This window comes from Lemur catta, chromosome 1 (genome assembly GCF_020740605.2).
Source record: "Lemur catta isolate mLemCat1 chromosome 1, mLemCat1.pri, whole genome shotgun sequence".
Lineage (NCBI taxonomy): Eukaryota > Metazoa > Chordata > Mammalia > Primates > Lemuridae > Lemur > Lemur catta.
The window spans coordinates 126,882,582-127,022,637 of NC_059128.1; the positions used below are offsets into that span (position 1 = coordinate 126,882,582).

The 140,056-nt window shown below is 42.9% G+C and overlaps 1 protein-coding gene and 1 pseudogene across 7 annotated transcripts; one reads left to right on the forward strand and one right to left on the reverse strand.

The window, feature by feature from the left end:
* The first annotated feature begins 8,021 nt into the window (after positions 1–8,021).
* On the forward strand, positions 8,022–11,022 carry LOC123641635 (annotated as a pseudogene). The gene is made up of 2 exons (XR_006736326.1): positions 8,022–8,151; positions 10,518–11,022. The product of XR_006736326.1 is annotated as a 40S ribosomal protein S23-like (transcript).
* Positions 11,023–32,074: 21,052 nt separating this feature from the next.
* Positions 32,075–116,055, reverse strand: BEND7 (BEN domain containing 7). Of its 6 annotated transcripts, none has more exons than XM_045533641.1 (9): positions 115,884–116,055; positions 113,577–113,660; positions 89,898–90,200; positions 86,945–87,067; positions 83,363–83,628; positions 72,818–73,043; positions 54,825–54,944; positions 47,869–47,922; positions 32,075–32,218 (listed from the first exon to the last, which is right to left on the reverse strand). In XM_045533641.1, exons 1-9 carry the CDS (start codon positions 115,942–115,944, stop codon positions 32,076–32,078), a joined length of 1,380 nt encoding a protein of 459 aa, XP_045389597.1. In that variant the 5' UTR covers positions 115,945–116,055; the 3' UTR covers position 32,075. The 6 variants fall into 6 exon arrangements, with proteins under 6 accessions (XP_045389597.1, XP_045389622.1, XP_045389639.1 ...); XM_045533666.1 differs by lacking the exon at positions 32,075–32,218 and adding an exon at positions 41,567–41,774 and having other exon boundaries at positions 115,884–116,052; XM_045533683.1 differs by lacking the exon at positions 32,075–32,218 and adding an exon at positions 41,881–46,150 and having other exon boundaries at positions 47,869–47,919; positions 115,884–116,052.
* Positions 116,056–140,056: the final 24,001 nt, after the last annotated feature.

The following is a 140,056-nucleotide window of genomic DNA, read 5'->3' on the forward strand; positions in this document are numbered from 1 at the left end:
ACCACCCACTGCCTATGCTCTTGAAATCAGGATTCCTGGTGGGCTGATTCCGTAAAGCTGTGGTCCCCAACCCCCTGGCTGCAGACTGGTATCAGTCAGTGGCCTGTTAGGTGCTGGGCCACACAGCAGGAGGTGAGCAGTGAGGTGAGCCTGTGAAGCTTCATCTCTATTTATAGCCGCTCCCCATCACTCACATCACTGCGTAAGTTCTGCCTCTTGTCAGATCAGTGGGGCATTAAATTCTCATAGGAGCGTGAACCCTACTGTAAACTGAGCATGCGAGGGATCTAGGGATTCTCCTTATGAGAATCTAATGCCTGATGATCTGAGGTGGAGCTGAGGTGGTGATGCTAGCGCTGGGCAGCGGCTGCAAATACAAACTATCATTAGCAGAGAGGTTCGACTGCACAGAGACCATAATCAATCAATTGCTTACGGACTCATATCAAAACCCTATCAGTGAGTGGCAAGTGACAATTAAATGTAATGAGCTTGAATCATCCTGAAATGATCCCCCCTTCTCCCCGCCCTCCCCACCGACCCCACCATCCGTGGAAAAATTGTCTTCCATGAAACCAACTGTCCCTGGCGCCAAAAAGTCTTGGGACCGCTGTTGTAAAGGAACAAGACTATCAAGGGAAATTTTAGACTGCATCTTAATCTTTTGCAGGGGTCTTCTTTGTTTTCCCCTAGGCCCCTGCCTAGGGTTATTCTTGTAACTACACATTTTCTCAGATCAATTGAACTCTTCTCTTCCAAGGACAAAGATTTTGGACCCCTGCCTGTATAAGAGAAACTGGCCCTGTTTTTTCATGCTATGAAATTTCCAAATGATCCAAATCCCAATAAAAATGGAAACAGCTGAAAGACCAATACAGTGGTTTTTTTCCTTGAACAACATAAGTAAGCTTTCTCCCTACTTCTAAATATCCTTTCTTGACTCTTTCCACCACTCTTGCCTATGCCTTACCATTGAGCAACTGCTAGTTTTCAGGCACTAGGCTCATTCTAGGACCCTGTGAACATGTCAAAATCCAAATCAGTGAAAGGGACTTGCTGATGAAGTGGTAAGTGGAAGTCTCAGGGTTTGGTTTGGTTTCGTATTTTGGAAGAGACGAGAGGAATCTCTGACCCTTTTGAAATGATGTGCAAAATTGTGTAGACGTGTGCCTTTCTGGGAAGATAGCTCCCAGCTTTCGCCAGCTCCTCCGAGGGGTCTGTGACTCCCCTGCCTGACCACGGTGCCAAGTGCTGTGAGAGAACAGAATTTGCATTGCAGGGAGACCTTTGAAATATAGGGAGGACATTACTATTCCATTAATTCATTAATGCTACAGTAATTTCAATAATCATCATTCATTTTCATCTATGGCCTTTTATGATCTTCAGTAAAACCATAGCTTTTTTTTTTTTGGCAAGGAAAAAAAAAAGAAAGGTCACAAGAAATTCAAGGCATGATCTTGGCACTTTTGTGTTTGATCTCAGAAGGAGTGAATTAATGATTTCATGCCTTCACTAAATGAAGGATGCGCGGTGGTGTTGGCCATAGTTCAGAAGCCTCCTCAGGGGTCCTCTAGGGTCTCTGAGTGGTGCCCCTGTCCCCACTCGCAGGGGTGCCCACATGCAGAGCTCTGCAGTTGGGCTCGGGGAGGATCTCAAACCACTGCACAGTGGCAGAGTGGTGGCAGACACAGGGATGGAAGTCAGCCAGGGGAACCTGTGACAAAGGGACATCTATGCTGATGACGATGGACAGAAACACGCCCCAAGTATGATGTGGTGAGGGGAGTATTCGCCATTGAAATACAATTAATAATAAGATGCTTTCTGACATTCTGGCTCTCAACCTCCCCAAACATAGCCACAGTCCACAAAAATCCCACCGTGTCTGTTGCAGTGTTTGCCCGGTGAATTCCGTTTTTGTTTTTCCTTTAAAACACAAAAAAATGATTCATTTGGTGTTATAAAACGAAGAGTTAATTGTTTGCACCCAGAGAGTATCAAAGGCTACAGAAGTATTGTTTCCCTTTGTCTTTTTTGATACATGAAAGATAACATTGGAAAAAACCCACCAGTTTATTTTCTTTGATTGCGTTTTTGCATCTCCCCTCTTCCTGCCTCTACTGATTAGAATGAATGAAATTTTGCTCATGGGTTCAAAAACATGTAGACTCCGCCCCTCCCCGTGCTGAGACCTTGGTAGCCAGCCCCTCCTGATTATCTTCCAAGTCCTTCGTTCAAACATTCTGTTCCCTCTTCACCAAATCTGCTCTTGCCGTCCAGCCAGACATCCCATTCCAACCAACCACAGTCATTTCCAGCTTCCTGTCCTGCAGGGGTTCTGAACTCTAATAAATGAAGAGCCTTGGTTACCTGGGTTCAAGTGCATTCCTTCACATTTTTTTCTGCATTAAATGTGATTGGCTCTCCTTTGTCCCCCAGTGTTTAAAAATGATCTGCACGTGGTCGTATGGTAACAAATGAAGGATGATTGTCAATTATAGATGCCAAACTCCCCGCTAGTGTTTATTGGGCAGGGGAGGGGAAGAAAGAGAGACGTGAAGAAGGGAGGGATGAGTAAGTATGTGCGGATGGGTGTTTCAGACTATCTACTTTCTGCTCTAAGAAATTATAATTAATTAATAAAAATTGGATCGAGAACTAAGTCCTAAGTTAACTAGAGTCCACTGTTCTGTGAGAAAAGAGCAACTATTTGTTCACATTCTCTGTTTCCAATGTTTAGTCTCCGGCAGACTTTGCCCTTTGCCCCAAGACACACCATCCTCGGTAATTATCTCCTCTGCTTAGAGGCAACTTGTGAAAAGAATTATTACGCAAACTGAGTTCATCCTGCCCAACTGTGGCTGTCCTTGGACACTCAGGGCTACCACTAGCAGCATGCTGAGCCCTTACGCTGAACACGGTTCAGGAGCAGACCCAGCCAGACAGGATGCAAGATGAGGATAATAAATAAATAATGGTGGAAGCAAAAGGAGGTTTTCACTCTCACCCCACCCACATGTGGGACACAGGGATCGTTTCTGTTTTGGGGATGTTGTTCAGATTTGACTTCTTTGGCTGGAATGTCTTTGAGCACAGCTGGTCCTCTGCCGTCCTCATGGCACTCTGTTTTCTTCAAAGAAGGGCGAGGGGGAATGTTTCCATTCCGAGGCTTGGCGGGGACGTCCAAGCAACACGCGCATCGTCGTACTGAATGGGCAGTAAGATCCTTTTCCATCTGCAGATCTTGTGATTCACTGGGGGCGTAGGTGCACCCCTCACAATTCGTTGGTGGTTTCCTCTGCTCAGTCTGGCTCCCTGTTCATTCTACTTTTCTGAGTATTGCTCAAATCCATCCATTTTTATCCTTTTCCAAGAGTTTTACCTTAATTCCCATTCCATTTGCCTGAACAACCTGCAGTGGTGTCCTAACTGATGTTTCTGCTTCCGTACTTGGTCCCAACTCTCTTATACCTCTGCCCCAAGTTCTCCATCCAATTGCATGGCTCAGATAAGTCCACACCCCAGCCTGAAAACCCGGTGGCCTCCACCCCCATCCATGAACCCAAGTAACCATGCTCCACCAGTGGTGAAACACACATTAGCCCCTTGTTATTAACAACCCAAGATTTCAAATCCCTACTTGGCTGATGAAAGAAAGTCCTGCCTTTTGCAATGTCTCCTTCTCTGAAATTCCTGGAAATGACCAGGGTGTTTGCATGCCTTGCAAATCAAGGCTAGTGACGGCTTGCAGTATGGCTCATGGCACTGCCACTCCAATGCCAGACACTCTTGTCCTCACTCTAGAAATGTGGAAGGTGAACACCAGAGACTCATAGAGGTCAAGAACAGCCAGCACCTCTTCCAGTTTTGGGGGCTTTTGAGCTTTAATTTAAAAAACTAAAAATGCCAAAATTACAAACAGAAGTGGTATAGTTAAAATGTATATGCCTAATAATTTAATTCTTCTTTCACACACACATACAAAAATCCAATGTAATTGTGCTAGTTACAAGATAATTAGGAGTTTATAAAAGAAAAGTACACCTTTGCATTTCTAAAAGTAGAAGGCTATGACCTCAGAGGGAGAAGGATTTCCTAAATCAGGTACAAGAAGCACAAATCAGGAAGGAAAATTTTGATAAATTTGACTATATTAAAACTTAAAATTATTTAAACCAGGTTAAAAGAAAAGTCACAGAGTAGAAGTAAATATTTATACCACATATATTCAACAAAGAAACGCTTTCCAGAATATGTAAAGAACTCCTACAAATTAATAAAAAAAAATCCGATAGAAAAAAGTGACAAAGATATAAACAGGCAATTCACAAAAAAGGACATCTGAATTGCTAAGAAATAAATGAAAGGATGTTCAACCTCCCCAAGAATTATAGAATGCTATTAATAATTAAAATGAGGTATCATTTTATACCCACCACATTGGCAAAAATTAAAAGTCCAGTGAGTCCTGACCAAATGTTGTCAGGAACAGGCGTGGGGGGAAATTAGAACTTTCTTATGCTGATGGTATGAATATAAATTAGTGAAGCCATTTTATTTATTTTTTATTTATTTGTTTTTGTAGAGATAGGGTCTTGCTATGTTGCCCAGGCTGGTCTTGTACTCCTGGCCTCAAGGGATCCTCCGGCCTTGGTCTCCCAAAGTGCTGGGATTACAAGTGTGAGCCACAGCACCTAGTTAGTAACGCCATTTTAAAGAGTAATTGGATGCCGTCTAGGAGAAGTGAAGATGCGTGTATTCTCTGATCCGTTAATGCCTCTTCTAGGTGCATGCGCACAAAGAGACATGTACAAGGATGTTTGTAATAGCTAAAAATTGAAAATAAATTTCCATCCAAAATAGAGTGGAAAAAAAAATGTTGTATATTCCTGTCGTGGATGACTAGATAGCAGTTAAATGATAAAACAATTCTAAATGTATCAACATAAAGGAATCTTAAAACATAATGTTAAGGAAGTTGTTTAATGAGTTAGAATCTTTATTTCAGGAAGAAGAAAGAGTTCAGGAGATGGATGGCGGTGACGGTGGCACAACAATGTGATACGCTTAATGCCACTGAACTGTACACTTAAGACGGTTAACACGGTCAATTTTACGTTATGTATATTTTACCACAATAAAAAAAGAATAACGTTAAGTGACCAGAACAAGTACACCATGCAACACATGATTATGAGGCCATTTGTGACTTTTACAAACAGCAAATAATGCTGTACGTACTAACTGAATGTGTATGTCTATGATAAATGTAGAAAGACCAGGATGAGAAGGAATCACACAAAATGCAAGATATTCTGACTTCTTGGAGAGAGACGTGGGGGTTATGCTTGAACTCTATCTATAACATTTTATTTCTTTCAAAAAAATCTAAGAAAATATGCTAAGATATTCACTCCAAATGGGTGTTATATTTTTCTTCATATTGTCTCACCTGCAGATAGAATCAATTTCTCCCTCCTATGAACACATATGTTAATGGGCTTTCTCTGTCCCATGCTATATCGCGCCATGTGGCATTTATGAACAGGTTGCTTATGAATAGGTCTTACCTATACGTTTCTGGAGAGGCCTATATGCTTCAGGCAGTATGCCAGGTGCTGGGTACCCTGCGATGAACTAAACAGGTGTGGGCCCTACTCTTAGCTAGCATTTTCCTCCCAGAGATGTTCTTCTTTTTTTTGAGACAGGGTCTTACTCTGTCACCTGGGCTAGAGTGCAGTGGCCTCAAACTCCTAGGCTCAAGCTGTATTCCTGCCTTAGCCTCCTGAGTAGCTGGGACTACAGGTGTGCATCACCATGCCAGGCTAATTTTTCTATTTTTTGTAAAGACGGGGTCTCACTCTTGCTCAAGCTGGTCTCTAACTCCTGGCCTCAAGCAATCCTCCCTCCTTGGCCTCCCAAAGTGCTATGATTACAGGCATGAGCCACTGTGCCTGGCCTCCCAGGGATGTTCTTGTACAGTGGTTTCCAAAGGGTGGTCCTTGGACTGGCAGCATCTACTCACCCAGGAACTTGTTGGAAATGCACATTTTGGGGCTCCACCTGACCTGTTGACTGAGACACCGGGGGGGGGGGGGGTGGCAGTCTATGCTTTTACAAGCCCCCCCAGGGTGATTCTGGTGCACACTCAAGTTTGGGAATCACTGCTCTCCTATAATGAAGAGAACATAGCCTCCTTTCTGTACCCAGCATGAGACAAGGGGGACAGGGGTGTCCCTCTAAAAGTTGCTGAAGTGTTCCAGAGGCAAAGAAAATTCTCTATAGAATCCCGTGTGCAGCCCTTTCCTTATGGTTGTACCTGCCACCTGAGGAAGAGCCCTCGCTCTGCCCCATGGTGCTGGGGAGCCCCTCTCCCCTCCTGCGACATTCAGCCTGGGGGCTGTCCCTGGTTTGCCAGGTCAGCCTTTCCCTCCACCCGAGCTCTGTGGATCCCACTCAAAGCTGCCCACGTCGGGTCACATCTGTATGTGCCCAAAGCCCGGTGATAGACAGAGTTCAAGTCTTTCCCAGAGGTACCGCAGCTCCCAGGGAAAAGTGGCATGCAGCTGCTTACCTGGGTAGAGGGGTGTCCCTAGGCGCCACCAGCTGGAGACACTACCCCCAGCTCCTGCCTGGTCAAGACATCCTGCTACCTGCCCTCAGCTGGCTAATTTTAAGGCCCCTTAGTGACCTGGCCCCCTCTGCCTTCCTCTCTCCCTTCCCTAAATTATCTTAAGTTCTGGAAAAACAGCACCTCTTCTTGCTCATATACTCAGATACTCACACTTTCTCATCTCAGAGGCTTCTATTGCATGTTATTATTTTATTTCATTTTCTTTTTCTTTTTTCTGTCCCGAATGGTTTCCCTCCGTGACCATCCCCCGCACACCCGCGGAGCTTATCAATTCCGATTAGCTTCAGTGCCATTTCCTCCTTGTCCAGCCAGAAGCAATTGCTTTTCCTTTGTGTTCACATGGCGCAGGGCTTATCAGCTCCTGTAACCCACCCTTTTAGCTATCACCTTCTATCTCCCATCCCAGTTGTTTATTTCTATGTCATCTCAGGCCGGTGAGCTTCTTATTCAAACATCTTAGTCAAGATTTCTTTAATAACACTGAGCATGTTTTCAAATCCAAGGGCAATAAATAGGTGCATTATTTTAAAAATGTACAAAACACAGTCTCTTGTCCTCAAGTGCCTGGAGGTCTAGGGAGTGGGGCAGATCTACGAACATGGTGATAGCAGCTGCCCCAGAGCTTAGGGCAGGAGGAGAGGGGGACTGAGCCCGCTTTGAAGAGGGAAGGAAGGGAGATAGGAACAGTTTATGGAGAAGGGGATACTGGACGCTTTCGGACTGATAGGACCTCATAAAAAGAAAGTGCAAAAGGACAGAATGCTGAGAAAGGGCAGAGACATCCTCCGCTAGTTTAGGCGGGAAAAGACAGAAACTTGTACAAGGCAAGGAAGAGAAATGAGTACGGTTTCACAGAAGCCAGAGGAAGAATATGCTTCTCTAAGAACAGTTATAAATAGCATTAAACGTCAAGTACACAGGTGCCCTGGCACAAGGTCACCATTCTTGCAAGATTTATTGCAGGGACTCTAACAAAGTACGTGATCCTGAGAACAAAGTTAACACCTGTGCCTTGCAGGGTCTCCCGTGGAAAGTACCTCTTAGAATTTATGGCTTGGTTGCTATTTGAATTTCGTCGTTTCAGTGATTTAGAATGGTGTTTTGCAATCTGGGGACTGCAGATATATTTAAAAGAGATTTTTTTTTTGCCCCATTAAAAAGAGTCTGTGTTTAATTCAAGAGAACCGTGTGTTTTGTGCAGAGGCCCAGTCTGACCAGTAGGAGGCAGCATAACCCAATGCTCTAAGTCAGGCTCCGCGGAGCTGGAATCAGAGATCTGGCCCGGGGAGGAGGAATAGCCTATCAGTTCTGGGCTTATGTTTCCTCCTCTACATCCCGCGAAAGGCAGGAATGAACTGATAGCCAGACATCTTCAAAACACGCAATGCTGTGGGAGAGCCAGGCATCGCTGCAGAAACCACAGCTGACGATGACACCATCTGCCCTGCGGCTCTCGGACCTGGCCCTGGCATGTGAAAAGCTCAATGCTTTTTATAAATGCGTCTCGTTCCCATGTTTGTAAACGGACAGTCTAGCATGTAAATTCACAAAAGAGATGAAATGTACAGTTAGGGAAAGACACCTCGTAGATATAGTATGTAGATGGAATTAAACTAAAAGAAACACCATGGCAAACTTCTACCTGTAGGTACGAAAAAATAGAAAAGCAAGGATTTTTCCATTTCAATATTCTAATCTGAATACTCTAATTGTCAAAAATGATTATATGCTCTTTTGAATACCCTACAGCTGTCCTTGGTCTAGGGCACACACTGTATATTGCTATCTGCAGCCGGGCTATTATGTCTGATGTATTTGCAAGTCTCTTCCCAGAGGAAGCAAAGCCTAGTGGAGAAACTTATCAGCCCCTCTCTCCAAATGTGTGACCTCAGAGAAATAGTCCACCTTCTCTGATCTTCCCAGTAGCTGTAAAATTAAACTGATCATAATAGAACCAACTTGGCAAGCATGTTGGTGAGTATGAAACAAGTGCCCGGCACAAAGTGAACCCTCAACAAATATTTGGCTTTTTTATTTTTTCATTTTCTTTTTTGAGGCAGGGTCTCGCTCTGTCTCCTGGGGTAGAGTGCAGTGGTGTCAGCGTAGCTCACAGCAACCTCAGACTCCTGGGCTCAAGTGATCCTCCTGCTTCAGCCTCCTGAGTAGCTGGGACTACAAGCATGAGCCATCATACCCAGCTAATTTTTCTATTTTTTTGTAGAGACGGACTCTTGATTTTGTTCAGGCTGGTTTCGAATTCCTGGCGTCAAGTGATCCTCCCCTGCCTAAGTCTCACAAAGTGCTGGGATTATAGGTTTGAGCCACCTCGTTGGCCTATATTTGGTATATTATTGGCAGCTATGTGTTTGGTCCTTAATCAAGAGTATGACCTGGGGTATTGGATTAGATACCATCTGAATTTCAAATTCTATGATTCCACGTAATACAATGGAATGATAAAATGTGCTTTCATTTTGGTTTTGATAAAACCGCTTACTTGAGCATTGGACAACTACATGAAAGACACTCCTGCAGGTCTTACACACGTGAAAGCTGTCAAGACAATGAGCTGCATCCTTGCAGGCTCAATGGCTTTGTTTCAATAAATTAACTTCTTTGGGAAGCATCTGGGTAGGCACTCACTAAATGAGGCCCCAAGCAGATCAAGGGAATTAATGGACGTGGTAATGTTTTGGGACCCCATGAAGGAAAATAAATAGATAGCTAGAACAAGATGTTAGGTGAAAAATGATTCTGTGGTCCTATGTGTTTGGCAACCCTGCCCGCTACGGCCTCCTCTTAGTGACTTATAATGCACTTTAGTGTATTATTAAAAGTTCAGAGCAGCTTTGTCCAATAGAATTATAATCTCAGTCCAATAAAAATATAATGTGAGCCACAGTTGTAATTTAAAATTTTCTAAATAGTCACGTTGAAAAATTAAAATGAAGCAGATGAAATGAATTTTTAAATTTAATTTAATTTAATTTGAGACAGTCTCACTCTGTCACCCTGGCTAGAGTGCAGTGGCATCATCATAGCTCACTGCAACCTCAAACTCCTGGGCTCAAGCGATCCTCCTGCCTCAGCCTCCCAAGTAACTGGGACTATGGACACGCACCACCATGCCCAGCTAATTTTTCTATTTTTTGTAGAGACGGGGGTCTCACTCCTGCTCAGGCTGGTCTCAAACTCCTGACCTCAAGCAATCCTCCCTCCTCGGCCTCCCAGAGTGCTAGTATTACAGGCATGAGCCACCATACCTGGCCTTGAAATTAATTTTAATAATATATTTTACTTAACTCAATATACCCCAAATAGTGTCATTTCAACATGTAACCAAAATTTTAAAAATTATTAAAAATGTCTTACTAAGTCTTTGGAAAACGGTGTGTATTTTACATCTAGAGTTCATCTCAATTCGGCCCAGCCACATCTCAAGTGTGTGGCTACTGTACTGGATGGCGTGGGCTCGGAGACTCCCCACCGCAGAGGGAACCCCAAGTAGAATGTGAAAAGTCACCAAGAAGTTTCAGGGAAAATAATGGAAACAAACAGAAGGTGCAATTAGATTCATTTAAAGGCCAAGATGTTAGCAGAGAGGCTGTCCAGGGAAAAGGCTTAAGTGACACTATGGTTAATTTAGGATTAAATTGGACTCTGTTAGGCAAAAATAAAAGCTTGCTGAAAGTTAATGACCACTCTCAGCTTTTCTCTTAATACCCCCCACCAGGATGAAGAAAGGCACTGTGGTCTGGGAGGTGGTATGGTCTTGTGTTTATTTGTTGTTTTGGATTCTAGTTGTGTTGTTTCTTCTGTGCGTCTATAGGAGGAGGCTGTGGATTTTTGAGCCATTTTTTAAATGATCTGCAAACGGAAGCTTGTGGCACGGCCAGGCTGGGCAATTGTTGTGGATGTCATACTGCCAGGAGGCTCCGTGGTCACTAGTGAGACCAGGAGTGGCCCAATAAATAGTGTAAGGAAGCTGGTTTGGGCCAAGCCTTTGAGAAGTGCTTCCCAGGCAAAAGGAATTGTGCTGGAAGAAGTAGGGGTTGAAGCCAAACAGCCAAATTCTGCCATCAGAAAGTGTGTCAGGGTCCCACGGATCAGTAAGAAAACACAGCCTTTGTTCTTTGTAGGAACAGTAAGAAAATCACAGCGTTTGTACCCAACGATGATCGCTCGAACTTGATTGGGGAAAATGATGCAGTTCTGGCTGCTGGATTTGGTGGAAAAGGTCATGCTGTTGGTGACATTCCTGGAGTCCCCTTTAAGGTTGTCAAAGTAGCCAATGTCTCTCTTTTGGCCCTATACAAAGGCAAGAAGGAAAGACCAAGATCATAAATTTCGATGGTGAAAACACAGTAGTAATAAATTTTCATGTGTAAGAAACTCCAAAGAACAAAAAACCCTGCAAACGATGTATATTTAACAGCTACAACTTCTGAAACTCTTTAGCAAGAGAGTTTCTAAACGTTTCCTTGTGTCTTCATGCTGACCTTCTCTGCACTCCCCCCATCCTTGTCTTACTTTACGCCAACTTTCCTCTCCCAGACAGAAGCAGTATAGATGCTATGCTTGTAGGTCGTATCAAAAACACTGGAAATATCTGGTCCCCTCCTAACCCGCTCTGAAATATTTCCTCTCACCTGCCTCTGCAGAGACGGTTTATGATCCAGCATATTAATCAATGTGGTTCTTTATTAGTGCCGCCTAATTGTACAATGAACCATGATCATATGTTAAAAGACCTTTCTCTCACCCGTTGCTGATAATTGCTCGATCGAGGTGTGTGGGAGGCATGACTTGAATCAGACTGTGAGTTTTTTCAAAACTTCCAACCCACTCTAAAACTCATCCAAAGAATGTTTGCTTTCCCCTGTCAAATACGTCTCTTGATTCAAAGTCTGTTAACAATTTAAAAGTCAAATCCTCCTCTAAGGTTACTGAATGGATATCTCTTTTTATTATGAACTGAAGGTGTGTAATTATTCCAGCCAGGTTCAAAGACACTTGATCAGAGCCCGTAGCTCTCCTGAGGGTGCTCTAAGTACCAAGTTCTCGAGTCACCTTCTCAAGCGGGTGGTGTGATGTGACTAAACATCTATCCCATCACTGTTCGTGGAAGGCTGCAGACAACTGCGGGGCTTGGAGGAACCTGTTTTATGCAAACATGCACAGCTTATGGGTGGTCACCTTGGAAGTGGTGCGTAGACCCAGGCAACAGAGTTGGAACCACATGCTTTCAATGACATTTTTGACATGCAAGCACTTCCTGAAGCCAGGATTTCTCGTGTCTTTTCCCCGCTCTCGGCTGTGAGAAAAATAGATATGTATTTTGTTGGTTGCACTTTTCAAAAGTCTCGTCTGCGTTTTGATTCCTGGAACAACTTTTAAGGCAAAAAGTGTTGATGTTGGTTACTTACCTCCTGGGGTTGAGGTTACTTTGCTTTGGGAGAAGAAAGGTGGGCAGGGAAAATGGCCTGTCAAGAGAGGGGTAGACAGTAACATGGGACAAAACCCCCCAGCTTTTGCTATCGGGGCCTGTCTGCACCCACGTGGGGCTCCTGGGACCTCCTGCTGTTTCCACCTTCCTTTCTTCTCCTGGTTAGTGTTTCGTTTCTCTTGGGTACGTACTTAGGGGTGGGATTTCTGGGTCACATGGTAATGATACCAGGAAGGGGACCCAAAAACTGGGGTCTGGCTTGAAGGCCAAAGTGGGTTCTTGGCTTCGTGCAGGAAAGAATGCAAGAGTTGAGCTGACAGAGTAAAGCAAAAGCAAGTTTATTAAAGGAACAAAGAAGACAGGAGGGAGGCTTGTACCACGGGCAGAGCAGTGGCTATCTCTCAGAGCAACAGAGAGTTTCCGGGGTCTTCTTTTATACCTCTACTTGATTTTATGTTAAGCAGAGGGAGAATTATTCATAAGATTTCTGGGAAAGGGGTAGGGAGTTCCCCTGGAATAGAGGGTCCCTCCTCTTTTTAAACTATGTAGGGTCACTTCTGGGAGTTGCCATGGCGTTTGTAAACTGTCATGGCACTGGTGGGAGTTCCTTTAGTTTGCTGATGCATTATAAACAGGGTATAATGAGCAGCGAGGGTAACCTGGAGTTGTTTTCCTCGCCTTCTTGGTTCTAGCTGGTTTTGGCCAGCTTCTCCACTACCTATTGTTTTATCAGAGACTTTGGTTCTGGCCTCGTGACATCTTATCAAGCACGGCCTGCCCGTTCCCTGTCGTCATGCTACGTCTAATTTTTTGAGGAACCACCAAACTGTTTTCCAAAGCAGCCACATTCTCACCAATAGCACATGAAGTTTCTTCTAATTTCTCCATGTCCTCACCAACACTTACTGCTGTCTGTCTTTTTGAGTCTAGCCATCCGGGTGGGTGTGAAGTGGTGCCTCACTGAGGCTTTGGTGGGCATTTCCCTACTGACTAATGATACTGAGCATCTTTTCATGTGTTTATCGGCCATTTGTGTATCTTCTTTGGAGAAATGTATATTCAGGTCCACTGCCTATCTTTTTTATTTTTATTTTTTTTGAGACAGAGTCCGGCTCTGTTGCCTGGGCTAGAGTGCCGTGGCATCAGCCTAGCTCACAGCAACCTCAAACTCCTGGGCTCAAGCGATCCTCCTGTCTCAGCCTCCCGAGTAGCTGGGACTACAGGCATGCGCCACTATGCCTGGCTAATTTTTTCTATATATATTTTTAGTTGTCCAGATACTTTCTATTTTTAGTAGAGATGGGGGTCTCACTCTTGCTCAGGCTGCTCTCGAACTCCTGACCTTGAGCGAGCCTCCCACCCGGCTTCCCAGAGTGCTAGGATTACAGGCATGAGCTACCGCACCTGGCTGATTTAGCACATTCTCAATGTTGTGCAACCACTATTTCTATCTAATTCCTAAATATAGAAATCCCACACCCATTAAGCAGTCCCTGTCCATCCTCCCTCCCCTCGCCCCTGGCAACCACCCCTCTGTGTTTTGTGTCTGCGGATTCACCTGTTCTGAGCATCGCATATAAATGGCACCATGCAATATGTGCCCTCTTGATCTCGCTTCTTTCATTAGCACATTGTTTTGAAGTTTATCCATGTTCTTGCACATATCAGTACCACATTCCTTTTTAGGGCTGGGTAATATTCTATTGTGTTGCCCTCCTGGTATTTTAAAAGCAAAGTTAAAGCTAATTACTTAGCTTTAGTCCAGATACTAACAGATCCACCGTCTCTACCAGCCCTTTGCTGCATTATGTCATCGCTTCCCGACAGGGCAGAATGTTACACCAACAGATTGACCTATTAGTCACCGTAGTCAAAGCTGACAGTAATTAGTCATACGATGGAAGCTGTCCCAATTTAACTCCACTCAAATGGCATCATGAAATCTGGATACTGTGAGGGATTCTTGGCAAAAGAAAATAGAGATGAGTGAATCTTCTAAATGGATTCATAAGCCTCCAAATCGATTCATGTTTGAGACATGTACCACACCACCACCCATGGACTCTTGTCACATTGCTGCCACCATCAGTGAAAACACCCACCTAGCCTGCATTCCGTCCCAGTGGGAAAAAATACTCCCCACCCTAGCACTGTTCCAAGTCTAGACATCTGTGATTCTGTAGGTTCTTAGCTTACTTCTTCCAGGAAGTGCTCAAATTTGTTTTTTATATGGAAACTTTAGGGGGAAAAGTCTTAAGTGTATGAGAAGAGTCAGCAGAAACATCAACTCAGGAGCACCCCTTGGGGGGCAACTAGGATGGCACTGTGGCTTAGATGCCAAGGAACACTTGAGACCTAATGCACGACAAGGTCCCCAGATAAAGCACATGGCTGAGTCCCAGGACAGGTGGACCTGCAGAGCAGGGAGTGCAGGTTCTAGCCACTGGCTCCATCCCTTTGGGCCTCTCCTCGCTTCTGATTTTTTCTTTCTTTCTTGTTTTTTTTTTTTTTTTTTTTTTTTGAGACAGAGTCTCGCTGTGTTGCCTGGGCTAGAGTGAGTGCTGTGGCATCAGCCTAGCTCACAGCAACCTCAAACTCCTGGGCTGAAGCAATCCTACTGCCTCAGCCTCCCCAGTAGCTGGGACTACAGGCATGTGCCACCATGCCCGGCTAATTTTTTCTATATATATGTTTTAGTTGGCCAGATAATTTCTTTCTATTTTTAGTAGAGACGGGGTCTCGCTCTTGCTGAGGCTGGTCTTGAACTCCTGACCGCAAGCGATCCACCCGCCTTGGCCTCCCAGAGTGCTAGGATTACAGGCGTGTGCCACCGCGCCCGGCCAGATTTTTTCTTTCATTCTTCCTTACAAGGACAGCCAGTGGAATCGGGAAGGAGAAACCAAGGAGTTTCCGCCATGAAGGTGAAGTGCAGAATAGATTTTAAAACAGAACTCACAGCGACAACTACAAGAATGAGCTGAGGAGGGAAGAAGGGTGAAACTGCAGAACCACATGAGTTCATTGAGTCCTTTGGAGGTCAGATTCAAGAAGGAAGGGGACTGACCTTTCAAAGCCTCAGTTTAACCAACTGAAAAATGGGAACGATGGTTGGAAAGCACAGCCCAGCATAAGGTGCCAGTGGGAAATGTCAGCATTGGTTGCACTTAGGGGTGATGCCATTGAAGGGGATCAGGATAGGCCACCCCGAAATATGCCATTTTGGCATAAGGATTATGTTGAGCTGAAGGCAACTGAGAATCAACAGATTTAAGAAGAGTTCTATGCCCTCTGCTTGTTTACCTAAAAACAGGGCACAGGCTTCTCTTTGTGAAGTTGTCCTTCTCTCACATACCAGGAAAGGGAGAGTGACTCTTCATGGGACATGGAGTGTCGGCATTGAGGTGAGTCCACATAAACAGACCTTTCTGAAATAACCGTTATCTTCCACTAGTTCCTCCATGTATACCCTAGTCCCTTCCTCACAATTTGTCTTCCCTTGAAGCCCAAACTCCTTTTCTTTCCTGCATTAAGATAGTATATAAGCCCCGAGTCTAACTGCTTCTTGGAGTTTCACTTCTTTTCTATGAATTCCCATGCACATAAAATATTAATAAAAATGATATGCCTTTTCTCTTGTAAATCTGTCTTTTGCTAGTTTAATTTGCAGGCCCCAGGGAACTGGACTTAAGAGGGTGGAGAAAAAGATCCTCTGACACCATGCAACCTACGATATGGGTGGACGGCCCAGAGGAGTGTTCTGCATTCGGCTCTGGAGGCAGGAGTGCTCCCTGACACTCAGTTGGATGCCTTGGCATCACAGGAATTTGCCAAGGCTGTTTTTGTGATGGCTGTCCACTGAATTTGCCTAGTAGGTAAATACCTGTTGACTGAATGGCTGACAGACATGCTAACAGGAATTAGCTGGGAACAGCTTTCTTTTAACAAGTTGTAGTCTCAGACTCAGAACAGAAAAGAGAGCAGAGAACTGTCAGATGTGGAGGCGGGACTCATGGAAAGGAAAGAGTATGTTTCCTGAGAAGGGCCAGAGGTACGAAGAAAGAGACACTGTTATTAGTTTCTCTCATTTTCCTTAAGAAAAAATGGAAACCACTGAATGGCAAGGGACTTACCCAGTGGTTGGCTGATTTGAAGAGATCCGATCACCCACCATTTAGAAAGGAAGTTTCAGCACCGGAAAACTATTCCAAGGCAGGAATTTTGTGAAGTGAACTGAGATTACAAAATCTCTCCACTATAATCCCAAAACGGCACATTCGTGAATTTTCTTTGTTTTCTTTTCTCTTTCTTTCTTTCTTTCTTTCTTTCTTTCTTTCTTTCTTTCTTTCTTTCTTTCTTTCTTTCTTTCTTTCTTTCTTTCTTTCTTTCTTTCGTTCTTTCTTTCTTTCTTTCTTTCTTTCTTTCTTTCCTTCCTTCCTTCCTTCCTTCCTTCCTTCCTTCCTTCCTTCTTTCCTTCTTTCTTTCTTCCTTTCTTTCTTTCTTTCTTTCTTTCTTTCTTTTTTTACCACAATGGCTCAAGAGATATGTGAATTTCAGGTTCCTAGAAAAAGTGTGTTACTATGAGGGAGAATGCATGACACATCTTAAAAAAAATTGGACATAATAAATGGAAACCTCTAATTTTGCAATTGCACCACAGCAGGCGAGCCAAGAAACAAACACTTTTACCTCTTATACGAGAAATAAAATGATTACTAAACATGCTATTTTAGTATGGCTGACAAGGCACTGCAACGCCAGCCAAATAAAATACTCAGTTGGACTGGGGTGTGGACGGAAGAATGCAAGCGTGCCCATGGCGGGGAGATGCCGGAATGATCCTTCCACCACGGAGAGCGGAGCCAGGTGGCAGGGTTGCCCAGCGGAGCTGGGAAGCTACACGACCTGCAAACGCAGATTTCTGAGCACTTAAACTTGGGGCTCCTGAAACTGTCAGGTGGCCGGGAATTCTCTTCGGGGAGGTGGTGAGATGGTATCTCTGTTACCTGTGGGATTAAAGGCCCTTTGAGTTTGCTCAGAATCCGCCTAGAAGAGGCGGGTGGGGACGCTCAGACCGTGGAACCCGGAGTGCGAAGGAGAAAGAACCCCGGATCGTCCTCTAGTCCCGATCAGAGAGGAGCAGGGAGAGGAAAGGGGGGAAGCACAGCGCAGTGTGGCGGGTAGGTGAGATAGAACCGGGCGTCAGCCACGGCAGAGCTTTCCCCACCCGCAAAAGTTTCCGCCAAGCCAAGGGCAGAGAAAGGAATCCCAGGCTGATTGCCAACGAGAGGAGGTAAAAGACGCAGGAGTTCAGAAGTTCAGGAAAATAAAAGCGGATTATCATTTAAGGGTTCTGTGAACCAGAGCAAAGGGGAAATGACAGGAGGACCTGGGAGTGGCTGGGGGCGGGGGCGGGGAGGAAAGCGACCGTTCAGGGTCAACTCCACCCTCCCAAGGCGCGGCTGGGGAAAAGTGCGGGAGCCGGGGGTGCGCAGGTGCAGGGGTGCGCAGGTGGAGGGGTGCGCAGGTGGAGGGGTGCGCAGGTGCAGGGGTGCATAGGTGGAGGAGGGTGCAGGTGGAGGGGTACGCAGGTGCAGGGGTACATAGATGGAGGAGGGCGCAGGTGGAGGGGTGCGCAGGTGCAAGGGTGCGCAGGTGCAGGGGTGCATAGATGGAGGAGGGCGCAGGTGGAGGGGTGCGCAGGTGGAGGGGTGCATAGGTGCAGGGGTGCGCAGGTGCAGGGATGCGCTTCTCTTCTCCCAGAGCACACAGCGACCCCATCAGCTCCTAACCAAGGCCAGAAGAGAGGCAAAAGTGTCGGACTATGTTTTTGGGGTGGGCTCCACTTTTTACACCATGGGAGAGAAAATGCCTACTGCAGTGGCACTTCGCCAAATTTTTGTTGTTGTTGTTGCTGTTAAAAATGTTTAAAATGTTGATAAAAATGAGGACAAACAAAACCCAACAAAAGCATTTTGGCTCCCTTCCCTAGTGGGTCCTCTGTGATTCCACCTTTAAGGGGGAGCTGCTTTGCCTTTCTTGCTGGGATTTTATTTTTTATGTGCTCGTCTTCATTGGTTCCTCCCTAGTCATCATGTAGATAGAGTTCCTGCTGTCCTCCTCGCTGACAGTATTTCCCTGTAGATTTGTCTCCTACTGCGTGCTCTGGGAAGACAGAAGCGCGCCCCTCCACCTGCGCACCCTGAACGGTCGCTTTCCTCCCCGCCCCGCCCCCAGCCACTCCCAGGTCCTCATGTCATGTCCCCTTTCCACGTTTTGGCAATAAACGGGGACTGTAGAACACTCAGGAATTTTGAGGGAAAGAACAGATCTTGCAAGTTAGAAATACGATTGTGTTTCCAAGTGAACCTAGAAGAAGAGTAGAATTAGTAGAAGTGATTGTTTCTCTGTCATTTTTTTTTTTTTTTTTGGTAAACTATGTGAAGATGCCATAAAGGGTGGGGCAGAGATCATGCTCTATTCACCATGTTGCATTCCAGGAGTTAGTGCATCATTTGGAATATGTGTAGGTATTTAGAAAATATTCATACATCAATTCAACAAACATTTCCTGAACACATTCCACATGCTGGTCCCTGGCCTTGAGATATAAGACAGGCAACTTCCCCTCACCTTGATAAACACGTTGGACAATGGGGTGAGCACCTGGTGTCCTGGGAGCAGGAAGGAGCGTCACCTGGCCTGGGCTTGGGAGGAGCAGGAAAGACTTCAGCAGAAAGCGCCATTTGAGTAGACGCTGAAGGTGGAGGAGGAATTCATGTTTGCTGAACTGAATGGGTGAACATTCTTTTAAGTTGCTTAAAGTCCCAGGGGAAAGTAAACTATTCACATAGACCTTTCTTGTTTGCGTTGGCAAATGCCACTGAGAGTCCCTGAGCTACAAGAAACTGGCGACAGCTGCAGCCTGTGTGTGGAAAACCCAGCGGCTGGGGCAGGGGCGTATACTGTTTTGTACCTTTTGAATTAGCTACGAATTTTTTTGATGAACTTAAAAAAAGAATTTCTGCTCTAGACTTAAGGTCACTTTAGGGAACAGACAGGGAAGGACATAGACACATGATCCTCCAGTTTATCAGAACTGGGAGATGCTCTGAAATCCACAATGTCTGAGCGAGGAGCCGTGCTTTCCAGTCTTGGGTCTGAAGGAATGGAAGTGAGTGGATTCATTTCAATTTTGGCAATTTTTAAAAGAAAACCTCTATCAGTAGAAATGGGGAGAAAACCTGGGGAAAAAAAACTTATTAACTGTGGTGGTGACCAGCACGTGGCAAAAGGAGTGGAAAGTGCTACGGCAGGAAGGGAGATGGCAGAAGAGGAGGGAAAAACCTATGAGAATGACTTTCCAGAGGAGGAAACACTGGCAAGGGAAAAGCACGAGGAGAACTTTAGAGATTGGAGACAGGAGTGAGTCGATGAAGAGCCAGCTGAGTGAGTGTCTTGCCTGGGTGCATTTGGTATGTCTGGCGAGGGTGGTGGCGGTGGCAGCGGTGGTAGTATTTGGGTAACAGACTAGGAGAGATTGGCTTGGGTGTGCTGTGAAGAGCTTTTGCTGGGTGGCTGAGAAACTTGTATTTCATGTCAGAGCCAACAGGGATCCATGGAAGGTCTTTGAGCAGGAGAGTGACACAGAACTGTGTCATCTCAGAGCTCAAAGGGGACTTAGAAGCCTTTCGTTCCATCCAAAGGTTGACATCTTTGTCTGCCAAGTCTAGGCCGGGACAGTATTTTCTCATCGTCATGAAGATTAAATGAGAGGACACTTGTCAAGCGCTTAGCCCAGGGTTCAACACAGAGTGAAGCTCAGTGAATGTCCGCTGAGAGTGTCATCATCATTATCATCAGTTTGGTTATAATTTAGGAACGTTTTCCTGGTTTCTTCCACCCCTCTTTGCAAATGTGTATCACATTCCCCTACCTGTCTGGGTCGCTGTAGCCCTCCTCACACTGGGTCACTGAATGTCATGTGGATTGAAACTCCCAAGCCCTTCCCACATGTACTGCCACCAAGCTGTAGCCTTTTCCACTCTCTGCCTGTACTTGGTCCCCAGCACAGACCTTCAGATTGCTTTGTGATGATTAAATTTCCTCTTATTGTCAGGAAAAAGGCCTGAAATGGGCGAAAAGATCACCAAGTTTCCCTTCAATGGATTTGCTGGGCATTATCTAGCAGATTCTCCTGGGCTGTCTGATTTCACAGGGGTCTGTGTCTTTCATCGTTTCCGACTGAACTCTCTTATGACTGTAAATTACAGAAAACACAGGGTTATGCAAATGATTCTTGTCCCTAGAGATACAAACGAGTTTCATCTGGTAGAGATGCAATTGATTTCTACCCCCAAAAGAGGCCGCTGGTCTTGCATCTATTTGCAAATTTATTTCGGTAATCCTGACTGCTTGTATATGTGTCTATTCTTTGGACGCTCCTCTGAGCCAGTTGTAATGTTTTACTGCTCCACCATTAATTAATGACAAAGTAACTTTAAAATCTTGGACACATGTTCATTTTATATTTGCATGAGAACCATTATTTTTGCTTAAAAAAATCCATCACAGTTCAGATATAGCGAATCAAATTCTGATTTTCCTATTCCATCACAAACTGGAGAGGTCTGAACTGGGCAGAACTGAAGACTGACCAAGCACTAGAGAGACCTCATTTTAGGTTAGTGTGGGTCTACCAACCTGCATCTCTTGGTAAAGTTGTTCAACCAGATATTAACCCACTTAATCGTATCGATATGCCTCTACTTACAAACAAGCTGCTCCTAAGTCCGTTTGTTCAGAAGTTCAAAGTGATTGAGAGGAGTTCAAACTTGCTGTCCTCAGATACGTCCCACCAACAATGAACTTAGGTCCGACGTTCATGATCTTAAAACCATGCATAGATTTTGCCTTTTTGCCCATTTACATTCTAATGAACGCCGTTTGCTAAGATAGACCAGTCCATCCTTGAAAATCCTGAACGAATTGTTGGCTAGTATTGAGGAGAAGCGTATTGCTTTGGAGGAGGGGAGTTCTGGGGTTAGTTAGTAGAAACAGAATGTGTCGAGTGAGTGAAGTGAGCAAGACACAGTGGAAAAAGGTGACGGTGGGAGGGGCTGCAGTGTTTGCATTTTTGGCTCCATGAGAGGGGAACAGCTGAGAATACCTTGGACCAAACGGAGGACAGGGTATGACAGACACTGGCAGTGTAATAACAGCCACACTTCCCTGGGGAAGGGAAATGGGGCCCTTTCCCTGTGCTAATGGTGTCATGATGATAAAAGAAAACATAGTATTTCCACACCAGCCTGAGCAAGAGCAAGATCCCATCTCTACAAAAAACAGAAAAGTTAGCTGGGCATGGTGGTGCCTGCCTGTAGTCCCAGCTACTCGGGAGGCTGAGGCAGGAGGATCACTTGAGCCCAGGAGTTTAAGGTTGCATTGAGCTCTGATGACACCACTGCACTCTAGCCTGGGCGACAGAGTGAGACTCTGTCTCCAAAAAAAGAAAAAGAAAGGAAAAAACACTTTGGCGGCTCCTCAGAAAGCCAAGCATGGAGTGGGTCAGTCTTGAAGTCAAGCCTTCAGTGAGACGTTTCACACCTCTCCTCCTGGACGAGAAGGTTGAAACACGTGGGTTAGAGTCTAGGGCTTTTGTTGTCTGTGTGAATCAGAAGTCCCACGTATAAAAGCCATTTTAGGACTGCCAAGAAGACAGGCGCACAGTGAATGCAAAACCACGAGCCGACACACACGGTTGACGTTTGGGTCTGTATCCGAAGGAAAAATCGAGAACCTGTGAGGATTAAGGAGGCCATGTCTCTGGGAACTTTTGAGATCTTCAGAGAAGCGCTTCACGAACGCGGCACTTCTACACACCTCCCGGCTTTTTGACCCTCCTGGCAGCTGTATTGACTTTCTATTTCCGGTACATGTCACAGAACCCTGTAATTACTGGAACTAATGATTGTGCTTTGGATGGGAAGGTGGGCAGAGGGTGGGGACCCCCTGTGTAGGAACATAGGACCCAATGTTGGCTTAGCTCAGGGGAGGGCCTGACAGGTTATTCCCTGACCCATGAAGTCACAGATCCTGAACATGCATTTTCCTATGTTCCAAAAGCCTTAAAAACAAATGTGAGAATATTGACATAGCAACTTCACTTACAGAAGTCTTATGAGCCTAAAGAAACAACCCAATGACCAGAAAGGGTATATGACAATGATGTTTGTGAGTATTATTTGTAATTGTCAAAAACTGGAAACAACCCAAGTGTCCAACAATTGAAAAATGGTTAGATAAATTATGGCATGAAACGTTATGCAATATTTTGCAGCCATTCAACACATAAATGAGTAATTGTTAATGATGTTGGGAAATGAGTATGATAAAATATAGAAAAAAGCAAGATTCTGATTTCAATATAAAGGACATTATCAACAATGTAGAATACTGATGGATAGAAAAAACATTAAAGGAATACACCAAATGTTATTATTAATTATTTCCGTTTGGTGGAATTATCAGTGATGTTCTTTCAACAATGACCAGGGCGGCTGGATTCTCTTGCTTGCTGTGTTGTTTTTTTGCTATAGATGCTGGTAACATGCCTAGGGTTGTGTTTCGATATCTACCTTCCTTTGGGGGTAAATAATAGAGCTGAAGTATTAAAAAAACATAGGTGAGAAAATCCATAGCTAACAAGTGTTGAGATTTAAGTTACCGTAGATATTGTTTTTGAAATTTTGTTTAAAAGCAGTTGAGAATAGAAATGAAGGTGACAAAACAATCCAATTTCTTTGCCTCCCTTCTAAAAAGTTAGCTATTTCCAATAAGTTAAATCATTTTGATTGGAATTATGCTGATACTTTATTAGGCAGGACCTCCTCGGTCATTTATATATTGTTATAAACTGAATGTGTCCCCCTCAAAATTCATATGTTGAAGCCCTAACACTAAGCCCTAACTTTATCTCCATAATATCTGGGGAGAAGGTCCTTAAATGGGTGATTAAGTTAAAATGAGAGGCGCCCTATTCCAAACTGACTAGTGTCCTGTAAGAAGAGGAGGTCAGGATACAGACTCACCCAGAGGGAAGGCCCGGGGAGGTCACAGCGGGAAGACAGCCATCTGCAAGGGGAAAGGCCTCCAAGGCAGCCAACCCTGCCGACACCTTGATCTTGGACTTCCAGCCTCCAGAACTACGAGAAGATGCATTTCTGTTGTTTAAGCCACCCGATCTGTGGCATGTTGTTATGGCAGCGCTAGCACATGAATACACACGTATTAATATATATTTTTAAAAATATATTTGTGTCAATTTCTGAGGATCCCAAACACTTTGGGACAGCAACAGCCACACAGCCACGAGAGCTAGGAAGCAGGGCGAGTAGAGGGCACAAGGTTGAAGCTCTGTACTTAGGAATAAGTAAAGGAAGGAGATGCTGATTTTTTTTCTTAAACTAAAATTTAATGTAAATTTCCCTCTAGAGAAAGGCACCTTTTCCTATTCCCTTTCTCTTTGTGTGAGCCCTAAATAACTAAAGCAGGACTCATTCCCTGGCCCTTGTCACTGGGGTCAGGGGTCTTTCCACCACAAAAGGAGCCAAAAAGGCAAAGGATACTTCAAAGTAGTGGCGATTGTCTAAATTAAATGCCCACTTGGGGACGGAGGGAGGGTGGAATCCACACTTAATGGGGAGGAAGTTTCAGGAAGGGCGGCTGCCTCGGGCTGTGGGCCTGGCCCTGCCTGCGCCTCCCCCAGGTCTGCTGGAGTCATTGAGATTTGGGGACACTGCAGCCTCTTGCCCTCACCATAAACCTAAGGCCACTCCTGCTCTTTGCCCTGCCAGGGACCTGGGCCGGGAAGGCCTCTTGCCTCTCTGGCCTTTCCTGTTTGCTGTCCACTTTGATGTCCCCGGCCTGTCCCGTGCCAGAACCAGAAACGGCCGTAGTGGAATTCTAACAGTTTGGAATGCGTTTCCTGATGAAGCAAGAAAACACTGAGCTCTACACTGAATCTGGATGAGCAGTTAGTACCCTTCCCTCTGCCGTCAACTCCGCCTCATAAAGGAGAACTTGCAACTCCTTGGTCCAAGCTCCACGCGGTCCTGAGCTACAGGCTTGAAGGATCCAGGCCTTAGCGTTGCTTTTGTTGGAGAGGTTTAAATGATGCTATAATGAAGCACTCTCAAAATAGCACAGTAAACATCTCCCCCGACCGCCAAGGGGGTGCAAACCTTCGGCCCAGGTCTGTCTGTCTGTCTTGGAGTTGGGGTTCTGCCCTCCTGGTCGGAGGGCTGTCTGGGTCCAGGCCTAATCCTCCCCAGGGCCCAGGAGAAAGAGGGCGGTTCTGGCCTTTTCACGCACAGCAGGAAACCCTCTGGTTTGCATTTCCAGGGGAATGTCTCTGGCCGTAGAGCAATTTTTCAGAGATGATAAAATGATCTGTCAACTGATAACTGTCCTGCGGCCCCAGGCCCTGTGCCGGGAAGTGCCATCTGCATATGGTAAAAGGCCAGGGCCTCACTGCTTGTGGGTTATAAATTCAGCCTTTAGTTTAAAAAAATTAGTTTTGAATGTAAAACATATTCTCAGGGTGCACGACATCATCTCTGTTGACAGGCAGGACAGCATGTTAAATAAAAAGCTTGGGCTCTGGAACCAGATGGCCCGAGTCCAGTTCCTAGCCTGGCCGGTTGGAAGCTGTGTGAGCTTAGGCCCTGTACTTAACGTCTCTGGTCACTACTTTCCTTGTTTGTAAGATGGAGTTGATAATGTCGTACCTACCTTAAAATTTGTTATGAGGATTATTTGAGTTGAAAACACAGAAAGCACTAGGGATATAGGAAGTATTCAATACAAAATAATTTCTTTTTTTATTGTGGTAAAATATACATAACATAAAATTTGCCATTTTAACGATTTTTAAGTGTATGGTCTGTGGCGTTGAGTATGTTTACATTGTGCAGCCATCACCACCGTCCATCTCCAGAACCTTTTCATCTTCCCCAACAGAACTCTGTGCCTGTTAAACAACTCCCTGTTCCCCTCTCCCAGCCCCTGGCCACCGACATTCTACTTTCTGTCTCCGTGAATCTGACTATTCTAGGGCCCTCATATAAGTGGAATCATACAGTATTTGTCCTTTCGTGTCTCGCTTATGTCACTTAGTATAGTGTCCACAAGATCCATCCGTGTTGTAGCATGGGTCAGAATTTCCCTCTTTTTCGAGGCTGAATAATGTTCCACTGGATGCATAGACTGCGTTTTGTTTATGCATTTGTCTATTGATGGCTACTTGGGTTGCTTCCACCTTCCAGCTATTGTCAATAATACTGCTGTAAACATTTGTGTACAAATATCTCTGGAGACCCTGTTTTCAGTTCTTTTGTAAACACCCAGAAAGGGACTTGCAGATCATATGGTAATTCTGTCTTTGATCTTTTGTGGAGCTGCCATGCTGTCTTCCGTAGTGGCTGCACGTCATTCTCGTGGTTTGAAACAGTATCTACAGGCTGACGAACTCCAGCTTCGTACCTACAGATTTACACCTCCACTTGGTTGTAGACAGATGTCCACACAATTGCCTACTTGTTCTTGTCAATCAAGGAGTCTCACAGACATCCTCCAAACTGCACCTGTGTGCTTCCTCCCTCATAGTCCCCATCTTGGTAAGTGGCACTAACTGAGCAACTAGTTGCTCAAGCTGGAAACCTTCAAGCCAAGCCAGCTTCATAATGAGGGGTGCCGAGTGCAGAGCAAAGAAGTGGAACAAGGCAGCCAACCCCCTTTCCCACCAGCCTGTGGCCCCAACCCATGGTGGACAGGCCACCCCGAAGGGATGGCAACTTTTGCACTGAGACGTGCCCAGTACCTGGATCCACGGTGGCCAAGAGCCTTCCACTGAGATCACTGCCAGCTCCACATTCAGACCACCACCGTCTGTCTCTACCATAACAACCACTCGCTGGTCTCTTTCACGCACACTTGTCCCCTTCTGCCCCCTTGTTACACAAAAGCCAGAATAATTTTTTCTAAAATAAAATAGTCCAAGTTCACTGCTCAGTCTTAGAGCATCCGTTGGCCTCCCAGCACCCTTAGCATATGATGCACACTCCTGCCACAGGCCTGAGCACCCCCTGGCCTCGCTTCCTAGCGCTGCGCTCCAGGCAGGACGCCAAACCTGTGCTGTCCTCAGGGCAGGGCTTCTCAACCTCGGCACTGGTGACATTTTGGATAATTCTTTGGTTGGGGGTTTGTCCATGTGCTGTAGGATGTTCGGCAGCATCCCTGGCCTCTAATCAGGAGAGGCCAGTAAATGGCACCGTCCCTGTCACCACGTTGTGAAGACCCAAAATGTCTCCAGACATTGCCCACTGTTCTCTGGGGGGCAAACCTCCAGTGTCACCCCCCGCCCCCATTCTTGAGAACCACTGTCCTGGAGCTGTAGGGCCAGTTCTTCCCTCTGGCTGGACTGTCCCCTCCGTTCCCTCCGCCACCTTCACACGCCCAGTGCTTTCTCGTCCTTCAGATGTCAGCTTAGATGTCACCTTCTTAAGGAGGCCTTCACGACCTCTTTCTCAGGCTGGCACTCAGCCACTCTCTCTCAGCTTACGCTATTTTAAATCGCTGCATAAAGGCTTACTGGTCTCTGTTCGCTCTTGTAGTTAATTATTCATTTGTTTACTTTCTGCACCCCCCATCAGAACACAAGCTCAGATCCTAAGTGTTGAATAAATGAATGAGCAGCACTTTGAAACCTGCATCTGACTTGTTTCTGTGTCCTTGTTGGGCCCTTCTCATTTATTTCTGACTCTCCCCTTCCTTGCCTGTTCAGATGCCCAGCTGTCCCTTTCTTGTCCCTATGTGCCCCTCCCCAGTGTCCTTTTCCCTCCCATCTTCATGTCACAGACGATATTCCCCTAGGTTAACTTCACTCAACATCTTCCATAACAGAAACACAGACGAGACAAACAGGACGCGGAGAAAGTCTTGTTGATGAACTTGAACCTGAGTAGCAGGATCGGACGTTGGGGAATTTTGGACTACACACAATAGGGGGTTTCCCAAGACACAAAGGGCTCAGTGAACTGGCTGGGGCCATAGGGGACATCTCTGTTGGGAACTGTCCCTTGTCTTTGCCCTGTCTCTTGTCTTTCCTGCAGTCTGAGTGGTGGCTTCACTCTCCTCTCTTGCTACAGACCAACCCCCTGTGCCTCTCACTCAAACTGGTGGAAAATACTGCTGCTGTCAACACCTGCATATGCTCTATTGGAGAAATCAGGCAGATTGACCTGAATTGTCTCCGTCCCCAACTCAGACCACTAGGGAAAGGATTCCTTGGCTCAACTTGGGGAGGAATCTGTCCTGCCTGAGTGTCTACCATGCACCAGGCACCCTCTAGGTGGTGAGGATACAGTGGAGAACAGAATGGACGAGATCCTGTTGTCATGGAGCGTCTAGTCCACAACACTGCACCTGCTCTGTGTCTATTACTGAGCACCTGTCAAGAGCCAGGCCCTGACCTTGCACTAGGATAGAATGTGAGCAAAATGCACAAACATAAGATTGCAGGTAGCGATACATTCATTCATTGAGTTGATGGTTTAGTTTGCTATATGAACATATAGCAGGAAAACTCGATCTGGTTTGAGGAACTGGGAAAAATTTTTTAAGATGGAAATTAAATGAACTTCATGCTAGGCGTGGTAGCTCACGCCTGTAATCCCAGCACTTTGGGAGGCTGAGAGTTGAAGATTGCTTGAGCCCAGGAGTTCAAGACCAGCCTGGGCAATATAGTGAGACCCTGCCCCTACAAAACATAAATGAACTTTATTTTTTAGAACAGTTATAGACTTACAGAGAAATCACAAAGATAACACAGAGGGTTCCCATATATCTCACATTCAATTTTCCCTGTTATTAACATTTACGTGAGTATGGTATATTTGTTATAATAATGAGCCAGCATTGATATCTTACTATGAACTAAGTCCATAATTTATTTAGATTTCTTTAGTTTGTTTCTAACGTCCTTTTTCTGTTCCAAGATCCCATCCAGGAAGCCATACTACATTTATTTGCCATGTCTCCTTGGGCTCCTCTTGGCTGTGACAGTTTCTCAAATGCTCCTTGTTTTTGATGACCTTGAGAGTTTTGAAGAGTATCAGTTGGGTATTTTGTAGACTGCTCCCTGTAAGAATTTGTCTGATGTCTTCCTCATGCTTATTTCAGGGTTATGGGTTTTGGGAAGGGAGGCCACAGAGGTGAAGTGCCATTGTCATCACAAAATGTCAAAGGTACGTACTATCAACATGACTTATCTCTACGGGTGACCAATCACCTTGATCGCCTGAGGCTTGGTGACCTGAGTCCTGGGTGCCCCACTGTGAAGTATGTCCTCTCTCCCCTTTCCTAGACTTCGGAAGGAAGTCACTATGCCCCTCCCGCATTTAAGAAGAGGTATGGGGCGTATGTGCCATGTCCTTGACAGAGTGTTTTGTTTTTAACAGCTTTATTGAAGTATAATTTACATGCCACAAAATTCCCCTATTTTAAGTGAACAGTTCGATGAGTTTCAGTAAATTTATACAGTGTGCCTGAGGGAACTGGTCTTTAAGCTGACATCCAAAGGATGAGAATGATTTAACTAGGCAAAGGAAGAAAAAGATGGCTCCAGGCATGAACCCCTGCAGAGAGTGTGGCACATTCAAGGAACTTAAGGTTAATTCTGAATCATCGTGCAAAGGTAAGATATGTCAGCATAGTTCATTCATTGTGCTTCATATTTAATATTTAATATTTTCTTCAAAGCATTTAAAAGTCAACAGCATTTTAATGCCTAACTGCGTAAACTCTGGTTATGTGAAACATTTATCTAGAACAACTCAAGTCCTTGATGTAAGTTTATCCAAAGTTTTACTATAACAATAAATAAATATTAGGATGGTAAAATGCAGAATGGTCTCTGAGGGGGAATAAAATTGTCATAAAATTTCCTCCTTTTTCAGGTCTTGTTTCAAATGAGAATGTAAAATACGTGTACCGTATGTGTTCTGATGAAGCCCTTGATTGACTTCCCGTTGGAACAAACACGCCACAGCAAAGTGAGAATGAAAAGGTCATTCCGAGGTAGAAGAAGGGAATGGAACTATATTCAGAATTATGTCCTCATACGAACGTAGAATCTGAAAAAATCTAATTAGCAAAAATGCTGCAAGGCTACTTCCATGTGTGAGGTAGCCAAGAGGCTCTCTCAGGACTTCCGTGGGACACTGGAAATCCGTGGCGTATGTCAATATGAGCCCCGTGTTAGTCAGGATAGGTAAGGCCATGCTGTAGTAACAAGGAAACCCCTTATTCTCAGTGGCTTCGTGCAGCAGGCCACTGTTGATGTAGGTTCAAGTGGCCTTCCTTGGTGGCTCAGGGATCTAGGCTCCATTCATCTTGCGGTGGTGTCATCTTCATCATGTAGCCTCACCAATTTGTCACTGAAGAGGAAGAGTGTGAATGATGACTTAGGGGATTTTATGGCCAGGGCTGGGAGTGGTATATGCAGTTCTTCTGCCCACACTCCTTTGGTCAGAACCCAGTTACAATGGCTTCATCTAAGTGCAAGGGAGGCTGGGAAATGTAGTCTTCTTGTATATGCAGGAAGAAGAAAATAAAATGGGGTTTGGTGAACGTATAGTATTGTCTTTGCCACAAGCTCTTAATTTTTTCCTAATTATAAAAGAGGACATGCTTGTTGTAATGGGTGAAACATAGTTGTAAAAAGGAGAAATGAATCCTCACCCTCTCACTTCTACTGCCACACTGCTCTCTTTGTTGGTGAAACTGCATTCCACAGGTATGGAGGGCTCAGGAGAAATGAAATGATCGGTCTGGTAAGTAAGGGCCCCTATCAGAGGCTTTGCCAAGAGATATGACCTGCCAAACCGGTTTGTAAACCAGCTCTAGCCACTTCGGGGTGATTATGATGTGTCTGGATGAACACAAATCTGGACGCTCAAATAATTCTCTTGATGTTTGGTTTTCTTTTAACTCAAGAAGGTCTTTCACTTTTCTTCCCTTTTTATCTTCTTTGCAGCTGGTTCTTAGATATCCTCCAGCCCGGCTTATTTATCTTGTGAGCTTCAGAAGGCTCTCTCTTCCCCCGACCCCTCCCGTGGCTCCTTTCCCATTCGATTACATCTTTCCTTGGTAATGGGGTTTTGACTGGCCTTTTGTATAATGCTAAGCCACCATGAGACGAGAATATTCTCCCTTTATTTTTTTCATCAGGTGCTTTTTTTTTTTTTTTTTTGTCCTGAGCTGTTTTTGCAAGTGGGCATGTTTCTGATTTTGCTCCTGGTTGGCAAAAGGGCTGGGTATTTAGGAAGAAGATTGGATGCCATAGTCTGTCAATTGGTCTTTAAAAGATATAAGCAAAAGCTGATCACGTGCTGAAACTCAGCGCCAATGCGGAGCTGCCTCCCAAGAGACCAATCAATTTCAATTAAAAAGATTAAAACTCCTGAGCACAGAGAGGCTCGGTCACATGTTTCTGGATATCTCGTTCCTCCAGCAGCCTGAAAGCAGGCACTGTGCTCCAGGGCACTGGACTGAGTCCTGTAGGCCAATGTCAAGATCACAAACAATAAGGACATAACACAAACAATAAGCCCCGTAGTAGGGGCTCAGTGTTTCCTACCGGCAGTTTGGGTGGAACTTCGTGCTTACGCAGGGCTGACCTGCAGGATAATGGCAGGGCTGGTGTCCTGCCATCCAGTCTAGAGGTCCTTCTCACATAGCCCCAGGGACCTCCCTGGCCATTTCTCCCCAGACAATTGAGAAACCAGTGGCCGAAGCTGTAGGCTTAGTTTTGTCATAAAGTTAGTGGGAATGGCTGTTTATAAACTTTGAAAGCATCTGGGCCCTATTCTAAATTAACAACAAAAATAAGTCGGGTGCAGATTGTGCTATATATAAAAATGATGTTTGTCTTGATACGAATTTATTTTACACATGTGGAAAAATGGAACTTGCTATTTATTTCAAAAAGGAGAGGAACTATTGCTATACGGAGCTCGAGGGTTGCTAAGGAAGGAGGCTGTGGGTTTCCAGAAGGAATCCTGGCCCCCATGTGGGACCAGTGTTGAGAGTGGAAGGGAATATGAGCCCCCTTCTCCCTGAGACAGAAGCCTGTGGGGGTGGCCACGCACAAGAGAGCCCTGGCCGCCCAGCCGGGCTGCAGAAGGGGGTGGACACAGCACCTTGTGTCCTGGGAATTGGTTTGGTCATGCCGTGTCATGGGAACACAGGCTGATTTTGATAAAGACCTACAGGAAGAAATGTCTGCCAGTAGAGGTCACATCAGACACACTGTGTGGGTTGTCATTGGCACACCCAGTGTCCCAGACAGCTTAGGCTGTTGTAACAAAATACCAGACTGGGTGGCTTCCATAACAGACACTGATTTCTTACAGTTCTGGAGGCTGGAAAATTTGGGGGGGAGGCAGGGCCCTGGACAATTCAGCCCTTAACAGTCCCTAACCCTACTGGCTTTATCTTCATCAGCAGTAAAATAAGGGCTGAGCCTGGGAACCCCAGATTCCTCCTGAGCTTACACATGTTAAGTCTCAGCCTAGAACTGTGCTCGACCTTCCAAATGCAGCTGAACGTGGCACTGTAGGGCCTGCCACGTAATCTTTCCAGGTTAAAATTTATTTATAAAGCACACGTAATAAAAATAACTTCTATTTATCTCCCTGGGTGTTCTGAGCCTTAACGTCATGGTTGCCGTGATGATGTATTACAAAACCAAATGAATTAGTCCTTAGGACAGCGGAGCCAGAGGTCAACCTATAGCAACAAAAAACAAGCTTTCAAACCAACAAGATTGCGATGCCTTCGTAACAACATTGCTTCGTTGATGCAATGCAAGGAGAACGACGTTAGAATCTATTGATTCTCTTTGAGATCTAATAATACGCTTTATTCAGATCTTATTCACATACCACTTCCTCCAATGGTCTTTCGAAGAAACAGAAATTGACCAGTTACAAACAATTGGTTCCACTGTCCTTTGAAATCACAGAAGCAGACGTGCTTTAGCATACAAAAGACACCAAGCTTTCTTTGGGAAACAAGACCTATTTGGAAAAAAAAAAAAAAATCTCACTTCTAAACAAAATTGAAAGCACACCCAATTTCAGATTTATTTGATTATAAAGTCTTTCTTGGGGCTAATCAGTTTTAGAACCGGTTCTATTGGCACCAGTGACCCCATAAAAAAATCCAGGCGGGGAGAAGAAGTAACACAACAACTTAGAGAAACAAGGTTGTTTGCTGTTTTTTAAAAAAGCATCGAATCAATATTTATGCCACTGAGTCAGATTATTTATACATATACTGTAGGTTTTGCATCCCCAGAATTTGTTAGCATTCAGAGTATGACAAATAGTACCTGACTTATTTGTGAAAAATCATCTTGAGAAAGATTTTTTTGTTTCCAGTGGGAATATATGTAGATGACACCTGGTGGGGCTTATGGAAACCGTTTTTCAGGTGTATGGCCAGAAATCTGAGCATTTAGATTCGAGATGGATGGTTGCGAATTTCGCCTTTGGGGCAGTATTATAATTCTCACTAAGTTATTCGTGTCTGATGCTCATTTTCTTCATCTCTGGCATAGGTCCTGAACTCAGGGTTTTCTGTAAATATTAAATGGGATAATGCATGCAGAGATACCTGCACTCACCCTCCCAGGGTTAAGAATCCAATAAATGTCAGCTTTTATGTCATCATTATTACAGAGAATCTTTGCATGTTTATATTTCATCTGCAGAAAAGAATTAAATTTGTTGGAGAGGGGGAAGAAAAGAGTAAGTTTCAGGCCTCCCTGGAATGTGCTCCGATCAGTTCTAAGAAGGGAGGTTGCCTCTGCTCCCCCGCGCCGCCCCAGCGTGGAGCTGGCAGGAAGGAGGCAGGTTAGTGAGGAAGGTTAGTGGGGAAGGATGAAGAAACACGCAGAGGTTTAGCTTTTTCTGCCTCCTCCGTGTAGCTTCAGTATTTGGCTTGCAATTCTTATCGTATGAATTCATGTCTTAGGAATTCCAAGATCAGCAGACCCACCTGAATTGAATGACCAGTGCCCAATTCTTTCCAAATTCAATATTATTATAATTATATTCTTCTTTTATCCACATCACTGTGTCGTATTAATATTAGAGCACAGAAAACTGACGTTGGACCAATGAATGAACATTAAAAGAAGGAATCCATTAGGATTATAATCGGGTCGTGGATTGAGTGTTTGTGTCCCTCCCCCAAATTCACATGTTGAAATCCTAACCCCAAGGTGTGGTATTAGGAGGTGGGGCCTTTGGGAGGTGATTAGGTCATGAGGGTGGGGCCCTGGGGATGGGATTCGTGCCCTTATAAAAGAGACGGGAAAGAGCTTGCTTTCTCTCTCTGTTCTCCACTGTGTGAGGACACAGCGAGAAGACAGTTGTCTGTGAACCAGGAACAGGGGCCTGGCAGGACTGTGCCGGCACCCTGATCTCAGAATTCCAGCCTCCAGAGTTGTGAGGAACAAATGTTTCTTGTTTAGCCACCAGTCTATGGTAATTGGTTAGAGCAATGTGCACTGACAAAGACAATGATCATTCCGAAACAGGATCACTCTTCTTTTTCTCCTTCTGACTCAGGCCTGCAGGTACCACCAAAGCAGGTTGCTATTTGAGTTCTGTAAACAAACATCTGATCTGGAACAGAGACAGATCTAGATTTCCCACTTAGGTGAGAAGTGTTTCCCTCCATAGGTGAAGACTCTATGTCTTGTCTAATGTCCGTGGGAAAGACGCACAGCAAAGGGAGAGGTGTCTGCTGACACACAGCATCAGGGATGCTCGAGAGAATCTGCCTCACATAGTGCCGCCCTCATCTTGCCTTGTCCAAAGATGACATTTGTGTTACCACTTAGAGAGTGACTATCCTTAGGGATTAGGTAGTGGTGGTGGCTTGACATATTTTATTTCTGAATCTCACCTCTTCCAGCCCACTATGCTATTTTTTTTTTTTTTTTGAGACAGAGTCTCACTCTGTTGCCCGGGCTAGAGTGAGTGCCGTGGCGTCAGCCTAGCTCACAGCAACCTCAAACTCCTGGGCTTAAGCGATCCTACTGCCTCAGCCTCCCAAGTAGCTGGGACTACAGCCATGCGCCACCATGCCCGGCTAATTTTTTTCTGTATATATTTTTAGCTGTCCAGATAATTTCTTTCTATTTTTAGTAGAGACGGGATCTCACTCTTGCTCAGGCTGGTCTTGAACTCCTGACCTCAAGCGATCCTCCTGCCTCAGCCTCCCAGAGTGCTAGGATTACAGGCATGAGCCACCGCGCCGGGCCCACTTTCAAGATTCTTGACTGTTTTTGAAGCGTTTGTGCCACACTTTTATTTGTGCTGCACTCATTGCATCGTCCCTGAAAGCCTTCTGAATCATCCGAATAGTTTCCGTAGAGGAGTGTTCAAGCTTAATGCAAAATTCGATGCAGATTCGCTGCTCTACTCGATCAGTCATTTTGAATGTGATGGCCACACAGGACATGTGTTCACTCCACGGTATCTAGCGCCACCCCCAACACTAGTACGGTGACGTTGTCATTGTTCACGCATGTGCATCCCAGCCCTTGGCTGCCAGGTGACAGGATGTTGCGCAAACCGTTCTCCTTATATTAACAATGGCTGGGTACTTTCTGGGCAGACCTGGTACTGTGAGTGCAGAATAAATAGTTGTCGGTGTGATTCATGTCTCTGGGGACTTGTGTTTTGGGTTTCTTCTGCTAGTGCTGCTTGGCCTCCCGGAGCATGTGTCTGTGCGACTCAGGGGCAATGTGCAGGGCAGGGTGACAGTTGGGGCCAGCTGTGTTGGTTACATGACTCTCCAGGGTAAGCGTGCAGGGGAGGGAAGGGAGGGACCCAGAGGAACATGCAACTGGGCCCAAGAAGGACTTGGGGCAGGGAGTGGACAGGCTGTGTGGCCTGAAGGAGGGAGACCGTTCTGGTGTCAAGTCCCGGTTTTGCCTCTAACTCTCTCCCGGCCCTCTGCAGGCCTGAATCCCGCAGCTACAAAAGTCAGGGCTGAATGTCCAGCTTTTCCCATGCTTGAGCCACCTCCAGGGGTTTACCCGGGTCCTGGCACTTCCAGGTGCTTCTGTAATGCCTCCCAGGTCTCTCCAACCAGAATGTAAGGAACAGCGATGCTATCGCGGGGAAAACTTTGAATCTGCTCCAATTCATTAAGGAAGAGAATTCCCTCATTAACACTATCAGTCTCAAGTTATTCACGGCTCCGAGGCTGGGACTTTGTCTCATCTCCCAAACCTCCTAGCGCTGTGGTTCCCAAGCTCTCGTGCGCACCAGGATCACCTGCAAGGCTTGTTGAAACACACGCAGAGCTTCTGAGTCAGTGGTCTGGGACGGCGCTGAGGAATGTGCATTTCTAACAAGCTTCCAGGTGATGCTGATGCCGCATGTCCGGGGAGTCCCGCTTGGAGGACCACTGCTCTGTGGCATCATCATCCCCTTCCGGCTCCCCCAGCCCTGCCTCCTTCCTCAAATGTCTCCCAATTAAAGTGGGGGCTCTTGGTGATTTCAGAGCCTTTCACTGTCCTGGGGACAGCCAGACTGCCATGTAAGCACCGCCCCCGAAATTCTTTTGGTGGGAGGATGGACAGTGGAGAGGAAGAGAAAATGAAGGGAACAAAGTTTCCAGAGCTAAATAAATGGTAGCGCCAGTATTTTAAACCCTGGGTCATTCTGATCGCTCTGCCACGTTCCCTTGAAAACATTTTAATAAAGAATCTGTTGTCGGGTTAAAGACACTAGCCACTTCCCAGCCTCTTTCTGGCAGGGCGTTGGGGGTTTTTCCAATGAGATCATTCAAGTAATACCCTGAACACAAGGCCTGACATGTCACGTGTAGCCAACGCATTTCCCTAGAAGTCCATCCTACAGCACACAGCCTCGACCTTGACCGCCACACCTGGGCTTGCGTCCTGGCTCTGCTGCTCGTGAGCTCTGTGACTTCGGGCAATTTGTTTGAGCTCTCTGTAACTCAGTCTCCTCACCTGTAAAATGCAGGTGATCACAATAGCACTTCCAGGCTCATCAGGGAGATGAACTAAATTGCTACCTGTAAAATACTCATGACAGTGCCCGGCTCATCAGAAACACTCAACAAATACATGCTGTCATTCCTGGCTCAAGGCTTTTGTGCAAACGGAAGTGTAAAGAACATCGTAAAGGCAAATTCTGTAAACTGGGCCCTCACTGAGGTTATTTTGGAAGCTTCTCTCCACTAATAAGGCTACCTGAGAGGCATAATAGATGTTAGAATGAAGGAATTGGAGTCACTTGGTTCAAGTCTTGGCTAAAAATGACTAGTTATGTGAGTTAGAATGAGTTGCCTCACTTTTTCCATCTGTTAAATGGGGATAGTAACAGTCTCTACTTCAGAGCCTGGTTGTGAGGATTATCCGAGTTACACTGTAAGAGTGAAGCATTACAACAGTGGCTGACAGGCACTGCCTGTCCAACACTATGTGCCAGGATTCAGAGAGAGCTGGTGCTACATGTTGGCTTGCGAGTCACAAAGGACGTCGCCTGTTCGGTCAGGGCAGAGTTGCACAGAAGAATAAGAAGCGTATGAGAGAAGTGACTATCCTGGCCTGAACCAGTGAGGTTCTTGGACTTATTTGTTACGACAACTCACCCCACGTTTTGTGTCAGTCAGTCTTTCTCTCCAAATCCCGAAGGCCCTGACGGTACTGTGTATGGAACCGACGTATCAAAATACACTGACGCCTCGGATGGGTTTCTTCTCGGCTTGCGGCTAATACATTTTTTATAAAGCATAGTCTCCAGTTTCCTTTCAAGTTACAGAGAGGATATCCTTTTCCTGTTAAGCTGCTCAACAATTTTCTTTCCCCCTTCAAAGTAAAGCATTAACCTCCACACTCCTGTAAATGGAGTTACTGGAGTAACAAGGACCCGGAGCAGATAGTTCAAGATATTTCAGGTTTTCGTAACAGCATCCAAGCATCGAGCGTTACATACATAAAGATACATACACCACTGAGCCTTATCTTGTTTTGCTTTTATGTTTTTCTTTTCAGAAAATGATACATGTTCATTTTAGGAAACTTAAAACATACAAAGAATTTTTTAAAGTCACATATAAATTCTACCACTGAGAGATAACCACTGTTAACAACTTCCTTCTGTTCTTTTTTGTCTGTGCATACATATAAATATTTCTTTCCAAAATGTGATCAGGCTAATGGTTAATTAGCACACTATCCATACCTTTTTAAAGCTGTAGGTGGCTGTTCGTATACACTTTTTGGACATGGGGCAACTGTTCTGTGTTTGTAGTTACTCACTCAATTACGCCTAACTTTATAAAGATAAATGTGCTTTTGAAATTTAAAAAAATATGAGCATGCTGAACTGAATGTACTGTATAACAGTAAATATATCATGAACATTTCTCCAAGCCATTAAATGTTCTCCTACATTATTAAAAAATTTAAAAAATAATTTCCCTTTTCATTGCAAAGGCAGCACATGTTCATTACAGAAAAATTAATTTAGGTCAGGAACAGGAAGAAGATTTAAAAGTATCCATAATCTCACCATACAGAGATAACTATTATCAACAGTTTGGTTTATGTCTTCTTAGACTTTTTTCTATGAGTTTGTGTATTCAAAAAAAAAAAGACTTAGTATATATTTTGTGACCTGCTTTTTTCAATTAATTATGTATTAATATTTCTACATATGCCACTTAAAATGGCTGCATAGATTCCATATTAAGGATGTATTATAATTTAAACTGTTGTTGGACATGTAAATTGTTTTCATTTTTAAAAAACTATTTAAGCTATGTTGTGATGAACATCCTGTGGTTTGATCTTTGGGCTAATCTTTGATTATTTCTTTAAGATAAATTCCTTCAAGTGGAATTGCTGAGTCAAAAGTTATGTCATTTTGAACAATTCTGAATGTATTACCCAAGTGTCTTCAGAAACATTGTGCTAACTAACGTGCCCATCAGTAGAGTCCAAGAGTTCCTTTCATTATGAAAAATGCTGGTGCAGAATTTCTTTTATTTTTTTGTTAATTGCATACCTCAAATATTTCATATTACTATTTAAATTTGCATTTCTTAAAATAATTTTAGCTTTTTTGTTTCTTGACCATTTGATTTATGATTTGGATATCTAATAAGTTTTTTAAAAAATTTATTCTGCAAATATTTTTCTCATTTCGTCATTTGCTATTTAATTTCATAAAATTTTTGACATGATTTAAAATTTTTGGTGAACAAAATGAATGAATTTTTACTGGAGAATTTCTTCCTATGGCATCATGTTTGGAAAATCCTGCCTCTTCTCTAGCTTATATAAAAAATATTAATTTAAAAATTTTCTAGTATTTTTATTATTTTATTTATTTTAGTTAAATCCTTGCAACGTCTGGAACTAATGGCCACATATAGAATAATGTAGGGGAGGTTCAACTATGTTATTTTTTATAACAGCTTTATTGACGTAGAATTCACATATCATGAAACTTACTCTTCTAAAATGTACAATTCAGTGGTTTTTTATGCATTCACAGAGTTGCGCAACAATCGCCACTGTCTAATTTTAGAACATTTTTATCATTCCACAAAAAACCCCAGCCCCCATCAGCAGTCATTCCTGATATTGCTCTTCCTCCCAGTGCCTGGCAACCACAAATTGCTTTCTGTCTCTATGGATTTGTCTGTTCTGGACATTTCTAATAAATGGAATCATAGAATACAGGGCCTTTGTGTCTGGCTTTTTTACTTTGCATAATGTTTTCAAGGTTCATCCATGTTAGCATGTATCAGTACTTAATTGCTTTTATTGCTGCATAATATTCCACTGCTGGGATATACCACATTGGTTTGTTCATTCATCAGTGGATGGGCATTTGAGTTGTTTCCAATCTTTGGCTATCATGAATCATGTTGCTATGAACATTTGTGTACAAATCTTTGTGTGGATGTATGTTTTCAATTCTCTTGGGTATATATCTGGGAATGGAATTGCCAGGTTACATGGTAACTCTGTGTTTAACTTCTTAAGGCACTGCCAAACTGTTTTCCAAAGAGCCTGCACCCTTTTACATTCCCACCAGCAGTGTACAAGGAGGGTCCCAATTTCTCCACAGTCTCATCAACACTTGTTATTGTCTATTTATTTTAGCCATCCTGTTGAGTATAGAGTGGTATCTCGTTGTGGTTTTGATTTGCATTTCCCTAATGACCAGCAATGTTGAGCATCTTTTCATGTGCTTATTGGCCTATTGACTATTTGTATATCTTCTCTGGAGAAAAGTCTGTTCAAGTCTTTTGCCCATTTTTAAGTTGGGTTATTCATCTTTTTATTTTTGAGTGGTGTAAGTTCTTTATATATTCTAGATGCAAGTCTTTTATCAGATATATGATCTGCAGGTATGTTCTCCCATTCTGTGAATTCTTTTCCCTTTCTTGGTGCCATTTGAAGCACAAGTTTTTCATTTCTATAATGTCAGATTTTCTTTTGTCACTTGTGCTTTTGGTGACATAATGTAGGAAATCATTGCCTGACCCAAGAACATGAAAGTTTACTCGTATGTTTTCTTTTATGATTTTTCTAGTTTTAGCTCTTTCATTTAGGCCTATGATTTGTTTTGACTTAATTTTTTGTATACGTCTGACTTATTTTTATAAATGTCTAGCCAGTTTCCCACTATTTATTGAATGATTCATCCTTTTTCCACCAATTAAAGTGTCACCTGTGGTATCAACAACTGATTGTGGCCAACATCCATTCTTCCTCTCCTCATAGAAATAGAATCGAAGTATTGGCTAGGCATGTAGCCAACCAGATAGAGACTATATATCCTGGCTGCCATGATGCTAGGTGTGGCCATTTGGCTAAGTTTTAGCCAATTGGGATGTAAGCAGAAGTGATGTTATCCTTAGATAATCCTTAGTTGATGTTTTCCTAAGGAAATTTCCTCCCCTTCAGTAATCTCTTCCCTTTCCCACAGGCTTAAATACAGACCTATGGTGGGCCAGCTTTGATAATTTGGATGTGGATAATGTGGCAGTACAGCAAGGCGGATGGAACTGGGTTTCTGGAAGACCCCATGGAGCAGAGCTGCCCACCACCCACCCACCCACCTCTGTGACTGAAGCCTGGGTGTCAGCTTTGACACCTCCTCCCTCCTCCAGCCCCAGCTAATTAGTCACCAGGTCCTGCTGGTTCCTTCTCAGGCTCCGGTTTGTGGGTTTGGGGCCTTTTCCAATAGCTTCTTCGTGGGACTCCCGGCTTCCATCCTGCCCCTCCCAGTGGGTGCTCCCTATGTCCACCAGACAGCTGGATACAGAACGGGAACCTGAGCAAGGCCTTTTACTTCAAATGCTTCAGTGGCTGCCCCGTGGTCCTAAGCTCTCAGGATGGCACAGGCCTGGGAGCTGGGCTCACACCCTCTGTCCCTCCCATCCCAGCCCTGGTCACCATAAATCACCATGTCTGGCCCTTGGTGTCCAGGAAATGGTGGAGCTGAACTTGGGTGCCACCAGGAAACGAGCCAGCTATGTCCCCCGATCACTCGGCAGGGCCAGGTCTATAGAGGGAGTCACACTTGAAGCAGGTGTGCCAGCATCCCCTTCCAGAAGAGCCTCCTGTGGTGAAACGGGGTCCCCACGCCATTGAATTAGGGAGGCCTTTGGGCTGTTCCCAGGCTACCTACAAAACACGATCCCTGCCAACGTGTGGGGGCAAGGGCATGCCAGTATGCTTGAGCCAAAGGCCAAAAATTGGCACACTAGAAATTTGGACTGTAGAGCCACCAGGCCCAGGGTCCAGGACTGCTGTGCTGGCAGTTTAACACCTTTCCCGAGCTCCGATTTCATCAAAGCACAGAATGTCAGAGATCGAAGTTACTGTGCAGGCCACTCAGTCCCACCCCTCAGGTCGGGAGGCTGGGGAAGGAGTGAGGGTACGTGTTGAGCCAGACAGTATGATGTGGGTATCTTACAAGCAATTTCATGGACAGAAGGGGCCCAGTGAAGCTGGGGGACATGGTGGCAAGCGGGGAGGGCTGGAGCCAGGCTTCCAGCTCCCCTGCGGTGTCCCTTCCCCAGTCCTGCCCCACCCACGCCCACCTCCCCTCGCTGCTGCCCAAATGAGGGTCCCAGAGACAGACCCTGGCCTGAACTGAAGACGGGATGCAGCCAGATTCCAGCGGGGCTGCCGTATGCCCCCAGCCCAGCGCTGGGCAGGCCCGGCGGGGAGCAGCGCCCCCCTGTGTTCAAAGAGGGGCAGAAAGCGATTATGTTTCGGCAGCCACTTTGCATCAGAGAAGATTGATCAGTCCCTCTGATGTGTTGTTTCCATAGAAGCGGGGCTTAACCTTTTAAGTGAAGATTATAAAGCTACCTAATTCATTTAAAATTAGGCTTCAAGCATCTCGGTACTTAATGCTCAAGTGTCTCTGTGGGACCCGCTGTAGCCATTGATCGAACCGCCGGACAGCGCCTGTGACTTTCCATTTGAAGGCTCGTCTGGCAGCAAATCTCCTTGGTTTCGTTATTTTTAAAAATTATCTTCATAAGGAGATATGACTTCTGTGGAAGATCACCAGAGTATTAATAAATACCTTTTAATTAATGAACAGCATTAACTTGTCTTATAAACACAGGAAGACGGGCACACAGGCAAGACACGTGCATGTTCAATTAAAGTGATTTATTGTAATCTTCCCGAACGGACAGAAAGAGTATCTTGGGGGTTGACATCACAACACAATGTTATACACCGTTTTCACAACTAGCCTTGCGCTGGATTCTTTTTTAAAGAACATAGTAATTTTTAGAAAATCTAAATATTTACACATTAATAAAACATATATACAGAAGATTGAGACGTTATCCAATTTATTTATTTATTTATTTTGCTAAGAAAGCCTATAAAAAGGATTTCTGAATAAAGTCTGAACAGTAGTCACAGTAAGTAAACACAAATAACAATTTTAATTTACAAAATAGGGTTTTACTGTTGCGGTTTTGATATGTATTTCCCATGTGTGGATCCATCACATGTATCTGCGAGGGGGACAGTCCCCAACCCCCCTCCAGTACTGACAGCCCCAGGCTGTGGCCCCGTCTCGGAAGGAAGTGCTTTTGCAGGTTCGTGGTGCATGTTTGACAGACCCACAGCTGTAAGTAAGTATTTTTAACTTTACTAGCAACATATTCATCATATTTTAATAGAGCGAAAGGTCACTAATTAATCTTTTCTAGTCCCTTGAGAAATGTTTCCTTCTGGGAGGCAGAAGACAAATTTTAAAACATGTGCTGCAAAGAAACAAAAGCCCCGGCTCACAGCACTTCCTCGGGCCACCTGATGAAACAAAGGGACCGGGTTTGGGGAAGGATTACTTCCTGGCCAGAGATGGAAAAGGCTATAACTAAAAGATATGTTGGAAATAATTTCTCTGAACCTTCTTTAGAGCTTCAAAAAGGAGAAAAATAAAAGACACACACATACGAGATGTGACTTGTCTAGTAGTTAGACTGTTTCCACAGGCCACACCCAGAACCAGCTTTTTGTCACATTACAGGGATGCCTGGCCTCATCTTCAGTGGATTAGTTGGTCTTTAGTGGAATACTCATTTACCCCAGAGCACCCCTCTTCTCTCTGGGTTTAGTTTCTCGGTGTGACATGACATAAGTACCCTGGACAAGGGGTAGTAAGGAAATTTGGATTCTACCAGGGGTGGCCACTGATGGCTTAAGTGGCCCCAGGCAACCACGTACCCTCACTCCTTCCCCAGCCTCCCGACCTGAGGGGTGGGACTGAGTGGCCTGCACAGTAACTTCGATCTCTGACATTCTGTGCTTTGATGAAATCGGAGCTCGGGAAAGGTGTTAAACTGCCAGCACAGCAGTCCTGGACCCTGGGCCTGGTGGCTCTACAGTCCAAATTTCTAGTGTGCCAATTTTTGGCCTTTGGGTCAAGCATCAAACATTCAAGGCAATTTGCTTTATATAATAAATGAGGTGTAAATACAGTATTTCTAAATAAAAATAGTATTTTAAATTCACCATCTTATTAGAGAAAAAAAATCTGGAGGTAAATATTTCTGTAAAACAGATACCCACATGGCAAGACATCTCTTTAAAATAAATCCAGATTTTCATATGTTGGTTTTATGCAAGTAGAGGGTGAGTGTACTAGGAACCAAATAAACTATTTAATATTAAGGACATTTGTGGCCAGTCGCCACATGATGCCAAAACCCTGGACCACTGAGTTAAAACCATCTATTAAAATGGTAGTCAGGTATCAAGTAGATAACTGATTACGTTGAGTTTTTTTTTATCTTTTAATTAGTTAATTTGTCCTTGTGTTCCTGCAACTTAGGTGAAAGTTTTTTCTTTCCTAAAAACTCATATGTCATTTATACTGACGCAGTCACAATTGGCTATTTTGGGGGGCACTGATGTCGTAAATAATTTCATCTCACAGGTCAGAGCTCTCCTGTCTCCCAGAACAACGTTCTCATCTTCTAAGCTGATGAAAGGCTGATTAACTTGGCCTTCACGGCTGCTCTCTCGGCACTGGCGAGAGCCGTGGTCCTTTATACCACATTAAGCAATTTACACCAAAATGAATATGCTTCAAGGCTCTATATCTGCACGTTGAGGTTTTGGATAGAAACAGGGAAGAGAGAACCGCTTCTTCAGGACGGACAATGAACTAACTGGATCGTAGGCTGGGCTTTTAAAGGGTAACAAATCAACTGTAAAAATGATTTTTAAAAACCTTACACCAAATTGGAGGCTTGATTATCACATATTACAGAGAAAGCAGATGAAACTATTCAAACATGACAGGTCAGTTTCACAGAACACCCACATGGTGCAGGCACTGAAATGCTACATGGGTCTTTGAGGAACCGCAAACGGCAGAGTTACATACGCTACTGAACAATGTCACTAAAAGGGAGGTCTAGGCAATGGAACCTGGTTCTGTGTCCTCCGTGTTTTCTCTCTTGGTGGCAAATATATTACCTACAACAGAGACAAGACAATGAAGGGGGGAGAGCCACTTCTCTAAGGAAGAACTGTACACTTTTCTACGACAGGGACATGGCTGGAGCTGGACGTTCTGGACAAGTGACAGCTTACTGGGGACGTGCCTGTGTGTCAGAGTGAAGTCACTAAGTTGCAGCCAAGCCTTTAGTTGTATTAAATGAGCAACAGTTGGAATTAGAAATTTGTAAATGATTATTTTTTACAAGAAAACCCACGAATGTGTGTTACTGTTAGAGTATGTCCATATATTGTCCAGTAATAGAAAACGGCTAGATAAAATATAATCTACCCGCAAAACAATAGCATGCAGCTATGAAAAAAAGGCACACGGAGATTTGTAATATAATCAAAAATGCTTGTTAGGTAAAAAACAAAAAACTCAGGAAACAAAAGTTTATATTTCATCTCCATTGTATAAATAAAATAAATATAGATTAAAGTCTGGGAAAAAACATCCAATGATGGCTATCTCTGACGGTAACATCAATATAAATGTTATTCCTTATACTTTTCTTTATTAATTTTTAAAAAGAAAAGTATGTAAAAGAATGCCCATTTATGACGATAACTGCTAAGCCCAGATGAACATCACCCTATTTCAAATTCAGAAGCCCCGTTTTAAATTTTAGATAGCACTGTTGCAATTTTACCTTCTCTGCACTTTTCAAATGCAAATTGTTCAAATGCAAATTGTCCCCAGTTCCTGGGTGGCTTTTCTCGGTTACCCAGGCACCCTCTGCACATCTGGGCTGCAGAATTTACGTAACTGCTTCTGCCTCTTGCAATAGTTCGATAGTTCGAGGGTGGGCGTGTGCACACCAGAACCCAACACAGTGCTGGTTCCTGGTAGCTGCTCAAAAAGGCTTAGTGAACATGGTTGAGGGAAAATAAATAAAGAAAATACATTTCTCCACTAGAGAATCTGCATTCATTTTTCTGAAAGCTTCACCTGACACATAGAAGGTTGCTTAAATCTAATGGATAGAAACAAATGTCATGTGACCATTGGACTGTAACCCTGCCCTGGTCACTTCTGATTCATAGAAATGCTTAAGGGTTTACAGCCCCTCCCCTGCGCCTTGCTAACACACACAAATTTGCAAGGGGAAAAAAAGACCTTAAAAAGGTAATAAAGGCATTGTTGAATCTTTAAAAAGGACTAACTGTTGCCAGCTCAGATAAATGAAATAATGAAGGTCTATACTGGAGCTTGTGGGTTGCTCCAGTGGTTTGAACCCATGAGATTCAAGTTCAAGGATGAAGCTACATGTGCAAGAAGAGTGGAATTCACCACTCAACGGTCTTAACTAGCGCACATGTGAGGAGCGGTTATTAGTAGTAGCAGCGCTTTCAAAGAAGCCAATCAGACTGGGGGCTTTACTTTAGAGAGGCAATTAAGAGATGCTAGACTATCAAGATTATTTAATTTTATTACCGCAAAATTTGAGCACCAACCTGCGACTTCTTTCCCCCTTTTTCTAAATGATAAACGTTTTTATTTATCATGCTGTTTAGCAATTTGTATCCAATATCTATTAGCAGTCGAGTGAAAAGACCTGCAGTTGTGTTCTACTTTCTTCATGGTGACCTCACAGCCTTGGGCAAAATTTGAGAAAGGACTCGAATAAATGAGCTTAAACTGCGGTGAACTTCAGTAGACTACACGACGAACATTCTAATTGTGAAGACTGAGACACTGAAATGGAATCTCAAAGGGATGAGTACATCTGTCATCTCAGAGTCTTTGAGAAACATGCAGAGAAAAGCTGGCTTTGGCTTAGGTATAAGAGGGCTATACGCTGTCATGGCTGGGAGTCGAGGGAGCTGGGCTCCGGCCAGGCCATCAACCAGCTGTGAGACCTTGGGAAAGTCATTTAATGTTTCTGGGCCTCAGGCTTTTTTCCTGCAAAATAAAAGGACTGGATAAAAAGAAGGGATGGGACTAGACAATCTCTCAAGTTCCTTCTCATTCTCAGATTCCTTGACATTTTTTTTTTTTTAGTTCCATGAGGCTCTTCTAGCATCCCCTGTGCTCAATTTCCTCATCTGAAACATCTCCACCTCCGTGTTCAGATAGGAACATGCAGAGGGATAACTTCAAGGGGGGGTGGGTTTCAAATAATAAAACAAAGCCCACTGTGTCACAGGACACGACACAGGGAGGATGGGCAGTGCAGATGCCTGCAGGCACGTGGGGGGACCACCCCGGGAGGCACAGCTAGAAAGGCTGGTGTTTCCCCCAGGGGGCCCCCTGACCCCCCCACGGTTTCATTGCTGTGATCAGTGTTTCATGCATCTACTGGGAAAAGGGCAGAGGTAACAAGAATAAGGCTGAGATGAGTTGCCCCGATATTCAGAGAATGACAGTTTGGGAAGGAACAATAGAGATCATGAATTTCAATTCTCTTAATTCACAAATGTGGAAACACAGCCAAACACGAAGTGAAATCTCTTTCATGTAATGACTACACACAGTAAGAACCTGATTGATATAAACAGGTCCTTTTTGCACTATGTGGCTCGTTTCATTTATTTGTCCATTGATCTGTTGCTTAGCTACCCAATGACAGAGAAAGCAATGTGTCACTTACGTGGCTGAGATTTCTTGTTGCTCTGAAGTTCACTAACACATGCCTACCCTGCACCTATAAACTAGGCTTTTGCTGCCATCTTGGGATATGTGCTATCAATGAACACATGACCTAGTAGAGTTCCTACAGGGACTGGATACTCCACTAACATTTGCTGAATTTAATTAAAAACATACCCCCCAAATCTAGAGCAAAAAACATGAGTTGAGCTTTTTTGGTTAGAGGGGGTTTCTTGGGGTGTCTGGGTTTTTGTGGACAGAGAATCTCCCAGTATTCTTTTGAGGGCAGTCAACAAAGAGTCCTGAGACCAAGTGAGGGAATAAATTGCTTAACACATGGCTCATTGATCAGACACCTGTCCCTGCGGCTCTCAGATATGAACTAAGACACAGGCAGGAAGCAAGGTCAGAAGCGTTCCTTAGAAGTCAGATAATGCGAAGTCAGAATTATGCCTACGCCTGAACACAACAGCGTGCAATGTGAAAGGCTGTGTCTGGCTGATCTGGTCATAGTATTAGGAAGGTGTCACTCATGCTGGATGCATGGGCTCATTCAATGACTCAGTTAAAACACAGTATTCACTGGGAATCCTGTGACCAACTGCGTCAGGCTCCAAGGCCTTTTGGAGGAGGTGGGAGAGGACAGAGTGGGCACGAATTTAATCACACAAAATTGGTGATCCCAGTTCTAAAGTGACATCTCATTTCATGTTAAGATATTTTTTAATGTCCAAAGATTTGGAGAGGCAAGATGTGAAACTTAGTTCCTAGGATTTGCACTTCTGAGATCTTTTATGACTACAAAACAGAGGGTGAGAAAAATGTAGCTTTTCACACGTTTTACATTCAATCTGAAAAATATCTCTGAACACAGGGCCTCAAGAAGCTCCAAACACTGAGGTTCCGGGTCTGCTGCAGAAGCAGTTTACTCAATCATCCGCCTCTCTAATGTTCAAAGCATTTTCAATGCACATATTTCTGCGTGCTGTATTTTCCAGCGGGAGTTGCAAATGTAAATGCGTTTTATTTACCTGTTGGTGGCAGAGAAACTCCGTCCAGTCTTTCATCACCGTCAGCTACCTCTGCTGGTTACAGACACAAAACACAAATCTCATTAGTTTCAGGGAGCACATTCATTTTTGCTGAAAACAGTAACACAATTAAAAAAACTCCAGTATACATAATAAAAGAAAGTTTTCACCTTTTTTCCCCCTTTTAGCAATAAATGTTGGTTTGGATGACAGATTTTAGTATGGTTATTTAAATAATATATTTTTGACAATATTAATGATATAAAATCAATTTGTACTAAAAAATTTTTAAATCTTATGAAAGTATTTTATTGATCATTGATGATTACAGTTCATTTTCACTTATTTACACAGGCTTAAATATGCAACCAGCATCTGGGATGGGTTGTTTAAATATGGCCATGGAAGGCAGGCAGGTCAGTGAATTTCCACGGTCGAACTGCACTTGTCAGCCCCAGAACCATTCCTGGGGGGTGGCCTATGCAATCCTGAGAATGACGTCTATAGCCATACCACCTTGAACGCACCAGTCTCATCTGATCTCGGAAGTTAAGCAGGGTCGGGCCTGGTTAGTACTTGGATGGGAGAATGAACCTTGTTTTGAAGATGACTGAAGCTTCGGATCACAGAGCTGCCAATCTACCTTTGGCATCAATTCAGTCATGAAGAAAATCATGAAGAAGGAATACGTATGGCTTCAAAAGATTCTTCAATTCTATGTTTTAAAATGCAAACCTTTGCTTATCTCTGATATGTTTCAGTTTCCTTAGAGGTTCTCCAAAGGTAGATCTTTTAGTCACAAAAAAACTTTCTGGTAAATGCAAAAAAGAAGGTCCCTATCTGTCTCCCGAGAACTAATGGGCTTGATAGTCTCCCCTAACATGCTAGGGATGGGAAAAATATTGTATTGTGGCCACTGGGATGATTTTGGTGGGGCCCTCTATGTCCCAGGGTCAGTGGGCCCCACTGAAATTTCTTGCTGACTGTGTATGTGCACACGGGGCCACCCTGTGTGGCCAGTCCAGTGAGGGCTGCCATTGGCATGCCATCGTGATGCTGAGCTGGTGGAAAGCAAAACTAATACCGTGTTTTTGTTTTTATTGCTGTGGCTTTAAATATAATAAGGGCTTAGATATGGCTAGAAACACTCAAAGATTTCTATCCCTCTTCCAGCCCCTAACATCCTGTCCTCACATAGGATACACACCAGCGTGAGTGAAAGAACTCCTGTCTGCTGACCTGCCAGATTCACCACAAAGAGAAATTGCTGAGAAGAGACAGAATATTCCAGACCAATTTAGGCTGGAGAAGATCAGAACCACTAAAAATAATGTTATAGATGAGTATTTAATAACATGAAAATATTCAAGTCAAACAACAGGATAAATGGAATGATTAAAGTTTTTTTAATAGGTTTATAGAAAAAAATACAGGACATACTGGCTGGGCGTGGTGGCTCACACCTGTAATCCTGGCACTCTGGGAGGCTGAGGCGGGAGGATCACTTGAGGTCAGGAGCTCGAGACCAGCCTGAGCAAGAGCGAGACCCCGTTTCTACTAAAAATAGAAAAAATTAGCCAGGCGTGGTGATATGTGCCCATAGTCCCAGCTACTCAGGAGGCTGAGGCAGGAGGATTGCTTGAGCCCAGGAGTTTGAAGTTGCTGTGAACTACAATGATGCCACGGCACTCTAGCCTGGGTAACAGGGCCACTCTGTCTCCAAAAAAAAAAAAAAAAATCCTTTCTAATTTAATGAAGAATTTGTTATTTTTTATTGTTTTCTGTGCTTGAGTTATATGCAACTTGAAAAATAGTTCATGCAGCTCCCAAGGTAAAGAGACATGTGAGTTACATATGTTTCACGAGATCCCGGGCTCAAAACTAGCGTTAGTTAAATACAACTCCCATGGCATCTAATGTGTTAAATGCTTACCATTTATGGAGTACTTTACAAGCAATGTGTCATTTAACCCTTAGAAAAACCTACAAGGTGGTTCTGTTGTTATGCCCATTTTAAGAAATGAGGAAGCCGAGACATAAAGAGGTTATGAAACTTACTGTGGTGACATAGCTAGTACGTGACAATGCCAAGGACGTGCATTGACTTAATGTCTGGGCTCTTAATCTCTTTGCTATTAATAGTCCAAACATAGCACATATATTATTATGAGGCATTTTTTTAATCTTCAAGTTTCAGTTCATTTTATACTTTAAAATGAATCATGTATAATTGCTTTTTGTTTCAACAAAAATCAGTTTTGGGGTATAAACTGATCTTCCTTATATAATTCAGCTATCCTCACTTTTACAAAACAGGACTGTGCAATTATGTGCTCTGATGAGAACAGAACACACACAACCAAATATGTATATATATAAATTAGGATGTGCTAATTTATAAACAGAGGCCCAGAGACATAGATGAAGAACACCACTGTGCTATTCGAATTTAATTATAACATCTTCCTGTAACAACAAGCTCACAATATTTCTTCCCTGGTGACAATCAGGTTGCGAAATTTGGAAAAGACTGAGCAAATCCAATAAAAATTTAATAGCAGCGACATCTTTCTCTGAGATCCAACACAAATAATCAATTGTGATTTCAGCTCTGAGGAAATCATCTAATGAAAATATAAAAATCCACACCAGGAAAGGAATCATTCCAGTTATAGAAAAAAAAAAATCATTCCATGGGACGAGAGAGCCCCCAGTGAATTTATGTTTGGATTCGCATAACGATCTCTCAAATCTGCGTGGGGCACTTATTTTTTCTAGAGGCAGTGCCGGCTTCCTTAAGCTGCTGGGTGATTGTAGAGTCTGTACCTAATTCCATCAGCAGAGCCAAATATGATAAATCAGGTTGCAGTTGTGCGGTACCTATGAGGCGCTGTTTGTATTATCATTTAGACTGAAAACAATCAAGACAGAAAGCACGAGAACAAGTCACGTTATTGATCCAGACCTCTCAGTTCCTATCAGCATCACGAAGGAAATGCAAGTGGCTCTGTTTTCAATTTGCTAGGGGACCACATCTGCGCTGCTCAAGGAGAACGATGTGCAACGGTATTTGACAAAATTGGGGTACAAACTCTATTTGGCAGGTCACTGCTGATGTGCTATCACTTGGATCTGCATGTCAGGGTTGGTTTTGCCTTACAAGCACCTTCCACTTCTCAGTCGCAAATAGAACTTGCTGGAAGTGCGGAGGAGAAGGACCAAGGTCCCAATCCCAGGTATCTAACCCAGTGGTCAAGAGTTACGACGCCCTACGTCATATTCTGATGCCTGGGGGTAGGGGTGGGGCAGAGTACGGTTTGGGTTCTATTCTGCAGAACTAGGCAGACGTAGGGGAGAATGAGCAATTGTGGTGTGGATGGTTAATAGAAATGAGAGGAGGTCAGGGAATGTGCTCGCTGGCCAGGACGCCCGTGGGAAGAGGAGGAAGAACATGCAGGCTCATCCCTACTGCGTGCCTGCGTGTTTGCTGCAGGAAGGCAGAAGGGAAGAGAGATCAGAACTTAAAATGACTGGTCTCAGCATCAGACAACAGAAAGAATAAAAGGCATGTTTATGTGTAAAACGTGCAGTGTGGGGAAGGCACCAGAATAACATTGAAACCGCACTTCCCATCTTAGTCACTCAGCCCGCTGCTTTGGGGTCCCTGAGAACAGCTTTCTTGAGCATCTCCCTAGTTTTTATGATTCCTACCACCTTCAAAGTTTCTCTTAAAACTTAACATGTTCAAGTCCTTGAGGGACTTTTAATCACTTTCCCCATCAAGAGGCACATGTTCTGGGCCACCAAGCCCGCTCTTCCCTTCTCTGGGCTGTCTCTGCAGCTCCTAAGTTAGTAGCATCAGCACTCTGTTTAGTACCGTGAGGTACTAATTCTGTAGGCACAAGATGCAAGAGCTGTGGAGGCATGACTGCCTCCACCTAGATTTCACAGGATGTCACACATAGCCTAGGGGTCTAGGCAGAGACTTCTTGCAGGGGCAGAGCCACTGCAGACAGCCCCACCAGGGCAATGCCCAGCAGAAGTGTGGGGTCCCCGCTGCTGCAGAGAGCCCCCTTACTGGGGAGCCACCCCCTAGACCTCAGAACTGCAGAGCAACTAGAGCGTGATGCCGGCCTGTGAGAGCTGCAGGGTGGGCTGGCCCAGCAAAGCCCAGCAAAGCCCCGGGAGCAGGGCTGCCTGAGGCCTTGGGGGCCCAACCCCATCCCGTGTGCCCAGAGGGCAAGACATGGAGTCTTCCCCAGCTTTGAGATTTAATGTTTTCACCTAGCTGGTCATGGACTTACTTGGGATCTGTTACTTCTTTCTCATTTCCTATTGCTCCCTTTGGGAACGGGAATATCTACCCTATGCCTGGGCCATCACGGTATTTTGGAAGTAGATAACTTGTTTGATTCACAGGCTCAGGACTACAGGGAATCTGCCTCAGGATGGATCATGCCTTGAGTCCTACCAACACCTGATTCAGATGGAACTCTGGACTTTTAAGTTGGTGCTGGAATAAGTCTTAACTTTGGGGCTGCTGGGATGGAATACATGTTTTGCATGCGACAAGAATATGAATTTTGGAGGCCAGGAGTGGAATGCTAAGGCTTGAATGCATCCCCCAAAAAGCATATGTTGGAAACTTAACCCTCAATGCAACACTGTTGGGAGGTGGGGCCTCTTGAGAGGTGATCAGGCCATGAGGGCTCCACCCTCACGAATAGATTAATACATTTATTGTGGGGGCGGATTTGTAACTACAGGAGCGGGTTTGTTATAAAAGGGCAAGTTCAGTCCGTTTTTCTCCCTCGTCTCTTGCCTTCTCTTTGCCCTTCCACCATGGGATGCAACAGTAAGAAGACACTTGTCAGATGTGACCCCTCAATTTGGGACTTCCCAGCTTCCAGAACTGTGAACCAATACATTTCTGTTCATTACAAATTACCCAAGCTGTGGTATTCCGTTATAAGAGCACACAGTGGACTGAGACACAGACATGGTCTCATGCATTTTGTAGCACTGTTCTCACGTACCTCCACAACATCCGGAATGTGTACATTTCAGCCTCTGCAGCCCATCTCCCTAATGGTCTTACTCTTCACCCACAGATGCCCAGAAGGCCAGGTGTCCTGATGTCTGATCTGGACTTTCTTTTCATTTTATTTCTTTATTTAATTGACAAACAAAAACTGTATATATCTATGGCGTACATGTTTTGAAATATGGATAGCTGTGAAATGGCTAAATTGCGATAATTAACATATGCACTTCATATACTTATTTCTTTTGTGATAAAAACACTTAAAATCTACTCTCTTAACTATTTTCAAGTCAACATTGTTACTGACTATAATCACCACATTGTACAACAGATCTACTTGCTAAACTTATTCCTCCTAACTGAAATTTTGTGTCCTTTGACCAGTATCTCCCCAAGCCCCTGGGAACCACTCTTCTACTCTCTGCTTCTGTGGGTTCCACTTTTTTAGGTTCCACCTATAAGTGAGATCAGGTAGAATTTGTCTTTCTGTGCCCAATTTATTTTATTTAACGTAACATCCTCCTCCAGGTTCATCCATGTTGTCACAAGTGACAGGATTTTCTTCTTTTTTAAAGGCTGAATAATATTCCATATTATATATACACATATATAATATGTGGTGTAATATACATATACATCACATTTTCTTTCTCCATTGGTCTGTTGGTGGCACTTTGGCTGATTCTGTATCTTGGCTGTTGTGAATAGTGTTTCAGTGGACATGTGAGTGCAGGTGTTTCTCTGACATACTGATTTCATGTCCTTTGCATATGCACCTACTGCAGGGTGGGTTGCTGCATGACGTGGTAGTTCATTTTTTAATTTTTGAGGAACTTCCATATTGTTTCCCATAATGGCTATACTGATTTACATTTAAAATTTTAATTTAAAAAAATCTAGAGATTGTGGCTTCCTAGAGATAATCAGGCTCATATGATGGGAGAAAACTGACCTCAAAGGGATTCTTCACTGGTAATTGGCCCATTGTCACTTTTGGAAAGCTGAGACCTCCAATGACCAAATCTAGATAGTCACAATTCAACTGGTGTTCACTTTTCCTGGAAGGATAATCCCAGAATTGCCAAGCCCAGAATTTTAAACACATACACACACATAGGACTTAAAATCTCTATGTGATGTGGTGTTTCTGATAAGATGCCTGTTTTTTTTTTTTTTTTTTACCTTAAACAACTTGTACTTTTATAAAGTCACACAGACACAAACAAGCAAAAATCAATAGGCAAACTGAAACAAACCACAAAAGAGAGACCCAGTTCTTACACATAAGACACATCAGGGCCGGGCGTGGTGGCTCACGCCTGTAATCCTAGCCCTCTGGGAGGCCGAGGCGGGTGGATCGCTCGAGGTCAGGAGTTCGAGACCAGCCTGAGCGAGACCCCGTCTCTACTAAAAAAATAGAAATAAATTATATGGACAGCTAAAAATATATATAGAGAAAAAATTAGCCGGGCATGGTGGCGCATGCCTGTAGTCCCAGCTACTCGGGAGGCTGAGGCAGTAGGATCGCTTAAGCCCAGGAGTTTGAGGCTGCTGTGAGCTGGGCTGACGCCACGGCACTCACTCTGGCCAGGGCAACAAAGTGAGACTCTGTCTCAAAAAAAAAAAAAAAAAAAAAAAGACACATCAGACCACAAATGAGATGAGCAATCTTTTCCACTTGTGCTACTCAAAGCAAATGGCCTGACATAATTTTTACTATTTAATCTTAAGGTGAGTTTTACAATCCATTGGAATAAGACTTTAAGATAGCAAACCACAGCGTAGTATACAGAGCTGCTCCTTCGAAAGGCAAAAGACACCGAAATCCCCTAGAGCAAAGTATTGTACTTTATAAAACCTAAGAATTCAATAAAGTGCTTTCTGCAGTTATTTTTTTGCACCTTATTCATACCTGAGCCTCTTTTTAACCTTCTTCTGGCCAGTTTAATTTGATCCTGTAGAATCTGCACCCAGTCTCTGGGGCCAGGAAGTTTATCCACATGGTTAGCTGTACAGTACTTTTCTGTGAAGACTGAAAGAAATGTGAAACATTGTTAAATACTTTAACAAATAAAATATGCAGATCTGAAATGGGAATATATCCCAAAAAGAAAAAAAAAGTGTATTTCTAAAGGATGTGAGTTTTGCATGGCATATCTTCAATATCCTTATTATATTCCTTTGGCAAAGATGCAGCCCTGGCTACATCCAAAGCGTTGTGCTTCACGATGAAACTGGCTACAAATGCTAAGTAAGTATTAACAGTTCATATGGAAACTGCTCTTTCTACTTCCGTGTGTGTGTCTTACAGGCAGAGCAGAAAATGCTTCCTAAGGGTCTACTGGCCCCATGACGAGGGTCAACAAATGTATTAAAAGATTTCACTTTTTTTGTTGGCAATTCAAAATCAAATGCAAAATTACACAAGAGGTGATGTCCTCATGGTGGTTCCTACCTATTGCTTATTTTGAGCACCCAATCAGTGCTCAAAATAAATACTAATGCATTCAGTGTTGTAATGGGAGTTCCAAATCTATTTCGAGTCAACCCCTTGCACGCTGCTCCCAGGAAAGAGCTATCTTGTGAAGCACAAAAGAAACTATGGAGGAGCTCATGAAAGAACAAAAGGAAGGCAGAACAATTATCTTAGGCAAGTGCGCACAGCGTGTGACTGCAGGTAAGGCGCTGGTGTTGACATTTCTGCCTCACACTCGTTCCTGAGCACTTTTCAAATTGCCTTTGCAACTTGCTCTCCGTAAGGTCAAGATCTAGCATGCAGTCACATCACACTGCCTCTTTGGTATTTAAAATATCGGTGATTTTAATGTTTTAAAAGGTTTCTCTTACAAAGAAACGGCAAAGGAAAATATTGACAGATTCAACTACTACTGAAATGTGTAAAATTTCTGTTGAATGAAAAATAAACATTAGAATGAGAAAAGATAGTTGCATTACATAGGACCCCAAAAGTCCAATATCTACCACCGGATAAAAAGCTCATTCGAAAGTCCCCATAGATAAATGGGCAAAGTGTATTTAACAAAAAACATTAGGAAAAATGTTAAACTAATATGTAAACCAAAGAACTGCAAAATATACTGTATTCCTATGAAGTTAGAAAAACGTTACAAAGCTAATACACAACATTGCTAAAATTGTGAGGACGTGGTACACACAGACATTACTGCTGGCATAACGAGGCAAAACTTTCTTGGGAAATAGGAGCACTATGTGATAAGAGACTCGAAACTGTCACACCTTGGGACTGGTAATCTTACCCCTAGAAATTTATCCCAAGAAAATAATTTGAAAGAAGGAAAAAAGCCATATATGTGATCTCTACTATCAAATGTGAACAATCTAATTGTGCAGGAGAAGATAAATGCCACAACAGAGATGGACAGATTTGAGGGGGCCAGAGGGGAAGTGAGGGGCTCCCCTTTAGGAAGTTATTACAATAGTCTGAGTTAATGACGTATCTAGAGCCTCTCAAATAACTGGTATTTTTTTGGTTAATCATGTGATATGATAAGTAGAGAAGAAAGGGAATGTGTGTGAGCTGAAAGGCAGCACATAGCAGGCTTGGTTTGGAGCACACTGAGCTTGGGGTGTCCGTAAGTACCTGCGTGCAGGTGACTAGCAGATACAGCCATCCCTCGGTGTCCAAGGGGGACTGTTCCAGGACCCCCAGCTGATACCAAAATCCTCGAGTGCTCAAGTCCCTGCTGTAAGATGGGGTAATATTTGCATATAACCTATGCACATCCTCCGTACACCTTAAATTATCTCTAGATTATTTATAATACCTAGCACAATGTAAACGCTGCATGGTTATTATAGTATTTTTATTTGAATTTTTTATTGTTGTATTGTTATTTCTCATTGTTTTATTTATTTATTTTTTAAGTATTTTCCATCTGTGCTTGGTTGAATCCGTGGACGTGGAACCCGCGGAAACGGAGGGCTGACTGCATTTAGACAGGGAAGCCTACAGTTCAGGGAACGGGCCAGGCTGAAGATACAGGGTTGAAAGGCACAAACATATATGTCGTCACTAAAACAATGAGAAGAAACATTAAGCACAGAGAACAGAGTGAGAAGTGCGCTGGGCCCAGCCAGGAATGGAGAATGCCCATGCTGAGAAAAAGGAGGAGGCAGAGGTGGCCGTGCAGGAGCCGGGGGGACGGCCTGGCCAGTTGGGAGAATCGGGAAGAGTGGCCTCGTAAAGGCCACCAAGTGGTCTGAGGACATGCCCACTGAGGATCAGCGAGGGCTGGGGAGGGTGGCCACAGACAACACCCCCAGGACACCTGGCCCAGAGGGGGACAGCCGAAGGACAAGGGCTCAAGACACACTGATGGAGCAGCAGTGTGGCAGGAGGACACAGAACATGGGGAAGGAGGAGAAAGGAACCTGCTGGGGGGCTGATGGCTGCCTGGACAGGAGGGAAATGCCCTCCTACTCACAGCTGCTATTTAGGACACAGGACGGTAGGGTTGGTCTAGGCCCAGGATTTTCCTGGACAATTCTGGCAGAAGAACAGGGATATAAAGCACTTGAAGATGTCGACAGGGTGTCGCCTACAATGAATTAACTCAGTGTTCCACTACCTCCCCTCTTGGTCACCCCAAAATCTGGGAAGGAAGCAAAGCCAGAAGAAGGCTCGGGGACTTGGAGATACTGCAGAGACAGGGGAATGGAGACGGCAGTGGGGTTGGCTGGCAGGGGCCGAGGAGCTGGAGGAACTGTCCCGAGACGCTGGACTGTGCAGCGTAGCAGCGGGGCATGTGTGTGAAACAGTGCAGCGGACAGTGCTGGCTGGATTGGAGAGAGGCGGATGTCACCGTGCATGAGGCCCCGAAACCATGTTGCCAGGGGGTCAAATGACTCTTTGGTGTGGGCAGTGATGTTATTAGGATGACAGCAGGACCTGGGAGCAGAGGGAGACGTATAGCCGTGGTAAGAGCCTTGGTGGAAATGTCCCATCGCAGCCTGGGCTGGGTGGGGGTGACGGCCAGGAGCAGAATTACGACAGGGAGCCCGTCAGCCAGGCAGAGATGGGCCCAGGACAGAAGCAGCCCCCGCCTGGGAGAGATGTGGAAGAGAGGAGAGCCACATTCCTGGGGGTGGGCATGCTTTTAAATCTGACACCAGGTTATAAACACCTTCAGGGTGTTCATTTCTTCTGTCTCCCTCAAAGCACCTATTAGAGTGCCTTGTTCTGAATAAGAACTCAATAAACATTCAATAAATAAACCTATTTTCCAGTTCTGTTTCTATTGGAAACAAAGACAGTAGCTCACAAACTTAGATTGGGGAAAATGGTCTATCTGCATTAGTAGGAAGTCTTAATTAATAGGATGTATTTAAAGAAACAAGGCCTTATTACATTCAAATGCCCATAATAACATTTACCAAGCAAAGAACTTGCAAAAGGTTCTTGAAGTGCTGTTTTAATAAACAAAAAAAAATTCATATTTAGCACCCTATTTGTTTATATGAACATGACTGAATACACCATCTCAGCAGGTAAACATCTCCTCCCTTGTAATATTACTTATACAATTAAATTCCACAGTAACCCCTCTTTCCTTGGATTGTGAAACACATGTGTGTCCAAATCATCACACGTTAGAAAGTGGTGGTTCCAAATTAACACAGTAGATTTGGATTTTGCTGTCATTGAAATGACTCCCATGCGTGGCAAGTTTAGGACAGCCAGAGGGCATGTGGGCCGTCTTCCCCCACGCCGCCAGGGGCTTCGGGTCAGACCTGTCTAATCTAGCCGTGAGCTCAAGTATTCTGCCACTCACTAAAAAGGCAACTGTTTCTGGTTACTTTTCTCTCCTTTCGTTAAAACTTATCTGGTTTCAACAGAAAGAGGCTCAGAGAATCGCTGTCTCCTGGGTCTATGTCTCAGGGCCCCGCAATGGGCTTCTCAAAAAATACCTATACATACAAAGATTTCCACTGGGCACGTTACTGACATTCCAGTTCATGGATTACATCTCAACTTAAAAGAGACTTTTTAACTAGAATTTACCTACTGAAAACGGAATCCTGTTCTCTCCATTACAATGGCAGATGAGGTCTGAGAACAAGGCCAAAAGACTGTCATTGCATTGATTGGAAAACAGTCCATACGCTATGTGAATAGAGGTGTGGAAGCCGCAGAATACATTTCTGCTACCTGAATCTATAGCTAAAGGTCGAGCTATTATCCTGGTAACAGTTCCATTAGGAGTAATGATGTGAAAAGAGGTATTGCATCAACGCACTGGGCTTCCTACTATGTTAATGGTGGGTCATTAAGAATCACAGTACAATCATTTGCATTCATCTTTAGAATGCAATAGGTTCTAAAAAGAAATTTTCCTCCTTTCCTATTTTAATATATTAAGGGGAAGTGAGGGCTAATTTTAAATGGCTCCAGATAATCTGAAAAAGCAGAATAAGGCCAACAATTAAACTAAATAAAAGAGCTAAAGCATCTCCTCTGCTTAATCTAATTTGAGGTCCCAAGGCACAGGGAGTATGTTAAGTCACCAGAGAAATGACAAGTGCTCCATCTGATCCATACATGAATAATGACTTTCCCCAGATGCTGGCATTCATTTGAACCCTGCCCTTTAATTGTATATAAATAATGAATCAGCTTGTGGTGGCTGGGCAGATCCTTCTCTACGAATGCAGCTTTTTGTGTAATCCTCAGTGAACACAGTGGTATGTAGCTGTATGACACGCTGGACATGCCCCTCCGAGGACAGCGTGGACTGGCCATGCGTCCCAAACAGTGCTCTAGCCACAGAGTAGCTCCTAAGGCGTTTTTAATGTGGATTTTTCTGGCTGTCTCTGCTGGACAAAGCAGAATACAGTACTAACTTTGAAAGGAAGTCATCATGTCACGCAGACACTTAAGAAGCAGGAGTAGGTTTGAAGAGCTTTCATTTCACCGTGAAATCCTCTCAAAACTCCAGCCAGCAGTGACGACCCAACTTCAGGTATGATGACTCAGTTTTAACTTGTGGTCAAACAGACAAGTGGAAATCAAGGTTTACGTCTAGCAGAAGCCACAGCCAGGTCCTCATTAGAGCTGCCAAACTCCCAGAGCTCTCGAGGGGCTGGGGACAGCAGTCTCCATAGTAGGGTCCCAGGCAACAAGCACAGTGACCCAACTGGGGACTGCCTGCAGCCGGAGATGTGCAAAAGGAGAGGGAACTGTGGGAAGCTGCTTTGTCTTCACATCTGAGCGAGTGTAACACAACCAGTGTCCTGCCACGTTTTCCTCTCTTTCCTCTTACTCTCTTAAAGCTATTATTTGAAACTCCCCATGTGCTAAGCAGTTTATATATACCTCACTTAACCTTCACAACAACCAATGAGGGTATGGCTATTTCAACCCTGAATCACAGGAGACAAGATCACAGTATGGGCAGGTTAAGTAACTGGCCTGACATTGCACAGCTCATAGGGATCATTTTCTATATAAGATTGACAAGTCCATTAGAATGACAATGAATTAATGTGCGATGTGGGGTGGTGGGTTCTCTTTTTGGATCTGAAACATATGATGAAGGTTGACTGGTGAACGTGGGGAGGGACCAAGGGCAGCTGGCCAGTGTGAGGGCCGGCCATGCTGCAGGATGCCTGCAGGAAACTGCCCACCATGCCCCCTAAGCCACAGTCTGACCGGAGCAGCGACGGGCCCTTGACTTCCAAGAAGCTCAGACACAGACTGCACCAAAGGACAAGGTGGATGCTCTGCCAGCCTCATTCAAAGAATCACCAGATGCTGTACTTAAGGAAGAAGAAAACTGAGCACACCAGGACAGAACTGGAGAGGGGAGAAAAGGGAAGAGAAGGAAGAAGGGCGTGACCTGCGAGACATCAGGAATTATTACAACCCGAATCATGGAAACCATGTCGCACTGGCTCAGATAAGAGATAAAGGCAGAGAAAAGACCAAGTGTAAACATGTGAGAGGGAGCTCAGTGTACGAGCTCTCAGTACGACAGAGATGGAATTACAAATCAGTAAAAAAAAAAGACGGTGTTAAAATGACTATCCATCGAGAAAAACAATTAAATTAAATCTCTCCCTCACATTTTAGGCAAAAGCAAATTCCAGGTGGATTAAAGACTTGAATACAAAAAAATAAAACTCTGTTGGAAAAAAAAATTAAGAGAATACCATGATGTTATCAGGGTAGGGAGGACTTTTGAAAATAGGCACAAAAAAGCACAAAGGAAAAGAAATCTAACTGACTGTCAAATCTCAACTTTGGTCGGATAAAAGCCATCACAGGCAGTTTTCACAAGTTGGAAAATAAGAGGTGACATTTGCAACACATTTCACTGACAACAACTCAGATAAGTAAGAAAACAACATAAAGGAAAAATAGGAAAAGGATGGAAATTCGCAGAGAAAAAAGTACTTAAATAACGACAAATAGGAAAGGACGCTCACCGTCATCAGCAATCACCACTGAGGTGCCATCTGAGACCTACCAGACTGGTGAACATTCATCTGATGACACCAGATATTGGCAAGAATGGGGAAAATGGATCGCTCTACCTTGCTGGTGGACATGCTGATGATGCCAATCAGAGTGGAGAGCCATGTGGCAGTGCCCAGGGAAGCTGAAGCAGCCGTTCCCTGCGCTCGGCCACTCCCCTGCCTGTGTTTCCCTGGGGAAACTCACACCTATGCACCAGGAAACACAGACGACCAACGCTTTGGGTGACGAGGGAAGAGAAAAACCAGTCTCAGTGTCTCTAACAGGAGCCTGGAGAAAGAATGGGCTCTGTCAACTGCTAGCGCAGATAGCACTTGAAATGGATAAGCTAGAGTTACCATGTATTGATGCAGACACATCTTTTTTTTGTTTTTTAAAAAAGGACACTGAAACAAAACAAAGCTGCAAAAGTACAGTACGATGCAGTGTGCAGATCTGTAAATACACAAAACCACAGTGAAACAGATTTATGGATACACATGTAAGAAGTGGAATAAGGATGGATAGGAAAGATCCTTGCCGACTTCACGTTACTCTAGGGTTTGGGGGTAAGGAGAGAAAGAATGGAAGGTAGAGGAACATTGTGATTCTTAAAAAAATAAAGAGAGAGCGGATATGAAGTAAATTAACACCTGTTTTAAATCTTAGGGGTAAGGCAGAGAGAAAACAAATCTCGGCAAATGTCTCCACCACATTCAAGATGAAGAGGAACACTATTATTTCTACTTTTTAATCAAAAGACTACCGCTTACAGGGGCAAATGTCATTCTTCAGCCAGTCTATAGACAAAGAGGAAAATTCCTCCTGGGGTTATACCATAGAAACGTCAGTGCTGACCAGATCGAAGTTATACTCCTCACACACTCTCTCTTTTGGGATCAGCACCACAAGCCATCTTTAAAAGGGAGCGAGGGGAAGACTCAGTATCTGCCTTCAGGGAGTAACAGTGAAGACATCAGTCCATCCCACCCTTTGGGTCTCAACTGAAATGTCACCTTCCCAAATAAGGCCTCCCTGAGTTCATTAACCTGTGATTTTTTTAAACAACAGCATCCAGTGTTCATTTAGACTACAAGCTCAAAGCAAGGGCAGAGATCGTGTTTCCCATACACTGCTGGCCCACAGCAGGCAGACAGGAACATATGGTTAGGGACAGAATAAATCTGAGAAACTTGTCTTTGGCCTGTCAGCTTAACTTAAAAAAACTGAAAGAAGCATTTCTTCAGTAAATAGCCACAGGACTCAAAATACACTGGGCCCTGACGTTCTGGGTTTGGTTTAACAAAAAGAATTAACACCTGAAAATGCAACTAATGCACTTAAAAATGATGCCTTTAAATTAAGGAACTAGAGTACTACACACAGCAAGGTATTTACTGGTAAACTTAGGATATCTCACTGAATTACGTATCTGAGAGTGTCACAGGAGCCTGCACGCTGGGCGGTCAAGTACAGGGAAAGCTGAACGGAACGACCCAAATACTTCCTGCCCATCGTTACCGAACGGGGCTATTATTTTTAGCCGGTTGTTGCAATGAAAAGGGCCCTCGACATCCATAAAATTGATCCCAACCATATTTATTTAATTCTGTAGGTTTACTTCTGAGAATTTGGACTAAAATTTCTGAATCACAGAATCTCCGAGCTGGAGACTTTAGAAATTAGTCAAGTCACACTTTTTCCAGAGAAGGCAATGTTTTAAGAGCTTAAATGACAGGAGCAAATCTACATCCCACCATACTCCTTCTCACTGTCCCCAGACTGCTGGGATTTTGAGGTTTGAACAATCTTGTCTAATCACAGTGATCCTCAAAGTCTGTCCCCAGTCGTCTGGAAGGAAACAACGACATCCCTTGTGTTCCTTCATTCAGTGTTGCTACATCTCTGTCTAAAAAAGGCAGTGCTGAGAAGTGGTTTCTCAAGTTAAACAAGGTTAATTTTAATTTATATCGATTTAAGGAAGCCCACAGCAGAGCTCATTTCTAATACAACTATTGGAAATGTGATTAACACTTTCCTTTGGTGAGCTCCGCGACACCACCTTTGTTTAACGTGGTTGGTGTATTTCAAGGGAATAAATCGTATCTGCTACATATGAAGATCTGGGTGACAACAAGCTTTGATGTAATGGTGCTTTACTACTGTCTACCCCATTTTTATTTTAGCAAAAAAAAAAAAGTTTCAAAATCACCAGTTTATAGAAATTCTACTTAGAAGGCACATTGGAAATATTTAGTATCACTCATTTATTTGTTTTATAGAGCAACGAATGAGGACAAGGTAATGAGCTTTTCTCTCCATTTTTAAAGCTTGGGTTTCTCAGTATATGGACTTTTGAAGTCATTCCATGCGGTGCTGAGTCCACCCCACGGCCAGAAGGTCTGGGAGTAGTGGGAGGTCCCACCTGGCACCTCGCAGCCACCCACATCCAGCCGTGGCAGAGGCTGGAGAACAAAGAGCAATGAGCTGGGAGGTCTCGCCCACCGGATCAGACCGACGCACTGTCCCATGCCTGCACATGTCCCTGTGGCTGCTGCTCAGAGGACAAGGGGCGAAGGCGCTGGGTTGTGCCCCAGAGGAAGGACTATATTTCCTGCTCTTTTTCACACAGTGGCAACTCCCTTCTAATTGACATCAGCTTTAAGAAAACTTGGGGTTCACATTTTGCGGCTGATGAAAAAGTACTCAAACTTTTATTTGATCCCCTCTTGAGACACCAGTTGCTATGATGAATGCTAGAAAACCACAGGTATGGATAAGTTTACTGATGTATCAAGAAGTCTAGAGACAGTGAAAATAGTAAAGGGCACATTTAGCCTGATGAGGGATTCCATCACTGGATTTATTTAAACCAAAATTCCTCAATAAAATTATTATACTTTGCCTTTTGAAGCACGACAAACTATACCTTCCATTCTGCAAATCGTGGGGGTTGTTCCTTGATCTTTAACAATAATCGATGCTTTCAGAGTCCCCACTGAATACAAATCTGGTTTTATATTTGGGATCACCTTGATGTTTTTTATCAACTAGATTATACAATCCCTGATTGCGACATACCATCTGATCTGTCTGTTGCTGCTGCTTCTTCTAATCTTCAAATTTATATTCTGCCTTCTCGAATTTCAGCTGCCCTTTTCCAATGTGTCGTGGGGAAGTTGTGTAGTTATCTTGTTATTCCTGTCCTGTACGCACCCAATGTGGTGGAGTTGTGTTTTGATTTTTAAGAAACCATCTTTTCCAGTGGAGATAGATTGTCTGTCTGATTCCTCCCTCCCTTGTTCCTTCCTTCCTGTATCTGTTGATCATCAGTTATGTGAGTGGTGCTATTTCACATGCCAAGGAATATCCAAAGCAAATATAAAACATGATCTCTGCTTGTTGGAGCTTACAGTCTTGTTGGGAAGACAAGCTGCCCAAACATGAAGAGGAGACCGTATATCCTGAGTTGCCCAGGATAGCTCAAGTTTAAAAAGCCTGTTTTCCCAAATTAAGAGCACCACTTTTACTCTCAAAAGTGTCCCAGTTTGGGCAGTAAATGATAGGATCACTCTTCACGTAAACCATTAGGAGCAAAGCAAAGGATTAAGATTTATTGCTAAACCTTGCAAAGATAATACGTGCTATTGGGATTTCGAGGAAGGGGCGATCAGTGCAGGTTAGGGCATCTGGAGAGAGTCTCATGGTAAAGGTTGTGAGACTTGGGCTAAACCAGGAGGAATGAGTTGGATTTGTCTAAAAAGTAAGAGTATTGTAGCCCCAGGGAGAAGAGCATAACCCAAAGTCCAAAATGAGTATGTGATGCTTGAGAAAGAGCGGCAACATGGGGCTGGTTCCCTTGGCAGGAAGCGCTGGGAAGTATGGTTGTTAGGAGAGAGAAATCAAGTCACGGAGGGTGTGGAAAAGGCCAGAGTTTGGACCTGATTTCATGGACCCAGGAGAGGTGAGAGGAAGGTGACGTCTTGAAATGTCACTTCACAAGCATTACTTGGCTGTTAGTGTGAAGTCTGAACTGGGAGGGGAAAGTAGGGAAGGGAAGGATATTTCAAGAGTCTTTTGCAGAATTTCCAGGACAAGGTGATGCACAGCAGGACTATGATGGTGTTGGAGAAACCCAAGAGCCCTAAAAGAGTGAAGAAGGACAAAAAGAGTTGATGGGCTGGGGAACTAAGCAGGGTTAGTCCGAAAGAAAAAAAGGCTTTGAAGGTGATTCTGAGCTTTCAGACTTAAAGAGTAGAATACTGATGCCTCTGCTAAAAATGACATGGCCGCAGGGGGTGTTAGTGTTAGGCAGCCCTTGTCACCATCAAGGGGACCACCGTGTGGGTAAGAAGGGCCACATCTGACCCTCCAGAAAGAGGCTGGCACCGGCCCCAGGCCCTGCAGTGAAGCTGCCAATGTCCTGCATGTCTTGGTCCATGCTTTAGTCCACATTTCTAGCTGGACTTTGTCCCCACTTAGTTGCACCTGGCAAAGCTGATTCAAAATGGTACACGTGGTAAGGAAGGGGTGTGCATCTGATCCATTTCACTGGCATTATACTCCTGAAGTTAAACACTTAAGGTGAACAGGCTGCTGAGGCCTTAAGCGCCACCAATGAGAACAGGCTTTAAATAGTTCTGGAAGCAAAAGGCTTTCATCCAGTGTCATTGAATTTAAGCTTCATTAAACGTATTCTGTAGTTAAACTTTTCCATTCTCTTTGCATTTGATAGTTCAGACCATTCTGTGAGGTCGTCCCCTAGTGAGAGTGACATCCTCTGTGACTTCTCCCCCAGTTAGGTACTGGGCATCTGACATTTACGTTATTCTATCTTGGAGCACGGTTCCATGTTACGGGTCATTGTTTACATGTCTGCACTAGACTGCACATTCCTTAAGGTCAGGGGCCATGCCTCACTCAGCTTTATGTCACCAGCTTTTGGCTCACAGTGGGCGGATAATAAACACTTATATCGTTAACAGAAATTTCATGCCTGCTGATGATTTCTACGTTTACCATGTCCATGAAAATGTTGTAAAGGATTCAGTGCTCCCATGACTCAGTCTAGTATCTGAAAAGCAGCAAAGATCGTGTCTTTGGTATCACACTGTCTGGGGAAGAAGCTGGCTAAACACAAGTACTTCAAATATGCAACCAAGGTGACTCTGGCCAGGAACTTGCCAAGAATGGATACTATATTTTCCAGATTGTAATGACGAGGCCCTGTGGCATTTGTGTAGTGATTCATAAGTCAGAGATGTGCTCAAGTCTGGAAACGCCTTTCTTCTGCCTGGGTGAAGTAGGCCATTATTCGGGGAAGTCCTGGTGAGGCACGCAGCCATATCTGAAACCAGGACCCTTGTGCAACACAACAGAAACAATAATTTTAACCCCTGATGGTCAAAGAATGAGGGCTGTTGAGATAATGCTATTGTGGCATCTATTCCAGCAGAGAAGTAGAGCAGCCATCAGAAGCTGGGTGTTCATAAGGAACAGCTGAAGGAGACTGGGTTTCACAGCTGGGCTGCTGTGTGCGGGTGAGATACATCCTGACTGTTAGAATCAAGGGCTGGGAGAGAGCTGCTTCTCCAGGAGGGGTGTGGGGTCTGAAAACAATAAGGTTGTTTGTTCAAAATCCAGATTTCTGGGACTCCCTTAAATCTACTGTGGTTGCTTGTTCAAAGTTCCGATTTCTGGGACTACCTTATACCTATTGAATCAATCTCTGAGCATAGGACCCAGAAATATGAATTTTGAACCAACAGCCCAGGTAATTCTGAGGCACACGAAAGTGTGCACACTAGGGAAGACGTTGAAAATACAGGGCTATACATACGGAACAGCAGAGATTCAACATGACCTATTTGTCACAGGCCTCCAAAAAAGTGGGAAAAGACAACAATAACTAGGTGATTGCTACAAACATAGCTGAGAGAGAAGCTATGTTTGCAATGTAATTATATAGTTGTTATGTAGTTATATCCTATTTCAAGCAGATCCGATATGTAAAAATATGAACAGACACATTCACAGATGATTATTTTCCAAAAGGATTCTTGAAGTAATGCATTCATCAATGGGTTCCAAGCCAAACGTTTAAACTAGAATTTAATTTACACGCAATTTTGGAAGACAAGCTATCTGCAGTGTTGACTTGCATGCTCTTGCCTGTGGTCTATGTACTGGAGGAGTCTTAGAAGCGTCTCTTACTGAGGGAAGGGATCACAGGCCCACTTTCCTCCCTGGCACGATGGGACTGATTCTCACGATCTACAAGAAAACACCTGCCCTTGAAGCTAGTAAATGGATTGGAGCATAGCTGTATTTTAACCAGAAATTCACGATGAATATGCTTTGCATAAACCACTAACGGGTCGTCTTAAATCATCAGTATGGCCACCTTCATAGTGGAATTTATAATGAATCCAAAATATTAAATTTTAAGATAGAAATTTAAAGGCAGGATACCTTTCTTTTCAAATACTCCTTTTAGAAAAGAGTGGAGTGTGCTAGAAAATGCCTTTGGAGTCAGAGAGGTCTAGGGTTAAATCCCAATTCCGCCACTAGCTGTTTAACTTTAAGTTAAGTAAGTTTACTTAATTTCTCAGAGCCTCAGTGTGCTCTCCTATAAATGGAAATAAAATCATCAACATTGTAGGGGCATTCAAATCTGAGCTAATATTTCAGCTGTGTTCTTATAAGGAGTTCTGAGAACACAGAGAAGTTACTATCAAAAAATAAATAATAAATGAGATGCAAATGCCACCACCAACCCTATCAATTTAAATCTATAGGAGGTCACACAGAAAACAGTTACTCCCTTTTCTTGATTAAATCCCAAGAAAATGAATGATGAATATGGACCTTGTAAGTTTCCAGAGTTGCAGGAATAAAAGGAGAGGTTTTGGTGGTCATTTCTGTAGAGCTATGAAAGTCTGACAGCCAATGCAGTGAGGCATTCTAATCTTGTAAGAAGCATCGTTAACTTTTTGGGGCACCACCAACTAAGGAGTGCTCCCTCCCAGAGAAGTTGTGATCCCTGCAGCTGTCTAGGCAGACCATCAGCACTGCCTTCTCAGGAGAGCAGCCCTTTATGTTGCCTGGAGTGAACCAAGAACCGCCAACCAGGTCTTTCACTTGATATGCAAATGTAATTTCCTTTGAATGCAAGAGGATTCAAGACTCCAGTATGGTTTGAAAGTAGTAAAACTTTCTCAACTAATCACTACAAAGCTGAATTAGAAAGCCTGATTCAGGGTTCTACAAACTGCTTTACTGCAAATATATTTTCTGCAGAGCATTCAGAGATTTCAATGGTCCTATCACCTTTAGGTAACTCTAACCAAGTTGGCCTGCATGGTCTACTGTATCATAGCAAGAACTGGATGCAGGACCAATTAGAGCCGCAGCAGGTGGGGGGAACACACCTGGGTACTAACCTCCACTCTGTGCTCTGGGTATGAAGTCGATTCTGAATCAAACCCGAGATACTAAAACCCAAGACTTCCCCTTAATAAGATCAGAAATTGATTCTTCCCAGAGTTGAAGTGCTCAGGTGAGCGTTTCTAATTAAGGATCCTTTCATCACCAATGCCCTGGGTCACACTTATCAGTGAATTTTTAATGAATTACCATTAAGTGTTAGTCCCCATAAAACAGATGAGATTATGTGAAAAATATGATCTCTACAAAAGAGGCTTATATTTTATTTTCAACATGCTATCATGGGGAATACTAATTATCACTACAAAAAGCTTTGTTAATAATCCCCACAGTAAACTTTTTTTTCCAGTCCATTTCTGTTCCTACTTATAAGCATTTTACAGCTTTTCATTCATCTTTTTCCCACTGTTGTTTTAACCAATCTAATCACCTTTGTTTGAAACAAAATCAAGCCTCTACTGTTATTTTTACTTCTGAGATTTTATAAAATTAACCAGTCTTCATATTTCCCATATAATAGGACTTTTCAAATTAATGTACTATTGGTACACTATCCCATAAGAGTGAGAAAGACTGAGTATTTAATATTTACAAAATCTTTTCCAAGTGTGTAGTACACAGCAACAATAAACAAGGATGGCCTTGGCACTATTACATAGAAAGAAACCATTTTATCACATTACCAGATCACTCAGATTCAAAAGACTTGGGTTAGGGTAATGAATTTCTCTTTTTATCTCCACCAATAGCAATAACAACAACAACAACAACAACAACAACAACAACAACAACAAACCGGATATAGTTATTCTACGAAACTTTCAATTCAAAGCTACTTCCAAAAATTACTTTGTATTGTAATATAGCGGCCAATAAACTTTTAGCTGGGGAAAGCATAGTAAAGGGAAAACGTAGCAGGGAATTAAGAGAGTTGTTTTCAAATTTATATTCTATCTTGGTTTCCAATTTTTAACTTTCATTGGCATTTTATTAACTGGTAGTAATTTACAACAGTGTTTTAATGGCAACCATTCTAAATTAGTTATGAGAAGACATGAGGATGGATGTTTAGTACTAGAACCATTATGTCAATAAAGTAAGGTCAAAGTCAAGGTAAAAAAAAAAAAAAACCTATGCCTATTTGCTCACCCAACATGTATTTATGGAAACCCTAGTCTGTGTAGAGTGCTCAGTGAAGTGTGTAGGGGAGGAAAAACTCTCCTTCTACTCCCTGAGGGTGTAATAATTGAGTCTATGAGATAAACTGATAGCAAGAAGATTAACAAGAAAACAGATGTACATATTTACTGTGTGCACGGGGACATCACAGAAAAGGAAAGCGAATACCCAAACCCAGTGAGATCTAGAAGCTTATGTACCCCCTTCACAGGGACAGGGTGAGGAATGTAGGCAACTTAGGGGAGAGGAAGTGATTTTGGGGAAAGATGAATGGGCCCTCAGAACAACAGGTAATAGCCTGTAACAAACTCTGTATGTGGAGTCACTTCCAGTGTCCTGTCCTGTGATCTGAGTTAATTCCCCTGGTTCATGAGTTCCTTTTGGAGGCTCTGTCTTTAGGCAGAAAGGCGAGTTCAGACAAAGCCCCTGCCTGCATGTGCTGGTCCCCAAGTGCCCTCAGGTGGAAGTAATCAGCATACTGAAGACACATAGTTTGGGGCGGCATTACATAAACTTTTTCATGTGCAACAGGTAATAATTAAAAATATTTAAGACAAAGCTTGTCCTCAAGGAGCTTATAAAAAATTATCAGAATAAATCAGGTAGAAAGGTTGGATGACCAATATGAACACAACGTTCTTATAAAAAAGACAGCTGAGGCAGAAGATCACTTGAGCCCAGGAGTTCGAGGTTACAGGGAGCTACGACTGTGCCACCGCACACCAGCCTGGGCGACAGGGTGTGACCTGTCTTTAAAACAACAACAACAAACACAAACCTGATACCACACTCATACTTGAATAAAGAATGTAAGAATATATACCAGAACCTCTGAAGAGTGAGATTTAGGGGACTTTTAGTTTTCTATACATTTCTTTATGATTTGGATATTTTTAGAAACATATACTATTTTTGTAATCAGAAAAAAATCAAAATCAAAACATATGTCTATGAATAAACACTGAAAGGAAACAAGTGAAAATAAAATATTTGTTCATTTAGCTTGTTGGTGGCTTATGGGTGGATTTCTGTCTGTTTTAAGTTACTGTGCTGTTCTAGCAGAATTTTAATGACAGATTTAATTCAACAATAAAAGAAGTGTATGGAAATTTTAAGTCCTTTGATTTGAATAATTTACTTTATTATGTATTAGGAACAAAGGCGTCACAGCCATTTTTACTTCTAGCTAAAGAGTAGGCCGTGAAGGAAATTAACGTGTGTCTTTTATTTCTGTTTGTAATCTTTTTCCAACTCTCGTGTCATGTCCAGTCTAGATAGAAAATGGTAGAATAAACCTTTGTCAGTCTACTGGCCATGAACTGTTTCATTCCTATTATTTCGGTAATTCTTCTACTGTCATTAAAATGGAACATAGTCATTTATAGTTCCCTAATTTCTAAATGCTTTCGTTACTTTAACATGCTGTCCTGAAAAAAACAAAGCAAATTAAAATGATTCCTGGCTATATTTCAGAAAAGCACCAGCAGCCTTGACCTTGGTGTTTCAAGACTGCCAGATGAAATGGAAAAGGGGCCTTCTTCACTTTAGCAAGTCCTAGTTACATCACTGACCATTTTTCAAATCCTGTAATCTTGTATTTAGTGTCACTTTAGGCTGAATCATCCTTTTCAGAGATGGCACAGATAGTGGTATCTCTGTAGCTTTTCTTATTTAATACAACTCAACTGTCATTTTAAGTGAAAAAATTCTGATGGAGCATGAGAAATTTTCTGTTAATGAAGGTTTATGTCCTTCTGGCCACGAACAAGGGTGTCTGGTACTTGCTAACTCCACTGAAAAACCGTATTATTTTGTAAAGTTAATTGTGGATTTCCAAGTATCCTTTAAGCACTAGTAAATTCATTTATTCATTTTGCAAGTTAATGGGGGCAGGGGCGGGCAGGGAAGGCTGTCAGTCCCACTCCACAAACCAAACAATGCAGGAATTGAGCGAGCAAGGAACATCCTTATCAGTGATTCTAGTTAGAATTAATGCTTGACTCAAAATTTCATTTTCATGGTAGTTGTGCTTAGATTTGAGACTTATGTACATTCTTCTTGATAATAATATTTAAATACTTTTATTTCTTAAAGTTATATTCATCAGAGTCGTGAATAAGGACACTTTAAAGTTAAAAACTAGGTCTAGGATGTGGCACTGGACATAAACAAAGACATGCTCCTATATCCACCTACGTGGTTACTGTACAGTGGGATACAGACGTGTTCACAGGTGTTAAGGGGAGAGACCCACAGTGGTCTCTGCGTGTAGCTGGCATGACTCCACCTCACAAAACAAGAGGGAGCAGAGCAGGCCAGGAACCTGGGGGAGGCACAGAGTTCACTTAGATTTAAAATGTCTTTAGAAGCAAAGATCTAGCAAAGCAACTTCTGAACTTTAGAAAGAACCATTTTACTTTACTTTTTTTTAAAGCACCATAGTTTTATTCTTACTTACAACTAAAAATTTAAGTTGAAATAACGTATCAGTGAAGTTCTTAGAAATTACAGAGAAGAAAAATACCTTCATTTAAAAAGTCAAATAAGAAAAAACCTCTTGGTTCTGCAGCAGATCAAACTGGCTCTTAAATTATTATCTTAACAAATTAACATCACCTTGAAATATCAAGAGGTATTTGGGGTAGTAAGTTATAGAGCTCACCCCCAAAGCCATGAGAATGGCTAAAGGGCCAGTGGCAAGTGAAATTAACCTCTAGTCAGTTTCCTCTAATTTCAGCTGCCTCTTTACAACAAAGAACCCATAAAATGAAATGATGCGGACCAACCTTTTATTGCACCCACAATATTTTGGTCTAGTCCTTTCCGGTTGTCATTGAGTCCTCTTTTCCTCTTCCCATTGGGTAAGGAGTTAGCCAAAGTCTTGTCATCAAAAAATGCACACACCAGTTTTCTAAAGAGAAGGCTTCCTGAGCGAGTGTAGTTTGACAATATAGAGTCCAGCTGAGATTTAGGCATAAACACATCAAAGCCTTCAGCAAGTTGCACTTCTGGCTACCAAAAGAACATAAATATTTCATTAAAAGCAAGATTTGAAGCATTTGACTTTGGGGATATGTACCACAAAAAACAAACACACAAAACAACATCACTAGCTATTGAAGTGTCCATATCCCACAAATGAAACAGTCTCAGCTTTGTGTGCCAATATTTGCAATTTATAAAACCAATGAGTAGTTATAATTCACAAAACAGGATGCTCCAATTCCAACATTAAGTCTTATCAAAAGCAACGGAAAGGAAGTAGTCAAGCGAAGGCTGGATAACTACAAAACTATTATCCTAGAGCTGACGGGGAGCTGAGACTTCTGGCTGAAACATCCTCATTTTGTAAACGAGGGAACTAAGGCCCAAAGAGATCGTAACAAAAATGACTTAAATATAATCCAAATGTGCTCGGTGCATTACAATTTACAGATCACCTTCTCTGTAAGAACTTAATTTCTTTCACCTAAGGACACAAATACAGGGCTACCTCACAGCCCCCTGGCTCTTTCTACTATGCCAGTGGCTTTTAGCTGTGAAACTATTTTTTCCCGAATGAAAACTTATATAAACTAATACATAACATATAAAAATGATGAGCAGGTTCCCAGGCAGTTTAAATCCACCCCCATCCCTACTTTTGAGAGGAAAATCAGCACACTAGTCACACTGCTTCCCTATCGGGGACTTCCTGACTGGTTACAGGATCCAAAGACCTACAAGGTGCCTTTCAACTTGGACTCTACCACATGACGCCAACAATGCCGTCTCCATCAGTACACATGGATGTTTCCAACCTGCTTTTTCATCTTTCCACCCAGCTCATGTCCTTTCCTTTCCTTTCCAAAGCCTTTCCTAACTTGTTCCTGCCCATGGAGACGGCTACGTGCTCTCTGTTGCCACTGTTGATTTAACAGATGTACACGATTGAATTAATTATATACTGTCTCAGAATTATTTATTAGATTGCAGCCCTTCCTGATCCTGGAACATACTCTGTATCTCTAGGAGCTGGCACATAGTAGGCACTCAATAAATTCTTGTTGGACAGATAATAGTTCATTAGTCATAATGTAAGCTACTAAGTCATTTAATGAATTTAGTGTTGGTTATAATAATAATAACTTTATTATTGGTTGGTTAATAACTTTTATATGAAGAGATGCAATTGGTAAACTTTTATTAGGAAAAAAGTCACATGTACTACCAAAGCTGATTCTCAGATCTCGAACTTATCACTTTGCAAACCTGGCACCGTTTTAGATTTTCTAAATCATATTAGAAATGTGAGGATTTGGGATTAGTTTCTCTCCTGGAAAGTAGGAATGATTATTTTTGTTTTTGTTTTGTTGCTTTTCAACGTGTCCAGCACATTATGGTCAGAGCAAACAGTGCTTGGAGCATGGCTGAAATTATTCGGATGACACAGGAAGGAGTCTGGGCCCCTTCGAAATGGCATTTTTGACTGGATTATCCAGAAAGTCATCTCACTGGGCCATCAGATTTTTTCTCTGACTTCTGCATCTTGCTGCTCATGGGTCACAGGTCTGTAGAGGAGGCTGTCTGGAGCTGGAGGCTGTGTCCCTACTTCTTAGAACAGAGGTGGCACAAACCGGGCACTCAATAAGTATTTGTTCAATGATTCGATACAGAAATATTAGGATTAAGAGAACTGTACCATCATAATCTAACATGAAGTTTTATTTATAACCACAATTTTATTTTGTACCTCCTATGGCTGCATGTAGAGTTGTTGTTCTAAAGGAACTGATCTCAGATTTTTGCTAAGCACTCCTATATCATTTGAAAGCTATTAAAAAAATCCGAGTTTATCTTCTAGAAGCAGCTACTGACAGCTATTTGGGGGTACAGAAGCTCTTAATTGCAAAAGCGGGAAGAGAAGGACACCAGCTTATTCATATAACCCTGAGTTTGATTCTGATGCCATTAAACGCGTGCTTAAAACCCAGCCACCTGATGTATGAGACACCCCCTTTGATTTCTCCTGTGGAACTTGGACTTGAGAAACACTGGCCTGAATAAGCCCCCAGGCAGAACCAGCCACTCCCGTCTTCATGCACTCACAGTGTTTTCTATGAACTGTGTTTGTGCCACTTTCCATGCTGCATGTACTTAGCTGTGAGTTTGGGTTCCTCACCAGAATGGGGACTCTTCTTGTATCTGGAGTGCCAGCCACCCAGATAGTGCCCAGTGGATATTTGTCAGAATAAACAAAACACTATGCAAGAATTCATTCTAAATGACAAGTGTTGATTCAGAGACCTTTTAGCCCTTATATAAAGGAAGTGGGTTTGAAAGTCTGCCACACCATGGCTCAGCACACTGATGTCTTCTAGAATCGTTCATGTGCCAACTTCAGGAGTTAGGCTACCTGGAGAAAACTAATCACTGATTCAATACCTATTCACTAGCACCCTCTGTGTGTGGGAATCTGAAGGCTGGCTCTGCAGGTGAGACATACACATAAATACCTGTCCTACAAAGTAGACCGTGACACATGCTACAGGAGAGGTACAGAGCAAGTGCTGTGATAGCACCAGGCAGGACATGGCTGCTGGAGGTGTGGGGTAAGGGGGCAGGGGGCTCAGGAGGGGATAGGATAGCAAAAGCATTTTAACAGGGCCTTGAAGGGGGCATTCAGGAGACAGGTATAGTTGCTGTTTCTGGCATCTGCTGCGACTCCTCCGTGGAGCCAAGGGACTTCCTATGGTAGCATTCTAGTCTCTGAGGTTCCAGCCAATGCAGAAGCTGTCACTGCTTTCTGTTCCACTTTCTATTGCCACACAAATACTGTTATTTTGGACTGATCTTTCCAGATCGAGGAACAGGAACTCACTGCCATGTGAGCACCTTACAAAGGAGTCGTTAGTCTGATCAGTGGTGGCAGCGACAAGGGCACAGGCGCCTGAGCTCTGCCCCTTCCTGCTCCTCACGGAGCACATGTGTTTAAAAATAGGCTACAACTCTTAAATTGTATCACTGACTCTCTTCTCTTGGTAGACCGGCTCTAGTTTAAACTTACTGCTTACTCATGATAGAAACTAGTCCAAATGAATATCATTTTAAGAACTAGACTTCCCTTGACAGATTCACTCCTTGAGACTCAGGCCAAGACAGACAGCTAATACATTAATTTACAGATTCCATTGATTACTGAGGGTACCATGATCTTTAAATAATGACATCCAAGGTTGGGGAGAATTTGTGACACTTATAGTCATCATTTTAAGAGTCTGAATCCCCACTGTAAATTTGGATTTTCATGTAGAAGAGCCTCTTTTAGGCACCTCAGCCACTTAGCACAACAATGTATCAAGTGTCCAGTGGCGTGATGTCTTACACTGGGTGAAGTTCTGGAAGCAGAAACTGTACATTGTCATAATGACTGTTGAAAATGTCCCTGGATCCAGGCCTGCAAACATTAACTGGTTGGCTTCTTTGCACTTCAGCTGTGGTCTCCCTTTGCTTAGGAGCAGCTGGGGCTGAGATCTGGTTTGGTGGGGGCTCTCATAACCAGGTACATGAAAAGATTCCCCCAGCCCACCCCCAAGTCCCTATGGGCATATCATGTGACTCTCCTGTATAATCCAAAGGAAAGAAAGGAAGAAAATTTTAAGATTGTACAAATTGATCACCAAGGGACCATTTCTGATACAGGCTATTTTATGTAAAGTATTATCAATAGGGAATTACAGTAAGACGTGTAAAAAAACTACATGTGGTCATTAGTCAAAGAGTAAAAAGTGAATGAATATTCACACTGGGCATTGGCCCCAGATTTTCAATTACAGATTAATAAATTATACATCACAGTCTGCAAATTCTGTGCATTGTGTAGAATTTATAGGCACATGCCCAAGGTGGTTTGCAGTTACAGGCACATGCCCAAGGTGGTTTGCACGAGGTCATCTGGTGATTTGAGGGGCAAGGCTGGCCCAGGGCCAAAACCTGGAACTACAGACGAAGAGACACATCCTGCTGAATAAGATGAACTGATTTTGGACTGAAAAGCAATAACAGGATTTATAACAACGTTTAGAGGATGTGGATTTAGTTTTCCTATTCGCAATGGTGTATAAATGATCTTTTATTCTCATTTGGTGTTATACTTATCTTGCAGTATATTAGACATATTTCTAGGAAAACGTGTTTTAGTTTATGAAAAGAAATTTTATTTACTTATTTTTTTTGAGACAGGATCTCACTCTGTCACCCAAGCTGGAGTACAGTGGCACAAGCATAACTCACTGCAGCCTCAAACTCCTGAGCTCAAGCGATCCTCCTGCCTCAGCCTCCCGAGTACAAGTTTCCAATTTAAACTATCGCCTATTTTTTTTGTGTGTGTTTGTGAGACAGGGTCTTACTTTGTCACCCAGACTGGAGTACAGTGGCATGATCACAGCTCACAGCAACCTCAAATTCCTAGGTTCAAGGGATCCTCCTGCCTCAGCCTCCTGAATAGCTGGGACTACAGGTGCACATCACAACGCTTGGCTAACTTTTCTATTTTTTGTAGAGCTGGGGGGGTCTTTCTATGTTGCCCAGGCTGGTCTTGAACTCCTGGGCTCAAGCGATCCTCCTGCCTCAGCCTCCCAAAGTGCTAGGATTACAGGTGTGAGCCACTGCACCTGGCCTATGAAAAGAAATTCTAAAAAACACAAACCCCCCATATAATTAATTTTATTTTGCTCAGACATGTGATCTACTTCTGTTAGAGAGAAACTAAAATTGTTCCTGTAATTCAGGTCTGCTCCAGGTGGACTTATCAAGAATTCCTGCTACCATGTATTAAATGCTACGCTGGGAACATGGCCAGTGAGCCAGGAGGCCACGAGAACTCTCGAGACTGGGTGGCCCAAGGACACAGCAGGGTGGAGAACCCCAGTGGTGATGGGGCCACAGCACGGTGCACTATACCATGTGTCCTACTAAGGCTGACGGTGTAAGGTAGGCACTCTACACGTAGTAAAAAATGCTCGGCCAAAAGTTCTGTTAAAATGTATGTGTACCCCATGTACTGGCATATATATATTTAATGTTGATTAGATAAAAATTATAAGACGTCATTAAGGAGCCAGTCCTTTTCAGATTTTTTATTTGACAAAATTTGGGTAGAACTAAGAATGTAGTTTTAGAAAAGAATACAATTTGGTCTCTTGAAAGTTTTTTTCATGTACTTGCATAATCAGACATTCCAGTCTTTTAGAGATGTTTTTAGCTTTTTCCTTTCTCAGGTAATAAATTAATGACTCTGAAGACTAGGGCTTGATTTATGCTAAAAATATTTGAGCCAAAATGTAGAACACGTAAGAGTTTAGCCACTACAATCTAGCTTCTTCCTCACTCCACGGAAATTGCTCCTCCAAGAAGATGTCCACCCTGAGAGTCTGTCCTTGGCCCTGTGGGCAGGGAGGTGACCTGACTGCCTGCGCTACAGCTCACGCCCTGTGATGCTGTAACTATTATTTGTGAATTTTCTTCCATGTGCTCCTTGAAGGGCAAGGACTATTTCATTCATTTCATTATGCCCTGGAAAACAGTGATATAATTAACATTTGTTTGCTACTTAACTATACTCCAGGCCCTAGGCTAACTAACATACAATACATGGATTTTTCTAATTTAATTTTTACCCCATTAAGTGGCTACCATTATTATTCCCAATTTGCAGATATAAAAACTAAGCTTCAGAGGTTAAGTCACTTCTTTAAGATTATCCAGCTAATACATGATAAAGCAAGGATTTGAACCCAAGTAGCCTGTGCTAGAACTTACACTCTCTTGCATATACTGCCTCAATTTCAACATGTCAAAGAATAAATAAAACACTGCTTGCCTGATTTACTTGACTAGTTCTTAGTGGATCATTTCATCTATTGAGCTAATTTGGAAACTATTTCTGTTGAAAGCACCAATACATTTTAAATTATTTTAAGAAGAATGATATAAAATAAACATTAATAAAATTATCTTAAGCTGATGAATATCCATAAATTTATCTTCTGAAAAACTTTTAAATTGGTGTAATCTAGGATTATTGGAGAACATTCAGACTAACTACAAGTAGAAAAATATTTTCTATTGTTAAAAATATTATTAAAAACTGGTCCGAATGTGTCTCTGAAGCCAAAAAACAAGCCAAACAAAAAGCAAGAACCAAACAAAGTTAGGCTATGTATCATATCTGCCCTGAAAACCACAAATCGATATATCTAACATTGGAAAAACAGTGACTATAAGAAACTGTTTTGTCTCAATACAACCCAGGAAGAAAAAATTAAATACTGTATTTAAATGGGAAATTTAGTTTTGGGTTTCTGCTTTTGCTTCTGTGTAATTTAGGTTTGAATTTTACTGAATGTGCTAATTTAAATAGGGTCAAATAATCCTGCCCCAAAAGAGAAACATTTCTGGCTACTCCCTTTTAAAAAACTGCTTGTTCACGTGTATTTGTTCATTCATCCATACAAATAAGTTTATCTTATATATTTATATTTGTTCCCATAAAGGTATGTAGGTAGGGCTGCTAAGGTTAATGAAAGAACCAATATTTATTGAGTGCTTAACATGTGCCAGCCACTGTTCTAAGTGGATTACTTAGAATGTGGATGACTTCATTTAATTCTTCCAACAAGCCAACTCTAGGAGGTAAACACTATTACTATTAATATCCCCACTCTACAGAGAGAAAGGGAGTGAGGAGAAGTCAGGTTCACTTGCTCACGGTCACATAGCTGAGATTCCAACCCAGGCAGCCAGATCTCAAACCCCACTCGCTTACCCACTCACTTCTCCCCAAGAAACTTCCAGAAACTAGAGTAACAGCCACAGTCGAACCTTTCAGTTCCCTTTCATATAACAATCATCCCACGAAGAGTTATGGAGCGTTCACCATGCAGAGCACTGCGCTAGAATGGGCACCCACAAGTCTTCCTCACCAGACTTGGGCTGGAGGATGGCTCCACCTTTCCTGCCTCTGCAAATTGTGCAGGCTACTGGTAAAATGGGGATGGTAATTCCTCAAAGAGTAAGGATTAATGAGGTCAGTTATTTAGCACAAGGTGGCACATGAATAATAATAATACTGTTATTATTATGTAGCCCCTGCTCTTGAGAAGCTGGAGTGGAAGGAGAGGAAGTCATGTCAATCATTACAAAACAGTATAGAATGTTCCATAGAGAAGGATCATCCAAATCACAGCAGAGCCTTGAAGGGAGCTGGGTGGGCAGGGAGAGGAGTAACGAGGAAAGAATAAGTCAACGGCAGTTAAATGGAAGAGGGGGTTCCAATTAAAGCCAAGTCCAAGACTTGATGTTTCGTAAGTTTATTTTCTATATTGTGCTTAATGCAAATGCAGGTGCTCTGTCACTTGCAGATTAAATACATAATATTTACTGAGTACCTTCTATGTACCAGGCACTGCAATAGGATTTTGTTACGTACTAGATATCATTTAATGCTCACAACACTCAGAGGTGCTGACATTTCAGTTAGTTTTGATTAGAGTTTAGTGTTTTTCTGCGTTTGAGTAGGGCTAATCGTTAGCAGGCAGAAGATGGTGGTCTACCTGCAATGATCTACAGCCCATGTGGGCTCTCAAGTTTGTGTTTGTGCCATGGATATATACATTTGTATTTGTGTGACACTGTGAGTCACAGAGTAAAAACAGTAACTTAATACATTGTGAATTTTGAAAAATTTCACAGTAAATTTTTTACATTTACAAAAGCAATAAAGCATAGGTTTTCTGTGTCGTTTTTTCATCATTTCTAGCATTAATCTTTCTCCTGTGCTGGAGGTGTCTAACAAATGTGTTCAGGATTTGAAACTCACTTTTCCTTCCGATCCACAGCTGAATGCCTGCTCTGCTCCTGCTCTCCCCATCTCAGCTGAAGTCGTCAGTATCAGCGAGTAACCAACCTAGCCTTCCCCGACAGAAGTCTGAGGTTCATTTTCTCCATCACCGTGTCCCCACTGAGTGGCTCTTCTTGCTGCTAGAGTCTCCAAGCTCACTGCTCCTGCCCACACCCTCCTGACCTCTTGCCTGGTAGACCACACTTCTGCTCTGTCTGTCAGCCACAGTGCTGTTCCAGCCACCACGCTAAAGCACGGGCAGGTTCCTCCTTCACTGGGGACCTGCAAGGCTCCCTTGTGCCCTGAAGGCCTGGCGGTGATTCCCGGGGGCTTCACCCTGTGGCCCCACCCACACCGGTCTGACAGCAACACTGGACCACTTGCCTAACCCTAGGACTTTAGATCTGACCCTCCCGATATGGGGACGTCTCAGGGCCCATCTTCAAATACACAATTCCCATCTGCTTATATTTTCTCCAACCCGTTTTACAGATAAATTCCTATAAGATTATGATCTGTTTGCTGTTTTCTCCTCTGGACTTCATCAAACTTCAAAAGATTCATGGCTAAGAAATAATAAAAGACTGGAGGACACCTAAATAGGGATGCTCTGGCATCAGTGATCCCTTCGCCTGCAGGCAATCAGTCCCCACCCCCACCCTCGCCCTGGGCTGCGTGGGCCAGCCTCACAGTGGCCCTGAGCGCCACCCACAGACAGCATCTCCTCCTCTGACGCTGGGACTTGTGCCATGTTCTCTAGGAGCAGTTACAGTTTCTGTCGGAGACATGAATCACACGGGGTGTCCGCTGGACAATGAAAAGATAATATCCATACAGACTTTCTGCTTTTCTTTAGAAGCCTGTTATTCTCCTGAGTTTTCACGACAATTCTGAATGTGCTTTATCAAATTTAATAGCTTTTGTTCACAAAAATCATGAACAAAAAGTAAACTATTTTTATATAATACATAAATAAAATCATAATACTGATATTGGTTAAGATAATAAAAATTCTACTCTCTTCTATTTCGTTAATGTACATAAAGCCTTTATTAGAGCTTCCTGAATTTATCTCTGAAGTACATCTGGAGCTTAAAAATCAAAAAGGGAGGAAGTTCAGTTATTAGCATTAGATCAACCATCTGGGAGATGATTTACACAACTTAAATTATTGCTCCTAATACATCAATGCCTATAGAAAAAAATGCCTAGAAAATTTAACAAAAATATAAAAGTATGATGGAAACTACTTAGGACTGAATGTGTTGTGTTATGGTATCATTTACCTGTTTCCAAATCTGTGATATACCTGGGGTTTGAACCACAGCCTTAGTTGCAATCACAACAAGATAAATGAGCTGACTGGTCCAGGGTAGAACATTATCACCAGTAATGGCTTTTTTAAAATTAAATTTTGAGTCTAGTTTACACCAAGGATTGGATAAAAGTTCAAATGATTTTCTAATCTAAAAAAGTCACAATATAATTATTTTTGTCATCTCCCATTATTAAATAATCAATGTGGATATTTGCTAGCAAACTGACTTCCCACAATTTGAAAAGGAGCACTTTTAAAAAAAAATAGCAATTCGTTTCTTACTTAAAGTTTGAAAGGTAGGGCCAAACTCCAATCCTGTACAGGCCTGTGGGAGTTCTCCCCAGGGTTCCCATCCTATGCAATCTGATAATAATAGATCACTCATTCTTGTTTATTTTAAGACCTCTCCCAGCAAGCTGGGGTTCACGACATAAATGCACTTAGATAAAGCTATCATGAACAGAGAATGCAACTGCAAATAGAGCACATTATTAAAGAAATTCATTTATGGTCCTATGAATATAAAATAGCAAGTCAGATGGTTATCTCAGATGTCACCCAACATCCTGGACTGCAACAATGTTCTAGCTACGGTATTAAAATAGAAAAACCTTTGCAGAGCGTTAACCTATCATTACACAGAGTAAGTGGCATGGCACTGCCACCTAATTAGCAGTGTGGCTTGCATCTATAAAATGGAATTAGCACAACTGCTCCTTTTTTATTATTAGTTTGTGTTTCCAGAAAGGTATGACCTTATCTGCATGGGTCTGTTCGTTTATGCCCATCTACAAAGGATTTAATTATATTCTTTTAGTTCTCTACACTAAGGAAATTGAAAACTGCCACTTCAAAATTAAAAATGTAAAGGAAATTAGTGAGCAGATTATTTATACCACCACCCTTCTTTTTTCACCGATAAAGAATGGAAACATGTTTAAATAAATAAGGCACAAAATTTTCAGAGAAGAAAATTCTAGGCAAGGAGATTATTGCTAGTTGTCTTTTTCTCTTTCCCACGTGTATTTTGCAAGTTTCTCTAGTTGTCTTGGGCAGAACTAGTCAAGGGGAAAATGTATCACTACTATAAAGTTATATCACGTCAGAGTCAGCAGCCAGAAAATATCAACTTACATCTGAGGAAGGCGATTCCAGAACAATGCCGAACCCCACAACGTGGCTGTCCTCCGTGGAGGCACGCTCGGCTGCTTGGAGACTGGACTGCTCCGAGGCCACGGCTGTTTTCTTCTCCATTTCCGACACGCTGGGCTTCTGCTTCACAGTAAGAGGTTCAACAGTTTTTGGGGGAACTTTTTTCTTTTTGTTTCTCTTGCGTGAGACAGCAGTTCGCTGGGAGCATATAAGGGAAATTGGGGGTTGTTGTCTGTTTTGACTTCCAACTGCGAACAATAAACAAAAATATGGTACAGGCACTTGTGTCTAACTTAGGGAAACTTATCCCAGGTCTATCTCTGTGATCTGTGAACCGAAACTGCAATGCGGCTCACTCAAGGATGAAACACACCAAAGAAATCTCCCAGTGGACCTACAGGCTTCCAAACACAGCCTCAGAGCACTTTAAAGTCCTAAAGGCAGAAAAACACCCAGGAGAAAACTTTGCTCCAAAAGCCACGAATCACTACGGTGCCTCACTGCTGCTGGGTTCCACACGGGGAAAGGATGACCAGCTCTGAGAAGACATTGAGCGTGACTTCCCTCATGCGACATTTTTAAATAAATGAGAACTTGGGAATTTAAATTTAGGTCCATGCCTTCTGGTAAGCCCATTGCAGGAATATTCCTACCGTCATCTGGGGTAAAACTGATCGCTTGCCAACAATCTACAGGTGCCAAGACTGACAAAGACGAGATGATGATCATTTGGTCAAGACTGATTCAAAAAAGCAGTTGGAAAGGATTCTGTAACAGGGACCCATAAGCATCGAGAAAAGTCTGTTAGTTAGTCAGGACCAGTGACCCCTTCTTCACCAAACAAATATTCCACACAACTATCTGCAGGGCACCCTGCTACCTGCTTTCAGATCAGACCACTTCTCTAGACCTCAGTTTTACATAGTTGAAAAATACGAACAATATAGTTCTGTGCAAATCAGTAGGATCTAGAAACAGTCTGAGTTCCAAAGATGAAAAGCACAGCACAAGCATCAAGTTACCCAAACTAAATATATATTTAAATCCAGGATGGTAAATACAGTTTTCACAGGGGCACTCTGAGAAGTAATGTTTGTAACCATTAGAAAACACTGATGGAAAGCGTGACTGGAAGCTAGAGCATCATTATTTAAATCCTCATGTATTAATATGGCTTCCTAAATACGACCACAGGATATACCTGCTTTTTAATAGAAATGAACCTATAAGTCTAGTGAAAACTAAAGGTCTTTAAATGCACTATCAGTCTGAAAATAAAGAAAATTTACACTTTGATCCTTATGTTTTTGGCTGCAGACTGGAAATCAATTCGTAAGTATTAGGGACAAACATGGTTGCACTAAATAAGAACACAGAAAAGTTTTTAAGCCAGTAATTTGCCTGGGGCCCTGGTTCTTCACCTTGGCTGCACATCAGAATCACGCTGGAGTTTAAAAAAAAACTCTGATGTCTTAGCTCCAGCCCAGAGGAAGGGAATTGGCATCTGCAGGGGTGGGGCCCAGACCTCAGCACGGTGCAGCCAGAGCTGAGAGCTTCTCCCTGTCTGCGTCCCCAGAGTTAAAGGGGCCACGAAGTAATGATTGTGACGATCTAGGCCACAGGCTCCTCTAAGCCTCATGATTCTAAATTAAAAGTGAAAATGACCATTGAGGCTCTGACTTGGGGGGATGGGCGGGACATGGACAATGTATATAACCTGAACTTATGTACCCCCATGATGAGCTGAAATAAAAAAAAAAAAAGTGAAAATGTTTTTGGTTTAAAGAACACAGGGGCTACCTTAAGTTTTTCTTTTCCTTTTGTAAATCTAGACATGGCCCCAGCCTCTGGCATCCAGATCTTAACGCTGGATTGTACTCCTTGTCTTCTTAAAATAAAGGTGAAACTTTCGAAATGTAATTTAAATCTAAGTCTTTAGGCAATAAACCTTAAGTAAATCTGCCCACAAGACACAAATTTTTTAAGTTTAAGAAAATTAAAGGAGAGCAATTTATTCGGTTTATCCTTTCTGCCAGCCCACAGCTTTGGAATCATTTACCTCCCTAATCTGCAAAGGTTCAGAAAAGAAAACATGGTGACAAAGTGGCATTTACTTAATAGATTCTAAAAGGGTTTCAGTCAAGGATTTAAATGGTTGCGATTTGTAGTTTGCCATTTCAGTAGTAAGGAGCTTAGGTGACAAAATAAATCATTACAATTCCATATGCATATTTCCTTAAGTGCTATAACATTCTTCCTCTGAGAAAAGAATCCATATATAAGAAAGTAACCTTTCTTTCTGAGCTCCTTATTTGGGAGATGTTAACCTTTGCCGGGTTATAAGAACACAGGGTATCGTGGAGGAACAAGTGAGTCCAGCGCTTACTGACTTGAGCAAAACGCTTATTGTTTCCTTGGGATAAAACCAAAGTCAGTACTTAAAAAGCTACTGCTTTTCAGAAAGTAGCTTACCTTACTTCAATGTGATCTCAGGTGATTGATACATTTAAGTATGAAGCTTTCTATATCAAAACCACATCATTGAACATTAAAATTTTATTAGAATTCACTGAATGGCACCAGAACAGTTTCTGAATGATGACCTTCCTGGATCCCATTACAATGACAGGTGGGAAAGCCAGCCTGATACGCTGTGCTGTCGTCACCTTTCCTGCCTTACACTCAGATCAAAGAGCAGTTTCCCCTGACAAAATGGAAGCCTTAATGAAATGATTTATTATTTCTTGTACTTGTCACAGAAAAACTGTTTTCCCCCCATTGTGAAGATTAGAAAATAGTCACTATAACGAAGGCCTAGACTTCCAACTTCCATGGAGTGTTCCAAGGTCTTTAGGCAACACTACTGGAATAACTCACGTTTGCATGAAGCCTTACAAAGTTTGTCTACACTTACTATCTCATTCTATTTTGATAACAACCTCCTGAGTTAGATATGAATACTCAATTTACAAATGAGAAATTGGAGGCTCAGAGAAGTCCCACAGCTATAATAAGAGACCCTGGGTGTCCAATCCCAAACTGCAAGCTCATTGCTCTTCTGTTCAACTTGTCTACTGGTAGCAAGAACACAAGCGGAGTCATGTAAATCGAGAAGACAGAATAGGAGGCATCTCTGAGCTTCTGTGACCTGGACGGGGAGAGAAAGCCACAAGCGGAGACTGGGGCTCAGCATTTCCTATCTGCTTATGTCCTTGAACATCTTCAGCACCGAAGGCCGGGGCTTCCTAAAGGACTCCTCCACATGTTATTGTTCCCAAATTTAATTAACTGGCATTTGTGAAGTGCCAGAAGATCATGGGATGAAGTATATTGAATACACGTATGTAAGTACATGAGTTGTATTAGTATCAATAAAAAATCTGTTTGACTTGCTAAAGGAAAAATGGGTTGTAGAAAAAGTTAAGAGAACGGATACTTGAAGAGGCAGAGCAAGACAGCGAGGTGGGAAGAACGCTATAACAAAAGCACAATGAACGTCCCAACTGAAGACGTCAGATATGCATTAAAACTCAAAGGACTCGTTCTGAGGCTTGATCCTTGTACCTGCTTGAATTTGCATTAATTTCCTCATGGTCTTGAGTTCTTGGAGAATGGCCTGCAACGTTGACTGGCAGTTACAAGTGCAGCAGTTTGATCCAACTGATGAATTCACCACTGGAAGTTCTCCTGAGCACAAAAAAAAAGAATGACATACTCCAAACAACCAAAAAAAAAAAAAAAAAAGATATAAGGAGGGGGAAAAAAAAAAGACAGTGTCTTGACAGGATTTTGAAGCATGTGCAATTATAATGAAGCTGTGCCTAAGGAAAACGTACCCAGTAATTTTCGAAACCTAAATTGTGGAGCCCAACTTTATCTAATTATCCAGGCTCCTATGCTGTGAGGTGCAGGCGGTGTCCCGGGGCAGAGCCTGCGTGAACACGTGTGCACAGGGGGCTGGCACAGCAGGCGTCCCTGCCCTCAGACCAGTTCATCTCAGATAACAGTACCATCGAAACTCACTCTAAACACACGCACGCTCGTTTGCACAAAAAACTAGCTCTAAGAACAGACTTACAAAAAAAAAATTGGTAGCTGTGTATGAGAGATCATATCAAGAATTAAGTGTCTAACTGTTAAAAATAGTGAAGCTTTCGGATACTCTCTGGGTGTGGCTGTCTGGGGTGGGAGGCGCAGAGGAGTAGGCTGTGGAGGATGGATTGTAACCTGCTGGCTCAGCGGATGCTGCCAGGTGGGCTTTGTTCAAACTGCACTGAAGGAAATCCTCCACCTTTTCTCCAGCCTCGTTTCTTGTATCTCCCTCACCACAGCCTCTTTTTCACAGTTTCAATTTAATAAAACTATCCTATTCTGTCTCTCTTATATGTAAACAAACATCTTCCTGTTGTCCCTGGAATTAAATGGAACATTTTTGGCAACGTGCTCTTGGAATGGGTCTCCCTCCAGCGCCACGTTTGTCCCCACAGCTGTAAAAGGAGCGGTTTTAGAGAATGTTACCACTCAGGCATTCTGGTAGGGGAGCAAGGTGAGTTCTATGGTTGAGTTCCAATTATATGCTTTACTACACATTACATATAACTTAAGTCCCATAATACGCATTACTTGGGAATACTACAGAAAAGTGCACCACAGCAAAACCATGAAATACTTAAACATAACTTAATGCCTGCAGTAGTATAATTGTTTACATTCAAAATTGTAGCAAATCGAGATGTTACAACTTTAAAATTGCAAAAAATGCCAATGAAATACCTGAGTAGTCATGGTCATCCATAACGCGTTTCTATTGAAAGTACATGACCAATATCTGTTTTCCAACTGATATGGGGGAGATTACATTTGCAACTTTTATTAACATTAACAACATTTTCCAAAGTAAATCTACCATCCTTGCTGTACACTGGAAAGTAGAATGCTGTTTACTCAACTTATCAATGTGAGTTTTACTAACTTTATATATAGCTAAGGGTATTTTATTTCTCTTACTGGTAGTAGAGTTAGGAAGGTCTTATAGAATATTCCTAGTCACCATTCTAAGTACATCTTTATCATTTTTGAAGGACAAAACCAACCCTTTTCAGCTCATTATAAATCATTTTCTAATTTTAAAGAGGACTGACTTTTTATTTTTATGGAGGAGTCTTTAAAGAGCCATCTCCCTCTACCCTGGAAGCGAGCCAGCCTGTGAACTTGATATTGGCTTATGCGATATTGAGAGAAAGAGAAGACACCTGTACATCTCTGGGGTCCCTCGCTATCTCACTGGTGTCTCAGGGTGGCTTTTCATGCCTCTGAAATGGCTACTGCAAATTGTGTTTTGTTTTGGTTTTTTTTTAAATCAAAACAGTTCTCTTTTTCTTGAAGGATATCATGAAATGAAAATGAATGAAAAAAAATCCTTAACTTTTCAAGGAAACTGAAAATGCCTTCCTATGTGTTTTTTGTTCTCTCTGTGAAAACTATAGATCTGCATCATCTATACATAACTTACAGAACAAGTAACATCCAATGGAAAACTAATATGAATAGAAGGAGCATCAATTTGTTTCTCTTAAGCTGTGAAAAAAATTGTCATTTGATTTTTTTCTTAACAATTAGGAAATTTAAATTAAAGAAACTCTAAAGGAGTATTTTTCAGTGCAAATGAAGCCAGTTATAAAATACGGATCATCTGTTCAGTACGGGAATAGGAGGCTGAAGCCACAGTGTGGGGGTGGGATACTGGGTTACCAACCTTTACCTACGAGACTCCTGTGATAATGAGAAAAGCCAAGAAACAGGCAAGAGAGTATATTAACAATTCACCATATGACCGGGAGCTTCTTTTAATGGCAACAGGGAGCTCTTTCTGCCCTAATGTTCAGCCTTTTGTGACAATAATATCTGTATGTAGGTAAATGATAGCTTTAACTGCTTAAAGGGCTGAAATCTCTACTAGGAAATCTTCACTGATAATATTGAAACCTCCCCCAATCTTTCCCGATTCTCCATTCTGTATTTTTTATACTCTTCAACATTTTCCATTATGTTTTCCCTGCCTTTTAAAATAACTCACTGAAGGCAGGTGACTGGAGGAGGGTCTAGGCTGGGTCAGGTGGCTCACGCCTATAATCCCAGCACTTTGGGAGTCCGAGGAGGGAGGATTGCTTGAGGCCAGGAGTTCCAGACCAGCCTGGGCAACATAGCAAGACCCTCATCTCTACAAAAAATAGAAAAATTAGCCAGGCGTGGTGGTGTGCACCTGTAGTCCCAGCTACTCAGGAGGTGGAGGCAGGAGGATCCCTTGAGCCTAGGAATTGGAGGTTGCAGTGAGCTGTGATCACACCACTGCACTCCAGTCTGGGTGACAGAGTGAGATCCTGTCTCACAAACACACACACAAAAATAGGGGAGGATTTAATAAATTCAATTCAAAGAACATATTGAATATTTAGAAATAAAACATGCCAATACAAACCCCCACAAGGGCATTCTGAATGTCTGATAACAACCATACCGTTGCAGCTCGCAGAAGGGTGGGGCTGGCTCTGGAAGGTTCTAGAACGGGTGCCGTACTGCCCTGAGAACTGCCCACTTTGGGGCGGTAGCTCATTCCACGCACCACGTGTAGACGGGTGGAAGCTCGGTGGGGCCTCGGTGGATGAGTTCAGACGTGGAGGCCAGACTAAGTCCACGTCCTGGGGCTCTTCTTTTAATTTCTCTCCTTCTTTGCCAACTCGCTGATAAATCCTCCCAGCACTGTCATTCAGCAATCTTCTCATTCCTGTAATTTGTTTTTTAATTTCCATGCTTTCATCTCCTAATGGAAAAAGGGCCAGAATTAGCACTGTAAACTAGCAAAAGAGAAAAATAGTCCACTACTTAAAAAAAAAAAAGAAAGAAAAAAAATTAAAAAGTCCACCCTTCTCTGGAAATGGGAAAGATTACTGATTCTCTCAACATAAATAATCCATAAAAATCAAAGCAGGAAAACTGGCTATGGTTTGAAGAAACCAATCATACTCCTGGTGCATGTCATTGTAATCTCTTTCTGGTCAAGTTCTCTTATGATAAAAGAAGTTTCCTCAGTGTGTGTCAATAGGGTAAACTTTAAATTCCCACTTTGGAAGTGTTTTCTGAGCTTAGGTGTCATAAGAAAACAGGCTGAGATGGAAGACCAAGGATGGGACTGGGATGCTGAACTCCTCTTCCCTGATCTGCCACGGCCACCCCCTCGTCACGGAAACCCAGGCCAGGCAGGCTGGGCTTGTCAGCCTTAGCAGGCAGCAGGGGAAGACAAGGAAGAATACGTGGGATTCGCTGGGACTTGGGGCCTTTTGGGAGTGAGCTGCGTGGCATATCAGCAGGATGGCACACTGTGGAAGGAAATATCACCTTCACAAAGGATGACAGAGGAGACAGAGAGGTACCAAGTATCAGTGTGGCAAGCAAGCAGGACTTTGTCTTTCTAGTGCTCTGTCTCAACCACATCAGCCTGGTGATTTCAAGGGGTCCCTGCCCACTCCAGGTGACTGGCTGCACCAGAGGGGCAGAATTGCAGCCTCCCCACCCGCCCTCCTTCCAGGCCAAACCCATCATCCTGGACCCGCCCTCACCAAACCCACTGCCACCTCCTCTGCAGCGTAACTATGCAACCACGTGCAAGAGGAAAGAGACTGTTTCTAAATCCCACCTCACCTACACTGACTTCTTTTTTTAAGATTCTTTTTCCCTCAGGGGATTTTTTTTAACCACAGTATTTCTATCCTGCACTAGGGGTACTTAATAAATATTACTTAAAGATGACTATAAAATTGTGCAGATATAAAATATTTTCTATTAACAACAATATTAGAGGATGTTGATACCTATTAGGAGCCATTTCAAACGTACTCTCTTCTTAACTGTGCATTAGCCAGTATCTTCTCAAAGATCAAGAGAAGTGGATTTTTTTCCTCTAGCCCGGGGGTTAAAGTAAAAGTCTCAGGCCAGGGTATACAGACACACTCATACAGTCACTCTCCTAAATGCCTGAAATTTAGACTATGAGAAAAAGAGAAGGCCAACAAAAAGTATCTATTAGGAAAAATATAGCCCCTATAAATGAATACAGCACATTTAATATAGTGATGTTTTAATGCACTTAAGATCATAATGACCCAGATTCCCACGTAGAACTGGTAATTGCACAATAACCTAAGTATTTTGTGTTATCTAGATATTTAGCTTATTAATTATATACATATTATAATACTAAATGGGGAAATTTATATACTATTTTGAGATAAGTATCTTCAATTTTTAAAAATGCTAATAAAAATATTAATTTGGTCTTTAATATTGAACATGGGTAAACATGGAAATAATACAGATTTCCACATTTATAATATTGCTATGTGTTGACATATGCTTGAGAGAAGCATTTTAATTTGCAATAAAACTACTTCTACTGTAAACACCTGTGAAAATTACAAGATAGAAACAATAAATCATATTCCAGATTTTATGAGAATGAATGACCAAGCGCAATTTAGGTAACATAGAGTCGGCACAATTTACAACTTCCTCAAGGTGTGTACAGAACGGGGTGTGTCTGGAAGCGCTCCCAGAGGAATTGAGAAAGATAAACCCACAGGCAAATGTGGTGTTAATTTCAGCGTCCAGACATGTAACTTTCCCGGCTAGTTAAGAGCACAATTCCAGCAAGAGGAAGCATCGTTCCTGTGCCATTTCCACTCTCGACCCTCTCGAGGAGGCTGGTCAGGCTACACCAAAGTCTGCACACAGACTGGTCTCCACTGGCACAGGCTGGTGGCCGCCCACCTCGGGACTCCCTGGAAAGAGCCACCACAGGCAGGCCACGCGAGAGCAAGCACCCTGCTGGCTCCCGAGTCAGCGCCAACTTGATTCTCCACCTAAGCCGGGCACATCCCAGGAAAAGGGACGCGTCTCTTGTCAAAGGTTCCACTTCTGCTCTGCAGATAGAATTCTATGATAAAGTGCTATCCTTAGGACAAGGAAAAAGTCACAAGGATTCTGGACCCTTCTAAGGGCAAATCTGCTTTGCCATGACCTTAGTTTCAGAGTTCCAGAACTTAGGTGTATGAACATTAGAAGACTGAAAATATTATACAACTTGAATTGTGCTTAATTTTGTATTTTCCAGTTGACCACCAGAATCCTACGCTGCAGGTGGAGATGAGGAAAGGTGACAGGTGTAAGGGAGGTGGCTGCCACATGATGCTCAAAAACATGCCTTTCACAGGCAAAACAAAAGCAAAACAATAGAACAGCAACAACAAAACTGGGACCTGGGGGGCAAAAAGGGGAGAAACGGTGCCGAGAAGGAAGACGGCAGAAGGCCAGGGGCAGGTCTGGCTGACCTCACGTGGAAGAGCGCTCACGGCCCACCTCGCTGCGGGGCATTTGAAGCACAGAAAATATGGAACTGCAATCACTGCAGAAGTCTGCTCAGAGAGGAGGGTTGAGAGAAGGTGGGGAGGTTTCTCAGGACCAGTCTCCAGATTTACACTGAGTTGCAATTATTCCTTCACCACCAACAGCAGGATTAGCGAGGGGCCCACCCAAGGTGCCGCCTGGGTGGAGGAGGTGCTCGGGCTCCATTCCACAGAGCACACAGGCTCCCTTGCATGTCTGGGACAGGGGGGGCAGAGGACAGTGGAGTCAGCTACAGATGGCAGAGGCCCCGACTGCAGATGTGGGCACGGTACAGGGATGGCTAAGCGGGTACCCCGGAGGCCGGGAATCACTTCTCAACTGCACTGACTTGCTACTGGATGTCACCCAAGTCACTGGATATTCTCAGACTTGGGTTTCCTGAACTGTATGGGGTAGGGGGAGAACCTGTGCCTCAAGGCCACATGTGGCCCTGCAGATCCCCAAGTGCGGTCCCTCGACCGAATCCAAACTTCATAGAACAAATCCCTTTATTATTATAAAAAGATTTGCTCCGGAACATTTGGATTCAGTCAAAAGGCCCCACTCAAGGATCCAGAAGGCCACATGTGGCCCCAAGGCTGCGGGTTCCCCACCCCATCAGAGGGCGGGCTGCTTCTGTCACAGTGGGGCCCATGTTCCGTGATTTTAACAAAAACCGTGAAAGTATGAGAATGACACTGGGAGCATCAGCTGACTTCTATTTGTCTTTCCAGTTCTAATTAGTCAATGTCTTCTCCACACATAGACACCAGGAAAAGGAAGCTCTTAGGAGCAATTCCTGATTTCTTTCTAAGCCTATGTATGTCCTCACTTACGCTCAACTTCAAGAGGCTGAATCTTTTTAGGAAAAACAAATAAAAAGAAATCTTACTAAAATGGGTCCATGCCACGCGGCTGCCTTATTGGTAAAATAAGCTTAACTGAAACCCTCTTGAGAGTTTAGCAGCTACACTTCTTGGACAAGGTCTAAAAAAGATTGTGGACTGAATTCTTCCCCTCACTGAATTTCAGGGCTGTACTAGATCACTTTCCTTTACATAAAATATTTATGTGATACACAGTCTTGCAGGAACTGATAAACATGAGGGTGATGAAGAAGTCACCATGCAGGGTCTCCTTTAACTTGCCCAGGAGAGAAGGATACACTTCACAGAACACGACAGTGTTAATCAGGACAAAAGAAAATAGACAACAACATACACACAGAGTGCAGGGAATGTTATAATTTTACGTTGCCTTGGCATCCACTTTAAACATAAGCTGGACTTTTGCAGTCCAGAAGCGGGGCTCGGCCAGCCTTGACACAGTCTCCAGTTCTACATTTCTACTTCCCCCAGCCCCAGTTCCCCAATGTGGTAGATCCAGACATCTGCTTTACACAACTGCTCCCTGGGGACAACTTCCCTATGGGACAGCCTGTGTGACTGGCCCACTGGCTCTCACACCTCGAGTAGGCTGCACACATATGCCACAGTGACCACCTCTTGGTCACCACGTGGCCTCCTGGATCTTGCGCCTGCTTGCTATAAAACTCCCTATGGGAAGCCTGTTTGCATAACACCCTGGACCCAATAACAGCACCAGCCCTCAGGTCCCTCTTTCTCTCTCCCTGCCTGTGCTCTCTGACCTGTGTGTGTGTGGCCTCCAGGTACACCTGTGGACACGCCCCCCCCAGCCTCCTCCCCGGTCTGTAACTACTCAAAACTCTAAACCTTTCACACTGTGGTTGTGTCGGGTCCCCTGCACGTGGATCCCTGCCTAAGCTCTTCTGTCCTGGCCTCCAGGGGCTGCTAAGGATGATAGTTACCAGCTAAGTTAGTAATGAAGCTCCAAGAGTTTCATTCAAAACAGAGCGGGCAGCACGCAAATATCATGTCCATCGATTACTATGTATGGCCTTCTAGTTATGAAAACTCATGAAGAACAGTCACCGTAGCTGTGCCCTACAAACGAACTAGTGCTGATGGACAGTAGGCATTCCATAATCCTTTTAGTAATTGAAAGAAATGGCTTATCAAAAACCGAATGAAGTCCAGTAGAATTAAATGCAATACTAAACAAACAATATAATAGGAAACAGTGAAAAGGTACCAGAAATAAATTATTCAACAACCATTTATCAAGCACTTCCTAAGCCTCAGAGAAACAACGATCACTGGGTACAAACTGAAAGGTCCCCTCCCTCCCCACAAATATCTCAACATCTTTTTACCAAATCCCTTTATATGATTTGTTGCTCTGAAAAATGGTCCTGATTTTCCCCAGCTTATTAACTCCTACCTCTTTTAACTGTGTGCCTGGAACTCCCATTAGCAAATCACCCCACTGTGTATGGAGGGCACTTTCTCCTTCCTGGCTAGAGCTGAAACCGGCTCTTCCTTGCGTGTCCTGCTTTCCCTGCAGCCCCTGCAGGAAAAGTATCCGTTCTTCATTCCCATGGCATGGGGAAGGGCCGACTTGGCTTTCTTCTGGCTCCTTAAAACATTGTTCTTCCAGCCTCCGGAAGCAGCTCGCAGAGCTGTACCAGCCTCCCCCTCTTCCTGAGCAGCAGGTGTACCTGCCAGGAGGTCAGGGTTCACAGGAGACTCAGCAAGGGCCTCACGTGCAGGCGAAGGAAGAAGAGTTTTACACTGGAGACAATGAGTTGTTACACGGGGCGATTTTAAATGCTCTCTTTTATTAAATAATACAAGGATAGTAAATAATCAACTATATCCTTTAGAAAAACAATTTTGGCAAAATGGTGAAACTCGTATGGGGAGAGAAACCCAATTAGAACGTGACTGCCAAAGGCTCTGTGAATGGCGAAGCTTCCTTGCCAGGATTTGGGGGTGGAAACGGAGAGAGAAGATGGAGAGAGACACTGAAGGAGTTTAGTCGATGGGTTTGGTGATGAGTGGGATGCGGGGCTGGGTGGGGCATGACGGAGAGGAATCCACGAAGGGCATCTCCACCAGGGCCTGTGGCTCAGGTGACGGCATGCACAATGACACCAGCAGAGAGCTGGAAAAAGCTAGCTGCAGGGGAGTGGAGATACGATGAGTCTAGTTTTGGTGAAGAAAACGCAGACAATAAGTAGGCAGTGGGAGACGCAGCTGCGGGCACAGAAAGCCGACGGCAAAGCCGTCAGTGGATGCCCATTGGCAGGGTGGCCCCTCTGGACTGAGCGAGCCCCTGTGTGTCACTGACGATTTACGGGGTGGACGACGCCTTACAGGGAGGTCCTAGATCTCCTGTTAATCTTGCAGGTAAAGAACTCAAGACATTCACACAAATATTAAAAGAGATACGACTTCATTTGTTTGCAAGCTGGTAAAGAGAGTCAAACTCATCCCTCCCAAAGTCCAGACCCCTTGGTCAGAACCAACTCCCCGCTCCCCCTGACTAATCTCAAACCCATCACCCCCATCACCCAGGGGTGCCAGGATGGGTGACTTACCCCAGCAGAATCTTAAAGAAGTGGGGTCCGACCCTTCTCCGCAACTCAGTATTGGTCAGGCTTCTATTACCCTATCATGTCTAGTTTTATCCTATTTTAAAGAGGCCATTGAGAAACTTGAAGAGATAATGAAAAAGCCAACAAAAAAGATCTAAAAAACAAGGAAAGGTTAAAGGAATTGGGTTGTTTCACTAAGAATAAACAGCTTAGTGACTTAATTATCTTCAAATATACCATGGGGTATTATGAGTAGGACACTGTTCTTTATTAACAAGGAAAACAAACCAGACTGAAAATGTGGCGTCCAAGCTGAAAGTTAGGCAGCACATGGTCTCAAAGGGCCGGCTATTCCAGGGAATCAGCATGAGAAACCATGCAGACCCGTCTGCAGGAGAGGTGATGGTGAGAATGCTTCTCTGTCTGAGGTGGTGAAAAAGTTCTGGAACTGGATAGTGGCTGCACAACACTGTGAATGTACTTTAAAAAAAAAAAAAAAAAAGACTGCTTTAAAGCTCCTTGCATTTTTTAGGTGATGGCATGTTAAAGTAAATAGAAAAAAGTTGAGTTTATCCGTGAGAAATAGTAAGATGACCAGGATTATACTATATGGTCCAAACTAATTCCTCTTGAAAACTCGCAGAGGTTGGCATAGAGCCACACGGTGGTGAGACCAGACAACAGCCCGTCAGGCAGGAGGAGCAGGGCCTGCTGTGTGACATTCCCAGCCATGACCTCAGCAAGTGAGCTAGAACCAAAGGCATCTGAAGTGGACCCTGCTCCCAGAGGACCTGCGGGTGGCACCTCATTCCAGACCCATATTAACATGCAGATGTCATGAAGGTCCTGACTCGCAGCCCACAGGGACAACAGGCATGTCTACCAGGGACAAGCAAGACTGGGATTCTAGCTCAGCAAAACACGGTCTGAAAAGCAGTATCTGTGGAACAGAGCAATGGTTTTCCAAGCAAGCCCTTTTTGTCACATGCAATCTTAAGTGGAACCCCAAACGTAAAGGAGGGCAGAGCTCTGAAGAGTGTGCCAGGGCCCAGATTCCTGCAGGAGTAGCTGGGGGACATTTGAGTGCTGCAGGGGCCCCCAACAGAGCCTGATGCCACTGAGAAGGAGAGAGGCAAAAGACAGCCACCGAGTCTTCTAACTGGCTGAACCAAACACTGTGATAAGGAGCATCTAGACCTGTCTGAGGCCCTGCTACACTGAGAACCACAGGTGGAAAATTGTAAAGTGGCCCAATCTATACATGGCGCTTGCACCTAAAGGACAAAGTTCCTCCCGGAGCTATTTAGATATTATCAGATGCATCCATCCATTTAATAAACATTGATCGTACTACCAATAAGTATGAGACACTGTGAGACCAAAAGAAAAGAAATATAATACACAATCTCTTTGCTTCCGGAGTTTCCGGTCTAGCCTGGGAGATGAGGAGGGCACAAGCGGCTGAGAGCGCAGTAGCTCACGTCTAAGCGGCAGGCGTGGCTGGAACGGGACAGCCACAGCCTGGGAGGGCAGGGGCACCTTCGAATCACGGCTGGAGGTGTGAAGCCGGGACAGGTGCCAACAGGGAATGCCATGGACCCGAGCTGGAAAATAGGCCTTGAAAGAAAAAAGGGCAGAAAGGGATTGAAATGGGTATTAAGAACCAAAAGGAGCAAAGAAATACGAGGAAATGAAGCAAGGAACAGCTGTTCGAAACGGGCCAGTACGCTGTCTCTCAAACTTTTCCCCCAAAGAACCCTGAAAGCCAAAGGAGAATAACTACCCACGAGAAGTTAGGGGCAAAGTCCTAGGAGGGGCATAAGGAACAAGCCATTTTCTTTGATGTCCTTATGTTTTACCTTAAAAGTATATGCGAATATTAAACTATACTCTCCTTGTTTCTGTGTTTGATCTTAAAACAATAATCTACCCACCGAGATGTGCAGCTTCCTACAGACCCTGAACAACACAGGGTACCCAGAGTGACATACCCGCCTGTTGGAAAAGCACAGGCTGTGGAAGGTGACCGGGCCACCACAGAGGCGAGGCTGGTCCCCTAAGCCAAGCTTGTACGCGTCGCCAGCTACACTTCCTAGGAATACGCTTATAGTGTTCGTGATTCAACAGACAAAACCAAGGTGATATGTGATAAATGCCTTAGAAATTGTGTGACAAGTGTCTCAGGTGTGAAGGAGGGGAAGTGATCGTTCTAAACCGTAAGGACTCTGGCTGGCTTCATGAAGATGGTGACACTCGAGGAGGTCAGTAAAAGATGCCAGTGTCCCACAGGCACTTTAGGAGGACAAAAGAGAGAACAGCAGCCAACAAAGCTGAGGGCAGAGAAAGACGAAAAGGGCAGTGGCGAGTAAGCTAACTCAGCTGGAGTTAAGGTGAACAGGGTGAAGTCAAAAACGAAAGGACCTCGATGCTCTGACTTCATCCTAAAAGTGACAGGAAATCAGTGAAGGTTTTCATGAGTGTGATGTGACACAGTTAGAACCACCCAACTAATTCAAAGAGTTTGTCTACCTACTTCTCCCCCAAATGTTCTTGCAGCATGGAAAATGAAGTCTTATTTTATAGTAAGCACAGCACGGGTGCCCTGAGTCATGGCAACTACCACTAAGTGACTAGGCCTGAAACCACCTTCACGTAATGTTCTAGAATAATCAAGTTAAAATCCCAAATACACGGAGGAGGTCTTACAGATCAACAAACAAGACAACAAATACTAACAATGGAAAAAACAGGCCAAGGACACAAACATGTAATTGACAAGAGAAAAAAAATGATCAATAAATATTTTAAATCTCTTATCCCCCTAATAATTAAGGTAATGAAAAGCAATATGATTTCATATTAGATTTTTAAAACCCATTTTTGGTGAAGGTGTGCAGTTACAGCCACACTCATACGCTGTTGGTGGAGATGTGATTTGGCAAAACCTTCTGGAGTAGAATTTGACAATTCCACTTACGGAAATTTATCCTACAGAAATATTCCGACAAGTATCTGTGCATATTCCCTGAGGCATCATTTTACTGAGGAAATGGTGGAAACAATGCAAACATTTATCAACAGAGCATTAGATGAATTATGGCGTATCAGCAGGATGAAGTTATGGTATATCATTTCTTATCTGTAAAGAGCGAAATAGACCCTTACATATTTGGAAGTATATGCAAGACAAACCACGACTCAGGAAGGTTGAGATCATGATTATCTCATTCACTACTGATAAGCAGGGTCTAAGTCTGCCTAGTTCAAACTAGGCACTCAACGGGAGTGAAATAAACAAAGATTCAGTTAAGTGAAAAAAGCTGCAACATATCATATAGCGTAATTCCATTTTCTTCTTTTGTAATACACACACACACACACACACACACACACACACACACACATTGCACACATGCCTCTACTGTTAACAGTGGGTCATCACTGGAGAGTGTGACTGGGACAGGATCTTTTGCTTTTTACTTTATATCTTGTTTTCAACTTAAATTTTAACTTTAAGAATGGTTTTGAGATGCATATGTATTACTTTTTTGAAGGAAAAATAATCTAGAAGAATTATTTACACTCTTTTCCCCGTGGTATTCTAAAGCTGAGTATAAGGCAACTGGTAGTGGCAGCTCTGAACATAAAAACATCTTGATGAAGTTGGGCAGGAATAACCAACAGGCAGCCAGAGACGGCAGCAAAAGAAAGTCAGGAAAGGAGGCGCTGGGGTATGGCATGGTTTGCAACCCCTGCAATGTTCGCAAGAGATCACTTTCTCTTGAAATGCATTACAAGCCATGAATTTTTTAAAAAGGAATATGGATGTATGTAGGGGAAAGAGTTAAAGCTACCACTTATGGCCCTCTGGCAAGCACTCTGCCTACATGTAATCCTGCGAACAAACTGAGTGGTTCTCAGGAGGAAACAGAGACTGTGAGGTTAGAGATCTGCACAGGATGTATCCAGCTCCTGGGTCCATGAGCTTCACTGCTCTACTAAACTGCTCAAGGAATGTGAGCTGAATGGCAGAGGGGGGACTCCCCTCGGGAGACAACCAAGCTGGTGGTCCAGGGAGCTGTCACCACATGACACAGGTGCTGTTGGGACTAGCCAGCACCTTACCACCTAGGTATGTTAGCACATGTGGTAGGAACAAGGAAATCACTGGACCAAACCATCTGTATGGATCCCGACTTAGCTGCCCCAAATGAAGAACAATGAGGCTCAGCTATTTCCTTTTAAATTGGAAACTTGTACTTGGGAGGCTGAGGCAGGAGGATCGCTTGAGCCCAGGAGTTCAAGGCTACAGTGAGCTAGGATCGTGCCTGTGAATAGCTACTGTACTCCAGCCTGGGCAACAAGCAAGACTCTGTCTCTTAAAGAAAAAAAACAGTTTGGAAACATGGCTCACCTGAATCCTGCTAGTTCTATAAAAGCCCAAGATTAAAACTTCAGACAAGTGGAATAAGAATTTATGTGTGTTCATGATCCTATGAAACATATAACTGGAGTCCTCAAAGGCTGATAATAAACAGAGGAAAAGTATAACAAGATTGTAGATTAAGAGCTACTTCTGAATTCCTACAGTAATATAACCAAAATCTTGCCTTCATTCAGCAAGAGATAAAATGTTCATAATTTACTTTTTGGAAAGAGATACCCTTCTCAATATAATTTGAAATGCTGATCCTCTGTTCTACTGTACAGAAAACTTCTAACAGAGTCCTGATACAGACATGCAAATCTCCCCCATTCCTGAGATGTTAATTTACATATCTACATCATGGATCAGGTACGTAGGAACATGATTAAGTACTGGCTATATTACATTTTCTCAGTCATTTAAATTTTTAAAATATTATGCGTTAACATGCTATCATTTTTAATGTAAATAATATTAATGACAATGAAAAATGGATCACATTTGCAATGCCTTTCTCTTCCAAGGAGCTCAAGGAACTTGGATAACTTTGGGCCCAACGGCACCTGAAGAGTGGCATCCTTCCCTGAGTGAGGCTAGTGGGACTTCTCTAGGGCTAAGGCAACAGTAGCTTAAATCAGTGGCTTCTGAACTTTTCTGACCATTATTCATGAGAAGAAATACATTTTCCATGATGATCCAGAACACACACTCAGATATGTATACCATGCATGTGACTGCAACAGAAGTCTCACAAATTTATCTTTCCTACATGCAGTGCACTCTGATATTTTCTATTTCTTTCTTCTTCTTCTTCTTAGTGCTATTGTTACAGTTAATACTGGTGACAGTCCACTAAACTGATATCATGACCCACTTATAAGTTGCAACCACTGGTGTGCAAAACACTACCTTCAATGTCCATGTTTTTTGGGACACTGGCCTAGGCGGTCTTCTAGCCCTCCGCACTCTTTTCTAGACCGACCAATCTCTCTCCTGGCTCCAGTGACCATCTGCATGCAAGGACTCCAGCCCAGACCCCACTCTGGGGCTCCAGACCCATATATCCATTTGCCTACTGGACAGCCTCAGGTGCATAGCTCAAGAGCAACCTTAAAATCAAGTCAAAAAATCTATTTTATTGCAACCATCCCTAAGCCTCAGTAAACAGCACCAACTCAGCTATTCAGAGCTCAGAGACCTGGGAGTTACCCCACAGCCCATCAATCACCAAATCCTACTGCTTCTAACTTCTAAATTACTTCAGAATCCATCCCCTTCTCTCCACCACCACCCTGTTCCTGTTATCACTCGATGGGGCTACTGCCAAAAAGCCGTCGGTCTTGCTCCCCTCAATCTATATTCCACTCTGAAGCTAGAGCGATCTTCCAAGGCTGCAAATCTAATTCCATCATGTACCTCTGTGGAATGCCAATACCCTTAGGATAGAGCCCCGGCTCCCCGGCAGGGCTCAGAGGCCTCCACATCTGGCCTCCTGCCCAGCTCTCCAGCCCCAGCTCTGCAGCATCTCCCTGTTCCTCTATGGTGCTGGCTCTCATCTGGCCGCATGTTACAATCATCTGGGCAACTTTTAAAAATGCCAGCGCCTCGGCCTCTGTTCAGAGCAATTCCAGCAGAAGCTAAGCAGCTTCAGCCTTTACGAAGGTGTCCCACTTCCTCGGGAGTGTGCTCACCTGCTGGTCCCCTCTGTGTCCTCAGCCCCCACCCCAGCACTACCCTTCAGGTCTCAGCTTCAAGGGCATTTTCTCAAGGGTCATATTCTTATCCTTAATCCTCTAGACCCGGGAGGCCCCTCTGTTCTATGTTCCTGTAGAATTCTTAATTTATTTCCCTTATCACAACCTAGTGGGTTCTAAAACCTCCTAGCCTGGCACTAGAGGCCACTCAACAAATATCTACAAAATGAATACAAAAATAAATTCTAGTAACAGATATCATGGGAAGATACAGCTGAGGAAAGCTGAAGACAAACCACCACCACTGATGTGCACGAGATAAACCCCCATCTGCGGCATCTGTGAAAGAATTTCTCCTTTCGGGGTGGGGCTGGTAGCAAGCAGAGGCCACCTGGTGCCTAAATTCAACCCTGTCTTCCTGTGAAAGCTTTCCCAAGGAACATGTCTCGTCTTCACCTTCTTCCCGGTTCATCAAAGACACAGACGGGACTTCAGGCCCCCCATCTGACGAATGAGAGGACTAAGCTCCTTGCCCAGAACGACCAGAGTAAACCCAGGGAAGCGGGGTCGGATCTGGGCCACACAGCTCCATGGAGCCCCGGCACCAGGCTCTCCCTCCCATAGTAAAGAGAGGAACACTGAACTTGCAGAGAAATGCAAAAGCTAACATTCCCGGAGCAGCTCCTCACCGTATTTCATGCCCTGCATATTAAGGTACCCATTATAAAGTCTTGCTGGTAATCGAAAAAATTATATATGTGCAGTGAGAATGAGTTAATGTTAACAGAACTTTAACTTTTGCATCTCCTGACTTTTTACTAAGTTGTACCTTAACCTTGCATTTGTGTGGGGTTCTTTTCATTTCATATGTAGGTGTGAAGTCACATTTGAGATACAATTCCATTAAACACACAAGCAACTTCATAGTCTATTATGTTGCATCCACTTTTTCTGTAAAAATAAGTTGTTAAGGATATTATTCCTGGAACAGAATAAATTCTTGGAATTACTGAGTAACTTATGTACCGTACCACTGTTCCAAGAACACATTACTTATTTTATCATGACAAAGTAAAGTTATTAATCTTCTGGCTTCCATCTCAACAATGAGAAATGCTGGGAGGTGCACAGACACCTGCATTACATTTCAGTTCAACTTTATATCATCCATAAACATCTCTGTTTTGGACACCTCGTCCAAACAAATGCTCACAGAATACTCCATGTAGCATTCAATTTTATGAAACTATAAAAGTTCCTCGCTGTTAATTACAGAGACAAATGTCTCATCACACATTTGGTTACCAGATAGCATAATTAGTTTTCTCCATTAACCTTTCAGATATAAAATTTGATTTCAAGTAAGAAATGTTGTAAAACCCTGTGGAATCCAAATAACACAGTATATTTGTACATGTTTGAAAAAAGAATGCAATACCTAAGAAAACAATTTTATGGATTTTCATTTACAAGAGTATTGACTGTCTGGAATAAATGAAAGAGAATCTGTCTAAACTTTGTAATGACTTTAAAATATATGATCAAATACGCATGTAATAAGCTGTCCTTTGCACGGAAGGAGGCACAGGAGCCTGACCATGAACGGAATGTGCCCTTTGCTCCCTCTCTCTGGGCTGTGGTCACGCAGCTGCGCTGCTTCAGCACAGCCTCTCACCCGCCCCTCCACGTCGGCATCTGCGCTATAGCGGCGAGGAAGGTGTGTTCAGTTGATGATGGCAACAGAATAGTTTTTTTCTGTTCAAAGCTAAATTGTCCATAAGATAAATGATCCCACAACCATGGCCTGCTAAGGACCATGCTGTAGCTCACATATGTAGGGGGGTTTTGTTTGTCACAATGTCTGGATGGGGTGCTATTGACATGGATGTATATTCATGCTATCAACATTTTCAGAGTGGGGCAGCATGGGAAAATTCTGAACAGGGAAACTATCTCAACTCAACAAACTCCCATTCGGATCAGCTGATAACTGGCAGCAAATTACATTTTAACATGCTTTAACATAGTACTCATTCATTTACGCAGAAACAGTTATCAAGAGTCCACTCTGTACCAAGCATTGTATACTAGGAATACAGTACACAGCTGAAACCAAAGTCTTGCCCGGGAAGAATTCAAGTGAAGGCTGGAAGGATAAATAAAGGATCATGGAGATGAAGGTAGCAGAGGTCACTCTAGGCAGAGACCGCGGAGATATGCCGGGGCCACTGTGCTCCAATATTCCAGGGGCGAGTCTGCGAGGCCCTGGGGTGTGGAGGCTGGCGGTGCCGCATTGCATCCTGCCTCACAGTTAGATCTTAAAAAACCTAATAAAGTAGAAAACACGTGTAATAAAAATAAACATTCCACCGTTAGTACTGATGTATTTCACTCCTGATATGTGAGGTCCAGTTAGCTACAAAGAAGGATGTATACGTTTTCATCAGCTGAGCCAGGGCAGGAGCTTAGAGGTAAAAGAGCTGGATAGTAAAGTTTCAGGTTAGCTGATTTCCCCACTTTACATTAAATTTAAAATTGGACTCCTCTTTCCTTCATTCCTCCAGCATTTATTGATGTCTGCTATGTGACAGCACAGTGCTGGGCAGTGGAACACAGGGAGCACCCTCAGGGAATTGATGGCCTAGTGGGAGAGACATATTAATACAAGGAAACCAGTAAAAATGCCTCTGCCTTGCTGGAGGTGTACACAGCACACTGGGGAAGGGGGGGACAGGGGGATCAGGGAAGACCACCTGGAGGAAGCACACTAGCTTGGAGTCTCATGGAGGAGAGAGTCAGGTCAAGAGGGAGGACGGGGCAGGTGCGGAGCTCCAGGCAAAGGGTGGTAGACACAGGAACTGGAGAAGCAGGGCTGCTGCAGGAGTGAGAGTAGTCGGGGGAGACTGTGCATGAACAGCAAGAAGGGAGGTGTCAGGAACAAGCTGGGGAAGCAGGCAGGTGGCAGTTCATGCAGGGCTTTAGCCACCATGCTAAGGAGTGTGGGTCTCCACTGGAAAGCAGTAGATGGTAAAGAATTTCAGGCAAGGCACAGCCCACGTTGCACATAGTACCCTAAGGCACCCAGGGGCAGTCCCGGGGTCCAGAACCACTGCAGCCTGGGGCTTTGGCTCTTCCTCAGTCTAGCCCCCTGCCCCTGTGGATGCATTCCTGTCTGGGTCACTTTTTCTCCAATAATCTGCCACTTATGAGAATTACAGGCTTCCTGTGTCACATCCTAGGTCTATTTTGAGATGCAAAACACACTGCTCTGAAATCTTTCTTTTATCTTATAGACGTCCATGTTATTTTCTTCCAAAAGTAAAATCATATGCCATGGAAACCAGAGAGGCTAAATCATCAACATGTCTCCTGAGATTCTGCCCTCCATGGAGATTTCTTTCTTTCTTTCTTTCTTTTTTTTTTAATGATCTGGTCATGATCAGTGTGGGAAAAGTAGAATATTACAATGCATCACACTTTTCACTAACGGGGCAGTTGCTGAACCACGCTGAGCCCCCCTGAGCAACAGAAAGAGGCAGCTTTTCCTCCAGACAGATGCTGCCCCCACATGGGCCTTGCTGAGCAGGCTGCAGGCTGGACCTCAGCCCTCCTCCCCCACACCGGCCACCCCTGGGCAGGCACAACTAGGGTGGCTGTGTGCAGGGGCCCTGCTGCTTCAGAAACATGACAGGCACTAAGGTTTGTTGTTGGTATTCTTTAACACATGGCTTTATGTTCTTAAATTAAGGTAGAAAAACCTGCTTCGTGTGGCATCTGAGAAGTAGACAGTATCAACATCGGTTTACAGACAGGTCAACACTGTCTGAAGGACCTTTATAAGGTGGTACCAGCATTACAGCAGAATAAGGAACAAGCAGAACACATGCGATTTTTCAATTTTGGTTTTCAACATGTCACTGGCTTTCATATGTGACTTCTCCTTTTTGGTCTTTTCTAGATTTGAAAAAGAAGTCGTATCTTACAGATCAGTACCAAAAATCCCAAACTTTACCCTAATTAGTATATTACAAAAGCTTCTTCAAGTTAAGTGACGTATATTTTAGTTTGGCTCACTAAAAGTCTCTAACATCTCAATGTCATAGTATATTCTATGATAAACCCTCAGAGTCCTATACAACAACGTCCAACATGTTCATGTATTTAAATAACAGATATTTGAGTACCTATCAGCTAGGTACCCATCCTGGATGCAGCACTGTGCTAGGTGCTCCAAAGAATCCAAAAAAGAATTCAGGTCACACTTGCCCTCTAGGATCTGACAATTTACATTAGGAGTGATGCAAATAAACAACCACAATGGTTGGGGGAGGATCTGAAGGCTGACTCGGAGCATGATAAAACCACACACAAAAATACGTATTAATAAATATCAGGCAGCACGTGGTAGGTGTGAGAAAAGAGTAATGTTATTACTTAGCACTCAAATGTTTGGAAGAAATACAGTGTTTTCCAGTTTGAAAAAGTGTTTAACCACATAGGATTTCCTATATGCTGCAGGAAACCTGATGAGGTGGTTAGAGCCAACATTATTATTCTACTATAGAAAATAAGGAAAACCCCTCAACAGTTTTATCCAAGGTGTTATAGCTCCAGCCCGAGACTCAAAGCAAGGTTTTTTTACTCTAAATCTGACGCCTCTTCACTAAGCTATACACACTGAAAAGGCGTACAGGCTGCAGTAATATTTGAATTGGGCTTTAAAAACCAGTAGGAGAGACAGGACTTTACCAGGAGGAGTCTGGAAAAGGTGAGATGCAGTGGGAGACTGGCCCGGTGAAAGGCCAGAGAGGAGAACGAAGGATGATGGGAGAGTCTGCCACCGGCACGTGTCTTCAGGGAGGGCAAAAGGGAGCCGAGGCTGCAAAGCCAGCCCCAAAACAGAGTGAATGGAAGGAGGAGCAGAATGGGACCTCACTCCCTCCGAGGTGGTGTGGCAAAGCCGTGGCCAGACCATATCCAAATCCAGGTCCTCGTCCACTGGCTCTGCGACCTCAGGCAAATGAACATTTCTAAAGGCTCATTTTTTCTGATCTAAAAGTAGAAAACCTTCTCAGAGCTGGTGTGAGGCTAAGGCATTAAAGTACAGCAAGTGCTCGGCATGCAGGAGACGGTAACAGAACTTAGCCCCGCCCCCCCGCCCCGGGTTCCAGGCTTTCCCGGGTTGAAGCTCCTGTCCACCTGTTTCCTTCTCTCCGGGTGCCCCCTTCACACCTGGATGCCCTGCTTTGCTGCTTCAAGGGACAGAGGTTACATGAAAGTCACAGACAGGCAGATACACATTTGGGAGGGTCGGACTGTGGATACTGAACCCTGAGTGAAGGGATTTAAACTTGACTCGAGTATCCTCGAGAAGGCAGCTGAGGTCTCTGCGCAGGGGAGAGGAAGAGGAGGTGCATATTAAGACCAGCCCATGCAGTCAGACTGGCAGGCGTGAGGCCAGGGCTTGAGGCAGCTCTGACACAGTGAAGAGCTCAGAACTGATGTCAGAAGACCTGACTTGAAAGTTGCGGTCTACTACTGATCAGGGCGTGGCCGTGCGCAAATCACTTTCATCTCTTGAGCTCAGCTTCCCACTTGTAAAACATGAGACAGATACAACCCTGACCTCCTGATGTAGCTATAATAGTAACCACGTGATAAAAGTGCTTAGATGGCCTAACTACAAAAGCCTCCTAAACTTTAGGCAACAAGTAATTTGTAAGAATGACTTAAGTTTGCAACCACAGCTACTGAAAGACATTTCTATGTGCACATATATTTAAAGAAGCCTTGGCCGGGCGCGGTGGCTCACGCCTGTAGTCCTAGCACTCTGGGAGGCCGAGGCAGGTGGATCACTCGAGGTCAGGAGTTTGAGACCAGCCTGAGCAGGAGCAAGACCCTGTCTCTACTAAAAACAGAAAGAAATTATATGGACAGATAAAAATATATATAGAAAAAATTAGCCGGGCATGGTGGCACATCCCTGTAGTCCCAGCTACTCGGGAGGCTGAGGCAGGAGGATTGCTCAAGCCCAGGAGTTTGAGGTTGCTGTGAGCTAGGCTGATGCCATGGCACTCATTCTAGCCTGGGCAACAGAGTGAGACTCTGTCTCAAAAAAAAAAAAAAAAAAAAGCCTCAAGAGGCTTTCTAAACTTTGACTTTGCTTGAAGTTATTTTTGAAGCCATTTTTCTGGACCCATCATGTAACTGGACATATTTTGGGTGCTGTATGAAACTTCAGAAACCATTCAGATCAGGCGTTTTTAAACAAGGACACCCGCACGTTCTGTTGAGGCCCACAGAGGAATGTGGAGCGCATATGAGGCACTCTGGGTCTTCTCGACAGTTCTTCAAGCAGCTCTGCTCCCCTTTGATCTGCTGGACAGGCTGGGGTTCCGCACGGGAGTACATGTGAACAGAGCATGTTACGTGGCTAAGGGCATGGTTCTGGGCACAGGCAGACCCTGGCTCGCATCCTGGCTCTGCCACCGAGTAACTCTATCAACTCCTCAAATGCTCTACCCATAAAGAGGGAATAGCAATACCTTTCTTGGGACAATTAATGGGATAACATGTACAAAGTCCTTGCATAGTGCCTGGCATACAGCAAGCTCTGGGTAAGTGACACCTACTATTACTGGCCACATTCCTAGCCCTAAGAGACACTCCTAGTTTTCTGTCCCCTTTACTCCACCACCAAAAAAGGAGAGAACCTCTGTGAAAGAGGACAGGGACACAAGGACAGTGTGGCCAGGGGCTGAGGGTGGAGCTCCTGGGAAGAGGAACAGAGGTGAAGCACGTCTTTCTGAACAATGGGATTTTGGGGTTCTTCCTTTTCCTCTCTCTTGCCTTCTTGGTCCTTCATTTTATCTGAGGGTGCGTCTCACTCTTGGAACTCCTGCCACAACTATGGCAACATGTCAGAGCCTCCTTCCTTTTGGGAGGAAGGGCCCAGCTCCCAGCCCCTTGAGACAAAATAAGAGCTTGGGTGGGATCCAGGCACTTGACTCTAGGTGAAGACCCCCCTACCCTCTATTTTACACACAGACCTGCCCATTTCTCTAGGGAGGAGAACCACATTGTGGTTGGGGACTGACGCCCTAACTTGTAAAAGTATCAGTCCTCTTTGGGGAGATTCTGGGGGCCCTAGTGGGGACAGCTGCCAACAAGAAAGCCACTGAAAAGAGATTCAAAAATTCAGAGATCTCCACCCTGCTCAACTGGCAGGGCTACCATACAGTGCGCTTTGTCTCCTGAAAGTTGTCTAACTGAGCTGAATATTGAAAAGAGTCACTAGAACAGGGCTTGGCACGTACATAATTGGAACACGATAAATATGTGTTGAATGAATAAATGAATGAGTCTGAACACCTGAAAAATAAACATGTTTCGAATGTATATACTATGATAGAAAATCTAAACCCAAATTCAATGCATAAAAAAAGACTCCATTTAATATATGCATTAATTAACTATTGTTATGAATAAATTGTCTCATTAAAATACTCTCTAAAAGTACCCTGCTACCAGCTAAGGTCTCCTCGATGTGCCTTGACTTAGCCTGGCTCAACACGGCACAGGGGAAAGATCTGTGACAGGTGACCTGAGTTCACTCCAGCTTCTGCTATTCATGAGCAAGACACTTAACTCAGAGCTTTGGTTCCTATTAATCATGGTAATAATAATGTGTGCCCTATCTACCTCACAGGTATACTGGAAGAATCCTGAGAAAACAGCCGTGAAAGCACTTTCTAAACTATAACATGCAACACTCAAAGTCTCATTATAATACTTATTGTTCTGCCTGGGTTCACTCACTCTTCCCACCCAGAATCTTCTCCAACTCCCCTCTGTCTTTGCAAATCTTTCCCATAGTTCAAAGTCTGGAGGCTTTGCAGAGCCCTCCACTCTCCCCTTCCAACTCTGCATCTGCTGTTGCCCTGATCATTCACATCTGTCATTTAATTACTGTTCACACAGAGAGGCAATACAGTGGGGTGTTCAAAGCCGGGCAGACCGGCACTAAATCCCCACCTGTGTGGCACTTGCTACTTGGGAGACCTTTGGCAGGTTACCTTAATGTCTCTAGTCTCATCTACAAAATGGGACGATGATAATTCATACAGATTTGCTGTGAGGAGCAAAGTACTCAACTCAGTGCCTTGCACACAGTTGGTGCTCAAACAACTGTAGCTGTTATGACTGCTGATTTTTTTAAAGTTTTGTAGAGACAGGGTCTTGCTATGTTGCTCAGGCTGGTCTCAAACTCCTGGCCTCAAATGATCCTCCTGCCTCGCCCTCCTAACGTGCTGGGATTACAGGTGTGAGCCACCATGACTGGCTCTGATTGCTGAATACTGCTCCCTAACCATTGCCTATCTCCCCAACAACTGGGCTTTTATTCTTGAGAGCAGGGTCCCTGTCCTATCCATTTCTGTCACTATCCCTGACCTTACTCTCGTTCTAGAAAAATGCTGAGTTCGTAGCATTTTCTCACAATGACACTCATTGAATTGATTAAAATGAATTGTTTTCCTCTAAACAGTGCTCAAATTTTTATTGTAGTCCCATCTCAGCCAGCTTCGGAAAGTCAATGTCCACAGGCTAAAGTAACCTCTTTTGACCCTATTATAAAATGAAAAATGTCTGAGGAATTCCCAAAGCACTCAGCCAAGCCACTCACACTACTGCACTGCCCTATCATGTTGGATATGCTACAAGAGTTAACAGCCTAAAAATATTCCAGAGAAATAGATTTGATATGGGAACCTCTACCAAATTCTGGAATATTCTCTTTCCCCCTACGTCATAAACTTTAATCTTATAGATACAGATAGTACCAAAGATAACATACATTTGAATATAGAAAATTCTATGTAACATCCTCAGGACCATGTGTTGGTACTTCCTTATAGGTGACAGGTGACACAGTTCTTGTATTTTGATATGAAACTCCTGGCCTCATAAGCTTTACAAAGGATTCTACACCATAATAAGTAGTATATTATGTATAGACTAGCAATTTACAAAATAAATATCATTTAAATCTATGCTTTGAGAAGAGTAACTATAAATATAACATTGTCAACAAAAAAGTTCTTATTTTCATCAGTAACTATTCCTATTTGTTCTAGAAATCACGTTTGTATAATCACTTCTACCGTTTTTTTTTTTTAACTGACCTGAAGATCACAAAATAAAAATGTTCTTTGGGAACCCACCATATTGGACTGTCCCTAGAATAAGCAAAAGGCTGAGTACCCTGGCACACTCCTGAGCTGTGTGGTCTTCTGTCTCTTGATGCTCAAGGCCACCTTAACCAACCATTTCGAAAGCGTATCCCAAGCCTGGTATTTCAGTGGTTTTCTAGTATCTTCTTCCAGCTGGACGAGGAAAAAGGAAAGCCCCAATGCCTGCCACCTTCGAGAGTGCCCATTTCACTGAATCCTGAGCTCCAGCTCCCTCCTGTTCTTCTGCGTCCCCTCTGTCATCCTCAAAGTTCACTGCCTTCAACTCATCCTTCCCACTTTCCAAGTGCACAGCAGATGGAGGGGAAAGCCTGCCTTGCTGGAGCACTGAATCAAGGACATAATGTTCCATGTGTATGGCAAGTGTGCCTTTTCCACTAAAGGGCAAATTCTTGATTTCAAATGGCTATAACGAGTGGTGCTCAGATACAGAATTCCAAATGACCAAGTTCAGAAAACTGAAAATACAGAATTCCAACTGATTAAGCTTAGGAAACTAAAAAGAGTGCAATCCCAGAATATGCTCTTTCTGGGCCACAGCATTTCACTTGATTATTAACCTTTTGGCTTGTAGTTCTCTTAACAATAAACAGGTGCTGGGAGCAGTGCTTGCCTCAGTAATATTCTCTCCCTTGGTGGAAAGATCCATGAGCCTTCAAGGATTGTTCGTGTAAGAAATGCTGATATTTCCCTCCTGTTTTGCCTCTTTGAGTATGTATTTGATTTCTTCCCAGTCCTTTGCAATCCACCCTTTCTCTCCCTCAAAGCAAAACAGAGAGACCCTGGTGAGAGCAGACTATACCCTCTGCTTTATGATGTTTTCATTTGAAAAACAACCCACACCAGGTCTGAGCAGGAGTGCTGCTACCTGAAGTCTCTGTGACAGGGCAGTTCTGGCCCTTACTTCCTCTCGTGTTCTGCCTCTCTGTTGCGCAGCACCCGGCCCTCCCTCTACCACCTGGGGTTGCAGAGGTGCCCAGGATGGGCAAGGCTGAAGCCAAATGCCACCATCTACTCTCCACACTGACTTTACCAGTACTCCACTCTTGAAGGCAAAGTTCTCAATGGATTAGGCTTTCATTTTTGACTCATCCTTCCTGTACAGTATTTGTACCACACACGACACACGGTGGCCACAGATGTTGCCACCCACCCATCTACCGTGAAACTACGCTTGTCGGAAGGTTTCGGAGACATTGCTATGGCTCTGCTGTCTCCAAGGTGAGCTGGGAACCAGGATGGCAAAAGGAAAGCATGGCTATACCCCCTGCCCCAAAATGTTGGTGTGAAAGCAACACAAAGCCAGAAAAAACGAGGAGCTGCTCAATGATAACGAGAACTATCAAGAAGTAGTTAGGCAGACAATCACACTTTTATTTTCCTTACGCTTTTGGACTGTAGATTTAATTTAATTTTGTCATGGCAGGATTAGCAACTAGGCCACAGAGGTGAAGGGACATTATAATAAGACAGCACATTAATCCTCTATCCCACCCAAGGCAGAAGCAAAACCAAACAAATAGCAGCTTCCTGGAAATTGAATTTCTGTTATCCAGATGTCAAAGATGTAATACCCCAATTACACAAACTATTGCCAGTGAAGCATGCCAGCGAATATGCAATGTAAATGGGGTGAGCAGAGCGACAAAACTGCCCAGTCAGCATCTGGCTCTGTGAGTGAGTGATAATTAGCACTGTGTGTAGACACTAATAAACATTTATGTCTGAAATTACAACTTTTAGCAATGTTAATAAGGGATATATTGGCAATCTGTAAAATAAAAGGTCTTGAAAAGAATGTCATACATTAAGCAATGGCAGACATTTCCCGTTCTTGCACAATCTTTTTTTTTTTTTTTTTTTTTGGTCCTTTTCCCTAATTGCAAATGGTCACACTGTTTTTGCTGAGAAATTAATTGACATAGGAACCTACCTAAAAAAATGGGTTGTGTCTCTTTGGTCTCCCCATTAACATCGTTGCTGAATTCTGAGACCTTATATACCTCATGGTGATAATCTGGCATGAGAAAACAACGAAAAATTAGAATTCTAACAACCTTCTAGATAGGAATGAGCAGTAAAGACTAGAATCTCATTCTATATAGAATGTATAATCTATAATTTATAAATTTACTTTTTGAGAACTCCGTTATTCACAGAATTTGTAGTCAATAATCCTAAAACTTTGCTTACTCTGAAGTACACCAACTTGAAGTTATTACTTTGACTTTAAAAAACAGCTTTGCTTGATCACACAGTTTTCACGGTAAATTGTGCCCACAAATGCCAATTATTCAGCCCTTTTCTTTGAGATGGCAAGTATGTATGTGAGGAAAAGAAAAATCTTGCCGAAACATAGACTAGAGGAGGTTTCCAAACTGACCTCCACAACCCATTTTCATGAGCGTATCGATAATATGCTTTAGAGTTAGCCAGCACTCTAGTTATCTCAGTTTACCCAGAAAAATCTCAGCCTTTAAGCAGTTTAAACGCAAGCATACATGAAAAATACTGATTTGTTATTTCAACTATGGTACAATTTGGACAGAAAAGCAAGATTTTCATCTTACACACAAGTGACTCTTTTGCATTCAGCCACAGCACTTTATTTAATATGCAATAGTTTATTTTCTAAAAATGCACCTGCAGAGCAGAAAGAAGAATCAGAGCCACAATTTTAAAAAAAAGAAAAGGAAAAACTTGCTATGTCAGTCAAAGTTTAAAATACAATAGTTTATAAGCTTCTCTACGGAAGCTACTGTGCTTTGACAATTTTCTATTTCTGAGAACTAGGATCACCTAGGTATGAAAACAGAGGTTCCTTCTTAACAGCTATTCCCTTCTTTTGGCCTTAGACCTCACAGGTCAATGTCAACAGAACTACTCTCACTTTTTGGAAAAAGTAGTAAGTTCTCTGAGGTCATAAATAAGAAAGCAGCCTACATTCCTGAATGTATCAGATAGCACCAACATGGCAGTCACCCAGGGAGAGACTTTAAAAGTACAAATAACTGAGTGATCAATGTGGATGTGCAAAAAAGTTTACACAGAAAGAGGGAAGAGCCAAATATCTTGAGTATATAAAACTATTCCAGGCCTCTTTGATTAAATGGTATCCAAACTAAATTACAGGAAGCAGATAAGCGTAGACCTTCAAAATGTCTAGAATCAAACCACCGTCAGACCACCAAATCCATATCGTAGCTTTTTAGCTTAGTTTGAAAAACTCGATTACGTGCAATTGCCCTCTAATTTTCACCAGTTTACATGTGACTTCTGCAGGTTGTTGAAATGGTGGTGCTGTTCTCTACTCTGATGCCAATGCTAGATAAAACGGGAAAAGCGGACAGGTTCTGTGGTTTGGCTTTGACCTCAAGTTGACTCACAGACGACATTTAAACAGAGTGGGTCTAAACTCAGTATTAGGACTTGTGACACTACCATGAAAAAAAGTCACCTGCCCCTAATTTAAGATGACACAATGCATTTTGACATATTTGCACGACTGCTCTTAATACCTTGAGTTCTCATTTTTTAAAAAAGTCAAATCCGGAAGATACAGAGCAAGCAACTGAACACAGACAAGACTGTACTCAACTTTCCCCTCCCCTGGCAAAATAAAAGCCCAAAGAGTGTGGCGTACACCTGTTAAATCGTCAAGAACTAGCTGGATTTTTTTTTTTTTTCAAAAAATGGTACTTATCTGACTGCTGTGTGATCTAGCCTCAAACACCTTTCTAACCCAAACCAGCCAGCTAGAAAAGATGTTGGATGTCAACAATCCTGCTTTGGGCTTGGACACTGAATGAGCTTCTTTCTCCTTCTTAAAAAAAACAACAACGATTATCTCTTTCTCCCTTCTCTTTGGGGGGGTAAAAAAAACCCAAAACAAAAACAACAAATCATTGGTGCGATGGTCCACGCTCGGCCTGACGGCCAGGCGGTGCGCGGCCACCCCAGCCCGGCTCGGTGGCACCCCAAGGAGGGCTCGGGCCCCCCACTGTCATTGTTTGCCAATTTCCTGAGGTGCCCTCCGACTTGTTTACGTTAAATATCAGCCTGCCTCCCCCCGCACAACTTTCCCCGCGCCCAGCGTGCGCGGCCGCGGGCCTCCCCGCCCGAGAACACCGGGGGTCCGGGAGGGCGCGCCCCCCGGCGTGGCCCCCCACGTGCGGCCGGGGCGCGGGGCCGAGGGCGCGGCGCCCGATCCTTCCTCCCGCCGCCCCCGCCGGCCGCTTACCTCGGCTCACCAGTTTGAAGCTCTGGGATTTCCTGCTTCTTTTCCTCTCAGAGAACTCCATGGTGCGGGAAGGCGGCGGCGGGGGCTGCGGCGGCGGGGCTGAGGCGGCGGCGGCGCGGGCTAGTGTCACCGCCGCGGAGCCGCCGGGACCAAGGTCCGCGTCTCGCCTGGGCGGGGGGAGGCCGCGGGACGGGAGGAACCACCGCGAGCCGCTCGGGGGCTGCAGGCGCGGGGCCCGGCGGCGCGGGCTCCCGGGCGAAGTTGCCCCCGCGCGGCGCCGCCCCCGGAGCCCTAGGCGTCCCCCCGGGCCCCGCTCATGCCGGCTGGCTCCCTTCCAGCGCCGCCCGCCGCAGCCCAACTTTCCGTTGGGAGCGGGCCGGGCGGGGGCGCGGCGGCGGCGCGGTCGGGGCTGCCGGCGCCCTGGGCGCTCGCCGCGGCCCGCCTGGGCTCAGCCTGCGGACGCGGCGCGGCGGCGGCTCGGGGGACGCGGCGGCCGGTGGGCGGGCGGGCCAACGGGAGGGCGGCGGCGGCGGCGGCGGCGGCGGCGGGCGCGGAGCCGGCCGGGGCGCTGACCGCCCCCGCGGGAGGAGGGGCGCCGGCGGAGGGGGCGGTGCCGCCGGGACCCCGGGGCCACCTGCTGGCGGAGCGGGGCCGTCGCCATCCCGGGGGGCCGCCGCCACCGCCGCCGGCCTGGCCGCGCGGCGCCCCGAGGAGGCGCGGAGGCCGCGGCGCAGCGCCCCGGCCCGGCCGCCCGCCCTCGGGGACGCCGGCGCTGCTGCCCGGGCCTCCGCTCGCACAGCCGCTCGCCGGCCTCCCCGCGCCGCCGCCGGGGCCGAGCTCCGCGCTGGGAACAGCCCGGGGGGCCGCGGACCCTCCCTGGCCGGCCCCCTGCCTGCCCCGGGCTCTGGGACGCCTCAGGGCCAGACTCACGGATTGTAGGCAAGTTTTTTGAGGAAAAAACTTACCCATGTGCGCTCTGCAAGACATGAAAAGAGATTTTAGAGTTTATTGTTGAGTGAGCTTCGATTCCTTCCCCCATCCCAGGACTGTAGGAAGAGCCCGAGCTGCAATCGAGCAGCACTTGGGACATGGGCTCTGACAGGGTGGAAGGGCTGAGGGGACTCCTAGGGAGGCCGAGGTCAAGGCAGGTGCAGGGGCCTCTGACGCTGGAGGGAATATGTCGAAATAATTGCCCTAAACAGAACGCTGTTATTAGTTTTTTTGTAATATTCTTCTCAGGGGAGCAGAGAGCGCACTACAGGCATCATTTCTTTTTCACAACATCTTTAGAGCGGGAAAGGAAAAGAATTTTACACCACCTGGGAACGGCAGTGCAGGAACGCGATGTGACATGCTTAAAAGTACCCCCGCCAAACCCAGATGCGAAAGGGTAAGGAGGTGGGCTCACCCATCCAGCCCTGGGGCGAATTCTGGTGGCCCCAAAAGGGCAGAGAGAGAAGAGGGAAAAGGGTATGTTGATAAGTGGAATGAGTTCCACCGTGGGTCCCACACAAATGAGGAGACAGCCACTCAAGGGCCACTCTTATTTAACAGGGACATACAGAGTGGGACAACTGCCAAGGCAGTGGGGGTTGGAGGCAGCTAACATAAACATGCAGCCAGAAACAAAAGCAAAAAACAGGGTAACCAACATGCCCGGTAGGACAGCAGGGGTGGGTACCCATCCGGAAGTCTTCCATGGTGTGTAGCAAACCCGGCCTGCAGGTGAGAGGGAGAACAGTTTCTTCAGTTCAGTAAAACAAACCCCTAAACAAAAGCTTTTAACCTTTTTGGTCACTGTTTTCTTTGAGATGATGTTCCAAAGCTCAGGGTCCTTTTTACAGAAAATACGCGTGGGACAAGTAAAATTTTGTATAGATTTCTTGGAGTTCTTAGACGCCTTGGAACTCTAAGGGGTGGTAGAAGGGATTAGAAGTTTTAACAGTAATTAAAGCAACTACCCTATTTGGAGCTCTTCCTTCCCCACCCACACCTCCACCCCTCCCTTTAAATCCAGGCATAAAAACCCGAAGATGTTTTGGATGTTTTTAAGGAAAAAAAGCATACTGTTTTGTTCCCCAGGCTGGGTACCCATTCTTTCCTTTTTTTGTAATACTTTTTAAAATGTTATTCCCAAAGCCATAAGGGCAGAGTACTACGCTGATTAAGGAACTTTGAAAGTTGTTCATGCCTTGGAGCAGAAAATGAGATTTTATTATGCTTAAACTATGATGAAATCAGTGAAGGTGTCAGCCCAAGAAGCAAATCCCTGGGGAAGATATTAACAACTTAGCATTTTCAGTTCAAGTGGGAATGTGACTTCCATTTACTGATGAGAATATTTTTGATATAGCTAAGAATAAAATATGTCCAAGTCATAATATTTTAAAACAATAGTCATTTTTGCTCGAAACATTTGAGCTGGCTGTCCAAAGATGGTGTGCAGGGGACACAGGCTAGGCCTGTCCTATAACTTTTAGAGAAAATCAATAAATATTTACTCTCCACTTTGTACAAATCAACATGCCTTTATCTATTAAAAAGCATATGTCCATAATTAGCATTAAGATTAATTATAATATTTCATTAAAATGAGATTGTTTTCAGTGGTAGGTGTCTGTACAGTAGTCCCCCCTTATCCTCAGGGCATATGTTCCAAGACCCCCAGCGGATGCCTGAAACTGGGGGTAGTACCGAATCCTATATAATACTATGTTTTTTTTGTTCTGATAACCAAGATGACTACAAAGTGACTAATGGGAAGGTAGCCTAGATGGTGTAGATACTCTAGACAAAGGAATAATTCACATCCCAGGTGAGATGAAGGTAGACAGCATGAGATGTCATCATGCTACTCAGAATAGTGTGCAACCTAAAACTTACACGTTGTTTATTTCTGGAATTTTTAATTTAATATTTTCAGATCTCACTTGACCGGGGGTAACTGAAGCCATGGATAAGGGGGCCTAGTGTATTAGTTGGCTTGGGCTGCCTTAACAAAATACTGTAGACTGGGTGGCTTAAACAACAGAAATTTATTTTTTCACTGTTCTGGAGTTAAGGTCTGGCAGAGTCAGTTTCTGGTGAGGGCTCTTTTCCTAGCTTGCAAAGGGCCACCTTCTTGCTGTGTCCTCACATGGCATAAAGATGTCTCTCTCTCTCTCTCTCTCTCTCCTCTCTCTCTCTCTCTCTCTCTCTCTCTCTCTGTGCCCCCTCCCTTCCCTTTCCCACTTCTTATTACCACTTCTTATAAGGCTACCAATCCTATTTGATTAGGGCTCCACCCTTATGACCTCTTCTAACCTCATTTGCCTCCTATTAAAGGTGTGATTTCCAAATACAGTCATACTGGGGGTTAGGGCTTCAACATACGAATATAGGGAGGGGACAAAATTTGGTCCATAGCAGTACTGTTTCTGTTCAAGTAGAGTATTTGTGTTGGGGTATCCTGGAATGTTCTCCAGGAGATCTACTAAAGCAATTTCTCAGACTAGCCTGAATAAGAGCAAGACCTTGTTTCTACAAGAAACAGAAAAACTAGCCAGGTGATGTGGCATCTGCCCGTAGTCCCAGCTATTCAGGAGGCTGAGGCAGGAGGATCACTTGAGCCCAGGAGTTGGAGGTTGCGTGAGCTATGCTGATGCCACTGCACTCTAGCCAGGGCGACAGAGTAAGACTCTGTCTCAAAAAAAAAAAAAAAAGTAATTTCTCTGCCTTATACTTCAAAACCCTCCAAAGCTTTAGAAGCACAAGTTTACATGTTACTAGAGCTCAGGGAAAACTGGTCAAATATTCAATGACATCATGCAGACCAAACATCTTATTATGTGACCATTCTAAAATCCAGTTGATTATAAAGATTAAATGTAGGTCTTAATCTTTGACCAAGACAGGTAATTTGGCCAGAAAACATTAAATAACCTTAACCCTAATTCATTCTTAAAATGCTCTTTCTGAAAACTCTATCCTGAGAGGAAGAGCATTATGAAGTTTCATCTTTATTTAGAGCTCTGCTTTTCAATAGAAATACAATACAAGCCATATATGTAATTAAAACTTTTCTATTAGCCACATTGAAAAAAAGTAAAAATAAACAGATTAAATTCATTTTAATAATTTATGTTATTTAACTGAACACATTAAAAATATTATCATTTTGACATGTAATCAATAAAAGAATATTATTGAGATAGTTTACAGTCCTTTTCTTTTTGTACAGTTTCAAAACTGGTATGTATTTTACATTGAAAGGGCAAACCAATTCAAACTAGCCAAATTTCAAGTGCTATGATGCATGTAGTTAGTGGTAACCACCTCGGACAGCTCAGATTTAGAGGAGCTGTATGATTTGAACCATGCTATGCACATAGATAGGACTACAACTGGATTATTGTTTAAATGTTTTATTAATAACCCTCAAAAAGGAGATGAATAGAATGGCATCATTAGGCTTGAGGCTTTTTATAATCTTTGATTGGATTCTCTGGAATTGAATATCCTGTCACTAAGTAGATTCTGGGAATCCTTCAGGAAGATTTACTAAGTATAAATCTTCTCTTTTCAGTGTTAGGACAATCACCCATCAGAAGGGTCATGGAAAGAATAGCCCTACTTTGAGCCTGTATTTCTGTATTGTTGCTGGCCTAACACAAGTTTCCACACTCATCTACTTCATTGACTTCAGTAATTGTAATTTAAGAGAAAGGAGGCAGTATTTATAAGAGATGACATAAGTGAAAATGAGATTTGGAATGCTCCACAAATAATATTACCTTATATTTATATGAGCCTTCTCTTACAGGAACACAAGGATATTTATACATTATCTAATCCTCTTAATTGCTCTTTGAAGTTGGTATATATTAATATTCCAATTTTGCAAATAGAAAAATCAGTTTTCACAAGACCATGTTTCAGTGAAACTAGAATGGCATGTTGGTTTCCTGACTCTTAAATATGATGCATTAAACCGTATCTTTTTCTTGTTTCTTTAAAATGAAGTTTTTCTGTTCTTTTTCTTTTTTATTAAGAGCTACCTTATATACAGTAAAGAACACAAATCTTAAGTGGACGCCTCGATTAATTTCTTCAACTTATATATACATCCATGTAACCCCCGTAGAGCTTTTCCAACACACCAACAGGCTCCCCCAAGGCACCTCTCAGTAGATAAACCCCGAAGGAAACCACAATTCTAACCTGTCTTCATAGCATGGGTTTGCCCATTCTTGAATTTAATATAAATGGAATCATACAGTGTGTACTATTTTGCATCTAGTTTCTTCTGCTCAACATTGCGTTTGTGACATTCATTCATGTTGTTGACTATAGTAGTCATTCATTGATTTTCAGTGCTGTATATTATTTCATTATAGGAATATATCACAGTTTTTATCCGTTTTACTGTTCATGGATATTCTTGTACATTTTTGTTCATGTGTTTTGGTGCACACAAGCACTTTATCTTGTGTATATATCTATGAGTAGAATTGCTGAATTTTATATATATACATAATATATATTATACATGTACATAATATATATGTTTAGGTTTAGTAGATTATTATCAGAATAGTTTTCCTAAGTAGTTCTACCAGTTTACACTGCCACTAGCAGTGCATGAGAGCTCTAGTTATTCCATGTCTTCACCAACACTTGGTATCATCAGTCCTGTTAATTTTAGCCATTTGGGAGAGGGTATAGCGGTATCTCATTATCTCATTGGGATTTTAACTGACCAATGTCGTTAAACACATTTTATCATGCTTACTGGTCATTTGGACATCCTCTTTTGTGATGGGCCTGTTCAAGTTTTTTGCCTGTTTTAAAATGTTTGAGGTATTGGTCATCTTTTTATTGATTTGAAGGAGTTCTTTCTATCTTCTGGATATAAGTCTTTCGTAGGATATTTGTATTGCAAATATCCTCTCACAATCTATAGCTTGTGTTTTCACTCTTACTGGTCTTAATTTTAATAAAGCTGGGCTTATAAACCTTTTTATGTTAAGAAATTATATTCTATCCACATGAACTTTGTTTTAAACTTGAATTTGTCAGTGTATTAGTTTCCCACGGATGCTGTAATAAATTGCCACAAACCTGGTGGCTTAAAAGAACAAAAATTTGTTCTTTCACAGTTCTAGAGGCCAGAAGTCTGAACTCAGTATCACTGGGCCAAAGTCAAGGTGTGCACCAGGCTGAGCTCCTTTCAGAGGTTCAGATAAACTGAAGCCTACAGGTAGTTAAAATTTTCATGGGTGATGGTACTCAGGTCTCCTAAATCCCAGCCAGAACCTTGTCTATAATATCACTGTCTTGCCTTGAGGTTTAGTTGCTCTGGAGTAATTTTACTGGAAGGATAAAAATTGGATCCTTAAATGATCTCCATGTCCTAATCCTTGGAACCTGTGAATGTTGCCTTATTTGGGGAAAAAAGGATCTTTCCAGGTGTGATTAAATTAATGGTCTTGGGAAGGAAGATTATCCCGGATTATCTGGGTGAGCTGTAAATGTCATTTGTGTCCTTTGAACAGATGGGGAGAAGGAGACTTCCACACACAGGAGAAGGTGGTATGAAGACAGATGCAGAGATTGGAGTGATGCGGCTACAACCCAAGGAATGCCGGCAGCCTCCAGAAGCCAGAAGAGGCAAGTAACAGGAAGAGGCAAGGCACAGTTTTCCTCCCACACAGAATTATTGTGATGAGTAACTGGATATTTAAATTTCAGAATATTACGGGGGTACAACTGTTTAGGTTACATATATTGCTTTTGCCCCGCCCAAGTCAGAGCTACAAGCGTGTTCATCTCCCAGACAGTGCTCACCGCACCCATTAGGTGTGAATATTCCCATCCCCCCTCGCCCCCCCACCTGCCCGACACCGATGAATATTACTACTATATGTGCGTATAAGTGTTGATTAGTTAGTACCAATTTGTTGGTGAGTACATGTGGTGCTTGTTTTTCCATTCTTGTGATACTTCATTTAGTAGAATGGGCTCCAGCTCCATCCAGGATAATACAAGAGGTGCTAGATCACCACTGTATTTTGTGGCTGAGTAGAATTCCATGATATACACATACCACATTTTATTAATCCACTCATGTATTGAAGGGCACTTGGGTTGTTTCCACATCTTTGCAATTATGAATTGTGCTGCTATAAACATTCTAGTCCGGATGTCTTTTTTATAGAATGTCTTTTTTTCCTTTGATAGATGCCCAGTAATGGGATTGCTGATAGTTCTACTTTTAGTTCTTTGAGGTATTGCCATATTACCTTCCATAGAGGTCGTACTAATTTGCAGTCCCACCAGCAATGTAGGAGTGTTCCAGTCTCTCCACATCCACACCAATATTTGTTGTTTGGGACTTTTTGATAAAAGCCATTTTCACTGGAGTTAAGTGATATCTCATTGTGGTTTTGATTTGCATTTCCCTGATGATTAGAGATGTTGAGCATTTTTTCATGTTTCTTGGCCATTAGTCTGTGTTCTTTTTAAAAGTTTCGGTGCATGTCCTTTGCCCACTTTTTAATGGTGTTGTTTGATTTTTTTCTTGTTGATTTTCCTGAGTTCTGTATAGATTCTAGTTATTAGCACTTTATTGGATATGTGGCATGCAAATATTTTCTCCCATTCTGTAGGTTGTCTCTTTGCTCTCATGATAGTTTCCTGGGCTGTGCAGAAGCTTTTTGATTTGATCAGGTCCCATTTATTTATTTTTGTTTTTGCTGTAATTGCCTTTGGGGTCTTCTTCATAAATTCTTTCCCTAGGCCGATGTCTATACTTTGCCCAGTGGCTAGCACAGTCTATGTCCACTTTTCCAATAGGCTCTTATTTATTATATCATACCAGGCCTATTTTAAGGCAGATTAATAATGATGTAATATAGAAAGACAAGTCAGACACAGTCTGTACCCCCAGGAGCCTCATCTTTCATACCTTTAAGAAGATTGTCTGATTTGAGCCGCTTCCCACTTTATATTTTAGGGATTACTACTCAGTATCTCAAAGCCTACCTTTAGGAATTTAAAGAACTTCTTTCCATAGTATAATAATTTTGGGGGGGGTTGTCTAGCTTTTTATAGCAGAGAAATATGCACGATATCTTTCAGTGCCAAATGAATGAGTTTGTTATTGACTACCTACTATGGGTCAGGCAGTGTTCTAGGCCTTGGGGATGCTGAAGGGAACAAGACAAAATAGAAGAAAATTTCTGTCCTCGTGGAGCTGAAGTTCTAGGTGGGGAGGTGGGGGAGATAGGCAATAAATAAAGTCAGTAAAAAAGTAAGTAAAAAAAAAATCAGTGACAAACACATGCTATGGAGAAAATAAAACTGTGAACATAGACTCAATTATTTCTCAAGTTTCACTACTTAAAAAGAAGGGTGTGTGTGTTTATTTTGGTGACAGTTCCATGCATATTCTTCAATTCTGTATCAGTTGTGGAAATCTGAAATCCCAGGATCCCAGGAGAACCTGGGCTGAGGAAGTTTTTGCTTTGCACATAGAGAGTTTGGTTAAATGTGCTTGAGGTTCTCCTTTTTAAACATCTTCTGTTCATGTTATAAACATGTTCAGCCCTTCATGCTATTTGGATTCATATCAATTTACACATACACTCAGTAGGCGATAAAGTCCTTTCCCAATTGCCTTTCTTGCCCAACTGCCAGGCTAGTGGCAATTACATCTGATGCATTGCTAAACCCAATCTTTTTCACATTTGTGTCCAAATGCCAACATCTCCTTACATCTGAGCAGGACCTTCATGCTAAATTCTCTGTTTAAAACTCTTCCTCTTTTAAATATTCACAGGAATGGCTGGTCTCCACCCTATGAAATAAAGGCAGAAATTTCAGACTAATCTCTTTCATTTAATTCCCCCATTCCCAAGACTCTAGAAACAGGTCTGAAAATTATAGGAACCACAAATTTAAAAAGTGTTAGTTTGATAAGTCTGAAATTAATGCTTTAATTTATTCACCACGGAATGTCTTCACACATCGCTGTTTTCTGTAATTTATACCATATACTGTCTACTCAAGTTAATGTGTGAAGCATGGTTAAATTATGCCTAAAAAGGAAGATGAAAATTATCTACAAGATGGTGACGGGAAAAGGGTCTACCCAGGAGTAATGGGGCAAAATTTAAATGAGACAAATGGAAATAGAAGTTTCAGAAAAACTGCCAGGTATTTAAGATGTGCCTAACTGGAATAAGCACCTCAGAAAAAGACTTTAAAACATTTAGAGTACCAGAAATGGAATAGACAAAGTTCTAGAAACTATTTGTATATGGAGCTCATACTTCTGCATGTGCCCTAATAATTGGTGTAGGTAAACCAGTAGCCTATTATGGGTCTCCTATCATCCATTTTCAATCTTTGGTTAATCATGTCAAGGAAGGTTTGGGATAGAGATCAAATGAACAATTCTATAAGAAAGAGAGACATATTTTGGCAATATGATTTCATTTTGTTCCTTCTCCTGCCGCGCATAACATGTTGGCAGACTTTCATTCATTTTTTTCTGGCTGATTTAATGCTGGTGGAGGTTGCCAAACTGAGAACTTAGGAGACTGAAGTCTATTATACACTTCCCTGACTTTGTACTTTAGTCTCATTCTGAAGGCATCTGTGAGAACTGTCAAGGCAAGAGGATCTCTATGTGATTCAGTTTTGTTTTATTTTTTGAGATTAAAAATATAATACTAATTAGTACTTTTAAATGGTAGCCATTGGGAGATGGCATTCGTTAATTCACTTAAACTCCTACTTACCTCCAAACCACTTTGTTGTGGGTTGTTGTGGGAAATACAGATCTCTAAGAGATAGCTCCTCCCTTCAGTGAGCACACAGTTCAGCAGGTTTTTAGAACGGCAGGCTGTCTTTTACATGGGCCGTCACGTCTACAACCCCAAGGGGAAATTGGAATGGAATTCAGACAGCTCAGTGAAGACAGGTCAATGATTAGGGGAGAGGGCACGTGCAGGAGGTGGCCAGGTCTGGTGAGTACAGGTTTACTTCCCTCCAATCATGTTTAATGGACTTGTTTTTACTCGAAAGTCCTATTTCGGTAGAATAACGTTCCTTTCAAATCGCTAGTTGAAGATCCGAAATAATTTTGGGGATTCTTCAGTGGAGAAATAAGCAGGACAATCTCTCACCTGCCCCCAGCTGCGCCTCCATCTTGCCCCATTCCTCTTCACACACTGGAAATGCTCTGTTCTTTGGGGAGTTCTGCTTTCATCATTGACACCCCCCCACTACTGTGCCCCCATGTCCTTAGACCATTCAGGCAGTGGGGAATGGTTGTGGGCACAGGAAGTGCTTAACCACTCAGCACCCACCAGGCTACTGCTGTTGACAGAACCTTATTCGATCCTCAACTGGGGAGACCAAGGAGGCTCTCATGTCATCTGCAGAATCCTTTGTAGTTGACTCTTTATTCCAGGATGCTTTGATGAGATCTATACCTTATGGGGTAATTCAGTTTTTAAAAACAGCAAAACAAAACAAACAAATTGGACATCTGTCATGAAACTTAGGTGATTTGATGATTCTTCTGGTTTCATAGTTTGATTATTGGTAACTAATTATCTACATAAATACATTTAGACACTTCCAATAATTTTTTACTAGTTTCATTCCATAGCTTTTAGTTATATGACAACTAAAATGTAAATATATTCCACACTAGCTTTTAAATAATGATTTAGTCACATGAAGTTACACTGCCATAGTTTCAATATCTGCTAAGAATTGGGGCGAGATTCCTTTTTTCCTTTTTTATGAGAATGATCAGGACTGAAGATGAGAAAGCGAGAATTAGCCAGATTAGATTGTATTTATCACTTCAAATGTTCACTTTTCTACTCCATCTGTATTGGATTTTTCAAGGAAAATAATGATGAGCTTTTGAGCACTGTTGTGATGCCTACCCCTCCCCCCTTAAGTTTTCCTCATCAATGTGGTTCCGTTTTATAGTAGTATCTTTGGTCTATACATTTTCTGTTTGGCAATGCAGATTTCCTTCAGATTTTTAAACATTCCAACAAGTATTTTGCTTTGACATTCCCGACTCCTTTTCCAGGAAATGAGAAGAGACCTTGAGCTCATCTATATAAGTTATGCTGACAAGTACATTTTCACAGGGCTACAACCTCATATACTCTTTAAGGACAAGCTGACTTGGTCTCTGTCTATCGTACAGCAATAAAACATTTTCAGCTACTTAAGCATCTTCATGCTTCAGACTGCCTCTGTCTGACCTGCTGTTTCTAGAGACTGCTTTTTTGATATTCTGATGTTGTAGGTACATGTTGGTGGGCAACTCAAGAGGCAACATATACCTAAGAATTCCCATTTTGAAGCATAAGGTATTCATTCCTGGTTGATATACCTCCCACTGAATGGCATAAATTAGGGTTATCAGATCTAGAGGGGAAAAAAATCAACCAGGGACACTCAGTTAAATTTGAATTTCACATCATGAATACTTTTTTTTAAGTATGTCCCGTGCAATATTTGCTTCATACTTACACTAAGAAATTATTCTTTATGTGAACTTCACATTTAGCTGGGCATCCTGTATGCTTTTTGACAACCCTATCAAATGGGAATTTCTGCTCTTGTGGCTTCTCCACGCTTCAATCCCCAGAACTTCACCCGGGCTCAGAGTATAGCGGTGGGGTGGGGGTGTGTAGACATAAGAGAGGATACTTGACACTCATTGCCAGGCCCTTGGCAACTTCCAGGTCTAGAAAAGTGCTGAGATATCAGATCAAAGAAGGGAGACCCCAGGAATGAGGTGGCCCCAGGGATGAGATAGCTCTCCATCGGACTAGTCATGCATCCATTAAGTCAATACCAATTTCCCCCGTACCCCAGCAAGGCGGCAGCAAAATACATCAGTGCAGACGTGGTCCCTGAGCTGGAGTCTATAGTCAGGCCAAGGTGTGCTTTGTGATATCCTAACTGTATGGATATATGGATGAGGTCATCCAACGTTCTACCAGTAAGATGTTGTTAGGAATATATATATATATTTATATACATATAAGGATTTACAGCTTCTCCCCCTCCTCGCCTCAAAGAGGGGAATTCTATTGTCACCTGCACTGTGTTCCTGGGCTCAGAATTGTACAGGACCAGGTTAATGGAAGAGAATGGGAATCAATGAAGTCAAGGCCAGGTTAGTTGGCAGAGAAAAGGCAGTGAGCTCGTTTCCCATGAGAAAAGAACAGATTCAGAAGATGGGACAGGTCGGGCAGGAAGAAGAACACCGTGTGGAGGGTGTAGGGGGCAGGAAGGAGGAGCTAGAGGCCAGATGATCAGGCCTAGGGAGAGAAGGAGGGGACCTGGAGGCAGCGCTCCTGCTGGGCTCTGTGCCACGGCAGAGAGAAGGAGACGGCAAAAGAAGCTTTTCAAGAAGTTCTGCTGTGGGTTGTAAGATTCATCCCCCTCGTGGCATTTCTTGAGAGACTGTGGTTAATATTTATATCATATTTATTTCCGTGACTTTTCTTGCCGTCACATGGATGTTTCCTCTGACTGTGAGTTATGCCGAGAAACTCTTACATCCAACCCAGCTTCCAGCAGTTGACCTACCTACTGTGAGGAAGGCGGGAAGGGAAGCAGAGCAGTGAGATCCACTAACATCTGATCACACCAATGTTGGGCAGCAACACTGTGATAGTAGTACCTCATTTATCCCATCATTATAACGTACCCTGGGAAGAGCTAAAATAAGTATTCCCAATAGGAACGTTAAAAATAAATTGACATTATCTATTCATGCTGTTATGACACTATGGATTTTCTCTTTACCTCCCTTTGTCATGCAAAGTAGAACTTGACACTCCAAATTGGTGGGCTTTTGTTTTTGTTTTTTTTTTAACTTTCAAAGGTGTTGGCATGGATGCTAAAATCTTTGCATCTCTGTGTCATTGCATCACGTTGCAACTTGAACACTGCAAGAACAATGGGATCTCCGTTTCGGAATTGCCTTCAGAATTTATGTTAAATTGTTTTGATTATCCTCAGTAATGGAAAAATACCTCATTGTTAGAGATGCATGTGACTTTAGGAAACAGCCAAGGATAATTTGGAACATAGTTTGATAAAGTGTGTAATCATCATAGATAATACTTTTGGATAAAAACAAGATAGGAAAGCTAATGAAACTTTTAATAGCTCATAAACTGAAAATAATTATAAAAATGAGACATTCTTGAGCAATGGATTGAGTTGAATAAGAGTATAGACTCCTAAAAAACTATTTTTCAAAATAACCACTTGTTTGGAACTGTGTTTATTCATTTGTTTGTTCTTCCATTCAACATTAATTGAACAAACATGCCTCAAGGACCTCCCAAATCTTAAATACTTGCTCTGAGAGTACCAAGATGAAAAGACTTAGTTTTTGTCTTCAAAGAACTTTCAATTCCATTGAAAAATAGATGCAAATGCAAAATTATAGCGTACAGGTCTTATCTGAAACCTTTGAAAGGTTTTGGAATTCAGAATTTCTCACATCTTAGTAAGGTAACATGATGGTATTCTAGTTAATGTGACTGTATAACAATTACCCCAAAACTTAGTGGGTTCTAATAAAACAACAAAAACATTGATTTTTCTCATGAATGGATTTTGGGCAGGGCTTGGTGGCATCAGCTTGTCTTTGCTGTACTTAGCCAACAGGTGAGATGCTTGTGTGCCCAGGGCAGGGATTGCCTGAAGGCTCACTTGCTCAGCTCAACAAATGTAGAACGAAATCCAACCCTATAAATAATTATTTTAAATTTTAAATGCACATGGACTAAAAACTCCAATAAAAATGCTGAATTTATCAGACTAGATGAAAAAGCATGACTTAACTCTATGTTGTCTAAAAGAGGCACACTTTCACAGACGTAGTCTGCCGCTCTGAACCAGACATTTAATATGGAGATTCCCTCAAAACCTTACTTCTTATCAGCCTGCCTGCTCCTGTAGGCTGAAACCTTCCCTGGTTTATGCAACTGGGCTTCTGCTCTGGTTCCTTGTTTGCACTCTAGTGATTCGGTGATTCCAGAACCATGCCACACACCTAGGCCTGTTTGCCTGGGCTGTGATCCTCTGTCCAGTTTTTGCTGGTTTCTGTGCCCCAGAAACACAGCTCACTCAACTTCTATTTCAACCTGGATAAAGTTCTCTTGGATTCAGATTCTGGTTCCGTGTGACTGTGAGTGCTCCCACTACTCAGTGACTACAGACGCCGTGCTCCCACTTACCAGGAGAGACTTCCTGTGTAGATGCAACTTGAACTGGACTGCATCTTGGGACCCAACACTGTTTTAGGGTTGGTGTATCCTAAATCTAGTCCCACTAGCTCTAGTTTATTCCCTGGTTCCTGAGGGGTGGGTAGGCTTCTAGCCTCAACATGCTTCACATTTTGGTCTGTAAGGGTGATGATGAAGTAGTCAAATCATACCACATGGAAGATGGGCCGACAAGCATAAAGGCTATTGTAAGTAAACAAGTGACATGATGAAGGTAGCATTTTAGGATGGTTAGTCTCCTAGTGTTATTCAGGCTAGATTAGAAGCAGGGGACACTTGCTAGCATGTTAATCCATTAACTGAGGTGTGTTGTGCTTAAGACCTGACCTAAGATGGTGGTAGTGAACATAAGAAGTAATGAATCTAAAACACTATGCAAATACAATGCTATTTGCATAAAGATGTTCACTGCATAATAATTTATAATAGCAAAAGCTTGCAATGACCCCAATATCTAACAGCAGGGGAATGATTTAAATAAATTCTAGTTATGGCCCAGATAGTGAAATATTATATAACTAACTAAATAAACCACTATGACAAGGATGAATCAAAATGAGAAAGTGGATGTGATATATTAAGTAAAAGAAAAAAAGCAGGATACAAGACATAATGTGCACAAGCATTACAAAGCCTATAAACATGCATATAAAATAGGCACCTGAATTTTATCAAGTGGTAACAGTGATTGCATGATAGAGTTGGAATTATGTGTGATCTTATTTTCTCTATTTTCCAAATTCTTATAATATGATTATATAGTTTTAAAGATTCTGTAATTCTAACTTTCTGTTTAGACTAATTCTATCTCTGATTTAAGAGATCATTTTCATAAGTTTATTGGTGCCCTGATGTCTGCTGTGTCCTGAACGAGCCTTGAGAGGGTATAAACATAGCCTTTTGAGAAAGTCATTTTTTAACCACCAAAAACAGGTTTGGTCTTTGATGAAAAAATAAAAACAAACAGTTAACAACAACAAAACATCATTTTCCAGGCACCCCAAAGAAGACCTACTCCCTGAAAATCTATGCGTTGGATTTATATCGATTGCTAGCATATTTGGGCCCCAGCACCCCTCCAGACCACCCGCACGCATAACTTGTGCTCACTTTCTCCTTCCTTGTGGTTCATGATGGTAACTAAAGTCAAAATCCACAAGCCCTGACCATTGTCTGGCTGGCCTGGCTTTTTCCTCCTAATACTGTTTGTTCTTCATCTCTACTTTGAGGCAGTATTAACTCAATTGTTAAGATCATGGAATTCGAAATAGTCCATAGGTTCAAATTCTGGGTCTTGTGCTCATAGCTGTGTGACTGTGGGCAAGTTACTTAACCATGCCGTGCCTCCATCAGCTCAGCAGGTGATATTATGTACCTTATGGGATTGTGGGGTGGTTGTAATGGGACCAAGGAAGAGCTGTTGATAGAGAAATTTTTGCTGTTCTCCAACCTCACCAAGTTGCTGCTGAGGGAGAAGGGTGCTGGGTTTTGAGTGGACCCTGTACCCCTTGTTTGCAGAGGGCAGGACAGGGCTGTACACAAGGACCTTATACCTTGTACCTCAACCTGTTCTGAAATGCTGCCTGCATTCATGACTCTCCCAGAACAATTTGGAAGTCACGATCACCCTGCACCCAGACACTCTGATGCAGCTACAGAATGTATTGAGGTTGAAGGCGCAATGATTTTCAGATGAGGCTGGAAAAGTAGCATTCTTTGTAAACCTTAATGATGGCAAAGATGTAAGCAGGTAGTTCAGAAACAACCACTTAATTTCTAAAAAACAGCTCCCTGAACTCATCTCCCCTGAATACTCCCTTTTGTGGTATCTATGGCTTTTCAACCACCTCTTCCTGGTCTCATCCAGAACCTCTGGGAGCCCAGCTACTGGTCAGATCTATGTAGGAGCCCAGTCTGCACAGGAACACCTACAGGACTCCCTTGGGGATACAAGGGGATGCTACAATGCAAGGCCATGGTCAATAAGTATCAAAGAGCAAAGGGAATAATTTAGTAGTCTCCTGGCTCTCCTTCTACCACATTTCACACTTGTCCTTGCCAGAGAGTCTAGGACCCTTGATGATTACAAAGTTCATAGCTCTTCCTTGTGCATGCTATTGTACCCCAAATTTCAGCATCTCGATGATACACTCTAAGGACTCACCTCAGAAATTTCATGTGTGTCCCCAAATGATGAGGGATGAATTGATGTACCCCACAACCACCAAGACCACTTCCAACTCTGGTCCAATGGGAGGGGCACAGACTGCAGGATGCTGACGGGATACTCTTGCACACCTCCATGAGCAACTCCATCTTCCATCAAGAAACTCTGGACCGGCCGGGTGCGGTGGCTCACGTCTGTAATCCTAGCACTCTGGGAGGCCAAGGTGGGAGGATCGCTTGAGGCCAGGAGTTTGAGACCAGCCTGGGCAAGAGCAAGACCCTGTCTCTACAAAAAATAGAAAAATTAGCCAAGAATGGTGGTGTGCACCTGCAGTCCCAGCTTCTTGGGAGACTGAGGCAGGAGGAGCCCAGGAGTTTGATGTTGTAGTGAGCTATGATGGTGCCACTGCTCTCCAGCTGGAGCAACAAAGTGAGACCCTGTTTTTTAAAAAAATAAAAATAGGAAAAGAAAATGAGTGTAACATTTATGGGGGCAGGACTGCAGGTGGAAAGATGGGCTATAGAGCCATTCCAAGGCAGAGTTACAAGGTGGGTGACAACATGAGCAAATACCTGCCATGGTGCTGCAATGGTTCTTGCTTTCCAGAAAGGCGTATTTTAAAAGACGGCTTACATCCGTACAAAAATAACTATAAAATAAGCCAGATCATTAACCACAACAAGCAAAGTACAAATAAAGGTGGTAGGGAACACACACAAAAATGACACCATAGCATTCAACACAGTGCTATGTCTTGTACTGAGCAGGTACTCACAAAACCAGAGAGAAGCAGACATTGGGAAGTGTCTGATTTTCAACTTGCATGGCTGACATTTCATTCTCTACAAGTTATTCTCAACACTTGATGCATCTTAGGATCACCTGGGAAGCTTTTAAAACTGCTAATGTACAGCTTCCATGTTCGGAGAGTCTGCTGTAATTGGTCAGGGGTGAGGCCTGGGCATTAGTGTTTTTCAGATGCTCCCAAATAATGCTAATGAGGAAGCAGCCAGGGTTGAGAACCTCTGGTCTCTATATATGTTTTCCCCTTTGGAAGGTTGAGGGACTAAGAATCCAAGGAGAGAAATGCAAGTCCAGGAAGTCGTAAATCTTAGATAACTTCTTGTCAACGGTGCAGATAAACTCAGAGAAATACATCATTTCTGTCCCTTATCTTTCTGAAGAATTCTGACACTGAAAATTGGGAGTTCTTTAGTAGGAAATTACTATGTAAATATATTTAATTACTAAAAATCTTCAGCAATCAAAAGAAAATTATGTTATTTTTGATAACAGAAACTTGGTGTGATTGAGTCCATTTATGATAATAAATGCATGTATTTTGATACACTTTATCTTATTTGTTTTTCTCCAAATCTGGGCTGGTTTAATAAAGGGTTCTTTTGTTTTGCAAATGACTGGCCTACTATCACACCTCCTGAAGTGACAAAGCCACTTCTGGCTTTGTTTTTCAGTCTTTTGTGTTTTTCTAGATCACTGTTGGCATGCTAAAATCTGACATATTCTATAATGAATCAATAGTATTGTTTTTAATGTAAAGAGTAAAATTTCTGGCCCTATTTTAACTAACTACTTAACTGGAAGGATGATGGAACAGAAATAAAATACATTGAAGAGGGGAAGTAAGAGTTATGAGGAATTGGTTCTCAGCACTGGCCATTTCTAAGGAGATTAAAAAGACATAAAGAACAGTAACAAAATACAATGAACTATTTATCTCGTAGCATCATAACTGCTAAATAAATGCTCATTGAAAGAATGAAAGAATAGATGAATGAACTGTAAAAACACTTTTGAAAATGACCATAATGATATGTAAATTTATTGAGTACTTACCATATGCCAGACACTGTTTTAGGCCATTATGTGTTATCTCTCTCTCTCTTTTTTTTTAATTTTTATTTTTTAGAGACAGGGTCTCGCTCTGTCTGGAGTATAGTGGCATGACCATAGCTCACTGCAGCTTCAACCTCTGGGGTCAAGTGATCCTCCCATCTCAGCCTCCCAAAGTGCTGGGATTACAGGTGTGCCAGGCCTCAGATTCTTTTTATTAATGGCTGCATGGATATATCCTATCCCATCTTTTTACCTTTAACTTATCTGTTACTTTATTTTTAAAGTGGGATTCTTGTAGACAGCATACAGTTGATTTTACTTTTTAAAATTCAGTCTGATAGTCTCTGCCTTTCAATTAAACTGTTTAGTCAATTTACATTTAATGCAATTATTGATTTAAATAGTTAATTACCTTTCTTTTAAAGAGACCAAAAAGGAGAAAAAAGTCTTTCACAGTCACCCACATGTTTAGCATTTCTGCATTTTTCTTTCCTTTTCATTTTGCTTGATTTTTCTTCTATCTGAAGAACTTTAACATTTCTTGTAGTGCAGGTTTGGTGGTAATGAATCTCTCAACTTTTGTCTGAAAAAAATCATTACCTTCATTTTTGCTGGATATTTTTGCAGAATACAGAATCCTAGGTTGACAGCTCCCCCCTTGCCAACCCCCAGTACTTTAAAAATATCACTTGTCTTCTGGCCTGCATGGTTTCTGATAGGAAGTCTGAAGTCATTCTTTTCTTTGTTCCTCTTTATGTAAGGTCTTTGGGGGCAGCTTTTAACACATTCTCTTTATCACTGCTTCTCAGAAATTTGATTATGATGTACTTTGGTGTAGTTTTCTGCTGGGGTTCAGAGCTTTTTGGATCTATGCATGTTCTAGTTTTCAGCAAACTTGGAAAATTTTGGGCCATTGTTCCTGGAAATATTCTCCCACCTATGACCTTTCTGGCACTCCAATGACAGATACATCAGACTGCTTGATTCTGTCCCATGGGTCACTGATGCTCTCTTAATTTTTTTAATCTTTTTTTTCTCCTTCTCTTTCTTTTTTTCTTTCTTTCTTTCGATCATTTTTATTGCTAAGTCTCCAAGTTCACTGATATTTTCTTCTGCTGTGTCTAATCAGTTGTAAATGCCATCCAGGGTATTTTTCATTTCAGATATTGTGTTTTTCATTTCTAGAAAGTCCATTTGGGTCCTGTTTTCTTCCATTTCTCTCTTAATTATATTTATGTATATTCACATTAAACACAAAGCATTATGTTTATGTTTACTATTCATTATGTAGAGAATGTATCTTGTACATTCTTGAGCATCTGGAGCACAATAGCCATGTTAGAGGCTTTACTATTTTATCTTCTCTGTCATTTCTAGGCTTATTGTTATTGATTGATTTTTCTCGTGGTTATGGATTACATTTTCCTGCATGCCTGGTGACTTTGTTTGGATCTCAGGACACTGGATTTTTACACTGTTGGGTACTAGATTCTGTTGCATTCCTTTAAAAATATTGACCTTTGATCTGACATGCAGTTAAGCCCCTTGGAATCAGTTTGATCCTTTCAAAGCTTTGAAGTCTTAAAAAAGCTTGTAAAGTCAGAGCAGCCTTTAGTCTAAGAATAATTTAGCCGCACTACTTGGGTAAATCCCTTTGGAGAACTCTATCCTATGCCTGGTATATGCCTATCCCCGTGTGAGCTCAGGCCATTGTGTGTCCTACTGCTGTATTGTGGTTCTTTATCCAGTCTTGGGAGTTTTACCCAATGCATATCAGCATTCAGCCAACGATTTGAAGGGACCCCTCTTCAGATCTCTGGAGATCTCCCTCTCTACATCTCTCTCCTGCCCAGTATTTTGCCTCATGGATGTCACCTCCTCAGTCTCCTACAACAGCCATCTCTTTTGTCCTCAACTCAACTGGGCTCTGTTTGGATTTCCCGTATCTCTGCTCTGTGCTGTATCCTGGAAACTGCCTCCAGGTAGTAATACAGGTGAGGGCTCACCTCACTTATTTCTGTTCTCTCAGGGATCACAGCCCTTTGATGCTTACTTATTATCAAATGTCTGAAAAAATAGTTGTTTCATATATTTTGTCTGGCTTTTTTTCACAGTTGTTTATGGCCGGAGAGAAGTTCTTATACCAGTTAGTTGTCCAGCTCAACAGCAAAAATTCACTATGCTTTTTCATAATTATCATGGCTATTATTGGAAATTTATACATCTATGTGATCTTTAAGATCATTTTCTTCTATTACAAAACCCTTCACCACATGAAATAAAAGTGAAACATGGACTTAATATATTGGTTTTTGGAAAATTGACTTTATTTTGCCTCCTTCTTGAAGCACATATTTGCTATTTTTTTGTGTCTTGCTTTATACCCTTTGATAAAATTTTATAAATCTTCCTCCATGTAATACAGAATTTTTTGTTCAATTTATTTACAAGATTTTATAGTTTTTGAATGAAACATTTTCCTAGTTCATCTCCATCTCATTATTGCATACATAAAAAGACATTAATTTTGAACCTATTTTGGATATAGCCATCTTATCACATTTCCTTGTTAAGTCTAGTTTTTAAAAAGCCAATGGCTACAGGGTTTTCCAGGAAAATAATCTAATCATCAGCAGAATGCTAATAATGTTATCACTTCTTTTCCAATATTTATATTTTATTTTTTCCTATTTCTTTCATAGAACATCCAAAACAAGGTGGAATTATTATCGTGACACTGATGATCCACACCTTATTGTTTTAGTATTTCACCATTTCAAACAGTGTCTACTTTTGAATTGTGTTAAATAATCTTTCTCATATTTAAATAATTTCCCTCTATTTATTTTACTCAGAGCTTTTATTAATAATGACCATAAAATTGCATTAAATGTTCTCAGGATTTTAAAAAATATACAATACTTTATTTTTTCTCTTTTAATTTGTTGATATAATTAATTATTTAGGTAGATTTCCTTGGAATAAACCCTACTTAATCATAGTGTAGTTTTTCATACACTGCTAAATTCTAAGTTCATACACTGCTAACATTTTAGGCACAACTTTTTAATCTACATTCATAAGTGCAACCATAACACATATATAATTTTTTCTTGGTCCTATATCAGGTTTCACTGTCAGGTTTATAACGATTTCCTAAAATGCATTGGATAGCTTTCCACATTTTTCTGTAGTCTAGGATAGTTTTTAGACCAGGTGTTCTCAAAGTGTGGTCCACTTAGGGGACTGGTGAAGTCAAAGCTATTTTTACAATAACACTCACATTCTTTGCCTTTTTCCCTATGTTGACATTTGCACTAAAGGTACAAAAGCAACAGTCTGTTAGCTGATACATTAGCATGCATCAAACCACCAGCACCAAACTATACCAGTGGTCAAATTCTTCACTTCATATACTCACGGGAAGAAAAAAAAGGGGGCCATTTTCTCTTAAAAATGTTCTAAATAAAGCAGTAAAAATTATTAATTTTATTAAATCTTGACACTTGAGTAGGCATCTTTTTAATATTCCATGTGATGAAACAGGAAGTACACATACAGCACTTCTGCTGCATACAGAAGTATGGTGGTTGATGCTTTCGGAAAAGCACTGTGGGACTGAATTGCAAACTGAACTAGCTCCTTTGTCTCAGAACACTACTTTTACTAGAAAGAATAACCAATAGACAGATACCAGAGTTGGGTATTTTGTAGACATTTTCTTGCAAATGAACGAAGTGAGCCAATCACTTAGGGATAACATCTGACAATATTTGTTGCAAGGGATAAAATGTAAGCTTTCAGCAAAAATCAACATTTTGGAAAATTGCCTCTGCCACCATGAGCCCGATGTCTTCGCAATCATTAAAAGGCTTGTCTGATGAGATGGAAGAGGTGCTATTAATGAATGTTATTTTAAAAATATTGTGTAATAAAATGTGACGACGTTTGAAAGATCTGCATAAATCACTGAACTAATATTTTCCGAATGACCAATGCATGATGTTACAAACTCATGCATGAGTAAAAGTCCATGCAAAGTTTGAGATAGACCAGTGGATTTTAATGTAAAAGAGTATGAAAAGTTCATCCATATGGTTTCAGATTCCACACTGCAACTAACTTTTAGAAAACTACTGCTAGTCAAGTTTGGGTGAAGTACCAAGGAAAAATATCCACAATTATCTAATTAAGATACTCCTTCCTGTTCCAACTACATATTTCTTTGAGGCTAGATCCTCTTCATACACTTCAGCCAAAATAATATTTTGCAACAGATTGAATGCAGAAGTAGATATGAATCCACTGTTCTTCCATTAAGCTAGACATTAAAGAAGTTTGGGACAATGTAAAATAAGCCAGTCTTCTCACTAGATTTTTTGAAAATTTAGTTACTTTAACATATAAACATGTTTACATGTTTATATGAGTTCATTATATTGTTTTCACATGAATTAATAATTATTAAAAATTTGTTTTTATTTCTAGTATGGCAAATATTAATAGTTATAACCCACATACACAAAGCCTTTTTGAGGTGCTTAAGAATTTTTAATAACGGAGAGCAGTTCTGAGACCACAAAGTGTGAGAACAACTGGCTTAAATCATGTTAGCATTATTTGTTCCTTTAATGACGACATAGATCTCAACAGTGAAAACATCTGAATTTGGTGCCTTTATAAATGGGGGAATCCACACTACCCTTCTTTCCCTCTGCTTATTTGCTTAACTTGTCTATTGTTAATTTTGGTAACTTAAATTTTCATTAGGAAATCATCCATTTCTTCCAGGCTTTCCAGTTCATGGCTATTGAGCTGCAGGTAGTATTTCTCATATTTCCTTCCATCATTTTTGCATCCTTGGCTAGTTCTCCTTTCTTAATCCTAATCTTGAATTTTTTCTCTATTTTTTTTCTCCTGAACTCCTCTTTATTTCATTTATTTCAAACATCCCACTGATAAAACAGTCTAGAAGCTTTGGGAGAAAGAAAATAGAAGGGAAGACAAAAGTAGACAAGAAATGTCTAGGAAGGTCAAGGCAGGCCCTGGCTGTGGTACATGGGCTGCCCTCTCAGCTGATCCCTGCGAACAGTCAAGAAAAGAAGCCGGCCAGGCGCGGTGGCTCACGCCTGTAATCCTAGCACTCTGGGAGGCCGAGGCGGGTGGGTTGTTTGAGCTCAGGAGTTCGAGACCAGCCTGAGCAAGAGCGAGACCCCGTCTTTACTAAAAATAGAAAGAAATTATCTGGCCAACTAAAAAAGATATATAGAAAAAAAAAAAAATTAGCCGGGCATAGTGGCGCATGCCTGTAGTCCCAGCTACTCGGGAGGCTGAGGCAGTAGGATCGCTTGAGCCCAGGAGTTTGAGGTTGCTGTGAGCTAGGCTGACGCCACGGCACTCACTCTAGCCCAGGCAACACAGCGAGACTCTGTCTCAAAAAAAAAAAAGAAGCGGAGTGTCAGTTGGTGTCTCAGCCTGGGCTCCACAGGGCTGATTGATATTTGTAGATCCACCAGGATCCAAGATCTGTTTCTCTACTTTTCACATTCTTAAATTCAATTCTGCTGGTGTTACCAGACTTGGGTCAGGCTCGAGAGTAACTCTCACTAATCATATTCACAAAAATGACAGGTGTAAAAACTAGAATGCCAATTTAATAATGCCCTACCAAATGGATTAGAATACCTGCACCCATTGGTCAAAGCATTTCTTTGCTTCGCACAAAGCGGTTGTGGTTTCTTAGGGAATGTTCTCGAAGCTGCAGCGGTAAGGAAAGGAGGAAGGTAGGATCTGGCAGAGGGAGAAGCTGGACTGCAATGAGGTTG

Coding starts and splice junctions, on each gene's coding strand:
- BEND7 (XM_045533641.1), bottom strand. CDS start 115,944: ATGGAGTTCTCTGAGAGGAAAAGAAGCAGGAAATCCCAGAGCTTCAAA. Junction 113,661..115,883: donor CTTCAAACTGGTGAGCCGAG/GTAAGCGGCCGG, acceptor TTCTCATGCCAG/ATTATCACCATGAGGTATAT. Junction 87,068..89,897: donor CCCTTCTGCGAGCTGCAACG/GTATGGTTGTTA, acceptor TTTTGTGCTCAG/GAGAACTTCCAGTGGTGAAT.